The 144179-nt window shown below is 28.1% G+C and overlaps 7 protein-coding genes, 1 long non-coding RNA gene and 1 other non-coding gene across 16 annotated transcripts in view; 3 read left to right on the top strand and 6 right to left on the bottom strand.

Moving 5' to 3' along the window:
* LOC107168395 (AT hook containing transcription factor 1 homolog) overlaps positions 1 to 20454 on the bottom strand; it is a 23099-nt gene extending 2645 nt beyond the window's left edge. Inside the window, exons 1-23 of the mRNA XM_089217488.1 lie at positions 19937 to 20454; positions 16441 to 16581; positions 16097 to 16244; positions 15901 to 16035; positions 15692 to 15842; positions 15384 to 15576; positions 15177 to 15291; positions 14759 to 15055; positions 14485 to 14678; positions 14207 to 14387; positions 14005 to 14145; positions 13663 to 13828; positions 12941 to 13177; positions 12741 to 12858; positions 12488 to 12657; positions 11299 to 11408; positions 11091 to 11235; positions 10178 to 10350; positions 9975 to 10086; positions 9672 to 9900; positions 7329 to 7435; positions 1523 to 6503; positions 1051 to 1172 (exon numbers count right to left, since the gene is read on the bottom strand). Of these exons, the coding sequence (XP_089073614.1) occupies positions 1051 to 1172; positions 1523 to 6503; positions 7329 to 7435; positions 9672 to 9900; positions 9975 to 10086; positions 10178 to 10350; positions 11091 to 11235; positions 11299 to 11408; positions 12488 to 12657; positions 12741 to 12858; positions 12941 to 13177; positions 13663 to 13828; positions 14005 to 14145; positions 14207 to 14387; positions 14485 to 14678; positions 14759 to 15055; positions 15177 to 15291; positions 15384 to 15576; positions 15692 to 15842; positions 15901 to 16035; positions 16097 to 16244; positions 16441 to 16581; positions 19937 to 20152 (8582 nt within the window). The 5' untranslated portion in view covers positions 20153 to 20454. The remainder of the gene's footprint in view (positions 1 to 1050; positions 1173 to 1522; positions 6504 to 7328; positions 7436 to 9671; positions 9901 to 9974; positions 10087 to 10177; positions 10351 to 11090; positions 11236 to 11298; positions 11409 to 12487; positions 12658 to 12740; positions 12859 to 12940; positions 13178 to 13662; positions 13829 to 14004; positions 14146 to 14206; positions 14388 to 14484; positions 14679 to 14758; positions 15056 to 15176; positions 15292 to 15383; positions 15577 to 15691; positions 15843 to 15900; positions 16036 to 16096; positions 16245 to 16440; positions 16582 to 19936) is intronic.
* A 10236-nt stretch (positions 20455 to 30690) lies between these two features.
* Positions 30691 to 63943, top strand: cpa (F-actin-capping protein subunit alpha). 3 transcript variants are annotated; one of them, XR_016190346.1, is made up of 8 exons: positions 30691 to 31438; positions 39057 to 39120; positions 39183 to 39234; positions 39301 to 39472; positions 40288 to 40466; positions 41195 to 41345; positions 41413 to 41666; positions 63684 to 63943. XR_016190346.1 is itself a non-coding variant. In XM_089219920.1 (7 exons), exons 1-7 carry the CDS (start codon positions 31397 to 31399, stop codon positions 41608 to 41610), a joined length of 858 nt encoding a protein of 285 aa, XP_089076046.1. In that variant the 5' UTR covers positions 30691 to 31396; the 3' UTR covers positions 41611 to 41975. The 3 variants fall into 3 exon arrangements, 1 of the variants encoding a protein (XP_089076046.1); XR_016190344.1 differs by lacking the exon at positions 63684 to 63943 and adding an exon at positions 41982 to 44494; XM_089219920.1 differs by lacking the exon at positions 63684 to 63943 and having other exon boundaries at positions 41413 to 41975.
* LOC107168937 (glycine receptor subunit alpha-2-like) lies at positions 44524 to 71397 on the bottom strand. Its single transcript, XM_089219914.1, has 10 exons — positions 71078 to 71397; positions 68066 to 68144; positions 61436 to 62299; positions 57086 to 57272; positions 54124 to 54350; positions 52445 to 52527; positions 51816 to 51950; positions 50491 to 50667; positions 50195 to 50397; positions 44524 to 47591 (listed from the first exon to the last, which is right to left on the bottom strand). Exons 1-10 carry the CDS (start codon positions 71079 to 71081, stop codon positions 47412 to 47414), a joined length of 2139 nt encoding a protein of 712 aa, XP_089076040.1. The 5' UTR covers positions 71082 to 71397; the 3' UTR covers positions 44524 to 47411.
* Positions 71398 to 77187: 5790 nt separating this feature from the next.
* Ak1 (Adenylate kinase 1) lies at positions 77188 to 84098 on the top strand. Of its 2 annotated transcripts, none has more exons than XM_015518506.2 (5): positions 77188 to 77337; positions 82190 to 82247; positions 82323 to 82486; positions 82587 to 82703; positions 83234 to 84098. In XM_015518506.2, the coding sequence occupies exons 2-5, from the start codon at positions 82211 to 82213 to the stop codon at positions 83489 to 83491; spliced, it is 576 nt and encodes a 191-aa protein (XP_015373992.1). In that variant the 5' UTR covers positions 77188 to 77337; positions 82190 to 82210; the 3' UTR covers positions 83492 to 84098. The 2 variants fall into 2 exon arrangements, with proteins under 2 accessions (XP_015373992.1, XP_089072400.1); XM_089216274.1 differs by lacking the exon at positions 77188 to 77337 and adding an exon at positions 80373 to 80391.
* LOC149060883 (uncharacterized) lies at positions 83478 to 86785 on the bottom strand. 2 transcript variants are annotated; one of them, XR_016189487.1, is made up of 3 exons: positions 86652 to 86785; positions 85964 to 86591; positions 83478 to 84921 (listed from the first exon to the last, which is right to left on the bottom strand). It is a non-coding gene; the product is annotated as an uncharacterized LOC149060883 (long non-coding RNA). The 2 variants fall into 2 exon arrangements; XR_016189485.1 differs by having other exon boundaries at positions 85964 to 86750.
* A 76-nt stretch (positions 86786 to 86861) lies between these two features.
* On the top strand, positions 86862 to 92754 carry LOC107168944 (kelch-like protein 28). 2 transcript variants are annotated; one of them, XM_015518504.2, is made up of 9 exons: positions 86862 to 87279; positions 87419 to 87661; positions 87774 to 87997; positions 89406 to 89588; positions 90231 to 90969; positions 91031 to 91139; positions 91205 to 91329; positions 91389 to 91637; positions 91707 to 92754. In XM_015518504.2, exons 4-9 carry the CDS (start codon positions 89415 to 89417, stop codon positions 91970 to 91972), a joined length of 1662 nt encoding a protein of 553 aa, XP_015373990.1. In that variant the 5' UTR covers positions 86862 to 87279; positions 87419 to 87661; positions 87774 to 87997; positions 89406 to 89414; the 3' UTR covers positions 91973 to 92754. The 2 variants fall into 2 exon arrangements, with proteins under 2 accessions (XP_015373990.1, XP_089072384.1); XM_089216258.1 differs by having other exon boundaries at positions 86862 to 87385; positions 87453 to 87661.
* Positions 92755 to 97567: 4813 nt separating this feature from the next.
* On the bottom strand, positions 97568 to 97640 carry TRNAN-GUU (transfer RNA asparagine (anticodon GUU)). Its single transcript has one exon. It is a non-coding gene; the product is annotated as a tRNA-Asn (tRNA).
* Positions 97641 to 107576: 9936 nt separating this feature from the next.
* Positions 107577 to 116235, bottom strand: LOC107168943 (facilitated trehalose transporter Tret1-like). 3 transcript variants are annotated; one of them, XM_015518502.1, is made up of 5 exons: positions 116099 to 116235; positions 115874 to 116009; positions 110147 to 110332; positions 109023 to 109832; positions 107577 to 108196 (listed from the first exon to the last, which is right to left on the bottom strand). In XM_015518502.1, exons 1-5 carry the CDS (start codon positions 116132 to 116134, stop codon positions 107952 to 107954), a joined length of 1413 nt encoding a protein of 470 aa, XP_015373988.1. In that variant the 5' UTR covers positions 116135 to 116235; the 3' UTR covers positions 107577 to 107951. The 3 variants fall into 3 exon arrangements, with proteins under 3 accessions (XP_015373988.1, XP_015373989.1, XP_089073164.1); XM_015518503.2 differs by having other exon boundaries at positions 115840 to 115996; positions 116099 to 116214; XM_089217038.1 differs by having other exon boundaries at positions 115874 to 115996; positions 116099 to 116214.
* Positions 116236 to 120627: 4392 nt separating this feature from the next.
* LOC107168939 (uncharacterized) lies at positions 120628 to 140487 on the bottom strand. Its single transcript, XM_015518497.1, has 4 exons — positions 140326 to 140487; positions 139203 to 139415; positions 136882 to 137023; positions 120628 to 120959 (listed from the first exon to the last, which is right to left on the bottom strand). Exons 1-4 carry the CDS (start codon positions 140485 to 140487, stop codon positions 120628 to 120630), a joined length of 849 nt encoding a protein of 282 aa, XP_015373983.1.
* Positions 140488 to 144179: the final 3692 nt, after the last annotated feature.

Below are 144179 nucleotides of genomic sequence, written 5' to 3'. Positions count from 1 at the left end.
CGTATTTAGGTCGATTAATCATTGACATACATTATCTTTAGTTGTGTAGATATGAATTAGTTATTAATAATAAATAATATAAAAAGCTTGCCATGGAAAAACAGATAAAACAAATCAGGTATTGTAGCATCGAATACTGATTATTCGAATGTTCGAAGATTCAAATAATTCGATTATTCGAATATACATTACATTACTATTGTAGATGTTTATATTGGTAATGAATCAATTACTAATGATGGTTCTGTATTTTAAATGGCATTTGTGGGGGTGTCCAATTAGCAATCTTCAAGGTATTTAGCAGTTAAACATATAGCTGCCCTGAGACTTTCTCATAGAAGTGCAAGAAGAATCCTGCACAGAAATCTTCAGATTCCACATACTAAAAATGGAACATTTGTAATTCAAAAATAAAAGAATTTTCTATATCTTTGTTTTTTAATTTGTAACGGTTTTTTGAAATACGGGAGGTTTGTGGTTGGACCATAGGAGCCCGCAGAAATTTTATTAGGGGGGGGGGGCAATGTAAGGATTTGAGGATAAATATTATAATTAGGGGGGAAATGCCCCAGCTTGCACCCCCCTGCTGGCGCCTATGGGTCGGACCCTGCATCTTTAAACTTTATGTCAAAAATATAATTTCTAGTTTAAAGAATGGTAAACAATTGATGAATCTTCTTTGTTTAGAAGATTATATTTATACTAAATGACTTAGTTTAATCCTATAAAAGCCACATTTTATGTTATTTTTTTTAAGAAAAATATTCTTTATAATATCCTGTCTAAAAGTTATAAGTTGACCAAAAAAAAAAAAACGAAATGCACCTTAATTAAAATAATATGATTACTACAGGCTATTATATTATTACTACTAAAAATTATTTCAATTATAGATAAAGATAAATTTTATTATATTAATTGAACCATAAAGGTATAGAAAATATTAAGGTTGTATAATAATTATAGCCTAATAGGTAAATAATAATTTTTACTTTTATTTTATTAATTATTCGTGTAATTTTATTAGGATAGTATGATAAAACTTCTTACCCAATAACAGATGTGGATTGTAATGATTTATCTAATATTGATTGTTGAAAACGTGTCATACGTCTTTCCGAAGTAGAAGGAGCTTCAATTGATGGTTCTATTGTCGCATGAACAATTTTTTCCTTAAATAAATAAAGATATAAACGTTAATTGATAAGCTAAATTGATGATAAATAATGCTTGGAGGTTAATTCTCATAAATTTGCTTTATTACAAATATTTCTAACAGACTGTAGACAATAAAAACATAATACAAATTATAATAATTATAAAATTATTGAAAATATTTCAATGTTGGATGTTAATTACTTATGAGAGATATTGGTTCTTAAAAATGACAATTTAGTAAAAATAAGTAAAATGAGCATTGAGCATCATTTACTGTCTCAAAGTCAAGAAAGGTATTTGAGATCACGTCACATTTTGAAAAGTTACTATTATTACAGATATTGACAAATTTAGAAACACTTACCTTTATATTTTTGGCTTTGCGCTTAGACAATGGTTCATCCCTTTCAAATACAAGCGAAGCTGGTTTCTTTGGAGTTTTAATTTCGGTTATGTTGCTAACAGATGATTTTCTATGCCGGTTGATAGATAATTTTGATTTAACCGATGGTCTTAATTCATTCTTCAGAGAATCTAATTCTACAATGCTAGAATTTTGAATCATTGATCTTGTCATAACGTGATTAGAATCTGTTGATTCATCTGAAGAAGAATCTTCATTTTCAGAATCCAAGTTAGTCATACGTATTTTAGTTCGTTTTTTAGCTGGAGTATACAACATATGCTGAGAAATGTTCCCAGCAATAGGTGATAATTGTTCAGAAGAATAAGAGGAATTAGAATTTTGATTACTTTGATTAGACTCATCATTTGAATTATATTTAGATTCAGCTATTTCAATTTTTTCTTCCTCAACTTGATTTTGGATTTTTTGTTTTTTTCTGCTCTTGAGTGACTCGGTTACCGAGCGTTTTCTTATTTTTTCTGATGAATTTAATGCTTTTTTTAAAACTCCCATTAAGTCACCCTTTTCAGTAGGAATTTCATCATTTGAAATTAACATATTTACACTTGAACTTCGTTTTGGTTTTGTTTTCACGACAGAAAATGTTAGAACAGGGTCTGGTTGGAGTGATTTAGATCTTTGTGGAGTTCTCGGTTTTGTATCTTGTTGGCATTTTGAGCTTACACTATCATTTTCTATTTTTTTTGATGAATTAGATAAGAAATTGAATTTTGATTTTCTTTTTAATGCTGTATGTCTAGTTTTAATGATATCTGTATCTACATTTAAACTATCTTCTTCAGGTATTTTCTCTAAGCCAAACACAGTTTTTCTGTTAATAGATACTGATTCTTCTACAGGAGCTAAAGATTTTGATCGCCCACTTCTACGTTTTATTGATGAAATGTTTTCCTGACTTTTTGATCTCTTTTTTGATAATGACACCCTTACTTGTCTACTATTATCTTCAACCATTCCAGAACTACGGAAAATATTTGAAGAAATCGTTTCTAATTTTACTTGTTTGGGTACACTTTTAGCTCTTGACCTTGTTGTTATTGTTATAGTGTCTACCGATGGAATGGATTTGGCTTTCTTTGTTTGGTCAATAACAATTGACGTACTTGTTTTATTTTCTTGGATTGGTTCAGACAATAGTTTCTTTTTATTGCGGGTTAATATTTGTTCTGTTGTGGAAGGAACATCTAATAAACATTCTTTTGTTTTTGTAATACTTTTTCTTGAAGATGAACGCAAACTATAATTTTCAAACTGTGGAATATCCAGAATGCTTTTATTTTGACTTTTATCTAATTCTGCAAGATTTTCCACTAAATTTGTTTTATTTTCATTTGCATCATTTTGAATATTATCTGAATTATTTGGGCATTTTGGACCAACAGCTTTAATTGTAGTTGTTTCTAATTCAATGCATTTTTGTACAGACTTGACTATTTGATGAGATCCTGATTCTTCATTATTTGAACTAGAGCTGATGTTTTCATCAATATTTTGATTTTTTAATAACTGATCATTAACACCGAAATCATTGAATTGATCAATATTTGATGAACAAGACACAACAGATGAATCAGATTTAGAATGAACTTCATCAGCATCTTGTATATCGATTACATCCACTGATTGCCTCGGTTCAGTTGTTGAAATGCTTCTTTGAGACTTAAAACAGATTTTTTCATCATCTACAACAACACAAGATGATATTTCAGATTCCATTGTACTTACAGAATTTGTAGTATAGTTTTCAACCATATTAGGGAGAATATTATCTGTTTTTAATATTTTTTCTTCTGATTCATGGGGTAAAGAAGAGTTTATTTGTTTTGTCTTAAGTAAGTCACAACATTCATCATTTGTCAAATCTTTATTTTTCAGTTCAAGAGATTTTTTTGGTAAATCGATATTTGTACTAGAAGTTTGCTCTTTATTTTCAAATTCTTGTGTGGAATCACTGTTTCCAAAATAAATAGGTTTTTGAAGATGGGAATCATCTAACAAGACAGTTTTTTCATTGCTATACAATATTTTATTAATTTGTTTAGACTCCAGTTGAAAATTATTAGATTCTGTATTATTCTGTGTATCAATATTGTCATCTGGATTACTTTCAGGTAAGGATTCTAGCTCTAATATATCTTGAATTTCACCCTCTACTTCAATTTCTGGTTCTGTATTAGTGTTCTCAACTACATTGTTAATAACAATTGACTCTTGGGTTTCAAGTTTATCAGTTTGTATATTTACATTTAGTTGTTCATTTTCAGAACAATATAAATGACCAAACAGAAGCATGGGCTTGTTCTCAGGAATTTCTTGTTGACCAAAAAATGATTCCCCAAACATAAATGGAGTAGATTGATTAACTTCCATTTCTAGCTGATCTGCTTCAACTCCATTCATAGTAAGATGATTAAAACCATCATCAGGTATGGGGTTACACTCGTCTCTTAACATCTCAAAAGAATGATCATTATTAGGAGACAAATACTCAGACTGGCTATCTTCATTGTGGTCATTATATAAATTATCTTCATTGTTTTCAATGTCATGGAGATTAATAGGATCACTTACCTGATCTGTATTTTCAACAATTTCAATAACATCTTTGTCTTCTTTCTCACATGAATCATTAGTTTTGTCATCGCCGATTATAATAGTATGTGAATTTTTATTTTCTTCATAACATATCTGATTGTTTTCATTTGAATTAGTCTCTTTAGTGACATACAAATTATGTGCGTGATTTTCTAATGAATTGGATTGTGAATCAATGGGATATAATATTTTATCACTGTCAACTAATTCATTCTTTTCCGGTGTTTCCTCATTTTTTAGAGTTTTGAACAATTTCAAATTATTTTCAGCATTATTATCATTCAGAATCACATTTGATTCTTCAGAACTATTCTGTTCACTTTCATTTTCAAGTACTTCTGAATTATTTTCTTCACTTGGAACATCAAGTAAGACACCAGCTTCTTCTGAATTGTTTTCATCACTCGAAACATCAAGTACTTCTGTATTATTTTTTTCACTTGCAACGTAAAGTAAGGCACCTGGATCCTCTGAATTGTTTTCATCACTCGCAACATCAAGTTCTTCTGAATTATTTTTTTCACTTGCAATGTCAAGTAAAATACCTGTTTCTTCTAAATGATTTTCATCATTTGCAACATCAAGTTCTTCTGAACTGTTTTCTTCATTTGCAACAACATCCAGTAAAACATCTGGTTCTTCTGAACTGTTTTCTTCACTTGCATCTTCAAGTATGGAATGTAATTCTTCTTCACTGTTTTGCCCACTTGTATCATCATTAATTATGACATCAGGTACTTGTAAATTTTCATTATTTTCACCAACAAGTATGCTATTTGATTCTTCTTTTGCATCGTCGGGTACGACATTTTGAACTTCTACAACATCTTTATTTTCAACTTCAAGTGTAACAAATGGTTCTTCTGAATTATTTTCGTCACTTTCATCATCAATTATGATATCTGATTCATCTGAATAGTTTTCGTCACTTACATCATCTGATTCATCTAAATTGTCTTCATTTTCATCATACGGTTTATCTGTGAGTTTTTCTGACTGATGTTCTTTATTATCAACACATTCTAAATCTTCTTGATTTTCTAAATCATCATCTTCATCTAGATTGATAAATTCAATATGGCTTGACTTATTCTTATTATTATCATTGTCACATCTTTTATGCTTATCCACAGAACTGAAACATGTTATGCGGCAGTTTTCTATTTTATTCTCTTCGTCATTTTCATCAAAATTAACATTTTGTTGATCTAAACTGTTTATGGAAGAATGTTCTGAATTACTTTCTTCGCTTACTTCACTATTTAGTTCTGAGTCATCTTCTGTTTGCCATTTGTTTTCACATTGTTTAGGGCTTAGTTCACTTTCAGATTCTTCTGAGTCTCTATCATATGATTCTGAAAAATCTAACTCTTCACCTTCTTCTTCAATCTCGCTTTCTCCAATTTCGCTTTCTCCAATTTCACTTTCTCCAATTTCACTTTCTCCAATTTCGCTTTCTCCAATTTCACTTTCTCCAATTTCATCTTCTTCAATTTCGCATTCTCCGAAATCATCTTCTTCTTCAGTATATCCACCAACTTCCTCGTCATTACTATCTTCAGTGCCTTGTTTTGTTTGAGATTTAAATCTACCATATCTTGTGTTTTCTAAATCACTTTCTTCTGATATGATACTGCCATCTGATGTTTTTTTACTTGATGAGCATTCAGATAAAACATCACTTTCATCTTCATCTGAATCCAACAAAATCAAATCAATAACTTTACTTTTTTTTACAGGAAGTTGATCATTAGAATTTGTGTCCAGTTTTAAACAGTCAGTAGAAACATCACTAACTAGTGGTTTTTCATTTTTATTAATATTCTCATGGATATTAGGAATTAGACTATTATTATCAACACCTACAGTAGTCAAGGTCGCAAAATTAGGATTCAATTTTTTCTTCTCTTCTATTGTAACTGATTTTGGAGTCAAAGGTGAGATGTCTTCTTTCAAAGTTAAACTTGAATTTTTAGGAACATTTTTATCATCCTCTTCTTCAGATGTTAAGATAACACAATCATCATCTGATAAACTTGAAACCGTTTTTTCATTTTCCAATTCATTTTCAGACATATCATCATCTATATCAATTTGTTCATGTTCAGAACATGAATTTTCCTCAGAAATATCCATTTTTTCATATTCATCACTATTATTCATTTTAGAATTACTTTTGAGTGTCTCCTGGAAAGTTAATGGTATTTGTTCAGGAATAATTTGATTTGGTAAATCATTGTTGTCATTGCTATCAACACTGTAAAAGCTTTCATTTTCAGGATTATCAGTCTGTAGTACATTAACCACTTTTTTGGAATCAACCCTAAACAAAAAGATTGAAAAATATTTAATTGATGAAAAACTTAGCAAATGATTTTAAAAGTTATTATAGTCATATGCTATAACATGTTGTAAATGATACGGTTTGAAATTTTTTTAAATACTATGACTGAAGAATATTTGTTTACTCATTGATTAATTTAATGTGGGATACTCATTATTCAAAAGGTATTGCGCTTTTGAAAATATTTGAAATGGTTTCAAATAATTTACTTTTTTTTTTTAATTACAACATACAGTTTTAACTTTATCATCATCATCAAAAGCAGAATATTATTCTGAGTATGAATATGTATAAAAATTGAATTTAGGATGTGTATTCAATGAGTTATAACTTATAAGTATTAAAAGGTTGTGGACCAAATTTTTATGAGTAACTCTACCCTTCTTATCTAAACTTTAAATACTTTAAGTATTTATCTCATAAATTATTTGTTCAAATGCGATTTTATATTTCAAAATAATTAGAAAATTGTTCAGCTATAATATATGAAATGAATGATGTCATTCGAGAAATAAAAACTTAAACAATTTTCAGGATAATATATATATATTAATTTTGTTTTTAATGACTAGAAATCATGTGAAATTTTTTTGAAATAATTGAGTATTCAATGATAAAATAATCAGCAGTTGTAGTGATGTTCACAAGTTCTCATTGCTCTTAATGATTTTTATGATTGTGAACACAACAATATTTGCTCAATGTTTCAAAAAATATTTATTAAACAATTTTTCTAGCGATTTGATTTCTTTAATAACTTTAAAAGTTAATATAAAATAATAAATAAACAAAATAATAACGCACCTTTCAACCATAGTGTCAGTATTATTAGGTAAACTAAATCTTATTGAAGACCTTGGAGTCATATCATCACTAAATGATATTTTTTGTTTGTTTGTTGAAAATTTTGTCTGAAATCATAATTAATTTAATAACAATCAATAAGATGGGATATGAATTCAATAAAAATTTGAGAAATGGTAGGTATGTTAAATTCATAATAATTATAAATATTATATAATAATATATTTTAATATATTTTGACGTTTTGAATTGATTAACTTTAAGATGATGGTCTTTTTCAAGACATGACCACATTAGAGTATTTAGAGTGGATTGAGTATTATAACATAAATTAAAATATATTAACTATCAATTTTTATCAATTTCATTGTGCACAAATAAAACAAAATCTTAAAAATACATTTCATAGGTTAAATACATATATATTATTACTTAAATAAACAAAAACATAAGGTTTAATTTGATATAATTATTTGACTGTTTATATATCACATTGGACACAAAGAAATACACAGAGCTGGATTAACATAGTTGCATTGCATTCAATAGGAAGTTTGGGGCAGCATATAACTGTTGTAATACAATTATTAAATATTGTAGACATATTTTTTCAATGTTAAATTGAGTAATATTATATTTTAAAACATAAAATTATAAGTTATATCACTGAATAATAATAATTATTATGTACTAACTACTATTGCTTAGTTTAACAATGATTATAGTAGTAATAATCACAGTCTATATCGAATTTAAGGTATCAATTGTATTTTTATTAAATTGTTTAAAAGATTCATATAAATAAATAATAGGACTGGGCCAATATACAAACCGATATCGATTATCGGCCGATATTGGTAATATCGGTTTTATTGGTATTGGTTTTTTTTTTAACCGATATTTGAACCGATATGAAAAAAAAAAAATTATCATACATAGATTAAATATTTTATTGTATTAAAAATTAAACTTCTTAATTGTTATAAAAAGACTTAAACAAGGAATGAAAAAGGGAAAATTATTATTTTCTAAATATTATGTGATTTTTTTTTTATTATAATTTTTATTTGTTTTATAAAGAGTTAAAATTATACTTATAAACTATAGTTAAAACTTATAAATGTATAACTTAAATTAATAAGTTATAATTTATTATTAACTAACAAGAAAGAAAAGTGTTCATTTTAAATTTTTAACTTGGTTATTTAATATTTAATATTTATTATTTATGTAAAACTGTGTTAACTCTATTTGTATTAAATATTAATTGTATAATATAATTAAATAATTAATAATTATTTAATATTTAATATTTATTAATTATTTAATTTAGTCATTATATAATATATTAATATATAATATTAATTATTACAGTAGTATACCACTTAGTACTTATCGGTAAATATTATCGGGTATTTTATAATATCAGTTATCGGATTTTAATAATATTTTTCTCACAACAAGGATTATGATATAAAACTATTAATATAATACTTCCTAGTATAATGCAATTGATTTGTTTAAATGTAATTCCTCGTTATCTGCGGGGGTTACGTTCCAGCAAAGTTACGTGAATAAAGAGACCATAAAGTAATGTAAATAGGAATAAGAGATTTAATTTACATTGTATTTAATTTTAAACATTACATTAAGGTTAATATTCTTTATAGTTATGCATTTGATTAATTATTATTTTTCATTAAACATGATCTATTATGAATTTATTAATTATCTATCATGCATATATTATGAAAGATGAAAATACCAATAAACAAATTAACAATATAAGAAAATAAAAGTCATAATATAATCTTTATCTATGCGTACAGTATATTTAAACATAGTTTAATAATTATACTTAACGATATAACAACAATTATTTAAAATTATCTAAAATCTATTATTTACAAAGTCATATAACACAGATAAAATGTTATCGCTGACTTAACTGCAGATAATGAGGGATTACTATACTGTACTGAAATATTATAAATATATTGTTATGCAAATAATAGTTGCTTTATAATATGTAATATTTATAATTCATGTATGATGTAATATGATATTTAATCAATTTATGAAATGTAAAAATACCAAAAACTGTATATTTAAGACACAGTTATAATAACATAAAGGGTATTAAATTTGGTATTCAATAAAATCAACACTAGTAAATATAACATCAAAAAATCATAATGAATAGACACAATAGTTTATAGTTCAGCGGTTCAGCCAACAAAAAATAGGCCTATAATTACCTATTAGCTATTTCTAGGTATGTTTTTACATAACGTAATTGCATACAATTTTATATAATATATAACATTGTACAATATTACATACCTTTAAAATTGATGAGTAACTTGTAATAGATGGTGATGCAATAGTCTTTTCAACTAAAGGAGTATTGAGTATTTCTAATACTTGTTTTTCAATTGGTTTTACAATTTCATTATCAGCTCTTGGAGTACTTAATAAATTGTCATCTATTTTTCTGCGTTTTTCATTATGTTTCATATTGTCTATAGGTGACCGCTTCCTTGTATTATTATTTGCTGGTAAGAAAAGATCACTAAACAAAACAATTTAAATTAATATAATACATAATACATATAATTTAAATAATAATAATAAATAATTGTTTACATTGAATTTGATTGTGTAAAAGATCCACTCTTCCTTTTTAATAAACAATTTGCTTTATTCCTATCCATTATAATCATTTTACTTTCATTGTTCATACATTTCACGACAACATCTAAAAATAATTAATTATGGTGAATAAAACTTTTCATAGTAGGTTGTGTAAAAACAATAACAGAGCAGAATTTGACTGCACAATAACTAACTTGGTTTTTTATATACACTTTGAATAGGAAGACGACCATTATTGTTTTTCATAATATTAGGAATATGTTTTTCAAATCCATCAACTAAAAGACTAGTAATTGCCAGTGCATCATTATTATTTGATTTAAGTCTAGCTTTTAATGTTTGATTTAATTTGATAGCTTCCTTATGACTAAAAAAAAGTATTCTTAAAATGTAATTGGATAGTTACATACATGTACATTTTTCATAAATAGATCTAGCTAATAGTGTACATGCAAACATAATCAATTATACCATAAATGTTTAAATAAAATTTGGTAGTCCACAGGAATATACATATTTCAAATTAACAAATAAGGTAAAATTATCATATTATCATAAAATATTGTATTGGATACATTTGAATTATATTTATACTGTATGTTTTAATAGAAATTTAATACAATTTTTTTAGGTATATTCTTATTGCCATGTGAAGTGTGAATACTGCATTGTTTGTCTAACCATAATAAACACTGACAAACATTACAAAAACATTCTATAAAGAGAAACATAAATATTAACTAATACATTTTTAAATTATTTATTTTCTATGTTATTTGGTTTTTTAAATTTTCAAATAAAAAACGTTGTAAAAATTATAAAAGGTAGATAAAAATGAATTACACAGCTATTAAAATTAATATTTAATAATATATATATATATATATATATATGTATATTTTAAATAATAAATTAATAATTAGTAAATGAAGTTTAGTATACATGGTCATTTGTTTAATCAACATGAAAAGTATATTACATCATTAGGTGCATGATAATGTTGAATAGATAATTACAAACAAAATAGAATAGGTTTAATACAATATTTTAAGATGTTTTAAAATCTCATTAAACAAAAAAAATACATTTTTATTTAATTCAACTTACCTTCCTCGCTGTAACAAAAATATTAATTGAAAAGTTAATGTTTCAGTATCATCAAACTTTTTCAAATACGACAAAAATAATTCTGCTTCCTCCTTATCCCACAGATACTCCATCAGACATTTTAATCTCTTTGTTTCTTTACATCCTAATGATAAATAAAAGAACATTATTAAGAAGATTTTAATTAAATTATACTTTGAAAACATACGGTCAAAGAAATATTCAAACAAAGTTTGTTTTTCTTTAGGGGATCTGGCTCGTAAATACATTAAAGTATCAAAATATTGGTTGTTCATGATTTGCAAGTTAACATAAAACCTGAAATAAGAAAATAATAGAACTAGTCAATACTACACTAATTTGTTTATATAATTTTAAATTCAAACATATCATAAAATAAATTGCATTTATTTTAATATACATAATTGATTTGATTATTGATTTTTTTTTTTTTTTGGAATACACCTTATATTCTCTACCCAGGTATTTTGGTGGTCATTCTTAAATTCAAAATCAAGTATGTTTTATTTTGAAAATTGTGTTTATGTTGTGTCACATCCACACCATAGATAATATCAAAATGGATACTCCTAAGTACGTTATATTAACAAAAAAGGGGGCCACACTCCAGAATGTGTATTAGAGAGGCAGCTTTTTTATAGTGCACTCACACCAGTAAGAGGTTTTAAAATTTATTTTATTTTTTACATAATTCATAAGTGTAGTTTAAAACGGCCTGATTAATAATCCAACTGACAAAAAATTAGAGAAAGACCTCACATATTCTAATCAACATACTTAAAAGTCCTAATGCGCATCCTTTCATCCCCAAAAATTAAAAAAAAACTATACTTAACTGTATCTTGTTAAAACTTGAGTATCATATATGGTAAATTTTGATGGTTTATTTTGTTTTGTCTTAATTTGTATTCATAGGTCAACAATTTATATTATATTAATATAAATATAATATTAATTTATATAATATATAACAGAGATACGGTAGATTTTACCCCTTTTTGGGGATAGAGTTACGCTCAGGGGATATGTGTCAGGAGTTTTATAACATCAAGTAGAATAGTACACTCTGTGAGTGTACCAAAATTCGGGGATTTTGGAGAATTATTTAGAATCTTTGATTATATTTAATTTATATTTGACTGAACTATTTTAAATTCTTAGAAATTTATATATTGATATTTCATGGCAATAAGTTTATATATTTATATACAATTTTAATAAAAGTAAATATTTTGTGCTTATATAATAATTGTTAAATAAATAGAAAATAGGTAGTTCAAGTAATAATAAAATAAAAAATAACAAAATATGAAACAATTTTAGAATTAACTTCAGGTATAATAAAGAACTAGATTTTTATGAACTTAATATCTTACTTGTGATCATCAATATTGACTAAGCTAATATTAGTGAGTTGCATGTAAAACCGTGCCCAAAAATATTGCTCTTTAAACACAAGTAATTTCAAGACAGTCCAGTGATACCAATCCCAAGATTTATCATTAACCATCCATTCATTGCTGCTGGCCATGATATCCATAGCTTCCTAAGAAAAAATAAAAAATAAATTACACACAAATAAAATTAAATATGAAAATAATATATAATAAAAGTGAGAATAAAATTTACTTCAAACATGTCGTGATCTAATAACCAGCTAGCACGACATAGTGTATTCAATCCTTTATTTTCAATATCGAATTCAACAGCAAAATTACACATACGATTTGCTGTTATTAAATCAATTCTAAAAACAGGTTATGTTAAATTATGTTTAAATTTAGTAAATATATGTAAGCAAAAAATAATTTTAAAATATTAAAACTAACTCTTGTGATGAACAGACATCAATCAAAAAATAAATTGTGATAAAATCTTTGACTTGGTTAGAAAGTGCAGCATTCAAATAAATTCTTAGTAGGCATTGAACATTAGATGGCGGATATAAGCCTTTTGTTTCTTCACCACCTTCATGTAGCCATTGCTCAATCAATTTATTTCCTTTAGGTTCATTAGACACAAATGCGTCAATAAGATACAATGACAAACCTCCAAATTCCTTTCGACTGAAAATATATTAATGTCCATTTATTTTTTAATTGTAAATATTTATGAGGACTCTACACCCGCATGTATTGTCTTCGTTTTACAAGTGTGTAACATAGCAAATTTTGCGCTCAGCAAATCACGTTTAGCTCGGTTAGTTTAAAATTTAGAGTGAATTATAAATCTTATAAACTCTTATAAAAATCAAAGGTAACATTATTTTCAAGGGTTTCTCATAGGCTTTTAATTATATTTTAATTTTAAACCAAGTTATGAGTATTTTAAGATATACAAACAATTTAGAATTAAATATAATAAAAAGCTTATAAAAAGCCTATGAGATAATAATGTTATCTTTAATTTTTATAAGAGGACAATTCGCCATAAATTTCATACTAACAGAGCTAAACGTGATCTGCTGAGCGTAAAATTTACTATGTCACTCACTTGTAAGACAAAGACAACACATACAGGTGTAACGTCTTCTTAAGATTTAATTACTAACCGTTTAATAGCATATTGAATAAGAGACGAAAAATCACACTGTATGATTTTATGAGTAGGATCTTCTTCATTCGATTCCGGTAAAAGTCCATAGTAAATAAAACATGTTACTGCTTTAAAATACTGAGTAACCAAACTTAGTGTATACACACGATAAGAATAATCAACTAAAATAAGAAAATAAATATTTAATTAGGTTAATTTTTTTCACTTGTTAAATAATATTATCATTAAAAATAAAAAGATAACATCAGATATTAAAAAAACATAGTAAAGAATCAAACATTTTATACCAATATTCATAAATATAAAATAGTAAATAAGCTTTGTTGATTATATTTACCATTTATTATATGAATACCATAAGAATTATGCAAATCTTCCAGGAAATGTTTTACACACAGCATTTGAGATAAACAATGATTTAATACTCTTTCATTTTTTTTACCCAATTGAGTACCAGAATAGTCAAATAAAGGAACACCTAAACAGATTATATTTTTAAAGAGATAAAATAAATGATATTTAACATATTAGACATTTACATAATTTGTCAGCATATTGTTTAACAACCATGACGTGCTTCCAAAGACATTGAACTAAATGTAAAATTGTTGCTTCACTAGATGCATAAGTACCATTTTTCCATTCTTCAGCACACGCACTAAGAACTGACATAATTTTGTTTTCTACTATAATTGATATCACAAAACTTCTTTGATCAGGCTGAAAAAATTTAATTCACATAAGATTATAATTTAAGTTTAATTCAAAATACACATTCTAAATGAACAAAATGAAAGTAACATATTTTTATTTTTACCAGACTGTAATTTGCATAATCATCTGTTTTATCCCAAAAGAAAGGTCTTAAATTTGTCTGTAAACACTGGCTGAATATTAAACTTGGATTAATTAATAGTCTCCAATTTTTTAAAAGCAATTGATCCAAAATTTCTTGCTGAACACCAGCATGTTTAAATCTAATAATTTCGGTATCTAATAAGCAATCACATTCTGGGGAAAAATTTTAAAAGTATACTTAGGAGAACTTTCAGCAATGAAGTACTGTAATTTAAATACTGTAATGTTGTTACCAAAATATATTGAAGATGGATAATAGAGTTCTTCAACATTATTTCTAAAATTGTAACCAAATGGGCGCAATGTCTTGTCAGAAATATTTAAATCTAAATAACTAGAATTATGAGGTAATTTCACAAAACTAGCATAAGAATTTGATACTTTGAGGTGATTTATATTTGATGGCATCTGAGCTTTATACCACTGGTTGATATCAAACAAAAAAACGTAAGATTCAGGGCTAGCATCCACATTTCGACGAATTTCCATTAACATTGCAAATAATCTTATTTCACAATCTTCATCCATATCTAATCAATGTTAAAAATAAAAAACTAATTGTTTAAAATGATTATATTTTATTGTTTAAATATATTAGCATATAGTTTATTTAAGATGATCAGCATTAATTAGTTACTAAGATTTATTTACCAGTTTCATTTCTGAATAAATTCACATTACATAAAGTTAATGCAGATATGCATCGACCAATTCCAGATTCTCTTCTTAAAGACATTTCTAATTTTACACCATTTCCTTTATATACCTTTGTATAAACACAATATTTCATAAAAAATTATTTTAAATATAAATATTTAATTTTTTATAAATATTTAATTATTATTTAATTTAACTCACTCTATAAGACAAACAGCCATTTGACATCATAGTTCTTTGCTCATAAGTCAAAGCAATCATCATGGCATTCGGAAGTCTAGAATTATCTGATTGAATAACCCAAAGATAACATAGATTATTTGGATCATCTGATGGTTCAAGAAAAGTAATATGGGTTACTGGCATAACACATTTAGGCTCTTTTAACAAATATCTAAAAAATAATAATAATAAAAATCATTTGAGTTAATCATAACAAGTATTCAAAGAAACTTTGTAAGTTACATAATTTTATAAATAATATTATAAATGGGTGACCAAATACTTACATTGTCCGCATTATTTTACAGTCCCAAAGTTGAAAGTGACCTGTAGAATATCCAATGGCTACAGTATTGATTTCTTCATTATATAATAAACTAGATATGCTAAAGTTTAGTTTGCCACGGTATTGTTTTTTACAATAGATACAGAAATTTTCTAAGATAAAATATTATGATTAATAAATGATGAATACATTTTCTAAATTTTATTTTACCATTTATGAATATTGCTAAATGACAATCACTATCATCACTCATTTCTTTAACTTCTTGGCAATCCTCGTTTCTTCTAATGATGAATAGTTTGCTTGGCTTAGATTCATTTACAACTATTTCGTTTCTTTGTAATTCTATGGAAAATAAGAATTTTATTTAATATAAAATATTGAAAATGTTATTTGGTCAACGCACGGTTCTCAATATAACGTTTTCTTAGGTCAACTGCAAAAACCGCTCCAGTTATCATTCCAATTAAGAGTACAGTGGACATAACTTTAAATTCATCACAAAGTTGATCTTGCACGAGTGATTCATTACTAATTGTAGAAATGTAGGATATCTGAATTAATAAATATAATATTTAAAATTGATTTTTTTCATTTATTGATATTTCTTAAGAGGACATAACACCCTTATTTGTTGTTCCATCAATAGGTCAATTGATTCGTTTATTAAAGCTTCATTTGTAAAACAGATACAACTCAGTGGGTAGTATGTCCTCTTAAAATAATTTAATAACTTAAAAGTTGGCATACTGGATTTGGCATTTGAATACAACGAATGGTCGTTAATGTTGGCAATTGACAAACAAACAATAAACCAATAGATTTACAAGAGCATCCGACTAACAAAATGTGTGGATTTTTACTGTTATGTAATTCTTGAACAAAAGTTATCTGGAATACAAAACAAAAATATCAAGTATTATTTTACAGTGCCTATAAATCATGAAAAGGTTTATAATACAAAAAAATATACATACAAATACAAATTAATTTTTAGACTTTTTAAATTAATATTGAAATTTATAAACTAAAAAAATACACAATATTTCTCTCAACTAGAAATAATGATAGGTATCATTGCATAGATTTGTTCATGCAAATCATAAATAAAAATCATAAATTATTTTTATGAACATATTTACCATTTATATTTGTATGTTAAATGTTATAGGCATCTAGATCAAAATAAATTAATAATATCCAACAAAACGTATAATTAATACCTAATATCTTTGTAGGTACCTAGTTAATAGATACCTTACTATTGTCAATATGATTATTTATGAAATAGTCAACATAGATTATCAAAATCAATTAGGTAATTTAAGTTAAGTTGAATTATTTACAAAATACATTTTAAACATAAACTGCAGTTAAAAATGTTAACTTGAAAACGTTTTAAAATATTATGTCAATAAATCACAAGTTATAACTGATTAATTATTAAAATATAGGTTGGTAGTAGGTACATTTCAAACCATAAATGTCTCCATAATTAGTTTCCTGAAACAGCAGTAACAACCGATGGTCCACAGAAAAATTTGAATGTTATTTGCAATATTATTTTATTAACCTTTCAGCCAAATATTTTTATCGGGTTTGATGAATTGCGTCCCCGAAAAAAAATTAGATAACAGATAGGTGAATATTGCGTCCCCCATATTTTTTCTGAATAGGTGAATTGCGTCCCCAATATTTTTTCCGTGTAGGTGAATTGCGTCCCCGACGCCTACTCTAACATACTTTTTGAAATGTTACACACAAAACATTTCATTCTAAGCGATATAACTGCAGAACCTTTATTTTATTTTATTTGTATTTATATCATTTATCGGAATATCCAAGAATCAAATAATATTTTATCTCACATGAGTGTTTCAGTATCAATACAATACGGGCGTTTAGAATCGGAAGTATATATTTTTTACATTTATATTCGACCGTTCGCGACAATAATTGCGATAACATATAATTACTATATAATATTTGTGATCTCAAATTTCCAAACATATACAGTTGACAAGCAGTCGTCTGTCAGTCCACAGTCATCAATCGTCAGTATACAGTTTAATCAATTATTTTATTATTAATTTTAAATGGAGTTTTCAATAAGTGAAAAAAAAAAAAATTTTATAATTGAAGATTTAAAATTTCGATTCCAAAAACTATTAAGAAATGACATACAACGTTGGTGCTGCTGTATAAAATCTTGTAAGTGTTTTTTTAAATGTGAAAATAATTTTAATATAATTGAACAATTTAAAGAGCATAATCACCCAAAACCAGAACAAAAATGATTAAATCGACAAAATATTAGTAATTCTCTTAAGAGAAAAGCTATAGAAAATATTTCGTCAAAACCACCAAAACTTTTACAAGTAGAATTAAAAAATAATGACGTAGAAACAATAACGACTAGCGATATGGCACTAATCAAAAGAAATATTTGTTATGCACATACATATGTTCACCCAAAACTACCAAATAGTCTTTCCGAACTTCACGATTCTTTATGTATGTATGAAATAAAAACAAATAAACTGGACATTTTTTTATTAGTGAATGGCAAACCAAATGGCATAGTTGGTTTTTCAACGATATCAAATTTAGAGGTATTATGCAAAGTACAACATATTTATATTGATGGTACATTTAAATTGTGTCTAAAATTTTTTATGCAAGTTTTTACAATTCATGGACTTCATAATGATAATTACGTGCCTCTTATATATTTTTTAATACAAAACAAACACACTGAAACGTATGTGCAATTATTTAAACATGTATTATATCATTGTGATACAAATGGTTTCCTGTTTTATCCTACATATGTCCACATAGATTTTGAATCCGCAATACATTCTGCTGTAAGACATGTATTACCTACAGCTCAAATTAAGGGATGTCGTTTTCATCTAAGGCAAAGTTGGTGGAGAAAAATACAGTCTCTTGGTTTGACAAAAGTTTTTAAAGATTATAATTCTGAAAAAATTCAATTTTTAAGTATTTATTCGGGTTGCCTTTCTTACGTTCAGATGAGGTAGAAGAATGCATTCAAAATGATTTGCAATCCATTTTACTTATTGAAGACGAACAAATTAATAAATTCATAGATTACATATTTAAAACTTACATTACAAAAGATGAAAGTTTTCCACCAAATTTCTGGGCTGAATTTACACCAACAATAAATCGGACAACCAACAGTTGTGAGGCATCCCACTCTAAATTAAATCTATTTAGATAGATATATCTATTTATCTCTAGTCATCCAAATATTTACAATTTTATTGATGTTATAAAAGATATTCAATCCAAAACATACCTAAAAATACGTAGTAATGGACAAAGAAAATCATTTTAAATTATCGAAAAAGAAAATTATATTCGAGAAAAATGATCGAATGTAATAATAAATTATTGACCAGATTTGAATATGTCAAAGTTGTTTCATTAAAATGTTTACCAGTTTAAGATACTTTTATAATAATTTTACTATTTTTTATATAAATAAACCTAGTATTAAAATATAACAGGGACGCAATTCACCTGGTTTTATAGAAATGGGACGCAATTCACCTAACGCCATTTTTATATATTAATTTGATGTAAGACTTATCAATGGAATGGTATGTATGTAAAAAGCTATTTTAAGCTTTTAGTGGTCCATAGATTTTTAGATCTATGATCTAAATTTAGAGTATGTTTTTAGTGGTCTGCGAAATTTAAGGTGACCGCTGCCCTACATTTATTACAAATAATAAAAAATACTGTAATATAAATTACTAAGGAACATATGAATAAAACAATTATTGTCGTCTAACGATTCTTTCCCTCCAATACTGATGTCACTTAGTTCCTAGGACTTTATTATTAGGCCCGCCTTACTAGTTATCTACCAGAATAAGGTAGGTAGATTTGGTGTAAGCAGACAATATCATCAGTTTTTGTAAAATAAATGCATACCAAGGTTTGAAGACCATATCATTGATATCTAATGAGTTTTTTCTTTTTCTATTTAGGTATACCGAAAAATCTTATATAATATACCATATCCAGCAAGAGAACAAACCCATTCCGTGTAACTTCAACTACAAGACTGATTTCAATGAGGCAAGGTTACTCCCCAATAATTACAGGTGATGGACAGAAGAACCGAATTTTTCCTGGAGTGTTCTCCCGCCGGATAAAGTATACGCATTTGCTTAACCACAATGAGAACAACCGATGTGGGTGCACAACTTACCGTCAACGATTTATCCTTTTGATTGGTGGCGAACGACCGGGACGACACAACAGACCCAAGCTGTTTTGAATAAAGTATGATATTGGCTCCGGCGGCAAACCACGCAAATTCGCCGTTGGAAATCAGACCACCAGACTTGTCGCAATCGGATTCCAGCAACTGATTGGATATGTGGTGCGAGCCGATGACCTGCATCACTTGTTTCACGGCGGACATGATGACGTTCGCGATTAGAAACGTATACTCTCACGATGCTTGCGCACACAGTACGCGGTTACCCAAGCCAGCTGGAAAGGCTGGACTCGATAGAAACCGAAAACGCACTCTCTCAAGCACTAAGAACACCGAACGTACATTGATGGTGTAGTTTTGTAAAGATGCCGTTCGACGACATCACGATAACCCGGATAACCTCATGATTTTCCAGAATTGAGCAAAAAAATTTTTTCTAACCGTTTATCGTACAGAGTACTACTGACAATTGACATGCAATGTTCCACTATCACACAGACACAATAGCCTATTGCCGATTGCCCTACAATGTGCATCGTGCATGGCGGGCGATCGTTCCATTCCACTCCCCACTACAAACTTCGACCACAGGTCACGTGGTTGTGCTGCTGCAGTTGTTCGACAAACGGTGCTATAAGTTATAACGGCAGAATGTTGGCGACGCGTAGATAAGACGACGAAACCACGAAACATGGGCTAGCCCAGGGGTCTCCAACCTTTTTTTACGGCGGGCCAAATTTGATATACGCTTTGCATCGCGGGCCAACATTTTTAGAAATGTGTGATTTTGACGAGTTTATCTATTATTAGTTAGTATTAGTGTATATGTATAACTATTATAGTTTGTTATGAATAATACCTACCAAAAGAAAATATTATAAATTCATTTTATTTTATGAATCAATTCAATAAAAAATAATATATTATTTTCAAAACATTAATTAGCTTGGCGGGCCGGTGCAAAATGCTTGGCGGGCCGGAACCTAGCTAGCCGCTAGCCTATAAGACGCGTCGTGTTTGGCGTTTGGCGTTTGCCTATGGGCAGTCTGTAGTTGTAGCAGGCTGGTTAGATCTAATGTTATATCGGACAACTTGCCGAAACAGGCGCAGCCGCGCAGGAGTCCGGGAATATTGATAAACAGTGATCAGCAACTGCCAACTATAATATAGTCATAGGCCATAGGCCATGACAAAATCACCATGAAAATCTATTTTGTCATGAAAATCACAAAATAAACCTATAAGAGGGTTAGGGCCAGTTGTACCGCCTCTGATTAAAGTTAACCGTAGTTTAATCGGCCGAATTTGCACGGTTAAATATCTGTTATCAGCTGATTAAGCGTAATCGAAGTTTAACCGTAGACAGTACAACTGGCCCTTAACGTTACAGACAAAATCATGATGGACAGATGGAATAATGATCCACATGGCACTCATTACTTGAGTTATTAACACGATTTTAGATATATTAAAGCATATCTTTAATTGTAGTTATTAATCATATTTGATATGGTAGGCCAGTTTTTATATCAGCTTTACAAATAAAAAATATGTTATATTGATGGATAATACATCGTTGATTGTTTTCTACACATTAAATTATCTGTAATTGTCCAGTTTGTCCATGGTAGTTTGGCATTGGCACCATCACTCAGATTTTTAGTAATACGTATCATACGTATCTAGTTTAATTTACCTTTTTTTTTTTTTTCCAGTTTGAACCGACGACGCCGCGGGAACTGCTTTCGCATTGTTTCCGCGACGTCGTCATAAAGTTTAATTTACTTACTCATAGCAGTCATAACCACGGTGACTTGATGTAAAGGAGATTTTATGTTGATATATGTACATCACAAACTATTTTGACATGGGTATCTAGATAATATCTTCTGTATGACTGTACTTCATCGTGCTTTTAACACTATAAATTATAATGCTTACATCCTAAAAAGTTATAAATTTATAGTAGGAAACTAGTAGTGTAGTAGTGAATTAACGTAGTCTAGGTAGTATACTAGTATGTGTTCTGTGGTTATGTTCTGTTTTGTTTATTATATATCTAGTGTTCGGCAGCAATTTCTACGTTTGCAAATATTATGAGACCCTATGATTTAACCAAATCATATTTTTGATTAAAATATTACATTTTATTAATGATTTAATAATTTTTTACGCTTGAAGCTAAAAAATAATGTAATAAATATGATTTTTATTTTATTTTTATGATATTAAGAAATAAAGACAGTCACATGTAAAGTCATCTTGAATTTCTGACCTATATTAATAAGAGTAGAGAGTACCTATATATAGTTCTAGAAATTCATCTTTAGTCATTACAAATGATAAATCCCAAAAAAATTCATCATTGTATGTAGTTACCTATGGATTTGACGACACAATACTTCCTTCATGTAATACAATATTAAAACAAAACCTTATGAAGGTAGACATAAGCATACCTAGACATTACTGGCAGTATAGTCATACATAACATATTATTAACACACACTTATGTTAATATGAATACCTATATTTTTATTTGTTACTTACGGAGGTAGATTTAAAAAATGTGAGTAGTGTACCTAATAGTGTGTATAGAGGCCAGTATTTGAATTAAAATTATGTATAACCAGCCATTAAATCAGATATAACAGCATTTCAGCACTCGGCATAAATATTTTGGAAGTAGTTACCTTTAACAGTAAAATTTGTTTGTTAAAAATTAGACATAAAATTGCTGTTGTAAAGATGGCATTCACACTCAAAAAATATATATAATTCTGAATCTTAAAGACCCGAAAGGACTTCCAAAAGCTACTCTAAGAATAATAAGCTTCAATATGTTTGTTAACTCATCAAAATAAGAATAATATTCTGTCTAAAACCATTTTATTAACTGGTTTTAATGAACATTTTTAGGCAAAACTTAGTGCTTAGTACCTATGACTGTTCAATTTCATTGGTAACATAAGAGAAAAATGGATAAATAATTTTACAGAAGCATTAGTTCTTAAAGGCCAACAATGTCCAAACTTCTATAATACAAAAATTATAATTGTTAGATAAAACCTAAAAACTTTTTTTACAAAACAAATCCTACGTCTTAGAATACTTCTAAAAAATATTATTTATTCAACTTAGTTAGGTACATTTTATATTCGTGTAAAATGTAATTTATTGTCATCTTATAATTTAAGTTTCTTTGAGAAGGTGATCCATAATACTGCATAGGTAGACGAAAAATATTTCATCACTAGTTATGATCACAACTAATATTATACACATAATAACCCGACTTTTTTGACTTTATATTAATGGTTTATAAGTAACAATATGTTTTAAAAATAAATCAATAATAATGTTTTAATTTAGCACTTTTTTCAAAAACCAGAACTACTTTTTATAACTATTTTTGGTATAGTATATTCTTCATTTAAATATTTATATTTATTTAAAATAATAACACCCTCTATAGCATGCAGACTTTTAATTATTAAGTATAATAAATTAGAGTTTAATTCTGTATGCATTTTTAACCATAGTCTAGTTTTTATCTATTAAATATAAATATTTCAAAATTAAAAGCTTGTGTATGATTTATAATTGTAGGATATGGGATCATCAATTAATTCTTAGGCAAAATGGTAATTTTAACTTATGTTAATTTGACTTAATTTATTATTAAAATTATTAACCTAATTAGAAATATACTTTTAATCAGTGCGAAACAAACATGGCCTTTGAGAAGCAATCGTTTCTTAATTATTTTAATAATTAAAGGTGTTTGGGTGGGTGCTCAGTATAAAAATGAAAAAACAAATACTAAATAATAATATTATATTAGGGAAATAGTAATAGCAATGCTAATAGTAATAGTTCATGTGTTTATTATGAATCGTTGGTTGGTGGGTGGTGGGTCAATTTTAAGTTGCTACTGGACTATTTTAGGTTCATTTCACAACTGCTTTTAATTATTTAATAAATTCATTAGTATTATCTTATGCTGCATGTTTAATTTCAGAATAAATCTACCTTACATCCTGATATTTGAACTTTGAAGGTACCATTTATGGAATGTAATTGAGCATCTTTAAAATAATATATACCTACATTTTAAACAAAATAGTATTAAAAATTTAATCTATGCGTACTCCTTAATATAGGTACCTAAGTTAAACGGACAGATTAAAATATTAATAAAAAAAACACTCATCAATCTACTTTATATTAACTGTATGACTTCATTATTATTATATAACCTACCTTCTTATAACTTCAAAAATATATACAATATAATTTATTGAAACGACTTAACTCATATAACTTTTTACACATGTCAAACAATAATTATAAATAGCACATTTTTATGAATTTTTTTGAAAATTGTCAATTAAAATATTTAATAAACATGATATATATAATTTTTGTATTGACTACTACATATTATTTTACATAAAAATGCTGCATAATTAACCATAATCTAAATTAATATAATAAAGCTGAAGAGTTAAAAAAAGTTTGAACGCGTTAATCTCAGGAAATACTGGTTTGAATTTAAAAATTATTTTTCTTGGATTGTCTTTTTATGGAAGTAGGCTAGAGGCTATAAAACATTTTTAGAAAGTTCACAGGTTAAGTTGAAACTTAAGAATTAATAAGAAATTTATGAATTTACTTTAAAAAACTATAAAATTATTGACTCATATCAAAATTCTAAGACGCAATGGAACTTCAGTTGTACTAATGTACTGAGTGTCTCATATCCTAACCAGTTTCGATGGTCTAAACTTTTTTTACTGTTTTCAAAAAAAAAAAAGCGGGTAAGTCGTGGATGTCGCTCTGCTGTACAGTAGGTTACTGTAATGGATGGGATTAAATTTGAATGCAATGATAGGTATCATTGTATACGAAAAACGATTCTGAACGGAGATTATTTGTCAGTCTAGGATATATTATATTTAAATATTGTCATATATTCTATTTTGAAACAAATATTTTATTTTTCAATTAAGACACATTTTGCATAAGGCACGGTTAATCAATTAGTATAGTTATCATATAGTTATCATAATTCATAATACCTTATATTATCATAGATATACCTGGTACTACTTTTCTGTCATTTTTTTTTTTTCTTGATTTTTTTGAAAAATGTTGGAAAATGTTTACTTTTAACCTCTATAATGCACCAAGGATCTTCACTTTTACATCGGAAACCACCCTCAAAGTTTGAAATTGAAGCATTATTTCGACTAGTTATGCTGTACACAGACACAAAAAAAAAAAAAAATAAACACACATCATTGTAAAACAATACATTCTTCACTTCGTTCAGAATCTAAAAAAAATTAAAACTATAGGTACAAAAATAGAATAGTAAAAAATATCATAGTTTTAAAATAACTAGGTAATGAAATAATATTAATAATATGTCGTATTCATATTTATATAATTGTTTTTATTTAATTTGTTCTACACACTCAATTTGATTTAAACAGTACGTTATTTGATTTTATAATAATTTATACTATATTGGGTATTGTTGATTCCGCTGGTTCTATGCCTAGAAAAAGAACTCAGCTTTCTTGGCAGTCTGCAGTTTAAGCAAAGCACCGGTGAATTTTGCTCAGAAATGAAGCAGCCGATGAAAATATGCTTAAATTGGCTACTCAGTACTCATTGAGTAATTATTGAACTAACCCAAGCTCGGGAATCAAGCGTTGAACATTCCCGCCGACAAGTTTAACAAAATATACGATCGATAATGAATAGAACTCGCAGAGGCCAGAGACGCAGGCCGTACAATTTCTTAAATTCTACCCGTGCTTATGATTTTAACTTTGACTATTCTGTGCTAAATGATATTGATATTGGTAGAATGGATAAAATATGCAACAATTAATGCCAAGCAAAGAAATGGAAGGCTGAATCTCATGAACTATGATGTACCTACTGGTGGAAAAGTAGTTTTACCTAAACTTCTCGAACCAACATCATCAGTTCGGTCATTCACGCGAAGTTTTGTACATAACTAGCCGGGTATAAAAATTAAACGACGAATTTAACAAAAAATTTTAATCACATACAGTTGGTATTTTTAACGAGTAACGAAGTGCACGGGGATCAGTTAGTATTATTATATAGGCTTTGTTTTTACTGATAAACTTTAAAGTACTAGCTATAGGTTTATAGATAAATAATAAAGAAAATATAATAATAATATAACTTTGTTGGTGACAAGTTAGATTTTAATTATTCATTATATGATCAAGGCCCCACATCTTCCTAATTGTACGTAAATATAGAGGGGCCTTTTTAACTTAGCTGTCCAAGTAATTTGTTCCCAGGCCACCACTGCATGTATTATTAAGTGTTTGTGAAGTTAATTGACATAAATATTTTACTGCATAAGAAAATATGGGAGGGGCCTCTGGGATTTTATTTAAGATATAATTATGATTTATGATATTTACTGAAATGTAGTCTTAAGAAACTAAAGAAACACCTGATGGCTGATACGCTATAAATAATAAAAAGTTAATAAATATACGTCATGCTAGTACAGTAAATTTACTAAATTATATTAGCTATAAAGCAAATGTTTTTATTAGTAAATATTTATTTTGTTGACATGTGTGATTTTTAATTGTATTAGGAAATATAGTCGCTAGCCGAACTAGTAATCAAACTAGAGGGCAGAGCTCTAGTATACTTATTGAAAAAAATCGAGCAGTTACGACAAACGAATGGTACAAAATGGATTGACGCTTTGTAAATATTTTAAAACCCAAGCCTAAACAAATGTATCCATCACTAGTGCAGGTCTATGACTCTGATCACATTACAACGCTTAGCCCAACGCCATTGCACATAAAATAAAAGCTAATAAATTAATATAATAAGTGCTGTTTGGCGCTCCTGATGACGAATATTGTCGATGTACTTATCTGAAGCACTCCTGATGTACTTGATATTAGGTTAGATACAAGATACTAAAATACTTCTCCCAGGTAACCCTACATCTGATATTAAAAACAATAAAAACGTATAATGATCTATCTCTGATGTTTATAATAAGGAATTCTTGACGTTGGTGATAAGGACTTAACGAAGGAGAAGTTGATGAAGCTCAATGAAGACTGAAGTGTTAGAAGATATTAGTTTAAAGGTTTAAACTGTTTAAAGTTAATTTATACTGGTTAAAATTTGTAGACAGAGTGAAAAAGAGTTAACTCTACGGATTGCTGAGTAGGAACAAGGTTAAAAAGTGTTTTAAAATATAGGAATTTAAATTGCTTGATAAATTAAAATTTGTCCATCTCACTTCCCGCGATCGGCGAAAAGATTGTTGTTAACATCATATTTGGTAAGTACATCGCTCAACTTTATAGGTGTAACATTTCAATAAAATGTCAATCACTATTAAATATAAAATATAGATATAATATGTATTTATTTATTTAATCATGCTACTACGGACTTAATAGTTTTACACAGTTTATCGTGAATACTTCAACACTGAGCACCTACAATACCAAATATTGAGAATTTACTTCTAAAAAATAATGAGAGACAGTACTTATTTTGAAAATATGATATACAGGGTGATTCTTTTAAGTGGGTACACTAATTATCTCGAAAAGTATTTACTTTTTTCAAAATATTTTTTATATGGTTTCAAGTTGTTGAAAAACCAACGTTTTTATTAAAAAATTATATTTTTAAATATTTTTTATCCTTATCATTTTTTAAGTTTTTTACGTTTTTGAATGACAACATAGAGTTTTAATTTCATATTCCAAAGCAGAAAATTTTTCTAATTATTTTTATTCATAAAAATCGAATTTAGGGCTAGTAGTTTATGAGTTATAAGTATTTAAAGTAGTTTTTTAACAACTTGAAACCATGTAAAAAAATATTTTGAAAAAAGTAAATACTTTTCGAGATAATTAGTGTACCTACTTAAAAGAATCACCCTGTAGATAGTTGATAGATATATAATACGTTTTCTTTTTTTACTATTTTAAAATTCTAATCATATGCCTATTAGGCTATTATACATGATAATTTAAATTTATCTAATTTATCTAATTTTATCTAATTTGTCGTGCTATTACATAATATATTATATACACATACAGACATATAGCTATAGTGAAACCATTATTGACTGATCATTATTTGAAACTCAGATTGATATAGGAATCATTAAGAGGCGTAATTAATTGTATAATCATGAACTATTTTAACAACAATAAAAAAATATAACATGTTACCGTATCGGAGCAAGGTGCATAAGCCATACGTGAACTCAAGTAGCTATCTAAATATATTATATAGATTTAGATGAATATATAATGATAATATTATATAAGTTTTATTATATTTTTTTTACTTACGAAAATAAGGCTTATTGTAGCATCTTGCAATGGCTAAACGGAACTTTTAGTAAAATCGCCAACCATTAGCCGAAGTCTGCTTAAGCCAGGGCATCATGGATTTTTAATTTAAGAGAGAGGAAAAAGGTAAAGAAATAATCATACGCATTGGTTGAAATGGAAGAAAATTTCGTTTTAAATTAAACTATGGCCGAGAAAGCCGAACGATATGAAACTCTGACCGAGCACTGAGATAAATAATAAAAATAAATATAGGTAGGTGATCAGTGCCGGCGGGAGATTTTGCGGGGCCCAGGGCAGATTTTTTTCATGGGCCCTATACAAATTAAAGAAGAAAAATACATTTTTTTTCTATTTTACATAACCCCTAAAAAATATTTTATTTTTTATGTACACAATTAAACAAAGTATATTTATTATTATTGGATGATTTGTCTGGAATATTTTTACAAAATAGAAAAAAAATATTATATTATTTATAAAAAAAACCATTGTATAAATTATAACTCAATATTTTGGGCTATAGCATTTAAAAATTCTTAAGTTTTATAAACTTTTTTTCCCCGAGACTTTTTTCTTGGAGACTCCCCCCCCCCGTTTTCCATTATAAGACGTGAAAAACCAAAAAATGGTTATTTTATAATTTTTTATAATCATTATGGTAATAGTAACTATTAACTAGGTATTAGATTAAAAAATCGTGAGATTCGTGTAAGTAATTTTGTTTACCTTTGGAAGTGATTGAAATATTCTGTCATTTTTTAGATATTCTTTGGGAGCATTTCCACATTCCACTATCCAGTGGATGCTTGTTGATAGAATATGAGTCATTGTGCTAGAAAAATTATTACAAATAATTTTTTTGACCAATTTAAAAACTTCTACATCCATTTCGATGCGAATAACTGCGAGTATGGACAACAATTGAACTTCTTATGCCTTATGCGTTATTTTAATATCTATTTTTTTAGTTTGGTATTTGGTATTTTATCTTTTAATAAATAATAAGATGTGCTATCTTCATCATTACCTATTACCTTTTTAATTGTACAACAAATCAAACTGAAATTTTTTTCCGTTCGATAATTTTGTGGTCGGAATTTTTTCCCGGGATTCGTTCTCTATCTACTTTTTTAGTATTTACAGTTTACACAATGATTGCATAATATATCAGTAAGTATCATTCCAATAGAGTTGTAAATTATAATATACCTAATTAGTAATTTATTATAAATTATGACGCATGAGCAGCAATGTATATAGATACACAGATGTACATTCAATAAAAATTAGAATAATAATCATATTATAAAATTTTCGTTGACCTACAATAGTTTAATAAAGGTACGTCAGCAAAATATTTGAAGTGACTCTCGATGGGTTATATTAATATATAATATTATACATTAGTGACAGTCATCTCAATAATTATAAATGTTGCAGAATGTGGGAAAAAATTGCTTTTTCCGACAAACTAGTTTGAAATATTACTACAAGTCGACAAAAGTTTAACAATAATAATAATAATATAATAACAATAGGACGAATGTCGTCGGAACAGTCACTAGTGACTGTGGCATCAGTCATATTTGCACAGAGGCGTAATTGGGGGGGAGGTGTAAGGGGTTTCCATCATCAAAACAAAATGTTTTTTTATATTGGTTATAATTTTAAACAATAGTTATACTAAATAATACTACTACAAATTAACATGTATATTATTATTACGATCTGTCGACCGACATAATATTTATTTGATTGTTAGAGTTTGAAACTTAAGTAAAATTACATTAAATTTGATTATAAATTTATTTTAACTTCCCACCCCCCCAGAAAAAGTCGTATCTACGTCGCTGTATTTGTAAAAGAAGTCTGACTCAGTGGCCCGCGGTTCGAAATAGTTGTTATTTCGCGCGCTCAGTCTGCTTTTCCAACCAGCGGACTGCGGAGTGAGACGACATAGTCGCAACGATCTCTAATGACATATTGCCATCCACGAGGATTGTTGTAGGTTGCAGCTTGCAGTACTAGGCAAGTAGGCGACAACAGACTGCCTTTTGCCATATTATATATTATTAAATTTTTGCCACTGCCACATTTAACGTTGCCACTAGGGCACTAGCTCTGCTGCTGCTGCACTCGCACTGCTGCAGTCGATGTGCAACGGCGACGGCAATGACGTAACGACATGATAACAGAACAACAATTATGTGATATCGTGCGCGTGCGTGCGAGTGCGTGTACTCCTTTCGTTGGCACCGCCACAACAATTATATATATTATTATTTCGGTCACTACTCACTATATGTCGGCGGGGTGGGGTGGGAGGAAAAAACTTGCCTCAGTCGGCGAGAGACGTATCTCACTATCGTGTACCGTAACTCATAAGCGTTAACGTACGTGCAACGATTGTCCCACGCGTTATCGTTTCGCGTCAGTCACCGTGTTCCGTGGTATAATAATAATAAATCCGAAACCTATTCGTTGGATCTAATATTTCATTCTTACCCACCATTACCCTCTCTCACGACAAGCCACGAACACCGGATGATTAATCGCGCCGCTATTCGGTCATCAGGCATTCGCTATCGTCCGCACGTCCTACCAACGACGACGTCCGATCACACTATCAGTGGCGAGTGATAGAGAACCGTTTAATTTCATACTACGACTGCTTACCAGTTTTTGTGCACCGACTACTACGTTAATTTATTATTACTATTATAATTATATCACGCACACGCACACGTTTATCGAATTCGTACGTGTAACGTCGAATTATCATCTTTATTATTATTATTTATCTGTGTCCGCGTCGATCGTTTCCGCCGGAGAGCTGATAACCGATAATTAATCAACAAACTCGGTGTCCGGTGACCGTAGCGTAGTAACCGTGTGAAATTAGGTTATTTCGCGTAGTTGTTTTCCGTCCGCCTCTGTGCACTTGTTCAACGCACCGTCGAGATTCCTGTCCGGTTTCGTTGTTCCATCATCAGTAGGAGTTGATCAGCGTTATTTTTTACGACCTTTATTTGAAATACCAATCGCCATGGCTATGGAAGGAGAGGAGCTCATCTCGGATCAGGAAAAGGTAACGTTTTTCTCTCATCTACTACGTGCAGTTGTATTGTGACAACGGCTGAGTTGACGAAACAGTATAATTTCTTGTACGTTTCATGCAACATAGTGTGGCCCTCACAACCGAGTTGTGTAAAAATTGCTATCGGCTAGGTCTTTGTTACTCATTTCATTGCGATTCCAGTGTGTATGAGACTGTGTATTTTAGATAAAATATAAATAAAATGTTGATTAAAATTGATTGTGTATAATCAGGTATAACTGTATAAGTAATTTCTTGATTTATTATAGTAGTCATTTCTTACATTGAGACACCTGTGTGCCAAGCTTACTCTATTAATTATAATATTATGTACCTTGGGTATAGTCAGTACTTGAGTTGGGAAAATATTAGGAAGATGCAAACTTGTAAAACAAAATTTGTGTATCTGAATATTTAAATATCTTATTGGTTAATATTTATTTAGATGGAGTAAATATGCATAAATGTATTTTAAATAGAATGATAAAGGCATTTTTCCTGCAAACCTCCTCAGTTATCGGGGTTGGTAAATTGAGTTCCAAACAACCCTAACTTGGTAAATTGAGTCTCGGGGAAAAATAGGTTGTAGGTAAGTTGAGTCCCAGAAAAAATCAAGTAGTACTGGTAGTAGGTAATTTGAGTCCCATGGAAAAACAATTTATATGCATTTAAAATTTAAAAATATCCATCACTATAAAATTTTTATTTCTGATTTGTAGACATTCATTGACTGCATGTATATGATTTTGAACATAGCAACATGCATTTTTATTAATTATATAATTATTTTTTATGCAATAAAAATGCATGTTGCTATTTTCAAAATCATATACATGCAGTCAATGAATGTCCACAAATCACAAATAAAAATTTTATAGTGCACATTTTTAAATTTTAAATGCATATAAATCGTTTTTCCCTGGGACTCAAATTACCTACTGCCTTATTTTTCCGGGACTCAACTTACCTACTACCTATTTTTCCCCGGGACTCAATTTACCACTTTCAAAATGTACCAAACTTATCTCGGACTACATTTACCTAACCCCCTCAGTTATGTCTATACCTAATAGATATGCACATATTACATATTTTATGGCTGCATATGAACTGTGCCATCAAACATTAAAAAAACATTATCATCCCCATTAACTTACAAACATAGGACTGTTACAAAAAATTCTACAGGTATGGTGAAGAATTTTGTTTTTTTGTTTCATTTGAACAATACCTATATTCATAATATATTAAGCATAATTCAGTTGTTAAAAATATAATCTAATAATTCAAATCTAATCCAAAATTCTTGGCTTACCTATATATTTTATTTTATAGTTATAATTTTTATTTTTATTTGACATCTCATACAAATGATATGAAATATATCTCTGTCACTTCTATATACTTATATGGTTGATCTTATACTTTACTCAAATTAATCCAAGAACTAAATTAGAAAGATTTTTTTTTACCCAATTGCAGACTAAATACCAGGGACTCAATTTGAATTTTTTTTCCTGTTCAGGTATTATACTCAATTAGTATGCACTGATTTCTGTACTATCTATGTTGAATTAGAAATTTAGAATGATACAAAATACTTGAGCCTGTTTGCCATGTTTTGAATTAAGAAAATGTCCATGTATAGATTTCATTGTAAACTATTTAATTAACACACAAAAATACAGATGATTTTACACATATTATTATGTTCATGTTAATTTGCCAACCAAGAATGTTTATTCGATGACATAAGTTACTTATCTAATTTTGTGTAGAATATCTACGACTTATGTATATACAGGTTGTAACAATAATATCTGTTAAATTAAATAACCTCGGAAATAACTTTTGTTCTATTCAATATATTTTAATTTGTTTTTCATGTATCATTTAAAGACAATGTACATGATGACATATTTTATTTCAAATTTTTAATACTAACATTAAAAAAATTAAAGCTAGACATTTTTTTGTAAAATTAAAAATAGGTATTCAATTTGTAAGTAGTTTATTTTTTTACAACTTTTTAGAAATTTAATTATTTTTGCTAAGTGAATTTGATCCAGTCTTAAAAAAAAATTTTAAATTAAAAAAGTTCCTTCAAGAAAATTGTCTTAAAAAATCATAAAAAGTAAACCACTTGACTTAGATTTTTAATATCAAAAGTTTTCTAAAAATAAAATGTACAAACTAACTATTACAGTATGTTAATACTTTCAAAAACATATTCAGTTTTTAGTTCAGTTAAAAAAAAAAAAAAATTAACTGTTATTTTATGTAATATGTATGTAGCTTACTAGTCAATAAATTATAATAAATATAAACAAATATTGATTTGAACATAAGTTATTTAATCTATCAGGTTTTCCAGTTACACCCTGTATAGTATGAAATAAAAGACAATTAATAGAAATTAATACTTTTATAAGAAATAAATATTATTCTCATTTATCTATTAAGGTAAAAATGGTGTAGTAATTTATACTTTAAAGGTTTGATATTATTTTACACTTTCCTGAAATTTTAAAAATGTGTAAGAGTTATCTACCCATTGTAAATACCAATCAATAGTAGTTAATTATCAGGGAAAATACTAATTTGTGTAATATGATTATTTAGTCTATTATTTAAACTTAAAATTACAAGTTAGCTGTATTGTAAATTCTATTATAGTTGTTTATTTATAAGTCATTACTCATTAATAAAAATAATAATACCTGCTAATAATAATTACATACTTATTAATGAGATTAACTGTAGATAAATATTTACATTTTAGATTCTGAACGAAGTGAGGAATTTATTGTTTTTACTATGATGTATGTTTTTTTTTTTGTATCTGTCATTATGTTTTGAAGTAGAAATAATGCTTTGATTTTTGACTTCAGCTCCTCTTTGAAAAGGAAAATTCGTCTAGTCCATAGGTACTTAGTGATTCAAAAGTAAAAACCAAGTCAGGAAAAATCCTAAAAAAAAAAAGGTCAAAATCGATTTTACTTAAAATTTTCACCAAATGTTCATATTAGCGTTATCTGTCTATGATTAAATTTTCAAAATATTTTGACCTTTTTAACTATATATACAATAAACATATACTATTTATAGTTATAGTTATAGTCTATACTATATATAGACAATTGAAATCTTCGATTTTTAAAGTTTTTTTTTTTAGAAACGCCTATAAAAAAATTTGGTTATCCATTAAAATCAATTAAAATTTAATAGAAAACTAATTATAAGTTGCACTTTTTGTACTAAATTAAAAATTAAAAATCATTAATTACAATTTTTCGAGCAATTTTTGTTTATAAGCATGGCTATCTTGTTGTATGCGCTCTACCGTTTCATTGCACTCTACCGTTTTTACCACTTTAATAAGTAATATAAGTAATAATTATTTTTATTACACCATACATACATACACAGGTGATAGGTACAAGTATTAATTTTATATATAGATAAGTCGAACTATGGGAAAATTTGGAAACCATATTTTTAGATTTATTTTATTCCGACAAACATCGCATTTTAGATAATTTTGAAGATAATAATATTTTCTAGGCCGGCACGGATTATGATTACAATTTATAGATTGAAAAATAAAATTATTATATAAATTAAATCATAAAGTAAAAAATAATAATATACACGTAAACCATATAGTCAATAAAAGAAGTAAAAGAAAAAAATAAACAACACACGTAAAATTAAATAAATAATTAACCTATGAGTCAAGTGTTATACCATATCAAATGTTGCAAACAATTATAAGTTACAATGTACTGTATAAAATGCTATAAAGTATTTATACACAACCGTTTGTCATTGTCTCGTCTTTAATAGATAAATTAGGTAGTAGAGCGCATACGACAAGATAGCCATAAGCATTTAAAGTTCAGATGTTTATGAAATACGTCAAAATTGTGAAAATTTGCATGGAATTATGAAGTTGAAAATTCATAAAACTGTTATAATTTATACCCTTTTAAACCTAATACAAGATTCTCCATAACTTTTTCTTCATATAACTGTAAAAAAAAAAACTCCAGAGTCAATATAGAAAACATTTGTGAGTGTATAAAATTTATATTTAAATATTGTGCGTTTATAAAATATATTATAATTTAAATATAGGTAATATAATTTATCCTAGACTGATAAATCATCTCCATTCAGAATTGTTTACTCTCCATTTTTAATATACAGCAGATTGATACCCATTTTTTTTCAGGTGATATTTTTTGTTTTGTTTTAGACTAATAAATTAGATTCCCGATTAAAATACAATACAATTTATAATTAATTAAAATTTTATCAATAATAAATATTATAATTTTTTAATATTTATAAATTTTAAATATAATTTTATAAATAAATAAAATAATAATACTGTTTGGTATAAATTATATATTTGAAGTTTTAATGAGCTTTATAGGTATACCTTTGGGTTTTAAGTTACATAAATGTTAGGTTGGTTCAATACTTAAAGGGTTTAATTAATGACTAGTTTTTCACAAGAACTCAGAAATTAGGCACTATTTTTTCCCTATCAACAGTATCAATTAAACATATCTTATATTGGTAGCTACTATAGTCATGCACAGGTCATCATAGAAGTGAAGATATAGTGCTTGCTGTAGTGGAAAACATTTAAGGGTTAAGGTGGGATTAGATCTCAATAAACCTCAAAATTACTTAAAATTCAATATTATTTATACAAATCATAATAATATATAAAAATTGTTAAAGTACAAAATTGTTTAGACATAATTTCCTTAAAAATAAACCAACTTATTAATATTTTATATTTTTCCTCATCCATATGTTTTTAGAACTCTGGAGTGCTAACCTTATTAATATTAATTTACAATAAACCATTCATCTAATAGATAATTAATATATAAAGGTTATTAGAAATAATAGTTCACTTATTTCGGGTCAATTTTACATGTATCAGTTGCAATCTAGTTATATCGATGACATGGGTCTTGCAAGAATAATTGTACACAAACTGATTACAATATATATATATATATATATATTTCATCTCAATATAAACTGCTTACAAGTATGATTGATAAGTGAGAAGTAGAAGAAGGTTCAAAAACAATTCTTTAAATATTTAATTATTAACGTTTCTTGAATTGATGAATTTTTAGTGTCTAGAGTTATTTGTTAGTAGTTTAGTGCAATCAAAGTAAATATGGTAGAGTTAAACAAATTAAAACCCAAAAAATAGACTACATGCAAATTCGCATTCAGCAGTTCAAATTGAGTGCGGTTAGCTGAAACATTTTAGGTAAGAACAGTATCTAGGCTTTCTTTGTTTTTTATTTCGTTTTTTATAGTACTTAATTTTTACACAAGTTGTATAAACATTTAAAATATAAAATATTAATGTTTAGAAATGTTTATAACTCACAAAAAATAAAAACTGTAGAACTCTAATAAAAAAACACAGATAATGTTTTAGATACCTTTAACTTTTAAGTTAGATCTTAAATACCTACTCTACCTATATTAGACCAAAATAGTATTGTGTACAGATTATTTTAAAATTATTTAGATGAGATAGCAGATAATGTTTTGAAAATTTATCCAGTTAAGATACCTCTTTTCTATAGTGAAAGATTAATTGAATACAAAAATTATCTAAATAAAATGATAAGAGAACTGTCTTTTTATCTAAAAAAAACATATGAATATACACAGTTTTTAAAGACTATACATTAAATTATAATGTACATATATATTTATAATCTTTTAGTTAATATTTATTATTTTATATAAAAATACAATATTAATTTAAAAATTTAAATTTAAAAAAAGTTGTGTCTAATGATTTAATGAAAATGTATTGCACCTAATAAAAACATAATAATGAATGTAAATTATATTAAATCTAAAAAAAATTTACAATTGAATTTATTTTATATCTCGGAAGATGTCTTGTGAACTAATTGTGGCATTTAGATGTAGCATTTGTATTTCAAATTGTAATAATTTAAGTAAAACAACAAATAAGTGAAATTAATAAAAATATTATTTAACTATCAGCAGATAATCAAATAACAGTTTTATTTATTTGTTTTAATTAGATAAGATAAAAAGATAAATATTTTTATCTAGATAATGCTTAACATTTGGTCAATTCATTATAATATTTAAGCTAATAACATCAAATTGGAACTGCAGAACATCATTTTAGTATGTTTACGGTATTGCAGGTATAACATCAGCTTAATGTTATTAAGACATAAGAAAATACCTATAAATTGTTTATCAAAACCTGTAAAGAAACACAAAGTTTTTCATAAATCAAAAAAAAAAGATGCAATTTTAAACATTAAATAGGTATACTATAAAATATTTTGAAGCTAAAATTCTCCATTCCTTTCCCTTTTCCCTATGTTACTTATTCATTAAGAATCCCAACTAAAAACAAAAAAAATTATATTGATATTGTTTTTATAGAATATTGCTCGAAAAATAAGAATATTATTCCTTGTGTTCCTTAGTAAATATGATAGGTCATTTAATTTTCTATGCAAATAAACACTGTTATTTAAAATTAAAAATGATTTTAAAATATTTCATCAACTGTTATTATGTATATTATGTAATATTAATATAGGTATTTTGTACAACATAATGTAAAATATAAAGGGTAGATGTTCATGCGTTTGCATATTTTTCTTTCTTTAACAATAGTAGTTAGAGTAATATAGAAATTTATTTTGTAACCTTTAGAATACAAATATAAAATTTCATGTTGCATACATATGGATATTTTGAACTATTCGTCTTTAAAACATATTTTTGTTATTTTAATTCATGTTTTGAAATTGTATTGTATATTTAAATTTATTAGCACTTTATAGGCATTTAATGAACAATAAAATAAGTGAATATTTAGGGTAATTTATTATTATTTAAATTTTACTACAGAAATAGACCTATAAAACCACACAATACATTTAAAAAATGTTAATATACTTTTTTTTGGATAATTTAAAACTGTTTATAAAATTCCTTTACTAAGCATTTTTGATGTACCTGTTTTTTTATTTAAATCGCATATATCTGGTTAAATTTATTTTCTAGTGCAGAAATATTTATTTTATGTTTTTAACAGTTCTAAAAAATAATATTTAATATTTTAGTGTTTATTTTGATACTTTGTTGAATATTTTAATCTTATAGCATATATGTTGATATTTTATAATCATATAATTACTAGGGCTCGGATTTTGTAGCAAAATAAATCCTTAAAAAAACATTTTAAGTAGCCAAAAAAAGCATTTATTAATTTAATTCTAAAAAAGCAAATTTCAATTACACATAAAATTAAATATTAAAAAAGGAATTTACAATCATATATTTAGTCAAGTTATTTTCATTAAAAATCATTCTATTTGGTGCTAATATATTTTTATACATAGAAAAAGACTACTACTAATTGTCCATATCTGATTGACCATAAAGTATATTAAGGAAAATGTGTATTAAAGTTTAGAATAAATATATTATACTAAATTATATATCATATATTTCTATGACCTTTAATTTGTGTATATTCTTACTAACTAAATATTGTTGTTTATAGGTCAGAATTGTTTCAGATTTCATCTTACATTCACCTCCAGGCGAATTCAATGAAGTATTCAATGGTAAAAAATTAAGATTACATTTTTTTTACCTTTTATTTATTTATTTGTTTTTTAAATTTCAGATGTTCGAGGCCTAGTTAACAATGATGCTCTTCTTAAAGAAGGAACATGTTGGTAAGTATTCTAATAATAATTTTTATGATTTCTATGAATTACATCATATTATGAATATTATTTCAGGGCATTTGCCTTATACAATAAAGAACAAACATTACCTGTTAAGATAGAAAACAGTGAATATCCGGTGCTTATTACTCAATTTAATGATCTAGGATCTAGTAGATTTTATGATCCTAGATCTAAACAATCATTTAAGTTTGATCATTTAAGAAAAGAACCATCAAACTATGAGGTAAGAGTGTGTTGAGCTGTATGTTTTAAATTTAACTAGCTAGCTAAGTAGTATTAAGTATCAAAAGTGGTTTTTAAATTGTGATCTTATAAATGTTTTTTTATTTAAATTTGTTTTTGTTTTTTTATGTATTAACATTTTTAAGCCCCCTCTCCAAAAAAAAAGAATTTGTGAAAAAAGTGGGTTTAAAGTGAATTTGTAAATTTGATGTCAAGAAATAGTGTAACGGAAGTTGCGTGCACAATCATTTAACTCAGTAGCCCAAGTATACTTAGTCATGTTGACATGGTGTGTGTATGCAAATATCACATGATATTTTCTTACTATTATTAATCATTGCTATTTATCATAAAACACTTAAATATTATTATTAAGTACATTTCATAAATTATAACACTTGGTATTTACATCACTCATAAGTCAACCTACATTTTTTTAATAGGTGCAAGTCGTCAGATTAATGTTAACACATCAACATTGAGTGTCAAATACAAAATCTGCCACACACATGTTTTTTCTCTATAAAATCAGGCAACTATTATTTACCTGTTAAAGGAACCATTTTAAAAAATAATTGTAATTTATAACATAAAAATAAAAGTGATATTTTTCTAATTTAATTTAAAAATATAAGATCCAACTTAAAATAAATTAGAATAAATGCTGTGTTCTTAGGATAGTAGAAAATAACTTAAATGTTGAATAGTCAATGTTATAGGTTGTTATAATATTAAAAATACATTTTCATTTGATTGATTCAATGTTTTTTAATTTTATAATTTATATATTTTTATTTGAAAAAATTTAAATTACAGAATTGGGAGCCAGATTCAGAGACAGAAGCTTGGCGTTCAGTATTTGAAACAGAATTTACTTCATATACGTCATTACATTATAAACATGGTACATGTAGTGTATTTGCAAAACAAGAAGGTTCTTCGACTGTTATAACAGCTTGCATCGAGGATCATGAATTTCAAGCAAAAAATTTTTGGTTTGTTGATTTAATTTTTCTTATTAAGCTAATAAAATAAATTATTGGCCATCTCCCAATATGCGGTCTACCTGTTTTTTGCATACTACCTAACTATAAATATGATATGTGTATATGTATAGTATGCGGTCTACCAATTTTATGTGTTATACCTATCTATAGTAGGGAATCCCGCATCATTATTATTTATTAGTTTATTACCTACTAATTTAATATATTATGTTTTATCACTTTTATCTTATTTTTTTATAATGATATATATTTTATCATATAGCAGCTTAACATGTTAGTCGTTATAGTGTCGTTTGTGGTGAAACAAGTTTTTTTTAAATTTTAACTGAACATTTTTTTAAACTTAAAATGCTTGTAAAATAATTTTATAAAAAATTTTTAACTGAGGCCTCAAGTGTTAAATTGCAAGATTATGGTCTGTTACCTTGTCCGAAACAATTCAAGTATGGATGTATTTCCCGTGCCTCATTAGCGACGGGTCGTACCGTACCACATCATTATTATTATTATCATTATTTAATATTTATAATACCACACATGCCTATCCGTGCTGGTCTCTGAAATACTACAATTTAGTATAATAACCACGTCTATTCTGGTAGATCGCATTTTCAGCGGTATATCGCATATTGGGAGACAACTTTTGCAGTAGACCGCATATTGGGAGATAACCTAATTATTTATATATATATATATATTTTTTATTGGATTAAAAGGAATGGTCGTTGGCGGTCTCAGTGGACTCTTACTGTTGGGCCAACTAATATAGATATTTTTGGATTCTTACGAATTCATGTTCATTATTATGAAAATGGTAATGTTCAACTTGTAGCATCTAAAGAAGTAAAGGAATCGGTTGCGTTAACAGTAAGATTTAATTATTTATAATCATAATATTTAATATATAATTTTAACATTATGTTATTTAACTAAGACTGATGCTGTGAAAGAAGTTTTGAAAATAGCAGAAGATGCTGAGAATGAGTACCAAATAGCTATTACAGAAAATTATCAAACTATGTCAGAAACAACTTTTAAGGCACTCCGTCGTCAGTTGCCAGTTACTAGAACAAAAATCGATTGGAATAAAATTGTTTCTTACAGCATCGCTAAAGAGTTTAAAACTCAATGACCAATCAAACAGTTAATAGTCATTGTTTTATTTTCATGATGCAAAAGACTTAATTGGTGAGTCCTTACGCTTGCTAAAATATTTAAATATTATGAGAAAAGAATCATAATTTGTTTTAAAAATTATATCTTTTCACCAATGAGTTAGAAAAAAATTGAGCCTTTTAACCAAGGTGTTAGGAAAAATTGTACAAAACAAAGTGTGGAATTTCTCGCTTAGTATTCAATATAGTTTTCCTTTATTTGTAAATTTATTGAGGTATAATTTTTATTTTTGTATTTTTAATTTTAATTTATTAATTTTGTTGAGTGTAAACAAAACTTTATTATAAAATTAAGCTTTATGTAGTAAACAAATTTATTCATTTTTAGATTAATACATTTTGTGCTAAAGTTGAAAGATCCAAGTGTATTTTATTGTTTTTTTGGACTTCTAAATACTAAATAAAGTACATGCCATCAGTTTTTAAACTTAAATTATAAAAATCCATATTTTATATCATTTGCAAATGTCTGAAATATTTAAAATTAGGTCAATTTCATTATCTATGTGTTATGTAACTATTTGTTACGTCATTTAATTTATTAATTTTAATCAAAATGTATCATTTTTTTTTGTATTAACAATTTATATTTTATTCAGTAAGAAATAAAACCCAAAGCCAATAATGTATTAAATATATTTGAAGCCCAAATTAGAGTGTAAAAACTATTCTAAACTAGAATATAGTCAATAGTAATAATGTGTTATGAAACTTAAATATGATCTATTATGTATTTTTTTTCTTGATACCTATAAACGCATATTTTGAGTTAAATATTTTAAGTATTGATTCTAAATTTAACCTTTTAAACGCTTTAAAATTATTTTAGTATACGTTTAAAATTTAATAACTTGCATACAATTAAAATTTGTACCATTATTGAATTTATAATTTTGTTTCAAAGTTATTTATTCATATTCTTAAAGTTCTGATTCCTGAATTATCATAAATTACTTTTCTGATTATAAATATATATATATTGCTGCATTTGTTAATGTTACCCTATAAGTATTACAAGATTCTTTCGTACATTTAGTATGTTTTAATTATTTTTTCAAAAAAAAACCAAAATTAAATTTGTTAAAATTATTATGATATTGTAAATTTATTATCAAAAATTTATGTTTTTACATAAATTTCAAACGTTGTTGACTGTTTTCTAGAAAAACAATATTAATGTTATAGATATTAATGAGATAAAAAATTAGATAATTCTTACCACTATTATACTTTTTTTGTATGTACAGATATGTATTTGTATAGTCAAATATTTTAAGTACATAAAAGCAATTTTTGTTAAATAATTACATAATACTATATATTAACATATTTACATATTTACATATATAAATATATGCGTATAATATGCTTGTCTAAACTTAAATAAAACTGTACAATATTGGTGTATTAATTAGGAAAAACAATTTGGTGAAGGTTATGTGATTTAAATGTTGTATAATTGTAATGAATGCCATAAACAAAACTTTGTTTTTGATTCATGGTAGATTTTTTTCTAATAAATTTGTTTTTGTAATAATTTAAAAAAAATGCATAAAAATGTGCAATATTTAGTTTAAAATATTTAATGTAATATACATTATGTAATTCAAAAAATAAAATATCTATAACGCGGCTTGTATTGAAATCTAGTGAAATATCATACGTCATTATAAATTGTATACCAATATACTTAAATTAATTTTGGTTTTATATATTTCATGCTCACAACAACAAATTTTTCGTCACTATCCGTTATGTCAATTATTAACTATTATTAAATGATTATATTATTATTACTTTTATCATTAATATTTTATTTATTATTATTATTATTATTATTATTATTAATATTTTTATTTAATCATTTTTATTTTATTTTAATTTAATTACTAAACAGGAATGCTCTTGTAATGTGACTTTCTTGTTTAATATTTAAAATAATGTTATTTAAAAAGGAAAATTATATATTATATTCAAAGCTACGACATTTTATGTTTGCTAAATTTTTCTGTCCTAATATTCATACAGCTTCAGCTTTTAGCTTCTGGTGTTTAAAAATTGTATAGACCATTTAGAGTTTATAGTTGGTTAAAGTAAATATCTTATCACATCAAATAATATTTACTAAAGCTTCTACCCTTTTGTATTGTAGCTTACCAATTGTCATAATTTTGGTTGACTGGGAGAGACCTTATTACAATGCATTGGTCTTGCAAACTAAGTGATATACATCTATAAAAATGTAATGTTCGTCTATACCTATAACCCTAAATAATAATATTAATATAGGTATTTATTGAATTAATTTATAGACAAACATGCATTTATTCATACAAAAATAATTCTATAACTGTGGTGGTGTATATTGAATACAAACATATTTGGTCTTCTTTTCTATCAACTTCTTTTAAATTTTATTAAATTTAAATTGGTTGTATATAGTTTTTATAATATCATAATAAATTTATTAACATTTTTTCACATTATTTGATGAAAAAATTTGTATTAAAGTATTGTTTTTTATTCCTCAGTGGAGTGTAGAGGTATGATGTTCTATTGTTTTTAATCTAACATAATGACAACTCATTGAATTTTAAAAACCATTTTGAGCCTAATTCATATTATAATTTTATGATAAATAATAAAAATATTGGAGGAAAACATGGCAACATTTTGTTTTGTTTAATTGCTGTATGTATGTATCGATGCTTAAGCTGGGCTTGCTAATACTAATTTACTCGTGTACCTAAAATCTATCATTGAATACTTTGTGTTGTTTTTATTTAATTATATTTATTATATATCATTAAATCAATGTAAAATATACAATATACAGAAATACATATGTTTTACATTACTACGCTTACACAAAGAGGAGTTAAATGTTAAAAACTGAATTTATTGCTTAATTAAGTACGAAATGTATTTTTATCAAATAATTGTTTCATTTGTATACACAATTATAGTTAACATGTTACAATATTCTTTCACTACATTATTAATTATCCATATTTTCTTCATTAAAATAGTAGTTACTTAATATAAGATGATGTATATATTATTATTATTATTATTATTATTAATTAATATATTATTCTAGTAATGTAACTTTAAGTTATTTTAAAGTAAAGATGAGTTAGAAACAATGATTGTGTTAGCACACATATATTTTAAAGTACAATACAATTTTAATATAGAAACCGTTTATTACGACACTGGTGAGGATGACAAAATCTTATAGCATTATAGCCACAATAAAAATCCATTTTTTAAATTATTCATAAATAAATATACTTATATATATATATAAACTTATCTACATTAAAGTTTAAGTTGTGGGGGTTGTATGTTCTATATACTTTCCTACTGTTGATGTATAGCAGATCGAGTTAGAAATTCATTTTATTTATTATAGTACCTATAATAATTAAAGGATGGGTTTAACAACAAAGATCCAAAATTTATCGTTTGCCAGTTTCAGAAAAACGATGCATATTTTTAAATTTTTATTTACAAAACATTTATGTTTTCCTTTTACTACTTAAGTGTATTTTATTCTTAATTATTTCAAAGTTTGTGCTAAGTATAGCAAAAAGATAACTTTTTTCTTTATATCAAAACTTTTTAAGAGGATGTCTCACCTTGTATGTGTTTTCTCCGTCTTACACACGTATCATATGTCAAATTTTCTTTCACCTGTTTTTATGAATTGACCTATTATACAATTAAAAAGTTAGATTATTATTTAAGGCCTAAAGTAGATTTTTAATGATATTATTATAATTGTTAAGTGATTTTAAAATAATAAAATGTACAATTTCAAAAAGGTCATAACGTAAGGTAAATTTTCTGTAATATAAAAATTAAACTATTGAAACTGGCGTACTAAAATTTGCCATGTCGTACGCTTGTAAGACGGAGTAAAAACATGCGGGTGTGACGTCCTCTTAATATTGGTTATTGTAGGCTTGTATCGTTAATATGGCTTGACCATAGACATAATATATTGCAAGTTAAGATATAGGGAATGTGCAGTCCATTAATATTAATCTATGTGACTATGTACTTGACGAGTACCAGTGTTCCATTTAATGTAAGACACTCATTATTATTTCAAAACTACCTATTAACATTTATTTAAAAATATTTGTTTTATTGTTTTATATAATAAGTCATTAAAAACAACATTTTTTCTTTTCTATTTTTTAATCATCATGGTTTTTTAATTTCTTATTTTAATCAGAATATATTTTAAGTATGTAAAATGTACCTACATGGTACACCAATACATAGAAATCGAATTTTTGACGTTTATCTGGTTCATGAGTTCTCGACACTTATTAGGTAGGTAGGTATTTTACTATTATTGTAATATGTACTATACTATTTTACCAAAAGTGTATTTGTATAGATCGAATTAATCTAAATAATATTCTGTTTAGGAAATTAATATTAAAAATGTGATTCTTAAGAGTCAAGAATCTAAAAAAATACAATACAAAATAATACATTCCTTTTTTTCTCCAAAAAAATGTCCTATTGTAACGGCTTAAAAATTAACATGTTATAAGAGAAAAATGTACAAAAAGGTTTTCTGAAATTATAATAAATGTCTTATGTTTAATGGATTATCTGCTGATACGTTATTTTAACGATGTATTATTAAATATTAATTAATTATTTTATTCAATAAATTTTCCACCACATTTCTTTAATAATACGTAATGTATTTTTATGAAACGTAATACTGATATAGTGGAACATTCCAATGATTAACATATTTAAAATTAATTTTTTTTGGATATTTAAAATTTTTATGTACATATTTTATAAATTCTGAGCCCTGTGTAACTATGTTTGTACGAATTATTAATTTATATTACCAACGATTCTTCAGATAAACTGAGTTTTCCAGCTTTTAAATGTCGTTATAAACGGTTATTAAAATGATTGTAAATTTGTAGATATAGGTAGTTTACCTATACTACATATAGATTTGTACATCATCAATATATCAATGGAAAGTAATATTATTTAACTTAAACGGCTATATAAGTAATATATCTATCTATATAACTCAATCACACACAACTATATATCATTAAACAAACGTGTATAGTATAGGCAAATTATAAATATATCAATCGATTACATATTAATATTTTATTACAGCAATTTAATATTATAATATGATATATACTAAAAAAAAAAAATATTAATAGTAGGCATTGTTGTGGTAGATAGAGCTAACATGTATTTGATGGCGGCGTGACTAAGAGGTCGAAGGTAATCGAGTTCTTAAGGGCCGTTGATTGGTGGGGGTAGCCAAAAGGTGATAATTTAGTGTCAACTAGTATTTTAGTAATTATTACTTGTACTTAATTGGAAAAAAAAAATTACAGTAAATTAATAATGCCTTTATCAGTGCTTGCAGGTGAACGGAATGTTAATCTTAGCCCTTAGGTAGCCTCTAAAAAATGTCAAGTTCATCGCCACGCCAGCGTTTCTATATAGTTATAATGTATATACTAAAGTTTCCTAAGATTCATAAAGAGAAGTAACTCAAGTAACAATAAAATAGTGAAATTTAGTCGTTTTGCATCGTCGTTATAGTGCGTTGCGTGTGACGGTGACAATAATGCACATCAGCGATGATGTATGCATACGCTGTGTCGTTACACGGTAATGTATTATGTGACGAATATTATACATCGTATTAAGTCAGATAAGGCAAAACTCCGTAGGCTAGGCGCCTCACTTACAAAAATGATGTCCAATAGGCGACGTTGAGAATAAAAAATGAAAACGGGAAAAAGAACCGTGAGAACTTGTCGATGTAGAGTGCGATTGCACGGCCGTTGCAGAAAGTCGGGTACTGCGGTGCCGCGGCCACAGTGGCCACACTTCTAATCGGACTTCGGTTTTTTGGGTCCAGTTCCTAAGATCAAAATTGAAAAATTATTAATACGCGTAAATATATAGGCACGGACGCTACGTATGCCCATGCCCACACGAGGTTTGAAGTCAAAACTAGTCTGGGCTATCTCCCAATATGCGGTCTACCTCCGTTTTGTGTGCTACGTAACTATAAATATGAGTATAGTATGCGGTCTATCAATGTTATGTGTTCTACCTATATAGCTGGGAATCCCGCATCATTTATATTTATTATCTACCAATTTTATGTTTTATATGTTTTTCATAACAATATATATTTTATCATATAGGTAGGTATAACAATACAGGTTACTGGATTAGTTGGTTTAGTGTCGTTTGTAGTAATACCTACAACTTTTTTTAAATTTTGAGTTGAAAAAATAGTTTTTTAAAATGCTAGTTAAAGAATTTTATAAAATTTTTTTAACCGAAGAATCTACTGTAAAATACCTGCAAGATTATGGTTTACTACCTTGTTATTATTATTACGGTAGATAATTTTGTAGATCCTTAATAAATAATAAATAAAATTTTTTTTATAATTTAAATTATACTTTATTATACTTTTAATATTACTATGGTAGATAATTTTGTGGATTCTAAATAAATTAAATTTTTTTTATACTTAAAATTATACTTAAATTGTACTTTATTACTTTAATATTATTACGGTAGACCACGTCCATTTTGGTAGACCGCATATTTTTGTGGTAGACCGCATATTGGGAGATAGCCCTAGTCTGTATAATATCATTGTATTTTAAAAGTTAAGTGTTGCAACTTTATAAGTCAATATTTTCGGTTACTTAACTAGTTAAAAAAATCTATTTGTAAGAAAATAACTTTTTTTTAAATAAAATTATTTTTTAAATCATTTATATTAAGTATAAGGGTATTCCATTCTTCCGCTTTTTTTATTTTGTAGAAACATAGGTCTATTATATTCTATACGTCCCAACGTTCTGACTTGAGTTGTATTCCGATAATAATTTTGAAAACATTTGAATTTACTATGAAGTCTATTTTGAATTCTCCAACTTGTGTGTTAATCATAAAAATACGTGATTTATTTTTCAACACTTTAAATGAGATTTTTTTCTAAATTATTAAGTTAATAATGTGGCTCAAAGGATCCTAAGTTGAACTAAATATCTAACATAAAATTGGTTTTAAAAATCATTGTTAGTGTAAAGCTCAAGTCAGTGTGAGGGTAGGTACTCAATTAGGTCTGAATAAAATATAAAATTTTGCGACTTTTGATTTTAAGCATTTTTAAAACGATGTGTGCATAAGCGTAGAATGGTGAGATAATAAAGGGCAAATGGGGCTATAGTCCCTCCCCCGAACATTTTTTAGCCCCTCGTTTTTTTATTTTTAGAATATATAATATATATAATTAATACATGTATTATATTGTGTACTCGAATAGTATGTGAATGAATGCGTATCGATTACTACTCTCGTTGTCTAAGAATTTAATATCAAAATAGACTTAATAATAAATTAAAATGTGTTTTAATAGTTATTATCGGAGTAAACAGTGAGTTAGAATGCGTTTTTTTTTCTAAAAAAACGGAACTGTTGAGTGTTGGATCCCCTTGAGGATGTTTTATCCGTGTATGTTGTCCCCATCTTATTAGGTTGTGAAGTAGGTACGTAATACTTATAGTATAAATAAGAATTTTAGTTAATGTAGGTACATATTTCGAAATTTCCAACTATTGATTTCCAACTATTGATTTATTGGGCAGGGAAATTAAATCAATCAAAGTTATAATTTTTAACATTTTAAATTCGGTCTGTGTACACTAGAGCCCGGAATGGAAAATTTTACGAACTATAGGTATGCGAGTATAGGTAAAGTATTGGGTCTGAATTTTGATTATGGTGTGTAAAATGGGTAAATATAGAAAGGACTTACTGAAATGATGGATAATTTGGATGCATGTGATGCAAAATTTTACCCAAGCATAAAATATTGGCAGTTTTGCCTGTTTCTACAACAGAAGTTAAACGTTCATTTTCAACACTAAAGCACTAAAAATTCATTGCTTTGTAATATGATTGGATGTGAGCGTTTAACAGAACTAGCTCTTCTATCAGTAATTGGGAAGTTATCTATCTCTACAGACCATGTATTGTATAAAATGGCTCAAAAAAGTAGAAAATTTATATAATAGAAATTGGTTATTATATTAAATAATTATAGGTTATTGTATTGTATCATAAAGGTTTTCATTTGCCAGCATATAAAAACAAGATAAAATGTTTTATGCATAAATCTTGTATGGAATTGTAGTAAAATTTACTTCGACCTCCCCCCCCCAAAAAAAAAAAAACTAAAATCCTCACGTCCCAGTCTAATATATATCATTTGTCAGAAGCAAATTTGATAATTTAAATACCCTTGATTGTGATACTTTCAAAAATGTCTAACGGAGTGGCAATTTAATTTAATATTTCAATATTTCAATATTATTTTTATCATCCAGAAATCTTAAATGCTAATCAAGACCAACTGGAATGGACGCAAAAGCTAATATTTTACGAACCAGAACGCCGTTCCGTTGCGTTCCAGTCCATTTTGAGCATTGGTGTATATACCTTGAAATCGTCGCCTCCTCGGATGTCTTCTTCTGAGTATCCTTTCATCACTTTGGTCGCCACCGGTCCCATGTAGTTATTCACGACGGCGAATTCCATTAAGGACAGAAAAACGAAAATCGAACACGAAGACATCCATATGTCGATAGCTTTTACGTATGATACAGGTGGCAGAGACTGTTGTGACTGAGTGTTTTGAGTGGCTGCGTGAAAATTATTGTTTTTTTTTTTAAATAAATGCTTTTACGATTAATATTACTTATTGATCTGATTGATTTGATCAGTATAAACGTTACCAAGTGTCAATAGAGAAGTCACACCCAACGTCACTCTAGCTGGTATGGCCTCGGGTTTTATCCAAAACGAAATCCACGACATGACAACGATGAGCGCCGATGGAATGTACGTGTGGAATAAATGGTACCCTAATCGTCTTCGTAAATTGAACATCACGGCCAAACATGTGAAATTCCCTATAAATTATTAATAATTTAACAATAAGATACTTAATGTATTGAACTGTCCTACGTCCCACGTATCTGAAATTTTCTATGAATTATGTAGATACGGGTACCTATCTAATATCTATACTATGATGAAATACGCGATTGCAAAAAACATCATTTTAGTGAGAAATATACTTATCGAACCGAGGTGTATTCCCATTTGACTTACAGAAAACAATTTTTATCCATTTAAATATGTAGTTTCAAAACATCATTTTTGAAACAAGCCGCAGGTACCTATAACTGTTGCATTATTGTCTATTGTAGGCTGTAGCTACTGGCTAGGTATAGTTAAGAAATAAGTATGATGACAACAGCTGTCTCTACAAAATATATTAGTATATTCAACTTGAAATCTAATGAAACTTGATTTTATAACGAATGAAATTATTGTTTCTTTGAAAATCTAGTAAAACAAAGAAAAATTAAATTTATTTTGATCCCTTCGATTTAATTTTTTTTTTGGACAAAGCTCTCGCAAAGTAATAATTCTTTTCAAATTTCAGAGCTTCTTATAATCTTATTACGAATTAAACTTTTTATTAAGCTAAGACACTATTAAGTGACTACTAAAACAGTATTAAAGAGTAAATAGATTGATATTAGGATATTTTTCTGACTATTATTATGTAATTATAATATGTTTTAGTGCATTATCTCAAAATCCATGTCGATTAATGTACCTATATCAATGTAGGTAATAAATATGACGTGTGTGTTAAGAGGACGTCACACCCGTAGTGTTGACATGTGTTCATAAAAATTCGATTATCCTTGATCTAGAGCATCACCTGGATTTTTATTACATTTTGATATTAAAGTGAGTTATGAGTATTTTAAGATATACAAACAATTTACAATTTTAAAATACACATAACTCGCTTTAAAATTAAAATATAATAAAAATGCCATGTAACGCCATAGATAATAATATTAGATGCCTTTAATTTTTTTTAAGAGGTAAATTCACCTTAAATTGTAAATTAACAGAGCTATAAATGTGAACTGCTGAGCGTAAAATTTGGTATGTTACGCACTTGTAAGATGGAGACAGCACATGGGGATGTAGCGTCCCCTTAATCACATATTAATTCATAGTATTATATTTTTCACACCTGTTGAGTATTCTATTGTGCAATCGGTAGTTATATTGTTTGATATATCGAGTTGAGGCAACTCGATATCTGGATTTACCACCAATGGATCTGTCATATTCCATATAAAAACCAAATCGTGAGTTGTGTGAGACACTGAAAGTCAGATATTAGTAAAATATAACAAATACTGAAGTACCTATCTTTATTATAGTTGGTGCAAAAATACTATAGGTATATATAGGTTTTATGTTAATTACTAGATTAATTAATATTTAAACACGATATAATTCAAAACTGTTTTAATAGTTAATAATACCATAGATATACCAAGTACTGAGCAGCATATTTTCTCAAAGGTGTTATAATAATGGATGCATAATGCAAATCTATAATAATTTATACAAGTCCATCGGTGTTATGTTTAACTACTTACTAACAAATAGTAAAATAAAACTTTAATATAACTATTTATAAATTTATCATTTATCAGTTACAATTTTATTGGAATATTATAGATGCGTTAGTAAATATAAAATATGTAGGTACCCACAGTCAAATAATACTTATTAGGTAGGTCACTACATCTATATAATATACTCGTATCTGTACGTATATTATTTTATTAATTAGTAGTATTTGTCACTTACGACTTTCGATCATCATAGAACATATCTGTGTGTCATGTGGATACGATTCAAATTTCATTGCACACGATAATACCAACGTCAATCTAGTGGGAAGAAAAATATGCGCTTAAAAATCATAAAGTCATAAAGCGTAAACCAACGCGGGTCACCGTCCACAGAGAAATGTGTGGAAACATGCGTTTGACGAAATAAGAGCAATTTTGTCTATTTTAGGCTATAATTATTGTTAATTTAACAATTGACTTTATTATCACAATGCGTTTCAGATACGCCTAGTGGCGTACTTATGAATTTTCAATTGGGGGGGGGGGGGTCTAAACAAAGTAAATCAGAATTTGATATCTGTTACTTTATAGCTTATAGTGCCTTATACTATGTTATTATTACTATATCCCGTAACCGAATAAACTAATAACCTCTACAAATAATTGATTATATGCATGCAAAATGTTTTTTCAAAACCGTTTTCAGAAATATCATGGTTTGTACTTGGCCTTTTACTATATAAAATGTATATAATAATATGGCCTATGGAAGAGGTTGATGCTCCTTAATTAGCCTTTTTCTGGATATGCCGCTGAATACGCCGTTAAGTAAGTTGTGAGAAAAAAACAATGTAAAGGATGATTTGCCATTTCACCAAACATCCTCGCCCCATTTTTTTCATTTGACTATAAATAAATATGAATAAATTCAAATTATGAATTTTGGAATTTTCAAATAACACATTTAAATACCATATTTTAAAATTCTTATTGTTTTATGGAGTAAGCAGTTTAAAGTTTAAACCAAGTACTAAATCCAATCCACGACTAGTGGTAGACAAAACTAGGTAGGTACACTGACGATGATTTGTTTGTGATTATTAAGCTGCACTGAAACTGAGATACACTTGAACCGTGATACACCTACATATATACAGCCTATAATTTATGAATATTATTTGCCACGGAAAAAACTTACACGGACGAAGCTGTGATATTCAGCTAATATATCTGCATATCAATAGTCATTAAGACATTTTCATTTTCGAATTTTTCGAATTTAACACATACATTACACTCATTACAGTGATCACAATGATGAGAACTCCTATACAGTTAAGTGGTTACGTATGTAGCTTTTTATATTAAGTCATTAAAAATGGTTTTACAACAATAAAAAATAGATGTATACTATAGGTATCGGATCGAGTATTTATTAAACTTCGACTATTTTTATGAATTATAAATATTAATGCATTAAAAAATATTAAAAGAAAATTATTCATATTACCATCATTGCTCGCAAATCTTCCAAATCTATTATCATGGACCTATTATGCACACAATTATAAATAACTCAAAAACTACTTACTCGTTTGAATTTTTATTTTATGTTGTACCTATCTACCAACAAAAAAATTTCATGAATCTGTAAATATGGTATTTAAGTGTATTATTTATATTTAACAATTTTAAAAGTCAGATTTTTAATAAATGCATACGCATTGAAAAAGAAAAATTGGGCGAACAATGAGCGTACTTGGTAAATCGTCCTGCACAAAGTTAAACTTCACGTAATATAATATAATATACATAATGAGTTATGAGAAACATCAGAAACTTTTGGGGTTGACACAACATGGGTTTTGCTCTTTTTTTCATCCCCGTTTGTTTCTATTCTGCGATTCGTCGTACTTTGACATGTACAGCAATGTTTTGTCGTGGTACAGCCACAAGTAATGGTTGGGTATGCTCATTTCGTGGAACGTGACTTTTTTCGCGTTCTTGAAGAAACAATCGGGTCGCCATATGTCGTGCAACCATTCGACGTCCAGTATGCGGTAGTCTTCGCTCATGTTTTCCGGAAGTCGAAGTCTTTGATCCCGCCAGCTTTGCGCCAAGAATATGTCCGCCACGTACGTCTAGAATCAAAAACCTCGTTACCTATACGTCTTTACTACTGTTGTAGGTATGGGTAAACACGTAGTTTGCTATAGAATTAGGTTAGTTTTATAACATAGAAGATATAGATAGGTACAACCTCTCTTCCTACAGTTCCACGCCTTTAAACAGTCACATATCACATGTCACTTAAGAGGACGTAACATTGGCCTCTGTTGTCTCTGTCTTACAAGTGCGTAAAATGAAAAATTTACTTTCAGCAGATAATCCATAATATTATTTTAGACTTGGGATGTTTTATATCACCTAATTATCACTTGGCGTGTTACGTGATAATCTTATCAATTTTAATTTGGCCAATTTGTAAATTTATTCAAGAATACACACATGAACACATCATTGTTTGTATATTTAACATTGCTGGAATCTATTTATTTGAGGAATATAAACATACGGATTTTTGAAAACAATAAAATAACAATTATTAATTTAAGTAAATTTTAAATAATAGTTAAATACCTAGATCCCAGGAGTCTATAGATTTAAATTCTATAAGCACATTATTTTTAGTTGCGTTTTAGGACAATGTATATAAAGTAGAAACATAGTTTGTTTAATGTAATAGATAGGTAAATGCCTACTTCAAAAGCGAAATTTTTCTTTGAATTCTATAGCATCTTTGGATGAATTTATTAATTTTCAGTACATATTTGTATGAGTTTTTAGTGTAAAATAGAAAAATTAAAATATTTTACCATGACATTTGGTTTTTATATATGTACCTATTTTCTTTAAGTGGATATTAGCGCATTGTTTGTTTTCTTTCTCTGGTCTACTTACAAAATAGATAAAATGCATTCATGAACATAATTTTTTATAATATGTTATTATTAGAGTGAAATCACCCGTGATAAAAATGTTTTCGAATACAAATTTTAAAATTGTTAAAAATACTATTTATATCCGTTTAAATTCACAATTTTTTTATTTTGTTTTTAAAATTTAATATAAAGTAATATTAATAATGAAATATAAAACTGATATGACAAACTCTAAAAAATATTGTCCTCTATAATTTATGTTAAAAGTGATCTTACTACTACAGCCTTTATCTTGTAGATACAGGCGTACAGCGTAAATGCATTTATAATACATCAAATATTACGTATCATTTTATCTTTGTTATAAGTAATAAAGTAAGCTTGTTGCCATTGGAGTAGAAAACATATCACGTTATTCGATATTTATCCTCTACAAATAATATACTAATATATATAAATAAATAAATATAGGTACCATATTTATAAGTATTTTTTGTTAATAAGTAACCATGACAACGAAAACTTTCGAAAAATCGGTCAGAAACATTTTATTATGTATCTAGTCCAGAAACAGATTTTCCTATGCTAAAAAATATTTTTAAGATTTACTTAATAATTTTAGGTTCCTAAACATATGTTTTTACAGTTATAATTGTTTATATACTGTTCATTTTTATTTATTTATTGTCCGCACCTAGTTACCGTTTATAAATTGTACCTATATGAAATTATTATTTATAATATAATAGTGTTGTATTAACTTTAAGAAACCGGGAATTTAGCACTCTCGTAAAGTGAGATTTCCTAACCTGTTACACTACATATGTACCTATATACATGCAATCATTAATTTATATTATATTCAGGGTTTCGTGCTAGTGGGCGTCATTCATTTGGGCGAATAACCCAAAATTTACCTGAGTAGAGCTGTATCATTTGGGCGAGAAATTAACCGATCGTTTAGATGAATTTATAAATTATTGAATAATAATAGGGAAGTAACATGTTATATTTAACATATAATAAATACGATCATATTAAATATGAGTTAAAATTAAAAAAACTAGTTAGGTACTATTTTTAATAAAATATTATGACAATATGACAATTTATATGAGAATATATAATGGATATGAGGTACCATACTAATAACAAATTATAAGATAATAAATTATATATGACAATTACAACATAACACATTTTTAACCATATACCAATTAGAATTAACTGAGAGTCCTAAGTCTCTAAAAATGGGAAGGAAAACGTATATTATATAGTCTATAAATTATAATCAATATGATGACTAAATATAATATTGTGATATGTAATTGTCGAACTGTAATAGTTTAAGCTGATGGTTCTAAAATAAAAAAAAAAAATAATAATAATAATATTGTGATAATTAGTCATAATTTTATAAATTATTTTTTAGGAATTATATTATATAACAATTTTTTTTTTTTAATAACTCGGCTCGCCCAAACGATGTATTAGATAAATTAGGGGTGTGTGTACATTTCGCCCAAATGATGTATTTAAATTCGCCCAAACGATATGTTATTTTGGGTTATTCGCCCAAATGAAAGCCGCCCGTGCTAGTTGCTTGTTAATGATTGTCATTTTAATATGACTAGGTATATAGTATTATAGTGGGTTTGGTCCAAGGAATAGGAGATCACCTTACTTATGACGTTATATATTTATATGGGGTAATGGGCCTATAATATTTTGGGTACACCAAAATATATTTTATTGACGCGACTAAGATAATGCACAGAGGAGCTAAAAAATATTTTGAGGGGCTATAGTCCCCTTAGCTCCCCTCATTCAAAACATATGAAGCCTGTATATAATTGCATATGAACCATGGAAGATATGATAATTCACAGTAAACGTTGTAGCGTTAGTCGTGTAACGTTTATATTTAGGTTTACCATGGATTCTTCGTTAATGGAATCCAAAGACAGAACGGTGACGTGGAAGTATACAATAGTCGGTTGCCCTTGTACTTTTGGCGCACGGTTTTTGTCGTAGTTCTTTGGATTGATCGGTAGTATGTCAGTGAGTGACAAGCTGGTTTCGAAGACGACATTGTCACTCTCAGCGATATCACTCTGATCACTGAAACATATCATTTGTACACAGTGGTTATCGACAAACGAAAATGAAATAAGAAGGAATTGGAAGGCTAATAATTTGTTTTTTTTAACTGTGCAAAATACTACATATTTTAATATGATCATGATTTAGTTTTGATACAAAATGTTCTTAGTGTAGGTGCTATAGGGTAATTGACTTTAATAAATTTCGTTTAGTTAACCAAGAAACTATAAGATTAAAACTATTTTTTCAGTCATTTATTATTTGCATAGCTCTTCAGGCAAATTCCATAGATATATAGTATATGTGACGACATCACAGACAATTATAATCGCGATCTGACGTATGTTAATACTAAATCTATATATACGTAGAGTATGTACAATTAGACAGTTATTGAGACCCAAGTGTGCTAAATTGAGATAAGCTTATAGGCTATAAGTTATAGCGTATTACAATATGTCATGATGACTGAGGCCCGGATTTATATGCATTTCCATGTATTTTCTAAACAGTAAAAAAATAGCTTGGTAAGCTACAAGTTTAACTATATACCTAGTCAGAAAATCCAAAATGTTATTTTGCTATTTGTTGACGTGTACTGTTTTCCTACTGTTGTAGGTAGGAGATTTTGGATCGCCGATTACATTAGTATTTAGGGTATTCTTATAGCTTTTGTAATAATTACCGCTATTTTGAAAAACAACTATAACCGCCAACATGCCCGCGACTAAATTTTCCGAAAATTACAAAGCATTCAGTAAGAAAAAGACGTGTTAATGTGGACGATAAGTAATACTAATAATGCGGCTGATTGCAGAAGAACATTTAAATTTCAAAAATATGATCCATATTAATAATTGTATTTATACGTATTATTTTACGATATTCAAATTTTCTTCTGATAAATTTATAATTTTTAAATGGTAATATTTTATAGGTTCTCAATATAACTTGCATGAAAATTGGATTATCGACTAGTATAAACTAGTGTATGAGACATGTTATGTTCAGTCTTATATTTAAATTTAATTATAAGTCAATCACTTTTATATTTAAGCTAATGCAAGATAAGTTAGCTGGAAGATGATTTGCTGTGTCGCTCGTGGTTCTGACTTTCCAAGAGTGAAAAAAAAATGCACTGAAATTGTTTAGTATTATATAAGATATGAACACGAACCCTAATAATAATCAGTAATTATATACATTTTTATTGACAATTAATATAAAATAATTAGCTGTGATTACGGTTAATTATGTTTTTGTTATCTAGACAAAAAATTAATACTGATCAATTTAAAATAGTTAATGCTATATAAATGTACTATGTGATGAATGATTTTAATTGTTATAATTTTTGTTTATGATTATGAATTATAAAATTATATAATAATTTGTTTAAAGTTGCGTTCATGATAGTCATACACTGTTAGTAAGTATACCGAAATATTATTATGTTATATATATACTACACAACTGTAGAGATTTTATATAACATAACATTATTCATGACGTATAATATGAGCTGGCATAATAACTTATACTATATAGTTAAAGTTTTTTCATTTTTAAAAGTAGCTTATTTTAGATATTTTAATAGCATAAATGCATTCAAAATCTAGTTTGGTATAGTTACTCGTAATTTCGTGATCTTTACAGGAATTCCGCTTTCGTATAGACCTTAGTTTTGTGGTTAAATGTCAAAAGTCAACGACCTGTCGTAAATCATGTCTATGCTGAGTCTATTCATTTACATAATAAATATTGTATCTAGTGACCAGTATAAGATTCCTAATTGACCTAATTATTGTATGTAAACTGTAATTTAAAATTTTTGGGACTGTTCCATGGTAAAAAAGAAAGAGTGAGTAGATATATTTTTTATAGGCTCAACTTGATAATCAAGATTTTCAGTTTAACTGTTAGTCGAACGTAGTCAAGCGAAATCTTGGCGTCATGTCCAAAGTTGCATGTAACAACAGCGAGCGCGCGCGTGTCAATGTAAGTAGTGTAAAAATATATTTTTTCTGTACATTTCGTTTTAAAATCTGAAAATTGTTTACCTTTGTTTAAAATACTCTGTTTTTCGTTAAAAGTATGAGTCCTGAAAGATTTGATTATAGTACCTGTTTTGCGATTTACAACAATTTACATATTTTACACTAGGCGCTTAATTCCAAATATTATTTATGTTCAAAACATCACACAGGAAGAGTTTGATGTCGGATCCAAGGGGAAATTGATGAATATAATATTTATTAAAAAAAACACACACACACACCTGATAGATCGAGTTTAAACATTTTTGCAAAAGCACAATTTTTATTAATTGAAAATAAAGGAAAACAATCTACATATGTATATTATAAGCTGGCGTGTAGGATGCAATATCAAAAAATTGCGAGAACTTCTAAGTCAAAAACATAGTCTACTTTAATATTTTTATTAATGGCCAGTGGTATCATGTCAGTTTTTGAAAAGAGGGACAAAAAGTTTTGATCAACCCATAATATTTAACTACTCGTTAGCAACTAAATTACAAATATATTTTCATTTCAATACAAATAGCCTTTTTACATAATTTCATACATGTTATTTACTATCATGGTTATCTGAGATAAGGCATTAATAACTCACTTTTTGAAGGATAACAATGACTAAATAATACATATTATTATATATATATATAATAATGTGTACTAAGTAGATTGTAAAGGGATACCCAATATAACCTATTATAGATATTATATTATGATGACTTATTTTGAAAATAATTTTACTTCAATTGATGTTCTATTTACACTAAATATGACGTGTATAAATGTATTTTAAAAAAATAAAACAAAATATACAATAAATTATGAAATATTTATTATTAATTTATGTTTTTAAAGTGTTACTTAGATAGATAGAATGATAGATGCTAGGCATTAATTGTGTATCTTCTAGTCTTTATAGCAAAAAACATGTCAACAGCTAATAATGAAATAATTTGAAATATGAATTTATAGCAGACTTGCAACCCGTTAATGATAAGGGGGGAAATACCCACCCTGTCCTACCACAAATGACGCCACTCTAATGAGCTCTCTCCCTCTCTACATAATTCAGGACCGCATAACCAAGGTGCAATTGGCTCTAGGTGGCAATTTTTGATGGATGGCAAAATTTAAACTGCTTAGGTATCCAAAAAAATATTATGTGTTACAGTAATTATGTAAATAAAAAAAAAAATTGATTTTCTTAGCTATTTAATTACAATGACATTTTAAAAATAATTTATAATTTAAAATCGTGATGTTAGATTATTTTAATATTAACTTTTAATTAGATCTTTAGCAAATTTTCAAGACGAATCACCTCTTATACAATTTAAATATTTGTTTACTATTATTGAATTTTCCATCAGGAAACAATCTATCATTGGCTCAGTGGCGTAGCCAAGGGGGCCACAGGGGCCATGCCCTCCATAGGCCGTATCATATAATATTAAAAAAATAATCGTTAATTTATTAATTTTGGTTATGTACCGGTTGGGAGTTAAAATTAAAAAAAATGTAATGTTAATTGTTTATCAAAACACCGTAAATATTTGGAACATTAAAAATACTGTTATTGGAATGTTATTTATTTAACTTTTTTTTGCCCCCTCCCCTTGTAGAAATCCTGGCTACTCCTGCACTGCATTCGCTCATTAAATAAAACAATCATCGTTTTTAGAAACATTGTGGACTAAAAAAGAAACATTTTACCTTAATTATTCATTTTTTTTTAGTTGATGGCGGTGGACAGTGACAATTGTTGGTTCCATTGCGTCATTGACCCTTAATTTGGCTACATTCAAACCTATAGTAGTTATAAAGAAATTGTGGGTGGTGTGAGCCGTTTAATGTATATTGTATATATTATTATTTATAGTGAAAATGTAATGTCTTAGTGTGGGACAGTGATTTCGACTGTTGCAGAAAATAATCAAAATATTTAATTTGAATTGTTAAAATTGCAGTAAGCATCTATAAACGTTTTATCCTTCTCTCCTAAGCGTGTTGCATGTGCACTCGATTGCAGTACTTACATTCACGCTACCCCTCGTGGGTGTCTGTGTGTGTGTGTGAGTGGGTGGGTTGGTGGTCAAGCGGGTATTGGGTTGCGGGTGGCGGTTGTGCCCGAAGCGTTGCGTGTACCTCAAGGGAGACCGTAGCGAGTCCTGGTTGAGTTTGTAGTAGAAATTTTGACGCCTGTCCCGGACGCATAGTCGCCATGTCAGATATTCAATTTGCTTCTCGGTGTCGCCGGTGAAGTTGCGGGGCAGGGGCGGCACGGCGGGTACCGGAATCCAGTCGGGGTCGTACATGCTGCTGCCACCACCACCACCACCACCACCATCACTACCACCACCGCCGTCGATGAATTCCTGTCGCAGTTCCAGCTGCTCGATGACGGGCACTAGGTTGGTGAGCAGTGTGCACCGGTCACCGATGTTCCGGCAGTGTTTGGTCATCGTTTTGCTATAGAACTTCTTGTCCGAGTACACGGATACGTTTCCCAGCCTGTCGACTAGTACGTCCAGTACCTGGACGTTGAGCCGCCAGCCTGTGCCCACTTGGACCATCACGAAGTCACTGGTGCCAAACGGCCCGGGCCTCCGCTTGAGCATCAAGTCGAGTTCGTGGAGGTTGCGCGTCTGTTCCGCGACAGAGCACTCGCTTATGAACTCGTGATGCACCTGCCCGGTGACCAGCAACAGATTTTTATGTAGCCTGTGGCTTGGTGGCCAGCCGTCGGTGTGCATCGGCGGTCGAGGTGGAGGTGGTGTTGATAATGACGGTAGTAGAGATGGCGTCGTGGTCGGTGCTGGTAACCTCCGCTGTCCCGATGGTTGTTCGGTCGACTGTTGTCGCGATTCTTCACAGCCATCGTAGTTGGAGACGGCGGCGGAGGAGACCACGGTGGAGGACGGCGATGCGCACTCCGACAACTGTGGCCGGTATCTGAATATTGGGTTGGCGGATCGTTTGTGATGCCGCGCGTAACAGTGCCGATATTTCCTGTAAACGCGCAAACCTGCATAGTAGGCAAATATATAAGCGGCGTAGTAGACGTAGACTGAATTAATGAAAAAGAAGGCGTGCTGAGAGTATATACGCGCGTATTTGAAGTGAAACTTCTTTGTTCTTTGTTTCCACGAGGTTTAAACCAACACATGTTGACTGCCGTTTGTGTCCCATCGATCTACGATGAGAAAAACCCAGATGGGCTCAATCGATTCTAGTTTTAATCTTATGGGGATGAGGGATAGTCAAAATTCCAAATCGCTACGACTCTCGTGTCTTGAGATACCTAAAATACAAAGTATTTGTCTACCCGACCAAAAACTGTTAGTGAGGTTAAACAAAAATGGATTTCATCGGTTCTGTCACTGTACGATATGTGGATATATTAAAATCAACCGTCAAAACAGATTTTTCCGGAAAAGTGTTGTGACGAGAAATTATTCAGTTTTTAACCCTGCTGTAGCCTCTGTAAAGAAGTTTCACTTCAAAAATGTGTAACGATTTATTATCATGAGAAGGAGGCAATGATGTCGAACGTTCACAACTATGATTGCTTTTGAATCGATGTATATTTTAATAATACACAATAATCTTTGGGTGGTAAAATCATGATGGGTTGAAGTCACTTTAATGCTTGAACATTTTTTTCACGGTTATCGGTAGATTTAATTTTTATATAATATTTAAACAGCATTAATTGTTGAAATATTATTCATAGGTGCATCTATAGTGTAGTGCTTGGAGGCGTTAAGTTTTAGATTTAGAGAAAAAAGGCGTGATAAATGATAATAATAAGTAACGATAAATCACAGATGTGTATAACAGTAGGTATTTATATTTTATTAATTGTGAAGAATTCATAACTAATTGTTTGATTGTGCGAAGACACAAATTGTTCAATAGGTAAAATATTTTGTAACGTTGTTGCAGTTTGCAATAATTTTGACAAGGTTTGGGGAATGTTAACTAATATTTTTAACCCATTAAGTTAATATTGAAAAATGTAAGTTAAGTTTTAAGTTAAAACTAACTTAAATTAGTTAAGAATCAGTTAATTAATTTTTACGATCCACGCTAGATCACGGTAAGAAAATTTGATTTAAGTATATTATACACGAAAACAAAAATATATTATTGAAAAAAAATTCATATAAGATAATTGGCAAAATAATTAATGAAATAAAAGAGCATTCCAAGGTTGGATTAAGGAAGTATTGAGCCTCGAGGCTAAAATTCCATAAAATTTTCGACAAAACATGCTTTACAAAGCCACTCGAATACTCACAGGAAAATAAACTGTTTTATCTTTTTCACATTATACGAGTAGTTATCATAAAGTTATTAAAAAACATTTATTGCCTTGTTTTTTCTGTTATAGGAATAATAACAGTCGTTATCATTGATACGATTAGGAACGCATAGTATGTATGGAAAATATTTGCTACTAAAAAACCCGGATGATCACCAGGCCTGTGTTGGCACTCAGCGCACATCATCAATGATTGAAGCTAGACACCACACCATATTACCACTATTATTATTATATTTTTGTGGATTTGAAATTTTTCGTAGCTATATTATTTTATTTTATATTCAGAATTACACTTTTAAAACAATTAGATTAATTTTATGCTGTTGCGTTATGTTTATTTTTACCACGAACCTAATTACACCTTTTTACGGCAAGTCGGCAAGTTAGTATATTGGCTCAAAATTTGATAATAATTAATGGTAATATAAATATATTAAAGTTACTATTACAATAATCTGATAGGTAGTAAAATATATTACTTTAATAGCAATACAAATAATTGGCTGACCCCACGCACTTCGTTGCTGAAAGATATTAAAAATGCAAACTCTTTATGTTTCTAATTTTGTTCAAATCGTTATTTAATACTTGATGTATATTAACGTTGAAAACTTAAACATTTTCTAATATTTATAGAAAATTGTTTTCGAAATCCATCATCATGAATCTAAAAAGTCAAAATACTTGTGCAAGAAGTTTAAAATTCGAATCTTAAAATTTTTTTAATCTTTCTTAGTGCACACTTACATGGCGGTACAAAGATACTGCGAACTTTTCAAGTCGCTAGCTATCATTGTTTAGGCTTTGCTATTATCAGGTAGTGAGTCAGTTAGGATAAGTTCGATCATAATATTATATTATAGCCAGGGGCGCCACTTCAGTTTTTTTTAAGGGTGTATACATGCAATTAAAGAGGCCAATTTTTTCCCACCACCAGGCCAATTGTCGAAAAAATGTTTCTCATCGTATTTTTTCTATACAATTTTTACTATCAAAAAAACATTTGGTTTTCATACATAAAATATTACAAATTAATAAATTTAATATTAATATTTTAGGTAGGTACTAGATATCTTACCATTCAACTATTACTATTTTAAAATTTTTTAACGCATAAATTCAATTAATAGTTAGATACCTATATTTGAAATTAGAATATAAATAAAAATAGAAAATACATCATTCGTAAATCAATCATTAAAAGCAGTTTATGACCTAAACCATAAAGTTAAAGATAGGAAAACTGAAGGCCAAGGTGGCAAGGCCGTGTATCAGTGACGCCTAGGCCAATAGCAAATAATAAATTCAGGGTGTGCACTTGCCCCCCCCCCCTAAATGGCACCCCTGATTATAGCCACTCCACCCACCGTTTTCCGTGCCAAATAGGGAGCCCGTGAAATACTGAAACTAGCTCGTGATTAGGCTAGCAATTTATTATCAGGTGGGCAATCCATATGTTATGGAATGCAAGCCCTGCTAGGTGCATATGTAATTTTTAAATCTAAAGTTTTAAAATTTCACCAAGTTTCTCTTTTTTACTTAATCTAACTTATGGACTAGACACAATATGTCCTAGATGAACAACCCATAAGTCATAGATTGGATTTACCACTTGATATATTTTTAACGTGGTTCAAAACACTTAAAGATATAGTGATATATCTAAATCTCTGTCACGTTGGTCTAGTTATAGCTATAAAATAAGATGTTTCCGGGTTAATTTATAAATACCAAGTATAAGGTATAGTTATTAATTACGTATCAAAATGAATATGATTCAGAAACCTAAATATAAACCTACATGATATATAAATTCATTATTATAATATAATATACGTATTATTTTCCTATGTTGTTATACGTTTTACGTCATAACTATATTTTAACATCGATAAATGAACCATGGGGCATGGAGACTAGGCCCATCTGCCTCGATTCCCATCCACCAATTATGGTTATATATAACAACTAAATATCGTGTACACTATCATAGTTACTAGTACATCAGTACATCCATACGAACTTCCTATTATTAATTTTTTTTCTCAACTTATAAACGAATTATAACGAAGTACACACTTATGTATAAGTAAACCGTTGTAAAATTATTTTATACCTAATAATATTGTTATATTCTGTAATAATACTGGCTCTAACGCACTGCGATTTAACTGTACATTTTTGTTTTTTTTTCATAGCCAGAGCGATGTGGCTAGATCAGTGAAATTAGGTGTACAAGCCTTTTTAATATAGTGTGGTGGTGTGGTCGGTCTAATAACACTCTTGTACAATTAATAGATGGCGAGGGTACGAAATATAATAATAATAATAATAATAAAAATAATAATAATACTATGCAAGAGTGGCGGTGACGCCAAATGAAGTGTGGCCAAATGAAGGTTAAAGGAATACAGGAGCTATACAAACAAAAGTTGATGGTTAAAATATTCCATAAAACTGTCTAATAAATAATAATTGTCTGTTCATATATTTTTAATTAAATAAATTAGAACTCGGAAAATATATAAGTATTAGGTATTGGTTATGTATGTTGGTTTTGTTAAGTATGTTATATGCCAATATCAACTGGCATTTAACGCATTATAATTATTAATTATTATAGATGTTTATAAAACATCGGAAACACCAACTCGCGACAGTTGTTACCTTGTATCTGAAATTGCCTATTTGTAACGTCGTTTGATCATAATTTATTTAATTATTGAAATGCATTAAAAACAAAACCAAATAATGTTTTTGCTCATATAATAAAACTATATAATATGATAATATTAATGTTAACAACAATTGTCAAGTCAGTCACAGCGGTCTTGTAAGAAATAAATAACTTGTAAGAAATAAATAAATTAAAAATGTTAAAAACAAAAACTGCCGAATATTTATTAAACAATGGTTACGACAAATTATATTAATACAGTTTTAAAATAATTGAGGTACGAAAAATGTTCTTAATTTAGGTACAAGGAAAAGAACTAGTTCCTTTTATTAAGTTTGGGTTGAGAAACGATTTAGTTTCTTTATAAAAAAAAATTAACTTGATATAATAAATTCCTTTTTTAAAGGAATTTCCCAAGCACTGCAGTATAGAGTCTAATATATATACTATTATAATTTCATTACAAACAACTAGATGAGTTTTAAATGACGTGTATTACTTAAATATTAGTTTTTTTTAAATTATGATTACCAAATGATCACCCCAAAACACCAAAATAAATACCTACATAATAATTCAAAAATTACTATATAATATTATTTTGATATTAAACAATTCTACATAACTGATGAGTTTTTTAAAAATAAATTAAAAATGTCCCTCTATGGTAATTGAAACTTTGTAATTTATACTTTTATCATTTTTTTCTTGAATTTTCAAATAGTATTTAACCATAAGCGTAACATAAATGTTCGATGTATTATATTATATCAGTGTTATACTTGTGATGGTTTTAAAGGAGTCAAGAGCTACATCTAGTATGCATTGTATGTGTCACAACTTGTATTTATTGAATTTTTAAATAATTATCAAATGTTGATACTTAAAAATAATATATTTGTTTAAAACAAACTTTTGTACATAAAAATACATGACTACAAAGAGTATGTTTCTTCTGAAGTGACTAAAAAGTTATCAATATTTCACTTAAAAAAAAAATTAATTTAATTTTTAATTTATTATTATTTACAATGTAGGTTTAGCACTAGCTGTATAATATTTTGTCAAAACTTATACTAGGACATAGTCAAATAAAATTTATTTTTATAAACATTTGTTACAAAAAAGTAAGAACCAACAATAAACTATAGGTAAGCCACTCATATGTTTTAAAATATATTAGAATTACATTTTACATATTCTAATGTTTCAAACAATTCTGTACTAATTTAGTTGTTGAAAATTAATGTCTTTAAAACACTACATTGTTGCTGTAAAAATTAATGGGGGAAATATTATTTTATGTTTTACTTTTATATAACTCTTTTGACTTGTTAGGTTTCTGTTTTTGTTTTTATTCTATTCAAGAACTTAATGTTCAAAACGTTAATTGTATATGTAAATACTAAGTGTAATAACGTTTTCTTGTTTATGTTTACTTTATTATGATTTAAAAATTAGCGTCGTGACAAACATTAAGATGGTAGGTACTTAAATTGTAATAAGATCGACTTGGTATTACATGTTGAACAACATTTACGATTTATACGACTATGTTTAACGTCACATTGTAATTGTACAATAATTGTACATGCATGGTTTTAAACGAGTATGGGTGAACAAATAATTAGCCATACCAACTTTATATTTATATAAATATTATTATAATACTAAAATAGTCCGACGTGTATGTATATTAGTATTTAGAGTTGGGACACGGATGCCATTAAGAAACGTAGCCTGTACAATTAAATATGTATTTTTTACTTACTGTGAACTCAATGCGGTCTGACCGATAATAAGAAGAACATAAATCCCGTACAGAAAAAACAAATTTGTCATTAGAATCGCTGTAAAAAAAAAAAAAATAATAATAAAGTCAAAATCTTAATGTACTTATATATTACTATTTATTATTATTATCCGGCCTGTACACTGAATAATATTCGCATAACAATGTTATAAAATCATATTGTGCATATCGAACGTTCCTAAACACACTATACCAGTTGAGTTAGATGAAATGTTTATTATGTACAACGATAACTTGCAATACATCATGTACGTAGATAAAATACCTGTCCAGTGCCATGGTAACGAATATATTATTTCAAAAAACTAATTAATTAATTATTTTACTTTGTAAATAAGTTGAATTGCGAGAATACACGAATACGAACAAGGTATTATTATTATAAGGAACGTATAATATAGTGTACGCTACAATTATATCACAATAGTAAGTTGTATATTATATAATTTATATTTTATCGTAGTATATTACTAAGTACTAATGATTTTATTTCGAAAAAAAGATACAGAGACATGGAAACATGTTTTTAAAAATACTTATAGGCTTCCATCACACCATAAATATATAGCTAGGGATTTAAGTTTCAAGGAAGTACTTGAGTAATATTTTAATGGCCAGGGCTCTAAAATTTAATTTCATTTAGAGTGTAATTTTACAAAATATTTGAGATCCATTTACTAATAAATGATAATATCCTATTGAGCGCTGTTATTATCTTGGACGATATTTTTGATAACAAACCTATTGAGCACTGAAAAACATTATACATCGTTGTCACTTTTAATGTGCATGTATGCAAGGGCGTATTTGAGTGAATACCATGGTGGGGGAGGTGGGAGGCGAAACCAATTTTTTTTTCATGTAAATAAATAAAAATATGAGTACCAGATTTAATTATTAAATATTGATTTAATATATATAATATATAGCAAATATATACCAACATAAGTTTGGTAGGTAGTTAAATACTGAAATTTTCAAATAACAAATTCAGTTTTCCTTATCTTCATTTTAGAAAATTTGTCAATTATATCATCAACTGATATAACAATATGCCTGTGAACATGCAGCAAAGCCAAACCTGTTAAGCGATTTTGGCCTATTCTGGAACGTAACCATTTTTTCAATCTACAAAAATATATTTTAGGCCAATATTAGCAAATAAATAGTAATGATAGTTACGATATTTATCAAACAGAAATTGTTTTAATTAAATCAATGTATTATATAGACAAAATACGAGTGATGGGGGTGGGGCGAATGCCCCCTCCGCCCCCCTAAAATACGCCTTTGCATGTATGTTTGAAAATGTCATAAACTATAAAATTACTATATCTAGTATCTACACATTATACCTTGCATATATATTATTTATAAGTTATAAATTATAACTATACCTACTATGTCGTAACAGAAGGATCCATGGTACTGGAGCTCGGACTTTCGAGGAGCCCAGCATTCATGTAAATAATTAATTCAAAATTACTTCAATATATATTAGAAAATTGTTCGTGGCCCGGATTTAATTTTGTACCAGTTCCCAAAATATAATGTGGGGGGGGGATGCGTCGTAAATCTATATGTCGGAAAATATTAGTGCTAATAAGTAGACTATTGATTGGATATAGGTAGAATGGCGAATTATTAAAATGACGAAAAACGTGCATAATAATACTCACCCCCTACAACTTATAATTTATTAAGAAAAAATCGTATTAAAATCATAAATTGTTTTGTATTAAATCAGAATAAAGTATAGTTATATATACTTATAGGTATACTTTTATAAATTATATATGTGTATGTGTAATTTTATATTTCATATGTTATGCAAATAAACAACTTTGCTTAGATTTTTGTGCTCAATCATGTTGTTTATTGATATTTTTAGGATTTATATCGTTAACGGCTTATGTGTTCCTTATTTGTACTAATCAACCATGTATTGTTTAAAAGGTAAATCATATCAATTAGATCGCAGCCCTGTTATTATAATATTAAAAACTGAGATCGGTTGTTCAGATAGGAGGAATTTAGTAAACTTTGTAGATATAGGTCTCTTTCATTGAGTAAAAAGTACTTAATAAAACGGATAACCCAATGTAGTACAGGTAATTTCAATTATTCTTACTCGTAACTCGTAGTTTTATATAAACATTTCAATAATGCAATCGAATCAGATATGGTCTGAGAATGTTATTCAAATAATCCAATGTTTTCAAAATTGACATATTATACCTAAACCGAGTTATAAACCTAATAGACTGCTATACAGACACGGGTTTAAGTAGAATAATTAAAAATCGTTACGGCGACTGCTGCTGGTATATAATATGTTTAGCCGCATATAGGTAAAATAATATAGTACTTACCACAACATATATATTATATGGAGACAGTAGCTAGTTAGGTATTGTATTGGTTTTAATAAAGTCGTCAATAATATTATAAAAGTATGTAAAATAAAGCTAATGAAGCTTATATTATATTTTATATAGATACGTTTGCCTGACGTAGGCTTTGTTTTAAAGACTTACTTAGAAAACTATATTATATGGGATAGTAACACGGAAAGTGTTCAATTTTAATTGTTATCAAATGTATAGTTTGAATTTTCTTTAACCTGTGTTACCTTATTCTCAACCTATGTTCTCATTTTTAGTTGATTAGAACCAAAGTGTTATAGCTATAGAGACTTTAAAAATTCGATACACCGATACACGGGTACCTACGCATATACCAGCAGCTATAGATGTTATTTTGTTTTACACACACAAACACTCATATTTGATATGCATATAAATGTAGTTACACTAAACAGTAATATAATATAATTGTTTTTCAATAAAAACGTGAATACTACTCGACATACTTATTAAATTGTATTGGTAGAGGTACATGATGTGATACATTTTATATGACAAATTCTAAATTCTACTCTTCATTATATATAATATACTGTCTACTCACCCATATCATTTTGAATGGCGGAATATGTTTTGACTCGTTCGACGCCAAACAACAATCATAACGCATACATAATATAGCTTACACATTGAGTAGTTACATAACATACAGCGGGCACTGAGGGTTAAAGTATACTGTTCTTTTTTCACTATTATTTACACGGCGCTGACCCTTTGCAGGTGTAATAGAATAACACCCAAGCGTTGGTTATAATAGGATTCACTAAGCTGATACCATTGCGTACGCTCTAGTAAACCTAAATATACAATTTAGATTACTGATTACAATATAATGTTGACTTTTGTTTTTATTTTTTTATTTTTCTTCAACTATAGAGGTATCTTCGTGTTTAGGCAAACAATCATAATAATATACGAACGAGCGAATCTCTTCCTCCACCACATCATACGCATACCTATTGGCCGCCGTTGACAAAGTCTGACAAATGACAATAATATACACATAAATATATTAACTATATTTATAAACCTACCTATAATGGTACAACTAAAACATTCAAGTCAATATTATATATCAATTTGTTTATGATAATGCAATTAATGTATACAGGGTGATTCATCAAGCGTGCTCACCTCTTTTTTCTTCAATAATATGCAGTTATTTAAAATCTGATTTTTTCAATTTTTCAATTAAATTTAATAACGTATTTTAAAATTTTTGAGATTTTTTCGTACTACTTAAAGAGTGACTTGAGGAGATACAAACTTGTTTTTTCAAATGAGGACCCCTCCCCCTTTCAACTGTAAATTATTCTGTGGATAATTTTATATTATCAGAATTAAATTTCGTACGACTAGTTTTTGAATTATTTAACTTAATGTTTTAAGGATAAAAGATCCATGGTAATGGGCTTATAAAATATGGGGGCTATGATGATTTGAATTTAGTTACTAATATAAATCTATCAACATTAATAATTTGTAATAAACGACTATAAATACTTATTTCAAAATTTCTTTTATTGTAATTTATATTTTTGTAAAACTATTTTTAAGGACTATTGTCCTTAGTACAAACATTTGAATAACTAAAAACCAACTCATTTGAATTTTGAATTAGCTACACCAAAATGTTCAAAAATTTATCCACAAAATAATTTACAGTAAAAAATGGCTGATTGTTATTTGAAAAACAGAAGTTTGTATCGCTACAAGACCTTGTGTATATTTAAAAATTCCAAAAATATCAGAATTTGAATTAATTCATAATTAAAAGAAAAATGGGGGCAAACGTGCTTGGTGAATCACTCTGTATATGTCGTTTTCGATGTATCTACATAACCTATTTCCTTTCTATCCCAGGGCAATTCATAAAAAATCAATACACAGTTTAATCAATCTCGACGCGCGTATCTGTACCGTAATACCTGTATTTTAATTTTTTGCTAATAATACATACCTACCCTAGCATGGATCTCAGGGAGGCACAGGCGCGATCCCCCCTCTTCCAATAAAAAAAATCTAAAAAAAGAGGCTGATCAAAAATATAAGTATACATATTACATAATATTGATAAGACAATATTTAACATTAAATTATTCTTGTTACATAAATCTACATTAGTTTATAATGTTTTATCCTGATTCCTGATGTTATAAAATTTTTAAATAATAAGTCCTGATAAATCACTTTTGTTATTATTTTATGACCCGTACCGTAAACCTATTCTGGAATTCAGCATTTTTGGAAAAATGTATTATATTTTTTACTATTCATTATTGTTATAATTTGTTTTTAAATGTTTTTTTAATCTTTTAAATGGCAACATACATTTTTGATTTAATATTCCAAAAGGTTTAATTCAAATTCAGATGAGTGGAGTAGTATACATCAAACATTTTGCAAAGTATCACTTCACTCCGCTCATCAAAATTTAGAATACTTATAGATCTATAATATACCTGTTGTTTATGCATTTTTATCTATATCTATCCTAAGTACTTCAAAAATATTTTACTTTGGAACAATGAATTGAAAATGTATAATATTGTCATTAAAAAAGTAAAAAATTTAAAAATAATAAAAAATATTTCCAAAAACATTAATAGTTAATGAAATAATGAGTGTCTTTAAATGAATCATACCCGGTACGTATAGACAAAGTTTTCTTTAACCTAAACATTTGATATAGATTGGTATAAAAAAATGTGTCAAATATACAATTCAATAACATGAATACATTTTGGGTACCTAATTTTAGCCTGCATATTTAATTTGTCTTTGTATCGTATTATTTAGAATATGATTTCAAACATCATAATTTGTTAGCATTATTATGATATTGTGTATTTACGTAATAATTATGTTAAATACTTAAATCTAAGGTTTTTATTATACTTTTCGCAACATTTTCTTTAGTTTCAGTAATCATTAAGCGTACTATAAATATTTCGTTAAAAGTTAAAAAAAATTAAATCTTTGTATTAATTGGACTCATGCCGTAGGTACATTTTTATGCTAGCAGGCTTTTAACACAAATTATATTATAACCAGGCGGTTCATATAGAGTATTTCAGTATTAGTATGCAAAAACAAAAATAACAAAATACTAAAAATAGATAATAGCTGGTTTGAATTTACTTACTTTATAGTTTATATCCATGTAATATGAAGGTAATGCTCATCACACGAATGTCCTTATTTAAAAATGTAAACCAAACAAAATATAATATAGAACATAAATACATAATAATTAATGATGACGTATAAATTCATATAAGTATATTTTGTATCCACGTGACAAAACATTGGATTAATGAAAGTAAATACTGACATATCTTGAGTGGGTGATTGTTTTCAAATTTAAATCGACAATAATATATCAGTCAATAATTTTTATTGAAAACCAATATTATGAGTAGTGGAGGCATAGTATAGTATACCTATAGGTAAGCGGTATGCCCGGTATGGTACTATAGTACCTATATAGCCAGGTTCATACACAATTGGTAAAATGTTACTTGAAAATGTATTTTATGATGGTTTGTTCGCTTTTTTTCAAAAATTATTAGTAAATAAAAACAATATCTTTTTGATGTCGATTGTATCTATTTATTTTGATCCTAGATAAGTTTTACGATAAATATTTTGATTTTCATAATTGTTCACAGCATTAAAAAGCTAATTATCATGCATCATTGTAAAAATAATTTAAAGGCAGTAGTATTCCCTGTTTAGAATATTAAAAAAAAAATATTATCTTTGACGTTAAAATTTAAAAGTAAATTAATTAATTAAATCCGTATAAGGGTAGGTATGTATAAAATAACTGTTAATTTGGTTGTATCCTAGTATTATTGGTATTGTAAGACATAAATCTAATTGTATGTTACTATATAAATTACAAACTAATAATAAACGAGCGCGTTGATAATTTTATATTGTTATTCGTAAATTGTCGGATCTTTAAAATTCACAAGTTATCAGAAGTTAGTTTCTCAGTTCACCAATTTATCACTTTGGTCTACATTACTAATAAGTAATAAGTCAAAATAAACAACGAATATATATATATTTTTTAATTCGTTTATTTATTGAAAATTTATAATATATATATATATTAATACAGTAAGTACACCATAAAATATAAATGAGTTCAATAATACAAGACGGTAAACAAATGACAATTAATAAACGTTTTACTTGAATTGAAAATAAATGAAATAATTAATGATTAAATACTTCTTTTTTATTCAATTTAATAAAAAAGAAGTATTTAATTTCAAAGTGCGTATCGGGTGAACCGATATTTTTATTTTGAAAGTCTACCTATACAGTATACAAAGTAAAATAATAATAAAATAAAAAAGGTAATAAGTCGCATAACTTTAAAAATATTATCCTCTATAATATTTTGTAATTGGTGATCTTACTATTTTAGGTTAGTCGTTAGGTACCTACTCAAAAATCATAAAAAATCTATTTTATGTGAAAGCGTTTTATCTATGTTGCGTATGAATCTGCAGAGAGAGATAATACAAATTTTGTTCCGCATGCCTCTTGGGTCTTAAAACATTGTTTATACAGAGTTTCTTCTGGAAATGTCCTATTAACATCACTAATAATCACTATAAAAATTGTGAACAGATTTTAATTCAATGCTTGTTTATTTAATTAACTTATAATGAACTTGTTATGCTCACATAAACATAATGTAAGTTAACTAAGAAAATAAACGAAATTAAAAATTTTTTTCTCCATCATTTAAAGGTTGTTATATTTTATTATAAGATGATAAAGTATTATTTGATTTAAAAAAACAAGCGTTGATAAATCAATAAAATCTATTTGAATTTTTCTTTGTTTAATGAAAAGATAAATATATTTATCGTACCTATTCATACTAATAGGTACGTTATTAATTAATCGCATAGGCGCCCGCAGAAATTTTTCTAGGGGGGGGGGGCAATGTTAGGATTTGAGGATAAATATTATAATTTTACTAGGTGTTTTAAAATAATAATCTTTTTTATTATACTCGTATACAATTTATTATATTTTATACTTTAAATTTGTTGTATAGTATATAGTAATTTATCTTAAAACATTCAATTAAAAATAATATTTTGAAAAAGCCAGGGGGGGCAAATGCCCCAGCTTGCCCTCCCCTGCGGGCGCCTATGATTAATCGTCATTAGTATAACATTTAAGTGTTAATATCGTAATTATTAAATTGTAGCAAAAAGCAGGTCAAATCGAGTAAATACGAAATAAAAGATCTTATTCAGTGTTTTACATTCAGACCCTATAGAACGATAAATTTAATTTTCAGACCCACTGGTAGTACCGTGTTTATTACATAGTTACGAACTAGGTTAATGTTTGATAGTAGGTATACGTATAGATGTATGTAGAAAGATATAGTTTTATAAAATATAAGTAATACCTATGATTGTACCTATATAAGGTTCTTATTACAATCATAACGGTTGTACTTTAATATAGTCGTAAACATTCCGTCGACAAGCCCTAACTCTTGCCGTGATCAAACGATGTTGATTTGACATTTTCCGCTGGACAATTTACTATTATTCTGACTTACGAACTTATTATAGTGTAGAAGTTTAAACAGCGCTGACTCGCAGTATATGTATGTGGACGCGTACGCCATACAACCTTGGCCCGATCAATACTATTTCGTGTATAATACTATATTATATAAGTGTATATATGATTATACGCATACGATTTATCCGTTTTATACTGGTGACATTTTTTTGCTACTTCGTCTTTGTCAATCAAAAAAAAAAATATTGTATCTTTTAAAATTGTTTTCTTTTGAAGAATATTGGTCTATTATTATATTAATTGTTGATTACCTATACTTAATATTATTACCTGATATATTTTAATATTAACATACATTTTTTAAAAATATTTTATCGTAATGAATCAATAGAGAATTTTTGAATTCAGCATTTTTAATTTCTTATAGCCTGAAGCAGAACTTTTTTTGAAAATATATCAGGTAATAATATTAAGTATAGGTAATCAACAATTAATATATAGTGTCTCTGCAAAAAAATTATATACTATCAAACAAGGCCAAAAGGAAAAAATTAACCAGTGTACAAACTTGTAACATATATAAATATATAAAATAAAATATGTATACGTTATTCGCAGGGGTGAATAAATTATAAAAAAATAGAGCTAATTTATTTTTCTGAGACACGGCGAATTTAAGATATAATAATAATCGGACAGGATCCGTTGGCGACAGTGCAAGCCAAACTGATACTAGTATATCATTTTTTCCCTTACGAAAACCAAGCTAGACGATTTTCACAAATAATAATAGGTACATACATTATTTTTTATGTATATATATATATATATATATAGGTAGTATAATAATATATAACCACAGTCGTTAGTGGCCGCGTAAAAATAGAGACGACCTTAATTTCCGACCTGCGATACAAGACTTATATTCACAGCGGCGACTGCGTGTAGCCGTGAAAATATTTTTTCGCATAGCCGATTGCCAAAAAAAAGTTTTCCTTTCCTCGCTCTCGCCCCTCTTCCACACTCCCTTCGACCACGCGATATTATTATTATCACTATAGTTCAGCCGCCGCGCCGCTGCCGTCGCCGCCACCGCCCAACGAAATAATAGCCGAAAGCCCTCTCCCACGGGTCGCGCACTTTTGCTGTCGTGTCGACATTTTACGGTCCTCCTCCGCAGCAGCAGTGTAGATCTCTCATTCACTTGATATCCATCCAGTTGTATACACAAACATCGTGAGTATAGCATAATATTATAACATTATTGTAATAATTATACTTAGATAACATTTTATGCTAAGTCCGCATGCGTACAAAATGTATTATAGCTAATAAGTCGAGTGTCGAAGGAGGTTCCACGACACGCGCGTTATATCGTAATTTTTTATTGGTATTACTCAATATTATTCATCGGCATGACGTATATTTTTTCATAGCGTTATGCCTATGGTAAAAATCACGTCATAAACCGCTTGTGATGATTTTATAAAACAATAACACTTATACATGGACTACCTATATAACTAACAATAATGGTATATAGTTGTTCAATTATAGTATAGATAGCGTATACGACAATATATTAATATACGTATATATTATACAGCACGTTGGTGTAGGGAATTATAGTACTTAAGTAACAGGTAACAAGTTACACTCAAGTTACTTTTTTATGATGAAATTTCTAAATTAAGTACTCGCTACTTTATTTTTTTAAATAAATTACAAGGACAATTATTATTACCTAATGATGTATGTAAATTTACCATATAAGTACGACTTTCTGGAAATACCTATCTAACAATTTTGTAATAGCTATTTGAAAAAACTAACTGTTTATAGTAGTAAGTTATTTGGAAAATGCATTGTTATAAAAATAAATTATAATGCGTTAGAACAACTTTTATTTTATTTAGTTCTTAAATAAATATTTTATATTATTCAATATATTGTTATCTGTCATTAATTTATAAAACTTCATCGACATTAATTATAATGAACAACTCAAAATCAAAATTTATGTTCTTCGCCAAATGAAAAAGTAACTTAAGAATAATTGCATTACAATTTTGATAGGTATAATTTCTTATGTAATTAAATAATAAAAAAAGTAACTTTCCAAACACTAATATAATCAATATACATAATATTATATTGGTATGTGTATGTTGCCATTGAGTATGTTCAATATATAGTATACATATATATTCTTCAATGGTATTACTCTCGTAGGTACACATAACACATAATAATGTAAGTATATATATTAAATTACTTTATGATATGAATATGACCCGTCTTCAGTCTTTAGACTACCTACTATGCGAAATCTATATGCGTTCCATGTCGTCATACACACTCGAAATGATTATTAATTTTTTATTCGGTTTGCAAAACAATCTACTCTTAGTGTATAATATAAGGATTTTATTGATTATTATAGAGTTCTGTAAATACACAGGCACTAGTTACCTAACTAATTTTTAAGCTTGTATATAGATAGAAAGGCGTCTTATAATCTTTAAATAATTGGGAGACATGTTTTGTAAATATATCCAGTAGAGGCAATGTGCATTTTTTTCTTATTTTCATTCTTGCAAGGAAGAGAGGAAAACAATTTTATTTGGATAGCAAACATATCTAGTTATTATTGACGGTCGTGAGTTCGTGACTCACGAGACAACCGTGGGAAAAGCCAACAGATAACTGATTTGTGATTATCCACATAAACATAATAATATTTAATCAATTAAAGCACACATTCAATTTATAACATGCCTACTACAAAATAAATAACCAGAAAAAGAAGACATAAGTAAAACATATTACAGCTACTACATGTCTACATGCCTACATTACTACAAAAAGTAGTAGACCATACGCAAAAACATTAACAAATAAAAATAAAAATCTTTAATTATCACGATATTTATATTGAATATACCTGATGTGTATTATTTTTAACTTTGATCCTAACTAGGAACGAAACTAAAATGTGATTTTAATCTGGGACATATTTTTTCATTTATCCCAATGAGTAATGGTCTTGTCCAAAATCGATTGTACCTACCTATAAATTTAATGTGTGACCGTGTGGGTTAGTTGCAACTAACGTTCGTGTTAATGTGTTTTATAGTGATAAAACAGTAGGTAGATTACGTAGGTACACTCGAATATATACATATCATTAGTTGTAGCTCAAAGTTACTAGTCTTGATTCTTGGAGACTAGAGTACACATTTATTTGCTAAAAGGCCACTAGGCAGTTCTAGTTCTTTAATATAACCTTATACCTAAAATTAGGTGTACATTTGGAGCAAAATAAATTATTTTAAAACCAGTATAGTACCTAATTGATCTCGTTTATGATTTATATTTACTCACCTACATCATCCTTCACGTACTTGGAAAATATTTTTTCGATACAGTGATAGATTGGTTTTTAATTTTCTTCTTATTGAAACTTTTATTGCTATGGAACTATGGAATCAAATAGGAATGTGATATGTGACCAAAATATCTTAATATAATACCTAGGTTATATATTATGTTTAAATTCTAAATAGGCATTATAATATGTTGTTAACGTTCTTCTAAAAATTATCAATTTTAATTCGTCTACACAACAATAAACAGTTAATCATTAATATAACGATTTACATCTGTGTTTAATTTTGTAATAATAAAATTCTCATTTCCAAAAATTATGAATTTAGTCTTCAACCTAATAACCTATGTTCATATTTATCATCTGGTCTCGCGTTACTGGCACAATATCTAATTATTATGAGCTCATCTGTTTGTTTTTATTAATTTAATTGACATTTGTCCTTGACATTTTAAAACACTTGGTGAAGGATGCTTGCTATGTGTTAAATAATAATAGATATGTACCATAACAATTGTAATCACAATTTGAATTATAATGTTACAAGGTTATATATATTTATATTTTTTATGCGAAAACGTAGAAATTTCAAGATAAAACCGTTTATTTGTCATGACGAAGTAATGTTATCGTTTAAAACAATAGTTAAAATAATACGTCAAATGGTTAGAGAGACATAAAAGTATAATATTATAAAGTTTTTCTGTGGTATAATACTTATTGTTATAATTTTTTTTAAATATTTTTTATTTATTTAAATTAACTACAAATAGTATTATTGATAATGGCTACCATTAAATTATTTATATTTTAAAATTGCCAAATATTTTTAGTTAGACTTAGATTTCATGTAAATTTCAACGCATTTACTGTAATAGGGCATGGGTCGTATATTGGTAATCGTGAGTATTTAAAACCATTTATATTATTTTATCCATAAAAATTAGTAGGCACCTAACATAATATATACTTCAGGAATGTTACATTTAAAGTAGACACCTACCTATAGATAAAGTTTATTTTAACGTTTAATTTTTTTTTGTTTTGTTATATTTTATTACTTGATTAGTTTTTAAAATTCAACTTTCGTGTTTTTTTTTTTTTATTAATCAACCAACCTCCTTTGGAACTTAGCCAAACTAAGTATTAAGACCTTATATTTTTAGACATCCAAATTATGTTTAATACACTATAATATTTTTCCAAAAATCAATATCAAATATTTTCGAATATTATGTAATACATTTTCGTTCAAACATTTTAATGTTATTAAAATGTAAAAACAACACATATGTCATTAATTTATTTAAGGGATTGATTGGAAGGGAAATAGCCTACCTGGTATGTAATGTTAGGGGGTGAAAATAATATTACGGTGACTGTAAAAAAGTAAATCGATGTTTTCGAATAGGTACTCAATGGAAAATTATTGAAATTTGATAATAAATTTATAAATAGATTGTGTAGTTGATACCTTTAGATTAGTTCTCAATCTATAATCACGGAATATTTTTTCGGGGATTTGAATTTTTTTAACACAAATATATTTTTGGGCTGAATACATGATGAAATATTTTTGACCAATTTTTCGTAAGGGTTTCGTTATCATGTTTAATTATTTAAAAAAAACATATTTATGATAGGTATCTATATAGATTTTTCTTTTAGAGGAAAAATATCGAGTACTGAGTGTCTGAGTAGCATGGCATTGTTTTTTTTTTTATGGGATCTCTTTTTTGGTTAGATATTAAATAATAAGATATACTACAAATCCTTATAACTACCTAGTACCATATCAGAATATGCTATAAAAATACTATCTTTGTTATTTTATAACACAATTATTATAGTTACCTATTTAAATATTTAACTTTGCAAAAGAGCACTTATTACAATATATACAATATAATAATATAATTTTCAGTCATCCATAAAAGTTTATTGTACATAATTAACAATTATATTTAGATAATCATAAGACAGTACCTGATTTTTGATTTTAAGAATAATAAATACATATCTATTCAGTATTCGCTATTGTGTAGAAATACTGAAATAGGAAAATTAATAATTAAAAATTAATTACCCATATATTAAGCAAAGTCGTTGTCGCCTAAATGTTGTTACGGTAGGCAAAATCTTAAGCACGCCAAAAACGGCTCTGCATATAAGTACAGTGAAAACCCTTTATAACGAAACTCGTTACAACGAAAAACTCTATATTACGTAAATAACATTAAGTTAACTTATAATGGTTGGTTTAATTTAAAACCTATTAATTACTCTCTACTACAAAAACTCTCAATGACGAAAGAAATCACATGGTCCCTTAAGATTCGTTAAAGAGAGTTTTCACTTTATTTTTGTTTAAAAAGTTCATAGTTAATATTTTGTATATATAATTGCATACGTTTCTATGAAAATGTGCTTAAATATCATATTTTGTAAGTAAACATACGTGTATTTAGTATTATAATATAACCTTCTGTACTATCTACCCTAATTAATAAGTAGCTTTAGGTATAGGCCTTAACGGACAGCGGGTAGTTTTAGCTTGTAGGTACATATATTATAATTATTAATATTTAGTATTGTTGTCTGTTATTGCTTAAATTCTTCAAGTAAATGTTATGTAATATACTCAAATACTTATTATTTCTAAGTTTAAATGTATTTCTAATTTCATATTTTTTTCAATAGTTGTAATCAATATAAACGAATATGTCTGAAATCACTCTACCAACTGTCTGGATACTTGGTAAGATGAAAGAATAAAATAGTTGGATTATACCTATAAGTCAAATGCTAATTATATGGTTATTAAATAAAATAGGTGGACCTGGTAGCGGCAAGGGTACCCTTTGTGACAAGATCGTTGCCAAATACGGGTTTACTCACATTTCGACTGGTGATTTACTGAGGGATGAAGTTAATACAGGATCAGAACGTGGCCAAGAGCTGGTGAAAATTATGAAAGAAGGAGCCCTAGTTCCCACGGTAAGCTCTCATTGTTCAGTTAAACTGCTAACGTATAAATCTTCCTTAACATACCTATGTATATTCAGTAACTTCGTGGATTTACGGGTGCGTGTTTCAGTCTGTTGTGATGGAATTACTCAACGAGAAGATCAAAAGCAAATTAGCTACATCCAAAGGTTTCCTGATCGATGGTTATCCACGGGAGAAGAAACAAGGAGAGGAATTTGAAACTGCAGTAAGTTGAATGATTTAATATTTACATTACATTATTTTTAAAGTAAAAAGGTGTCAATTGGTTTTTTTTAAAACAATAAAACTGGACAAAAGTTTTGATAGAATAAAAATATAGTTATACTCACCGTCATTTCAATACACAGAGTCGATCAATTGTTGGTAAATTTGAATAGATAAAAATTAAATTGTTAATCTATTATTAATTTTAATTTGTTTTTACTAATTATATAAAAATTGTTAGGTAAATTATTTAAATTGTTTATTTTTATTTAAATTATTTACTCATATAGAACCCTAATCAAACTAATATCCTGCGTACGCTACTGATAGGTAATTAGTAATATTGGTATACTGTAATACTATATAGGTAGGCAGGTATCTATACTACATAAATATGATTTAAACGAGTTGTTATTTTGTTTATACAAATAGGTACTTAGGCATGTTTAATATTATTTAAATTGTTTAGGTTCTGTAGGGATTAGTAACAAAAACAATAAAATATTATTTGAAGTGTTTTGTTTCTTATAGATAAAACCTGTAGACATGGTATTGTATTTGGAATCCAAAGACGAGACGATGGTGCAGAGATTGCTCAAACGAGCTGAGACTAGTGGTCGGTCAGATGACAATATGGAAACAATTAAAAAGCGGTTGCAGACGTTCCACGATAATAATGATCCTATTATAGAAGCATACAAGTCTAAGGTAGTAATAATATCGGCTGAACAGAGTGCCGAGGCTGTTTTTGCTGAAGCAGAGAAAAAACTTGATACATTGGTTGCATAATCTAAAAATTAAAGTCTACGTCAGTTTTGATGATAATATAAATCTACTAATTTATGTAAAAGCTCAAAGTTCCATTTGAAAAAAAATATGAGATACAATTTCTTCACATATTATGTACATTCAAAATTCACACAAGCTATAAATATAGATTTAGGTTTGTATCAATGAAATATGAATAATATTAAATACCAGTTGTAATTTGATTTACCAATATAATTATTGTGTTCATTGTATTGTTGTAGATTATAACATTTTAGTGCAACACAAAATTTAGAAGATATAATATTTATGTGCTTTATAAATTTTTGGTTTCTTATGTAAAAAGCATTTTTTTCTTTACAACTCACAATTATTTTTTAGTATTTTTAATGTTTATTAAAGAACAATTAAAATCATCTATTTATTAAGAAGGAATAATACTCTTCATTATATAGGTATCTATAATGTATATATCTATTGAATAAAAAATAAAGGTGATTATGCTTATAATGTCATACTTAAACATAATATTATTGTTGTTGTTAATTATAATAAATTTATTATTGCAGTATTTAAAATGTTATTGCTTTTTGAGAACAAAATTAAATATTTATGTTTTAATACAGTATTGAATGTGTTTTGTATTTTTATGGGGAAGTAACCTATAATCATTTATTCATTAACTTGAATCAATCATCATGTAGGTAAAAGTGCATTAAATTCTTTTGTTAAAATGGTTATAAAAAAATTCGTTAGAAAATTTAAAACTTAATAGGTAATTGAATAGTAACTATTAAATTTTCTATTTTTATACATATTTTTGAGATCTTGATTGGTCAAATATTGATTTAACACAGTGAAATGTTACATTTTTATGAGTCTGTTCTGTAAGACTTTTTGGTGCATTTGTTTAGAAATATGTAAAAACAATAAATACTGTAGTAAATAAAACTATGTTTACAAAACACGACGACTTAAATTTAAATATACAACTATTATAATGAGTAAAAACTGTATTGAGTTGATGTAAGAAAATATTTGTAAAATATTAGAGATCTTGTATGAAAAATATTTTTACACCTAGTTATTTACTATTTTATATGAATATTTTTTGGTAAGAAGAGTTACAAGTAATCTTACACTATGTTGCAGCAATATGATAACTGGTGTATGAAGAATTTATTTGGGTAACACCAAAGTAAATTTTCTTCTATTTATTCTTTTAGATTTCAGCGGAAGAACACAGAATTGTTGATTTTTCTTGTGTTAAAAGATACAAATGATACAAATGTACAAATGCACAAAAACACATGAAAATGAATTTGCTTTCAGGAAACAGTTGCTCATTGAGCACGGCACGTGCTTCCTCTCAAAAACTGAAGCAATTGAAAAATCTCATTCAGGAGCGTATGCAGTGGTGACTGATGTTCACTAGATACAATGGTACAGACCTAGAAATGCATTAGTTATGTGAGGTAAGTAATATTATAAGTTTAATGCTATAAAACTAAAATCCTTAAGGGGATTGGAAGCGGTGATTTTTTGTATTTGTTTAACACACGTGGGACATATAATGTGCCTGACAAAAATTAAGGTACTTCTAGTCGTTCGATTTAAAATATGTAAAGATGTATAAATTAGTATACAAGTTTACTTTGCATCGGTCGAAGCATTTTTTCCATTGTAGCAATATTTTGATAAGAATATTTTAAATTTTATAAATTTGTCAATTTTTTTATTAAATATATTAAAAATATTAAGAATATGCTTCGACTGATGCAAAGTAAACTTGTATACCAATTCAAAAATCTTTGCATATTTTTAATCGAGCGACTAGAAGTATTTTAATTTTTATCAGGCGTATTGTATGTTCCACGTGTGTTAGACAAAGACAGAAAATCACCGCTTCCAATCCCTTTAAATAAAAATATAACCATTAGTTGCATAACAAGTTACTGGAGTATTCGAGAAAAATAGAAAAAGTAATAAATTACATATTGAGAATTAGCTACAACTATTTATCACATGATCACCTAATAGGAAACAAAGGCCTGACGTCTTTTATTTCATGTAGATATATACACAGTAAGATATATTTTCACAGAATGTAGATACTACGAAAAATCAACCCTTTTTTATATGAACCCATAGAATCAGATATATCTGATGTGAACATTTTCCATTCTCAAAATCAACTGGGTTTGACAAACAAATTTTAGAATCATTAAATATGAGAATATCTTTCAATACAATTATACTTATCTAAATAAATCATAACTTAAAAAATGTTTATAATTGATTTTATACATAAAAACTTGATGAAAAAATTTGTAAAAACTAACGGCCTAAGTGGCTGAGTTTCAAATCAATAAAAAGGTATTTATTTTTTTTAACTATTACTGCCAAGATTTGAAATTTTGACACATGCTATAGATGCTATATGACATATTGCCATCTGTAGTATTCAAACAATTTTGAGGAATAGTTACTTACCTATTAGTGATCGGAGAAATGAATTATTTCAGCAAGTGCCGTTTATACAGCCAACAGTGTATTCAGTTTACGTTCTTCCATCTACAAGCGATTCTACCGAGTGAACAATTTTAACTGAGATAATGAGTTTTGAAATAAATCGATAATGAAAATTATCTGATTTTTTGATTTCGTCAACACATGAAGGAATCACACAGTACAGTAGTACGGTTTATTATCTGTGACTTGTAACAGTTGTCAGTTGTGAGCATCAGGGTTGGGCCGATCAATAACGGCGCTCCTGGCAAAATAAAAATTTGCGCCACCTCCCAAGATTTTCAAATTTAACTATATCAAATTTCGCGCCTTCATTCGTACTCCATATTTTGTGCCCTCGGCCCGACCCTAATGAGCATTATTTTAGTAGCGCCTTGTGCGTTCAGACTGTTCGGATTCGGGAGTAGTTCAAAACAGACAAAACAGTGTACGAGGACAGCATGAGAGCTGTAAAACGGACACCGAGACGGAAAGTGAACAGAGTTGTTAGATTTTAGTTTGGCATTCAAAACAGGTAAAACGTACGGGTATCCACTAACCGTTGTGCGGGATTTTTTGTATAAGTATATTTTCTGAATTTTAATGTTTTTACCTAATTATTAAAAAATAGTAAACAGTAAATATAAGTGATTTTTGCATATTAGTATATTACCGGTTCGGGCGTCTGTTATCACTTATCAGCGGTTCAGCTATGGTATAATTTAATATCATTACGACTTTAGACCGCCAAAAACAACGCGGACCCATAGATAATAATCAATGATATTAGGTATGCGGTCGTTGGTATTACGACACTACGGACAGACGTAAACAAACGAACAAAATTTAGCAATGCGAACGAACACCGTTTACAGCCGTCCACACTGATTTCAGGTTTTAACACTGCTCCTGCGGACATTTAATGTGCTTCTCATATTATATATAGGTATTTCTGTTGTGCCGCATGCGCACATCCTAGACGTCCTACTGACGCGCGTCTGTTGTGGTGTTTATAATGTCCCGGTGTAGTACCCATACTGTCTTATTCGATGTAGCCGGTACCAGCTCAGCGTCTCATCCACCATTCAGACACTGTGTGCGTGCACCGCTTATGCGACTGTTGTAGTGCAGTGTCGATCATCATCGTCGTTGACTCTGCTCGGCTTGGTCGTAGCTGCTGGGACGTATTGGCATAATATCGGCTTGTAATTGGACGTCTGTGCACCGTTTTCAATCGATGTCATCAGTTTCCAGTACGCGCCGGTAGTCGTCGTCGAAATCAACCTCCACCTACAGTTAAGGTAAGGGCCGCCATTCCGACACTGTGTGTACACTGTGTACAGTGGGTGTGCATTCGTGTGACCGTCGCTGCTCGTCCCGGGCGTAGCTGGTAACGCGGCCATATTGGTATGTGATTTGACGTTTGTGCATCGTTTTCAGCCGTTGTTTCCAGTTTCCAATCATTTTTTATCAGTTTCCAGTCCTCGTCAGTTGTCGAAATTAACGGAGTTCTCACGTTAAAGGAGTTTCTAGCGTCTCGCAATCCGACAGACGACGAGTACTCACATTGAAAAAGAAGAGCAAACGCTAACTACAACGTCGCGTTGCTGTTCGATTGTTGGATCTCCGTCGTGTGGCCGTGTGGGCTGTGCTGCTAATCTTTATTGTGTTTGAGTCACGCACGTAAGTACAACGTAGGTGCAGGGATTTGTTTTGTGGAGGGAGCATTGATCATTCTGATTGTATCCGATCGGCTATATTGACACGTGATTTGACGTTTGTGCACTGTTTCCAGTCGTTCCAGTTTTCAGTCTGGGTTCATCATTGAAATCAACAGAAACGCCGCATAAAAGGAGTTTCTCGCGTTCTGCAACCTGACAGACGACGAACGGCTGTTCACATTGTGCTGTGACTGAATACAAAAGATAAGGATCGCTGCCAATAAAATAGTTGAAAACATAGTGTTGTAATTCGATTGTTGAATTATCCATTGTGTAAACTGTACTAATCTGTCTAAAGGTACCTACTACTGTTGTAGGATGTAATGAAGTTTGGAGGCATGGTGGCCGAGACCCCTGATACCTCTACGGTTTTGGAATCATTTAAGATTTATTTATTTATTTAATTAATTTACAAAAAAGTCCCCATTAGGTAGGTAATTATCTATTTAAAAATATATATATACCTAATATAAAAGGGAACTTTTCTGACTACTTATTTAAAATTAAATTCTTCTTAAAAAAATAATAAGTGTAATTATTGTATTAAGAGGTTGTCATACCTCATATTGTGTTATTTTCTTTAATATTAGAGTGAATTTATCAATTTACAAACTTATTGGTTATAACATAAGGTTGACCTTATCTGTGTTTGCTTGTTGATTTTTATGATATGTTTTAATTTTTAGTAAGATTAATTTTATTATTTGGTTTATTCATATTTGAATTTGATAGTTAATCATTCAATATTATAGCCAATAACACAAAATTGAAACTTAAAATATCAAATCAATAAAATCCTATATGGGGCCTTTGATAACCTTTAGACTTCAAGTTTTATAATAAAGTTAATTCGCTCTTAATATCAAAATGAACAGCACACTATTGAAACTGGTGAATACATTTTATTTTTATTTTGTATGTGTGTAAGATGGAAAACAACACATGTGGATTTAATATCTTCTTAATGAGATAATTATAGAAGCCCAGTATAAGGAAATTTAAAATATCAATTATTTATTTCTTCAATTAATCAAATCCAAATTCTTCTATTCTTCTAGTGATTGTTGGACATGACAAATTAATTTGTTCAAATAAACATTTATTATCGAGACAAATTTCATCAATAACACCCAATATTAGAGTGGTGAAACTTGCACAACTGAAATCATGTTTTGCTGACATTGTTTCTAAATATATTTAGCTGAAAATTAAGATATTTTTTTACTTGGAATGTATTTACTAGATTTTCAAATTTGTCTATGTTTGTATCATTGTGCCGTTTTATATTATATAGTTTTAGCTTCTTTATTAATTATAAATATACCTTTATTTTGCCATTTTATAAAAAAAGTTATCGATTTCCCATTGATTTTGAAAATAACACCTAAGTATTCATGCAAAATGAATAAACAATAAATACAATTATACAATTATACTTGGACGGCATACAACAATAAAGCTGCAACACTAGGTCATGTTTGATTAACATAAATGGCGATAAGAAATGGGAAATATTTTTTATATTACATTTCTAAACAATAACATTTTTAGAAACCCTGTATTTAATTTTTTTTAAATGTTGAGTAGTTTGTCAGTCCAGTTAATAAATTATCGCAGACCATGCTTAGTCACCACTGCTATAGATTAATAAAAAAAATATCAATAAAAGTATTTATTTTAGTTATATAATTATTAATTTGTTTTAGTCGATAATAATGATGAATATGGAAGAGGAAAATACTGATGACCAGCTTGTAACAATTCATTTTGATGATGATATCAATGCTGAATTCGATAAATTGTTTTTAATGGAACATAGCGCATATTTTGAAGCCATGTTTAGTGGGAACTTTTTAGAATCTAAAGCGAAACAAAAAATACATATACAGGTATCTATAAATTTATCAATGATCAAAACATTTTTTTTCTTGTTTATTATTTAGTACTTATAAACAATAAACAGGGAGATCCACAGTCCGCCCAGTATTCTAAACAATTAACTGCCAAAATCTATTTTGAACTTTTTATTTATGATTTTACAAATTTATTATTTTCAATGGACACTTTTATGAGTAGTATTTATATAATTTATTGTATAATAATAGATTCAGGTGTTATGTAAGATAAATTGTATTAATAACAACTGATGATTACAGAAATACTGTTTTACATATTAATTATGTATTGTTATTTCGATCATGCACTTTTTTACTTATTCCTATGGCCTCAATAGCTGTTATTAAAAACTTTGATATTTAAAATAAATTTATTATTGTCAGGCTCATGAAAATTTTACTAACTACAGCATTTCTAGTGCCATTTATTCATTTTCGAGTTTTTAATTCATTAGGCATGCATTTTAATATTGTAAAATGCTTGTAATTTATTTATTCAGTTTAATTAATACAAAAAAATAAATTAATTAAAAGAGGTTTTGTGAATATAAATTACACTTTTTTGAACTTGAATATAGAAATATCTTCAAAGGTTCAGCAAATATATTATTTATAAAATCTATTTTTCTATTTCAGAAAATAAGTTACAGAGGTTTTGTGATGGTTGTTCACAGTTTGAAACGAAATAAAGTAATTGTTGATAGTTTAGAAGATTTACTTACTATACTGGAAGTATCACAGCTCCTTCAATTTTCTTTTGTAACTGCTGAATCTATTAAAATTATCACCGAAAGATATCTGTTTACAATGTATGCAGTTAATGTATTTTCAGTGGTTTCTAAGCTTGGAATTGAAAGTCTAATAGAAAAATCCCATGCTTATATTTTGTATAACTTTAAAACAATATTGGTTCAAAATAAAGCCGGTTTCTTAAAATTAACTGAAGAAGATTTACAAACAATATTGAATAACAATAGCTTAAACCTGGATAATGAACGAGATGTGTTTGATTTGATTATTAATTGGTGTTTAGTGAACGATAAATACAATATTGAATATGAAATGGTTGTAAGTTGTGTGCGTTTTAAATCTATGAATAAGGAACAATTGGAATACTGTTTTTCTAAAACCAAAAATTCAAATTTACAAGATGTTATGATGCCATATCTAGATTGTACTAGAGAGAACCGAGACACTATGGGATTATTTATTAGGCCAATCAGAAGTATTCCTTTTGGTTTGTGTGCTGTTAAAAATGAATTGGATGGTTATGCGTTTGTGTATCGGTGGGATTGGACTTCTATGCAGTTTACAAAGTTTATTAGATTGGATCCATTGCCTCTTGATACGACTGGATATCATGTGATTGTTAAAGGTAATAAAAATAATTTATATCGTTTGTAAGAATGTTCATGGTATTTATTTTATGTTTATAGACTTAGATGTGTATCTGATGGCTGGAGAAATTGCATATGGAAGAGGATCATGGAATAAGGAAGGATGGAAGTATAATTTACTGTCGGAACAATGGAAAAGATTGAAAAAGTAAATATAAGTTTTTAAATTTCAATTGTTGAATTAAATAATATTTAATTAATTTTTTTTTTTAGTTTTACTACTTCTAGTAGACGCCACGGAGTTGGGCATTTTGTTGGCGATCAATTGTACTTACTTGGAGGTCTTACAAAGCACCGAGTGCCTAATCGAAATATTGAGCTCTTTGAAATAGATAAAGGTAAGCTAAAATCTTATGTTATGTGGATGCATTTCTTTTTTATAATTTATATGTTTTAGTTAATGATACACTGGTTAAAATTCATATGGGCTCTTGCCAATATTTTCAAAAAAGAGTGGATAGACAATTTTATGTTTGTTTGGAGTATAAAGGTTATTTAGCGATAATAACTAAAGACAATGAACCAGCATGGTTTGAGCTAAGTCCTATAGGAGAAAACCACAGTTATACCTGGAGAAGGCGCTTTATACATCTAAGAGAAGTAGTTATATGTGCGACTTGTTATAATGACACTGTTTATATGCTTAGTAAGTTCTACGTTCATATTCAAAATGTAAGACAAATTAATTTCAAATTTTTTTTTTATATTCTTGCAGCTTACAACAAAAAGCGTGTTATTAATTTATACACGTACAGCCCAATGTATGAGTTAACCAATAAGTTGAAATCTTTTAATATACCATATGATTATGATACTACAATGTGTGCTTTTAATGTTGATAAGGCTATGGTATTTAAAAATGATACCTTTGAATATTATTCTGTGGATAACGACTTCTTCATTGAATATAAAATTCAATTGGATTCTTTTCACTCTAACTATTTATTCAGTGTTCCTATTTATATAGATAAGACATTATAATTCTAGTTTATTAAAGTATCTATTTTAAGTAATTTTTAATATTTCCTTAGTATTGTAAGTTTATAGATTTTAGTTATAATATAGAACTGCTTAGTTTAAGTTGATATGTTTTACTATTTAACATGATCCATTTTTTGTGTTAATTATTGTACAAATTAAATTTTCATTTTCATTAAGTGGATTCAACACTATTAACTACCATCATTAGAGTGTGTGATGGTTTTTAAAAGAAATAACTGAGTGTATACACTCATTGATTTACACATTACATGCAAATTAATATTAATAATGCTTTGTTTGGTTGAAAATATCAACTAACTTATTTGTCCGTTAACATTTCTGAAAAACTATTAAATTTGTTATGAAATTTACTTGAAGGCAACTTTCTTATATTTTTATATACATTTTTTCAATTCAATATTATTGATTTCTTAAAATTCTCCACGTTCAAATTTCAAAAATCTAATTTTGAAGTGTTCAATTTCTTAAAAAGTGTAAAAGTTATTTTTGTGTAATTCATGTCAAATCAAATATGTTTTTTGGGAGTTTCATCCAATTATAATTGGGATAGCCTGTACAGGAATCAATAGTGAGCGTTTAATGGAAGGTGTCACCAAAATATGTAATATTTATTGACCACCTTTGCTGTTTGTATAATAACCAGTTGCTATTTTTTACGATGTAGTAGTTTCAGGTAGCTCCCCAACACTCCTGTAAATGCCCTGAATGCCTGTTTTTTGTATTTATGTGCTATTTTAATATAAAGTGATTTAATTACTTCACATTTTTGTTGTTTTTAATTTTAACATATGTTAAGTTTAATTATCTACTTATTAATCATTATTAAAATATTTTTCTTCTAAGCCTAGAGCAGCGATTTCCAAACTGCACCCCGAGAATTTTCTAAAGATATTGTGATCTAAGGCTTAGTAAATAATTTAATATGTATATAATTTTTTTTCGAAAATTTGTTGTTAATGAGTATTTTTTTTGCCCTGTCTCATGATATTCTCAGCAGGACACCATGGCTATATGTAGTCCATAAAAGGGCACCGCGAAAAAGAAATTTGGAAACCGTAGCTCTAGAGATTGGTTATCCTAAATATTATTTAAATTGTATCACCCTACTTAATTTAAATATTTTGACATTGTAATAAAAATTATATTTAACATGTTTACATATTATTGAATTAAAACAATTAATTGCCACTTAAATTTTTCTATAACTGAATATAAATTATTATTTTTATTCCATTATACACAATTCATTTGTACATTCAAATTGAATAAATTTTATAAAGTTAATGTATCTATCAGTTGGTAAATAATTTTTTTTAAATATTAATGTCTTGTCTTGTGTGTTAATTATAACATAGTATTGATTTAATAACTTATTTATAAACTAACTTATATCACTAATAAAAAGATTCAAAAGCTTAATTTTGATTATATATTATTCATAATTTTTTTCGGTCTGCCATTCCATTTTATCTAAGATTCAAAATAATTAATGAGCATAAAATCAACTGATTGGTATTTATTTAGTATTTATGTTGTGTTCTGTTCGCAAAATTTTTTTTTCTTTAAGAATAAGATTTATTATAATAATTATTTAACATAATTATTCCAAAATTTTTATTCATTCTAATATATATTATATATCTAAAATATAATGTTTAAATTATGAATATTGATGTTTGAATAATATTTATATCATGTAAATAGAAATAATTATAAATCAATTATTACAATGTTTATTTAAGTTAGCCTCCAGGTTAATAGCAGTATACTGTGGGAAAAAAATATTGAACTACCTAATCTGAATTATTTTTACAACTCTTATTATTAAAAAATGAAATGCCCTTCATAAATAATTGGAAATTGTTAAAAAAATAAATGTATCAGAAAACAAATTTATCCTTAACACAAAAATTGTTGTTTTTAATTTATGTTTTTATGTATTTTAATGTTATATGCTTATATTATAATATCATATTGATTTAATAACTAGTTGTCTATTTCAAATAAAAATAGGCTTTGATGGTTGACTTGTGCGTAAGGGTGTGGAAATACTCCACAGCTGGTATATGTAGATAATTGACTGAGTGAGGTGACAAGCGGATGTTGCCTGGCTGCTGCCTAAGCCTATTCTTATTTCGAATAAATTATAGTTAGTTTGGCAATGTAGAAAATTACTTACTGCACCAAAATTATATTACTAATAAAATGACTAAAAGGCTTATTTTTATTATATTTAAATCATAATTATTTATCTTGGTTTACCATTCCATTTATCAATGTTGTTGATCATTAACTAGATAGTAGGTACTTAATTAGTAACTGTGATATAGTGTATAGTACTTATGATTTTTTCCTTTGAATTTAAGATTAATTAAGATATTAATTTAACATAATGTTTCCAAAACTTTTGTTCGTGTTAAAGTGTATTTAATGACTAATATATAATGCTGAAATATTCGTATTTGAACAGCATTTTTTAATGTACATAAAATTTAACAATTTAAGTTAAGTAGAAATCTCGATCACTTCTTGATTTTCTTTACTACATTCTCAAAACAATCTTTATTGAAATAAATTAAATGAATTACTGTTATTTTAAATGCAAATAAGGAATATAATTTGATTTAAAATAATTGTATGTATAAAAATATAGAATAATTTTTTTTGTCTCAGTAATAAACTTGCTTAATGATAACAAAAATTAACAAAAAATCAAAAAGACAATACATTTTCCCTTTGTACATCAAATCAAATTAATTATCCAATAGTTTTATTTAATTCCTATTATGGGCAATTGGAAAGAAAAGTACTAATCAGCTATTGAGCTATTTGACACTACTTAGCATTATGTTTTTCATCACAAAATCACTAATAGTTTTCTTAATTTAGCTGCAAGACTAGATGGTTTACAACTTTCTATTTTTGCTATTTCTTTTGATACTTCTGTTGAATAATCAAAACACATCTAGACACATCAAATAATTCCTTCTCCAATTTTGTGCATAATGTCTGTTACATCATCATTCTTCAACTCAAGTTATGTGCTCGTTCGAATAAGGTGCTCACTAGCCTATAGGTACAGTAGGTTTAAGAAGTACTTATGGTCTTGCTTATTATAACATTAATAAAATATTATCCTTTTAAGAACTATATATATAATATATATATTTTTCTTTTTTTTGTTAAATTAATTCAATGTGTTAATTCCATTAAAATTTGAAATAAGTACTAGAAAATTTCTGTAAAAATAAATAAAATCATTAATACAATATTGTAACATGTAATACTATAAATAGTTGATGAATATTATTTTCTTTATTGCAAATAGTTAAATGCTGAAAATAAAAAAATTGTGTAATTATTTGATGGATAGCGTTCTTGATAGATCTAAATTATATTGTATAATAGCAGTATATTAGTATGTATTACCCTTTGCGTCATGTACAACAGAACATTTTTAATCATAAGTTTCAACAGAGTTCTGTTAGTTTTGATATTATTAGAGTTAATTGGCTTATTCTCAAATTTTTAGGTAAGAACATTTGTGTTTTCAGTTAGTTTTTTACAATATTTTAATTATTAAGAATTACCTATGTGAATTTTCAATTTTCAAATATTAAATTTGTTTTCATAACTTACTCAAAAATAAAAATATGGTAAAAAAACAATTAATAGAAAACATATAACATTCTTACCTATAAATTTGACCATCAGTTTCGATTTTAATATCAAAATTAATATTGAAATTGGTGAATGTGAGTTGTCTATGTTGTGCATGTGTAAGACGGATACACTAAAGTAAGTAGTAACTTACAACAATATGTTTCATAAATCACAATATTTAATTTTGCTATGTAGAGAATTATATCAAATTTAAATATGTTTATTGATTCTTGAGAATAAACATGTATGTATGTTAAAATATTCTATTATTTTTATTATTTTGTATCACTTATTGTAATTACACATTTGTTATGTAGATTTCTTCTCAATGTTATTAGATATAAAAATAAGAAAGATTTTTTTTTGCACAAATTATCAAATTATCTACACAAATAACTGTTAAATGTTAAATATGTGAAACTTTTTGTGGATACCTTTTTTTGTTATTTTATTATAAAATCTTTAAACAGTTAATAATTAAATACATCATGTTTGATTGAAAGTGTTTAATATCTAATGATTTATTAACAAACCATTTATATATACTTCCAAAAAGTATTTAACCGTGATTTATTAGTTTGTTACTCACAAATCTAACTATTTTTAGTTTTGGTGAGTGATTTTCAAAATGGATCAAACATATTTTGGTTTTTACTCTCAAAAAGTAAAATCATCTTATTTTATTTCAAATTATTTTTGGTGTTTATTCAGAGGTACCTCAAGGTTCTCACTTTACATCTCTCTTTATCTTCTTTGTTTAATTCCTCCGTAAATGTATTATTAGTGGCCAATGAAGCTAAACTATGTTGCAACTTTAATTTTTTGCTGATGCCTTAGAACTAGTCTAGTTTGGAAAAATGTGTTTACTATTAAATAGAAACAAATGTAATGTATAACTAACCTTCTCATGTTTACAAAATCCTAATTTATTTAATTATACAATGGATCACATATTTCTATCGGTAGTCAATTCTATTAAAGACTTAGGGATCTTGTACAATTGATTATGATCCGTATTTTTGTCGTTTTATGCATTCAAACAATGTTTATTGTATATGTTGTTTATGTTTTGTTCCAAATTCATGATATTTTTTTTATTATACTTATACTATTCTATTTTATTATGTTATACTATCACATCTATAAAATATTTTGACATGTAATTATTATTAAGTACTTGTTATTACTATTGTTAAATGGGTCTTTACTCATAAATAAAAAAATAACTTCATTTGTGTATAATATATAATATATTAAGTATTATCTATACAGGCTGTCAAATGTTTTTTTAAAGAAATTTTTTTTTATTTAAAATTATCTACTTAATTGTGTTAGGTATTATATTGCGGTACTTGTAATAATATACTCTATAGAATTGATAATGTTATTATATTTTTAAAATTATTTTAAAATGCTTCATTTTTATAAATCAATATATTTTATTATTTGAACTACATTATTATGTTATAACATGTTTGTTTATAACTTGAGTTCATTTATAATTGATATAACCATATAACCTACCAATAAAGAATTGTTATAGAATTTAACTTGCTTTATTTTAGCTATTTTTGCAGATCCTACCTAATATTAAAATAACTAGATACTAATGCTAATAATATATATTATATTAATTCGTATTTGAAAATTAAACAATACAATAGATATATTATTAAACCCTTAAAGTTTATCTAGGATTGACTTTTCCGGTTTTAGATTCTGAGCGGAGTAATCCAGCTATGTATGTGGTGGTTTTGAGTGTTTTATATTATGATAACCAGTTATTTGGTTAAATTTCCGACAAATTTTTCAATATGAATAATATATAAATATAAAACCAGAACTCTACACTAGTAATGCTATTTCAATATTAGTCCTATATATGACTAAAAAAAATAGTAAAAAATTAGCCGCCCCCGGGTGGGCTCGAACCACCAACCTCTCGGTTAACAGCCGAACGCGCTAGCCATTGCGCCACGGAGGCTGTTGTTAATGCTGTAGTCGATCACTATATTTAACTATGATATAATAAATATATTTACATTAAGAAGACGTTATACCATTGATTAAAGAATACGTAATCGTGGTATTTGTTGTCTCCGTCTTACTAGTGCGTAATATAAATATAACAAATTTACACTCAGCAGAACACTTGTAGGCTGTAGCTCCTTTAGTTTAAAAATTACAGTGAATCGACCTATTATGAAAGAGTGTATGGTAAGTACATTATATCTGTGTTTGTACGTTGGTTTTTTACGATAATTCAATTTCTAAGTGAGTTATGAGCATATAATAAGACGGAGACATATTATGCTGTTTCCGTCTTATTAAAAGTACGTAACATAGCAATTTTTACGCTCACCAAAACACGTGTAGTTCTAGCTGTTGTTTTTAAATTTATAGTGAATTGACCTCTAATACAATTTAAAAAGCGGGTAAGTCGTGGATGTCACTCTGCTGTACAGTAGGTTACAAGTGGGTTACTGTAACGGATGGAATTAAATTTGAATCCAATGATATTATATCATTGTATACGAAAAACGATACTGAGCGGAAACGGTTTATCTGTTTAGGTATATTATAGATTATTAAAAATTTTCAAATCTTAGATTTAAAAAGAAAATTTTTTTTGAATTTTCTAGTTTAAAATAATTTGCGAATTTTCGTGATTTTTATGTATACTGTCAAAATTAAAATTTGAATGCTTGTAAAAAAAATTGTGACAGTATTTCTTTTATTTTCAACTGCTATTGTAAAAATATTTTAGGAGCCTTCTATTAAATTTTCAAATCTTAGATTTAATAAAAGGAACATTTTTTATGAATTTCTAGCATAAAATAATTTACGAAGTGTCGTGATTTTTACATAATATTATGTTGTCAAAATTCAAAATTCAAACTTTGAATGCTTATAAAAAAAATTGTAACTTTGATTTCTTTTATTTTTCAACTGCTATTGTAAAAATATGTTAGGAGCCTTGTATTAAATTTTCAAGCCTTTCTATCCAACAAATAAATTTTAATCGATATCTATAGAAAATAAACTGAAAAATTAAAATGCCAGTAAATAGCGCAAAACAAATCAAAATATTTTGAAAATTTTATCAAATATAGAAAATGCCTATATTCTGTGAAAATTTCAAGTATCTGCGGTCATTTTTTTTAGAGTGACCAAAATAAGAAAATCCCTAAATGAGAAATCTAGTGAAAATCCAATGTTGTAAAAAATTAAATTTCAAATGCTCATAAAAATTTAATTTGAATTTCTGGTGGATATTTTTTTATGAAATTATAGCTTAAAATAATTTGGGAATTTTTGTGATTTTTACGTATTTTGTCAAAATTCAAATTTTGAATGCTTATAAAAATTATTTCTATTTTTCAACTGCTATTGTAACAATATGTTAGGAATCTCATATTAAATTTTCAAGCTTTTCTACCCAACAAATACATTTTTATCGATATTAATTTAAAAAAAAAACTAATAATGATAGAAAATTGCATATTATGCCTATAAATAGTTTAAAAAAATCACACACACATCATGGTAAAATCAATACATTATCTTCGCTTTACTCAGAATCTAAAATTGGATTTTAGTGTACCTAAAATTCTTAAAAGCTATAAACTGTTTTAAAAATAAAAAATTACCTTATGGAATTAGACATTATTGTTTTTGAAGCAAACTATGCTAACCTGAGTTTAACTCTGTTAAACATTTTGAAAATACCAATTTGAATTTATTGTTAAGTCTATAAATCCTTGAATGGATTGGTAGATCTTTTTATTAATTTCAAGTGAGATTTTTTTTTTTTTAGAATAATTAGTTAAAAATATATTTGTTTCGTTGGATCCTAAATTAACTATTCTGAAGAATAATTCAAAATTGTAATAATCGTAGTGAAACTCAAGTCAGTACGTTGGAATGCGTGTAGTGTATATTTTTTTACCTTAAACGATAGGGTTAATTAAGGAAAATCAAGCCTTTTACAAAAAATGGAATTTTTCCTGTATCTTAACAGTGGTGTAACTTGGAGTCAATCCGGGGGGGGGGGGCAAGCAGTAGTAAAACTAAAATTGCGTCAGTAAAAATAAATAAATAAAAAAAAACTCACAACTCATTTTTTTTTTAAATTTTACATTATAAAACTGATAAAAAAATATAAAACTCGACAAAATTATTAAAAATTATAGGTACTTAATTATGCAAATTTGATTGTAGTCAGTTAATAACTGGTACAATAAAATTGGCCTTTACATTTATAAATGGTAAAAATAAACACGATAATAATCTTAGTTCGCATTGTGCTATTGTGGTAATAACTCGTCATCACTGTCATCTCTCTGCAATTCCTCGTATTAGGATATGAAGGCGCTCGATTTATAATGTTACTATATTAATAAATACTAAATTAAGGCGCTCAAAAAGTCAAAACGATAAATCTATTATTATTAATAGATATTATTAATACAGTCCATTATGCTGTTTAATTTTTCTATGATAAAATAGAAATTGAATTATAAATTATAACTTTTAAAGGGGGGCAAAACGATACTATTGCCTCCTCAATAAAATATCTGGAGGGACAGTTGCCCCCTCTTGCCCCCCCCCAGAATACGCCTATGGCTTAAAACGTAGAGACGAGGCCAGAATAGGCCATAAACACCTTACCCACTCCTTTCTCATCACCCAGAAACGCCTCCAATACGCAACACATGCAACTTGAATCTATCGATCGACCACTATGTAACGAAATATCCAAAAATATACCGAAGTATGGAAAATCTTCAATAACTCATTATCCCCCGTCTTGTTCTTAGCGAAGATAATACTGAAGCAGTGGCGGACTAGGATAAAAACACAGCCCGGAAAAATCACAATTGTAGAGGTCCTCAATAAACTAACGGCCTTTTAAATATATAATATATTTTTTATACGTCATGTAGATGCTATAACGGCCAATGTACCTACCTAATAACTATTTAAGATTCTCAGCGGAGCGATGAATGTATTGTTTTTACAATGATGTGTATTTTTTTATTTTTTTGTGTATGTCATCACTTTTTAGGACAGTAAAAGTTCTTAGTTTTTTTCAACAGTAACTTTTCTGATAGGAAAGTGAATCTCGTTGGTAGTACTCCTAGTAGTTTTCAAAAGTGCCGTGAAAAACAAAAGAATAATTATTTTTATTTTTTTATGTAACTCTAAAAAAAAAGACCGTAAATACATGCAATTTTGACTGATAATATATTAGCATTTTTTATACACCATAACACTTTCAAAATATTTTGACTTGTTTTGAACTGTTTACGGACAATTTAAGATTTCATGTTTTTTTGTTTTTTTTTTCCTATAAATGTCAATAAAATTGTATTTGTTGGCCAAATATGCGTGAAAAGGTAGTTGAAAATTATCAATCATTGTAATTAAAAAATTATGAAATGTTCAGTTTTTATGACTAAGGATTGAAAGTTTAAATCAAATATTCTCATAAATAGTTCATATTATAACCAAAAAATCTAAATAATATATGAACACAGTTATTTCTTACAGACATTTTAAATTCAAATTTGGACGAAATTACTTATTAAATCCAATAATATCGATTTTGGTTATTTTGTTGTAATTTAAAAATATTCGTGTATATAAGAAACTTTTAAGAGTATATTAACATATTGTTGTATTTTATACATACAATGACATTTTCAAATGTATTTTTTTAAGGAAAAATTAATTTAACCTATTTTAGAAGATACTAATGCCTAATACTAAAATTAATTAATTTAATCACAATAATATTATAAAATATGCCTACCTATTATAGTAATATTATCTAGACATACCGTCTCAGAATCGTTTTTCGTATATAACAGTGGCGTTCTCAGGAATTTTCAATGGGGGGAGGGGACTCTGAAAATTTACTATAATACGAAAGTGGGGGCCCACTATGTAACGAAGATTACCTAATATTTACCCTAGTATGTTTGTGGTATGTAATTATGTGACTATGTGAGTGTAAATTATAAACTAGCCCTAATAGGGCTGCCCTATAGGTCCTGGAGTCATTGGGATACCCACCCTCACTTTTGTATGAGGCGGCCGCCTCATAAAATAGCTATTCGCGCCGCCACTGGTGGGGGGCTCTGCCCCCCACACCCCCCGTAGTATAATAATTACAAATTTTGCACTATTTAAATAAAATTGTATATACTTTAACACATTTAACAATATAATATAAAGTCTAATTTCCTTGGCTTTTTTGTGAGTCCATTAAGACGAGTCTAAAATATTTTAACAGATACACTATACTTATAAATTTAACCAAACATTATGTTTGTAAATAAAAGTTAATACCTCTGTCATTGTACTACGTAAATAGCTTTTAAGTCTTTTTAAGACAAGAAAAAGCCCTCTCTGGCGTTGCTGTAGATACTGGTATAGTACACAGATTTTAATTAATTATACATGAATACGAAATCTGTACGTTAACGTTATCATCACATACCTATTCACATTATCACAAATCACAATACACAATAAAACCAAATTATTAATTTAAAATGTGTGTTGCTAATCGTGGTAGTTACTGGTAACTAATGAGGTATTAATCACTATATTATAATCAGTAAAATCAATAATCAATTATTATTTTTATTTTTATTTATTATATTAATTTAATCACTTAATCAATAACCGTGATATTATTGGTAAAAAAAATATTGTATTATACCCATATGAAATATAAAAATACGGCCAATGGGGGGGTCAACCCCATGACCCCCCCCCCGCTCCGTGAGTACGCCACTGGTATACAATAATATTATATCATTGAATTCAAATTTAATACCATCAATTATAGTAACCTACTGTTCAGCAGAATGACATCCACTTTTTAAACTTATTGTAACAATAAGGTCTGGCCAAACACAAGCCGGTCTCGTATTTTTAAATACCTAACTAGAAATCTAGGTTTTGATGTTTAATAATATTTTATATTACATACTTATTGCTTATTATATAATATTTTAATTTATAATTTCATCATTATAATATTAATAAATATATATTTTATACTAGCAGGGGTCCACCCGGAAATTCCCCGATATCCCAGTTGTCCAGTCCACCATTGTACTGAAGCAATTTATATATTTTTCTACATTAATATATATATAAACTGTAAATATTTTATTCCTGCATGTTGCATGTTCTCATTCGTTACAATATTGTAGGTTAATAACCCTAAGATGTTGAAGCCTTTATCTTAAATAAAAAAAAAAAAACAAACCGGTAATTTAAATTGAAAATTGTCAAAAAATGCAAAATGTTCAATAATACATGAAAATTATATATTATAAAATGAGCTTTGAATCACAATGTAAAGTGCATCAAAATCCCAGTTGTAATTATGGGTTTGATTTGTTTGATCAGTGAAGTGGTGAATTTGTTTTAGATAAACAAAAATGTTTGTTACACACGTGGTCCTTTTATTTTATAATATCTCGGTAAAAAGTACCTATCCGTTTATGTATTACCTAACTACCTAATTATATAATTTAATATTAGATAGTGTTTCTAATTAAATAATCATATACCATATACAGTATGGCCTACAATATTTTCTCATTTGCTATTTAAATAAGACTAACATACCTAATATATTTTGTTTAGGTAATATCTATTATATTATAGGTACATAGTACACATACATACATTAGTATATGTATTACTTTTGCATAATAGTTATTTTATTTATTTTTATTAGTAAAAATTCGAAAATTAAATGATATTATAAAGGTATTTGCTACTTAATAATTACAGGACGATTTGGTTGGTTTGGATAAATCTTAGTATTTGAAAAATTATTTTTAATGTAGATAAATAAATAATAATGTGATCCATCATCATAGGATACGGGTTGGTATAGATTTGAGACGGAAGTGCAAAAAGTTATACATTACAAAATGTCCTAGTTTTTAAAGAGTCACTAAGGATTTTCGTCTGGATATTATACTATTATTATTCGCATTAACATTTTTGATTTTCGATTTAAAATAAACGATTTAAAGCATGAAATAATATATTTTATTCATATTATTATTAAAACATACAAATGTTCTTTGAACAAAACATGTTAAAGCAGGGGCGTCATTTTAGGTTTTTTTTCGAGTGTGCGAATAGTTTCAAGCAGGGCATTTTGAAATTTCACCAGGCCATATAAAAATAGATATACATACGTATATGTATATTAGGTATCCTGCATTCAATTATTTCCATACATTATAGACCGGTTATTACAATTTGATTTTAATCATATAAATAATTGTGTATTCGTGGCTCATGCATTATTTTAGGCTTAAGCGCAGGCCAATTGTATCATTCTAAAAGTAAGGGGTGCAACCGCATACCCTGCCTCCCCCAAATGACGCCCCTGTGTAAAAGTATTTTAATAATAAATAATAATGTTCAATAACTATAAAATAATTATTTCAAAAATATAACTACAATAATTATTGAATAACTTCCAAACTTAAAATTCTTACAAATTGCTCCTGAGTATGTGAACCAGTTCAAAAGTCTGCTTTTAAATGCAGAAATTGCATTTGAAGTGATCTATCATCAATTCCAAATGGTTCAATATTGGTCTCATATTTTGTATTCGTGTTGATTGGACTTACTATGAACACGGGAGTACTTTGTTTGTTTCGAATTTTGCAGCAAATTCATCATTAATTTTCTTTTACAACTGCGCTTAAATAGATAAACATATTTATTGATAGTACAATAACTAATTTTTCTTGAACTGTGGAGCCACCAATTTACACCAAACGAGTCATATGTATCTAGTATTTAATATTTAGTAATAAATCAAATTTTTAAGTGCTTAAATTTAAAAAAAATTACAACAATTTACAAACTAAAGTTTCATAGTGATAAACTGTATTCTTGTGATATTATAAGTATTATGTATTTACTTACAATAATTATTGACCTTATTGTAAAATTTAATGTTAATATTACTTGTAATCATAAAATAATAATTGGCGTACATTCTGCGATATTCCCTTCGTAATTAACTATTTAATCTAAAATGTAATTAAGGATTTAAACGTACCTACCTGTCCTACCTATTAACATAATCGTATATTGGTATTAAAATATTTATTCAACCAAATAATTCTAATTTGTTGGGTCACGTTTTATAGGCTTTATAGGTTCCCACCATACAGATTCAAGTCGACCTTTTCATACTTTGCTATAATTTAAATTATAAGTTGAGCAAAGATATTATAATGTTGTTACTTTGCCATATTTACGCTATTTAGTATTAAAACTTAATTCAATTTGGTTAATCAGTATTATTCCTTAGGAAAATAGTATTAATAGTATTGATTTATAATATGGTTTGTTTTAATTTTTAGTAGTTGGTATTCATCATTCATCTATACCGAGTATACCTAAATATTATTAGGGTAGGTACTTAAACAGAGGTTAAAGTGGGAAAAAATTTCAGAGAGGACTAATGTAGTAATGTCTCCATATAGTTTTAAGCGTTCCATATATAATTGTATGTATAAAATCCTAATTTGTTAAAGGGGGCGCTTTTTCACCGCCGTCAGAGGTAAAGAGACTGAGTCCTCCTGCGTCCCCCCGCTTTAACCCCTGTACTTAAAGTACTTACTAACGGATTATTTATATTGCTTCTATAGCTTAAAAATTAACTTTTTAAGTTGTTGTGTTGTACTAGCAGAATAATATAAAACAAAACGAAAATAATGGAATATAATATATTGTTACAACCCAATGGCCCATGTTGCCGAGGGTATTCACTAATTAAAAAAAAAAAAATAAATATATTGTTACGTTTTTTTACTTTTAGTTATGTTTGAGCAGGCCCGGATTGAACCGGCGAGCTACCGAGAAAATTTTGGTGGGCCGCGTAAAAATTTATATTAACTATATTATTTGTTTATTTGTTTATTTGTTTGTTAACGGGCTGGGCCCTATACAACAGTTTAACATAATACAATAATATATAATTTAAATATCTATCTTATATTTTGCGTTTTTTTAAATAATATAACTGAAGTATACTAAGTAACTTAATGTAATGTACCTATTGAATAGGTAATTTGTAAATGTGCTTTAGAGAAACAATTATTATTTAAAGCACATATACTAAAAGTAAAAAGAGTGATCATAAAAAAATGTTTTTCGAATGGGCCGATACTTTGTTGAGAGCCGGTAGCAATTTAAAATCTCGATGGGCCGAAAAGTCTCTATCCATATGTGTCTGTATGTGTTTGAGTAATTAGTTGCGGAGGTACTGTAGGTCAAAACGAGTTTCACCAACTAATCTATGCTATGTAGAATATTGTAGATATAACTATAATGTATGGAAGTATTTAGCCAATATCAAGCTAGTTGGTTTTAACTGTCTGAATCTGTGGCACGTTCCGATTAGTCATACGTAAACTGCGCTCAAATGACCTTTTTTTGAAACTGCGCCCGAATTTTTATCTATACGTTTTATCTACGAATTTTGTCCCGAGGGTGGAACAACTATGTCCGAATTCCGTCCTATAACTATGTTAGTAACTATTCTAACTTAGGTGTGATGTTTAAAAATGTAGAATCCGGCAGCCTTATATCTAACTATCTTATTTTTTTTTTTTACTGAAGTGAAATGAAAGTATAAATTATTATTTGTTGACTGTTGATGATCAAACATGTAACGCGCACGCCGTACTTGTACACTTGTAGTTTACCTATCCAGTTACGGTCTACGACTTATGAGTTTATGACTATAGTCATAATATATATATATATATATATATATATATATATATATATATATATATATATATATAAATGTAACACCTATACTTGACGATGTGGCACTTGTATTTAGTTACCTTAGTTAATATAGTTACTAGCCGGGATAGAATTCGAACATCGCCGTTTAAATAATGTAATGTAACCTGCGCCCAAATTGATATCTTGATATCTATATGTTATAATATCCATGTTAAAAAGTATAACTTAAGCTGAGCCCCGTTGGCCCGTTTGTAAAATATATAAAGCTTTTGACTTATCAAAGTTACTAAGTCTACTAGTTCTTTTTCAATTATATCTTAGACATTTTATTTTATAACAGTGGTCAAACTTCAATTGATGAATATGTATCAATAATATGTTTTTTTGTTCTAATATTTTACTTTTTAAAATTATATATATTTTAAAATTTAAATTTAATTCTATTAGTTATTTATATTATATTTATATGGATAATGTAACGAATTAAGAGAACGTGATACCCGCATGTGTTGTCTCCGTCTTACAAGTGCGTATAGCATTAAAAAATTGTTTAGTACGGGATAAAACTACTTAGTCTATACTCTTATTAGAAACACCAAAAGTTAACACAATATAGAAGATAATATTTTCTGTGCCGTGGCGTTTTTATTTGTTTGATATCTTTAAAAAGAAATATTGTATAATACATTTAAAAATCTGATATTTTTAAGTTTTTCAAACTTCAATAACATTTAATATATACCTAGATATTATCGAAAAGATAAGAACGCTGTGACACAGTTAAAATTCTCCTTTTTTATGGTGAAAATTTAGTTTCTTAGTTATAAGTTAATACTGTATAGACTTTTTTTAACGGTCAACGATGTGCACTGGGATCAGCTAGTATAATTTAATTAATGACATATTTTGGAATGTTCGAATGAACATTTGTACCCAAAAAAATCATTTGAAATTATCGACTTTTTAGTTTTTTTCGATTTATGTATGAATAAAAAAAAATCATATTATAATAAATATTCAATGAGTGTGATTTTTACTTTTTAAATATCTAAATATTATGTTTATGTTGTGATATTTTCAATGTATACAAATACATGCAAATAAATAAATATAATAAAAATATATAAATTTATTTAAAAATAATCGGTAAACTTTATGTGTATCATCGTCTTATGTTGTACAATATGTGGACATTCTTTGTTTACACTTAAATGTTATACAGGTAGACATCACACGTGCATTTATGAACTACTGCAGTTATGTACCTACCAACCTACCTAACTACTTGTATAGATAGTACGATATGGATAGGCACTAAGAAGATTTAATGAGTAGATTTAAAAATCTATCAATATTTATATAAATTGTATAGTTTTATATACATATTGTTTTACATTCAAATATAGATACAAATAAAACTGTAACAAAAAAATATAATAAGACTTAACATAGTTTCTGTTATTTAACCTATAAAATATCATTACGGTACGTGGTTAAGCTTTGTTCTTTTGTTTTCTGATTCAAAATTTGATAAGATTTCGTCCAGAGATTTTCCTTTTGTTTCCGGCATTATAAATATGGCAAATAAAACGTTCAAACCACAGAATATAGTGAATATTGACCAGATACATATTATTCCAAATTGTAGCACTAATAATGGATACATTTTTACGACCAAAAACCATAAGATGTATCCAAAAGTCTGAACATATCCATTCATTGTACCTGCAAATACACAAAAAAAAAAAAAAAAATAATTAGTCATTACTCACTATACCTACTAAATAATTAATAACACAGATGGTGATTGAGAAGGAGGGCTAAATTATTTCTATTTTCATTTTTCGATATTATTAAATATATATTGATACAATACAATTTTACCATAATATACAATACCTACATATTATGTTGAATATTGATATATTTAATTTTACAGTATTTATCATGTTTTCAATGTAAACATTTGACAACAATTTTAACTACTTATGCTTTTATTATTTTATATCATAATAATATAATATACATGTACCATGTACCTTGTACCCATTGTATTAGGTATATAAAATCAAAATAAATTATTAGAAAGTGACTATGATTGCAAGTAATTGATAATTATTAATTATGAATTATTGTAATTTGCTGTGGAAATTTATAGTTTTATTAATTTGATGATTACTTTTTTTTTTTATTGAAAATAGTGTCTATTTATTTGTGAAATTATTTTCATTATACCTCCTTTTGAATACAGATAATTCAGATAAATACCCGCCCCTCCTTTTGATAATAATGCCTATCAAGTGATATCAATAACAAGTGTAATGAAAAGTGTACGTAAACCGACTTCCCTTTAAAATTTTTTCTTTCAGTTCTTAAAGATTTATTGCCAGAGGTAGAAAATCCAGACACCTTACATTCGTGGATTAGCACTTGAAAATTGCAGATATATTATACCAGAAGGAGAGTCATGATTTTTCGTGACTCCAAAATTCACAACGCGTGGGTATTATAATAATTAATATAATACATTCTACAATAATTATATGCTTACCTGCAATTGCTATTGGGAACACCTCACCACAGAGTACCCAAGGCAGCGGGACGACGCCGGTTAGACCGAAGAACATGAATGCGACTAACGCAAAGACAAGCGTGCTGACGTACGGTGGGTGTTCAACGTTTTGAAACGCGGAGATGTACGCAATGATGAACGCCAGCGAAGCGGCCATCAAAGCGCTGGAGACTGCAAGCATCGTACGGCGCTTGACATGGTGCAGAATGCCGAAGCTGATGCCGCCTAGCACGCGTGCGGCCGCCAGGAATACGGCCACGGTGACGTCGTTCCACGGCAATTGGAAATCTCGGATCATGTCGGCCTTGTAGAACATCATCACGTACACACCGCTGCAGTGTTGACAGATAAAGAACGTCATCGTGATGAGCGCGGGTTTCCAGACGGTTGGCTGTGCGTACAATGACCAACAAGATGCTTGATCTGAGAGATTTCCACTCTCTCTTGGAGGGCGTTTGCCCTCTCCGGAAGGATTTTCACCACCAAACTGGTCGCAGGCTGTGTTGATGCAGCTGAGGTCGAACCACGCGTCCGCCTTGTCAGCTTCTTCATATTTTCCTTTGGATCGGAGCCACTTGGACGATTCTGGCACCCAGAACAACATGATGAAGGCACCGACACTCATTGCACTTAGCACGCCTGTTATTGTTTGCAACCGGAAATACATGGACAGGACGCATTCCAGCAACATGCCTATGCCTACAAACAGCGTGGGCCCAGCGGTGTGCAATGCCCGCAGATGAACCGGAAACACTTCAGCGATGTACAGACACATACAACTGCCTACCCCTGTCAAAACGCCATGTAAATATTGTTATTTAATTACGCTGTAACTATAAAATATTGCAGGTAAAGTTTGGTAATGATCATATTGTCAGAGCACCGCACATAAAATACATTTTTAAGCTGAACTTCTTTGTAAATTTGTACGATAATGAACCATTGAACGAAAAGCAGAATGCTAAATTAAATATCAATGTACAACAATATTCAGAACTTGTTATATTACTCTGCTAGTTGCTGGCAATGGTTACTTAACAATATTTTTCCAATCCCTGCGTAATCATATATATATTGTATCTAAAAATGAAACTGAGACTTACCAAAAGGATATCCTAGTAATATTTTTCCAATCATAATTGTTGTGAAGGAGTTAGCAAACATAAGTGTTAGCCAACTTAGAATCATCGGTATGAAAGATATTTGAATTGCTTTTTTTCTTCCGATCTTATCTGCTAATATTCCAGTTAAGATTAAACCAACAGGTGCAAGAAGCATTTGAATACTAGCTAAAAAATATTTTTAGGTATAAAGTATATAAAGGCGCCATATCATAATGAATATTATAAATAATGTGAAGCAAAACATGTCGGATTTTATTTCTAATAACTAACAATGTAATTGATAGGTAGCGCTAATTTTCAAATTTTTGTAAATCCCATCAATTTAACATTTTGAATATTTTCTAATACTTTCTATCCAGAAACTATTTTAAGAACAAACCTAAGATGTTGATGTATTACAATAATTTAAGTATTGATAGTTCTGATAATTTCCTCACCAGATATTACTATATACCTAACCTTACTATAATAGTATTTACTATTATTTATATTATACTGTTATAATATTATATACATATTATTTATTTAGTATAATAAAATATATATATTATATTATATTAAAAATGGTGATCTTTGTTTTCTGCGGTAGATCCTACAATGAAAGTTCCATTAAAAAGAATATAACTTTTCATAGGTATGTAGGAATATTTTATTTTATTTAGATTGACCTATGTAAGTTGTATTATTAATGTAAAATACAATTATATACTATTTTATCACTGTTTTAAATGTAAGAGTGGTGAGAAAAACCAGAATTTCATCATTATGGTTGAATTTTGGATAAAAAGAACAAGGGTTTGTTCAAAGAGCAATAATCATATTTTCTCTTTTTCACAAAATATGTATCGACTATTACTACTATAATTATTTAGTACTACCTACCTATATTTTATTATTATTATTATTTGTAGTAAGTTTTTTATTTAATTTTGAATTTTTTTAATTCTTACCTATCTAACTAGTTCTACCTTATGTTAGTGATTTTGTAAAAACTAGGTATTATTATTTTTTTTATGCTATTTAATTTGTGCAAATCAACTGATGGACTTCAGATCTAACTTCTAAATATTCATAATCTATTCCATGTTAAAATGTATAACTTCCAAACAAATAATTATTTAATAATATTATTACTTACTAGCTGATAATTTATTACAGGTACCTATAGATATTAGATACAATATAGTATACAAATGATTTAGTATATTATTATTTTAATTAACTTATAGTTCAAATATTAAATTTTAAAGTAATATTATATTATATTGATAATTATAAATAAAGATTAAAGGGCAATAGTATAATTGATATTATGATTTATGAGTAATAAGTAATATAATTAAAATACAATAAATATTGTAAGTATTATAATTTACATACAATAAAATATTTTCTATAGTTTGCCTACACTGTTTTGTTTCCATTTCCTTGTCATATTATTTCAATAAGGGCACCTCTATATACTCTATGGGTATAGGTAATAGGTATAATTAAAATTGATTGATAAATAATATATTTATAATGATTTTTGGTTTTATTATATAAAATGTGGGTAACGCTCACTATACCTGATCAGTTAAAATTCAGTAGTTTCCAAGTATATTTCCATCAGTGTACTTGATTATTAGTAATTTGCCGTGCTAAGTCACTAAGAGGTATCCATGATGAGTATACCAACTTTTTAGGAATTAAATAAAATGTTATTGATCTTAATTTAGTCCTTCGATTAATGATTTCAAAGTGGTGTTATTTTAATGTTTTTAGATTCTGAACGAAATGATGAATGTATTGATTTTACAATGATTTGGGGGTGGTTTCCGATGTAAAAGTGAAGATCCTTGGTGCATTATAGAGGTAAAAAGTAAACATTTTCCAACAGTTTTCAAAAAAATCGAGAAAAACAAAAAAAAACGGGAATTTTTACGCAAAGTCAGTTTTCGACTAAATCGTTTTTTTTTATGGTTGTAATTCAAAAACTAATCACTGTAAATACTTGAAATTTTCACAAAATGTTTATGTTAGTGTTATCTATATACAGTTTAATTTTCAAAAATGTTTGACTTTTTTTGAGTTATTTATACACCACTGAAATTTTCAATTTTTTTGAGAATTTTTTTTGAAGTGTCGGTAAAAAAAATGTTGGACGATAAAAAAATTCGATAACATTTTTTTGGCACTATCAAAATACTTGAAAATTTAATAAATTCCTCATAAGTTGTTCTTATAGTGATTAAAAAATTATAAAAATACATATTATGCACGACTTTTTTTTATAAGCATTTAAAATTCAAATTTTGACTAAATACGTAAAAATTACGGCAATGTTCAAATTATCTTAGATAGAAATTCATAAATGTTTTTCTTTTTAGATTTAAGACTTGAAAATTTAATACAAGGCTCTTAACATATTTTTACAATAGCAGTTGAAAAATAAAATAAATATATATGCATATTTTTTTTTTTAAAGCATTCAAATTTTAATTTTGACAACATACGTAAAAACCTCGAAAATTCGTAAATTATTTTATCCTAGAAATTCATAAAAAATGTTCCTTTTATATCTAAGATTTGAAAATTTAATACAAAGCTCCTAAAATATTTTTACAATAGCAGTTGAAATATAAAAGAAATGCATAGTCACATTTTTTTTTTACAAGCATTTAAATTTAAATTTTGAGAACATACGTAAAAATCACGAAAATACGCAAATTATTTTAAGCTAGAAATTCATAAAAAATTTTCTTTTTAAATCTATGATTTGAACATTTTTAATAACCTATAATATACCCTAGACAGATAAACCATCTCCGTTCAGAATCGTTTTTCGTATACAATGATACCTATCATTGCATTCAAATTTAACCTACCCTAGTCAGAGGTCCACCCCACCCCCTAATGTACAGCAGAGCGATACCCACTTACCCGCTTTTTTGATATCTGTTTTTACTTAACTTTAAGTTTTTTGAAATTTTTGTGTATCAAATTGGACTTGATTAATTTTTAATTATAATAATCAAAAGAGAAAAAAAGATACATCTGCTTTAAATGAGTTACCGTATAATTTATTCCGGTATTCTTTGACACATTTAATGGAAAACATATGTAAATCTATTTTAAAAAATGTAAAATATTTTCTGATAATAGATCATACATTTGAATTAAACACCAAGTAATAGTTTAACATTGCAGTGTTGTGGAACTTTCCAAAATTCAACTGTAAATTCGTGACTAGAAAACATTGCTTTCCGCCAAAACAAGCAAGTAATTCATCGAGAGGTGGTGACGATTCACGCATTAGCAGGACAATCTTATTCACTCTCTGATGAGTATCGTGGCAGATCTGGGTCTAGCCATCGGCTTTACCAATACATACAGCCAATTTAGTGTTGGAAGATATGCTTAACACGCGACCATCAGCTCATTTTTTAGTAGCCGTGGCGATCAATGATAATGGTCAAAAAAAAAAATAAATATTAATGTCGTGTCACAACTATCTTATTCTTAGAGAATGTTGTATTTGGTATGCATTATTATACTGTCTTATTTTCTGATAAACTTTAATCGTATAAGAATTATTGATAGTCTTATATATATTTATAGATTATAGATTTATAATTATTAATTATATCGTCAGTACGCGATACGCACGACTCTTTCATTGTCAACATATAGGTAATAGTTGTTCGATAACCAGTAAAATTACTAAGTTTGCATGGAGAACAGTAGAAATTGGTCAGCTTCTCACAAATAGTGAGATCAGTGGATCTATGACTCTTCCCCCCATAAATGTATATAACATTTTACTTTACAAAAGAAAATTATACGTGACTTGAATTTCCAAGAAGTTTTCATTATATATTGACTGTAGCTCGTCCAGCATGATAACTGTTGCAACCTAGGTTGTTAAGAATTGTTCATCAAATAATAAATAATATTAAATGATTTCTGTTTATAATTTTATTTATAAATTTACATTTATTTATGATTAGGTATGTTATATCCATAGAAAAATTAATCATTTTAATTTTAATTTCTCGCCAGTTATGTATGTAACGATTTATGTACACATTAATAATATATTGGAACTATAGAATATACTGTTTAGTCTATGACGCATAGTAAGGAAGGGTAAAAAAACCACCTATATAATATTGTGTTATCTACCTACTATTACTGTACCTACCTATTTTTCTATCTGAATTGATTTTTTTTTTCTTCTGTTGGTAGAAAATTATTGAATTTATCCTTTTTTTCCGGGCGATTGTAAACTCTCCCGATTTTAATGGCATGTAAACTCTCCCGATGGTAAACTCTCCCGAGTTTAGTCCAATACTACCTGACGGGAACATGTAAACTCTCCCGGGTCTAGTTCAGTACTACCTGAAGAAAACATGTAAACTCTCCCGGGTCTACTTTAGTACTACTAAGCTAGCTGGGGAGCATGGAGTATTATTCGTTTTACACAGTTAGAATTGGTTGAGCCATTATAGTCGATATCGTTTTAAATATTTAAATTAAAAATACCCTAACGGTAATTAAATATTTAAATGAAAAATACAGGTTAACACAAGATAAATACAGATTTAATACAGTAATACAATTCATAATAAAAATTATAATTACAATCTCTGCCAATTGATAGAGTAGCAATAACATTTAAAATAACTCGGGAGAGTTCGCACATTTCTTTCAGGTACCTAAACATAGTATTGACCCGGGAGAGTTTACACATTTCTTTCGGGTAAACATAATATTTACCCGGGAGAGTTTACCATCGGGAAAGTTTACTAGTTTTAAAAATCGGGAGACTTTACCATACAATCGGGCGAGTTTACCACCGCCCTTTTTTCCAATGTTTAAATGTTATCTGAACGACTAAGATTAGGATTGAGAATGGTTTCAATAGAAAATTAGATTTAAACATTTTTTCTTTAAAGATACCAAGTTAGTGACTTAGAACGGCAGAGTTATTATAAGTCTTTAAATACGATACGCACTTTCATTTGTGTTGAACTTTCTGCACTTAACTAATGATGACCAATATTAAAGTTAGAATTATAATACAAGATTAATTACTATGTTAAAATTATAAGTATTATCGTATTTATATAAACACAGTATTTCACGCTATTTCAAAATTATTTTAATTTTATGGTATCAAATACATGGTTACTGGATGTTTCGATAGGTTGGGTATATGTGTATGAGTGCAAAGATTTAACACTAAGAAATTGGGTGGTTAGTTATTTGGAAACCATAGTGACACTCATGCTCACAATCATAACGTTTGTGATTGAAGCGAAACACCGTGACACACCAAACTACATTTATATGATTTTGTACAAGGACCAAGGAGATTATATTTCAGGACTGATAAATTTTTTAAAATTCAAATTACATCCATTTGAGATAAAAAAAAAAGATTTTTATTTTCAAAGAAATTAATGAAATTAATGAAATATAGTTACCTATAAATATACCTATACCTAATTGAACGCATTTTTAGTGTTATGGGTAGAGCTAATAACTAAAATAAAAACCTTTTGAAAAATAACAAATTTGTGGAGTTAACTCACACTTTTATCAATAAGTAGGTATTTAAAAAAAATATTGAATATTCACTGATATACTTTTTAAATTCTTTTATATCGCTATTATAAACTTATAGTTACCTATCAATGCATAAAAATTTAGGTTGTTACATACTAATCCAAGATTCTTGTTCAATTTTTAATTTTATATTTGATGAAGGTTCACGAAGTTGTGCCAACAGTGTAGATGAGTAGACATATGAACTACCAATTATAATATCAGCAAAACATAATGAAACTGAACAAAATAGCTAAATGTAAAAAAAAAATTCAAATGTTAACAGCGAAATTATACAACTTGTATAGTCTGTTGTATAATTTGATTACACTTAAGACTTACCAGTTTTAAATGACACTTTAGTTGTGCAAGATTCATTTTTCAAAATTAATTTTTAAAATAATTGATATTTTTGGTTAGCGAATAATTCTTATTTATGAAACAACGACTTTTAAAACAATAGGAAACAAATTAATGTAGTTAAGTGCTGGCAACTTATTATAAAGAAAATAGTACATAATATATATTTACTTAATAGTTAATAGCTCTCGAATGTATTGAATTCTATGATAACGGAATAGATTAAAATTAATCTCAAATATTAAAAAAAAAGTTATTCAAGATAAACATAATGTTATTTAAAATATATTTAATATTGAAAAAATGATTTTACTCTAGTACGATTATTATAATAACACTTGAAAAAATTATAAAGATATAACTTTATTAAAATTACTCATTGATTAATACAATTTGTTTAGGATATAGATACTTACTTTAAAATTAAAATTATTTTTCTTAATTATACTTTAAAGAAATACGATCAATCGAAAAATGTTTTGATTAAAGCGGCAGATAAGCTTACTTATGGAACTAATAAATTATAACACTATTTAAATAATTACTTATTATTTTGTACGTTTTAATTGTATGGCTTTATGCCTTGCTTAAATCATGTTTTATAAGTAAATTTTTTTAATAATATTAGATATCAAGTTGCTTAAAACTAATAATTCTAATTTTCAAAATATATAATATACCAACAAAAGTGGCACTTATTCAAACTTAACATTCCGAACTTCTAACTTATGACCTAATATTCGTTATAATCTATATAATTATAAAATATTAAATAAACGTGAATTATGAAATCGATATAGGTAATTCATGTGTTTAGAAATTTTTTAAAGTATGTTTATAGGAATTTTATGTAATTTGTATAATGTACTAGGTATGTAAAAAATATTTCAATAACATTTCTACTCTAGATTTAAATTTAAATTAATGAAATATTAAAAAAAAAAAAAAAAATAAATTTCATGAAATTTTAGAATCGTATTTGGTGGGGTAGTCATTGGAAATACTTCATTACACAATATTATATCCAAGGCAACGACAGGATCTTGAGTATCTGCTTGACAATAATTATTGTGTATTTAGTATTTACCTACTTACTTTGTGAACGTCAAGATTTGTAATTACGCCATACTATTAGCTTACCATGAATTGAAATGCATATTTTATGCATACAGAACTAAGTTTGAACTTCTTATAATGTTTAATAAATTATTTTATCCACGCAGTTTTAGTGTTGTATAAATATATATATATATATATTTATAATTGAAAATTATACCTAATAGGACTGAGACATGATTTAAATATTTTCCAATTAAAAAAAAAAATCGCGATGAATTTTTTGATAAATTTTAATAAGGCGTACTAGCTGTTAAACATAGAGTTGTAGTTTAATAGATATTTAATATTGATCTATTCAGATGTATCTGACGTTTGTGTGTTAATAGGTGCGTTAAGATATTGTGTTAGATCAGCTGATGTAGAGTCATTTATGGGTAAATTTGTTATAATGGTTGCAGGAATCAGGGAACAATATGTGTTGACTATTTGACTAGGCAAGTATATGGCCATATATTTTTGTCAAATATTCAATTATAAGAGACAATCTTATTTTAAGTATTCTGGAAAATGAGTATTGAGTACGGTTATATTGAATATAAATTTAAGGTATAACATATTAACATATATTATTTTTTATTAGTAAATCAAATACACATTTTTTTTCGCTTCCAATCTTTCAATCAATATTATACAATCATATTATGTAAAAATTCAATCTACAATTTTTTGCATTGTGATGTGTGACGTGTGTAGTATGTCTCGGTCATCTTGTCCTTGTGGCTCAAATTAAACACCAAGACACTAACTGACAGAAGACCCTAAAATATTGGGTAGGTTCAGTTAATATAATTGTATAATACAGTTAATATAATTGTTTCCATTTCCACCGTGATTTAATTGTAAAAACAACTCTTTTTTAAAAGTTCATTTTATGTAAAATATAGATTTATATAGTTTTTTAAGTAAAATATGTTTTCATTTTTTTATAATTATATTTATTGAGTATTGGCTTTAAGCATGATTTGTCTTTATTTATTGATTTTCGTTATCCTCAACTGTCAAGCATAAATCGTGCGTATGATTTATTTAAACGGTGATTTATAATAATTTTAAAACACCGATACAGGTATCCTCTACAAGGAAAAAAAACATTTATTGAATATTTTAATTTTATTTATTTAACTCTTAATAGATTGACTAACATAAATTATTAAGACTTATTCACTTATTAAATTAAACAATTTTATAAAAGTTTATTTTAAACTCTGTTTTGAGTAGTGTCTAGTAAAATTGTATATTAATTATTAATTAACATAACAACTTACTAGTGAACATATATTATTTAAGTTTTCACTTGTAATTTGTAGATAAATTTGGTATAGATAATTAATACTATTATTTAGGTAACTATATATTATTTTTTACAAGTTAATATAAATCGAATAAAATATTTATAAGGTAATACTTTGTTTTTGTTTTTATTGTGGAAAATTCATCAATGAATTTACATAGGTCGTTCAAGAGGTTTTGACTGTGTCAACAGATTAAAATTTGAAGTAATTTAATTTTTTATCATTATTTTTATGTCAATAGAAAACTGTGGATATTGTTATCATTTGGAAAGGTTGTACCACCTTGCGGCGTCCTTGCAACATAGCCATGAGCTTTGACCATTTAAAACTAAACAATTATAAAAACAATAATGATAATATACTTTTAATTTATAAGTAATTTACAATGTAAAAACAGTAAATAAATTGTATATATTATGTATATAACAAAATATAAAAAAGCGGGTAAGTCGTGTATGTCGCTCTGCTGTACAGTAGGTTACAAGTGGGTTACTGTAATGGATGGAATTAAATTTGAATCCAATGATATTATATCATTGTATACGAAAAACGATTCTGAGCGAAGAGGGTTTATCTGTCTAGGATATATTATAGATTATTAAAAATTTTCAAATCTTAGTTTTAAAAAGAAATTTTTTTATGAATTTCTAGTTTAAAATAATTTGCGAATTTTCGTGATTTTTACATATGTTGTCAAAATTCAAACTTTGAATGCTTATAAAAAAAAAATTGTGACTACGCATTTATTTTATTTTTCAATTTTTATTGTAAAAATATATTATGAGCCTTGTATTACATTTTCAAGCTTTTCTGCCTAACAAATAAATTTTTATCGATATTAATTAAAAAAAAAAACTAATAATGATCGAAAATTTGAAATGCCTATGAATAGTTCAACTTAAGTCGAAATTTTTTGAAAATTGCATGGTGGATAGAATATACTTATATAAACATTAGGTGAAAATTTCATGTATCTATGGTCATTTGTTTTAAAGTTACATCAAAAACCAAAATCGATTTTGTCGAAAAATGAGTGTGCGTAAAATTTCCCGTTTTTCCCTTAATTTTTAGTTTGTTTTTCTCAATTATTTAGAAAAGTATTTATTTTTTACTTTTAACCCCCCAAAGTACCAACTAGATTCACTTTCTGATCGAACGAGGTATTGAAGTCAATAATCGAAGCATTTTTACTGCCCCAAAACGTGACAGACACAAAAAAAAAAAACACATGTAAACTTGTACATATATTTCTGTTTCAGTTGATGCGCTTTTTCATATTATTATAATAACTAACACGTAAGAAATGTATTGCCACGAAAAAGTTCTGTACCTACCTTCGAAATACCTGACAGCTCGGTGTACCTACTGCGTTGACACTTCAATGAACTGTTTTTGGCCTGTTTTATTATTATTTTTTTTATTTTTAGATTCAATTCCGAGTGAATCGATGAGGAATGTGTTGGTTTTCCAGAAGTGATGTTTTCTATATTTTTTTTGTAAGGTAGGTATTTTTCTTTTTGTGGACACTTTTTCTTCGTAGCACAAAAGTTCCAAAACTTTATATAAAACGACAATTATATATATCTATATATATTATATTTATCTAGTCCATCGTTCGTACCTACTTTTAAACTTTGAAAGCATTGCGTTTTACGATTTATTCAGTGGTCTCGAGAAAAACTTCAAAACCTATAGAACCGTGAAAAATACGTAAGCAACTATCACGATTAGTTAAGAATTGTTAGGGGAACTCATAATCATTTTTCAAATCCGATGATTTATCATTGCTTTCAAATGTTTATATGTACAATAATATAATGTGTCGGAATGAGCAATTTCAGACAATTCGTCGACGAACGCCCGATTTATATATAATTGTATCTATAGGTATAATATATATACCTATATATAATACAGTATAGGTATGAACATCTTTTATTCTTTCTGATACATCATTTCGAATGAATTGTGTATTACATAATAATATATCACAGTACCCCGTAATACAAGTATAAGTTACATGTTTTAAAATATTGTATAAAAAATATGTGATTTGAACATAATAAAACATCTTTTATTTTATTGGCGAGTGAAAATGGTTTACAAAGTAATGTCGTGTTCGTCGATATTGTTCGACCGGTGACCACTGTGAACCGACGACGACGACGACTGGCCGACATTCACACACATCACTTTGGCCGAGTAATTTTCCCGGACGATTTCCTTGAAGAACTCTTTTTGTTCGCCAGTCGTTTTGTTGATAGGGGTCCATGCCGAGTATACGAATTCGTATAATGTCTCCATTCCCAACGACGTGGCAATACGTTGGCTCACTTTGTCGGTGAACACGCCGGCGATCACTTTGATGTCGAACCATTTGTACTCGGGTAGTTGCCTCTCTATGACGTTTTTCAGTAACTCTGTGCCGATTCCTAACGCAAGAGCGAAAGAATATTATACGGGATGTTTTATTTTTAAAATTTTAAACATATCACTGATATAGTGATAGTGTCGATATATCACTTGTCTTGTAAAGTATACGAGTAAAAGTTTATTTTAGTAAAATAGTATTCAAATAACTCTTTAGTTCTTATAAATATGTATTTTTAGTAGGTACTTCAAATTATCTGTATTTAAAATAAAAACACTTATTTTAAAATATATTTTCTTTTTGATCACGTAAAATATAAAAAAAAAAAAGGGTATCGCTCTGCTCTATTTTAGAGTTGGAGAGTAGATCACTAATAATGGATGTGTCAAATTTGAATGCAATGACAGGTATCATTATATACGAAAAACGATTCTGGACGGAAATGATTTGTCAGTCTAGGATATATTATATTATTTATATTTAAATTATAATATATTTTATGCGCGCACAATATTTTAAATTTAAATTTTATACGCTCACAAAATGTTTTCTTTATCGACTTTGGAGTTTTTTTTACAGTTATTTTAAGAAAAAGTTACTGAGAACCTTGTGTTGGGTCAAAAGAATTTGAACCTTAATGCTTATAAACCTAAATCACAAAAATTTTATGAATTTTATGCTTATAAACAAAATTTGTAATTAACGATTTTAATTTTTTGTTACTACGATTAGTACAATTTGTACTTAACATAGTCATATACCTTGACATACAAACAGGCGAGTTATACATAGTTACTACAAATCATTTGGTGTCAAATACTGTATAAAAATAACGTAAAACATAATAATTTTCATATTTGTATACATAACATAATAAAATACATAAAAAATAATTTTTAATTCTACAAATAATATAACATACATCTCTAACTATATTATTATTCAATGCATTTTCCCTTATGTAATAAACTTGTAGTGAGAGCAGATATTTCACATTTTATATTAAATTATCAGATTATAACATAAATATTACTCATTAATAGGTATATAATATTATAGAAACTAAATAAAATGGAATAAAAAGACAGGTACGAGAAGATTTTTATAGTTATATTATAGATTAGTATTTTACTATTTAATAAAATGATTAGGTACATTTACGTTATTCTTGATTTCATATTTATATTTAAATATTGAATATAATAAGGCAAAATTATTATTAAATAGTTTTATTCTTCTATTGCATTGTTATTGTGTTAGTGTTAAATTTTAAATGGAGGTGATATTTTTCATATCTACTATTTTGATATTGAATATTTGATCTATTTTTATACATTTGTGTAATCGAAGTTTATAAAAAACACTTTACATTTTAATCATTTTGAATAAGTAATCTGCGCAATTATTATTTTTCAATTATGTTTCTTATTTTTCATTGTTACAGCATCAAAATCATGGTTATTAGCTTACAATAATTATTAGATTAAGTAGTTATGTACATAAGGATTTTTTACAATGAAGAATCATAATAGGTAATGTAAATTAGGTTAAATTAAGTGAAAAATTTCAATTTTTTATTTAAATGTGATTATTTTTTCTGTGTCAGCATAGGGTCACATAGCTTCATATAGATTGTCTGGTATTTCACATTCTTTTCTGGACTCCGTGATTTGACAGTGGATGATGATGTGTCGGACTGTAATGATAGAACTGCAAAAGCGGCATGTTGGAGGTTCGGTCTTTTCCATTAGGTATCCATGCGTAACTTTTGTGTGGCCAATTTTAAGTCGTTTATGATTACTTCCTCTTTTCGATTTAAATAGATGAGTTTTGGCCGATGCTCGACTGTGTGTTTAATTTCCCTTAATCTACTTTCGGTTTTTTGTCGCCAATCTAAGTCCCACACAATTGTATGCAATATTTGTCAACGTTCCTGGTGTTACACCATATTAAAGACCTTATTAAATATATCAGTGATGACAGAGCTAATAACGAAGAAATGTTTCTAATTTTAATGAAAGATATTAATATGTACTTAAATGAACTTGGCATTACATTAATGACTCCAAGAGTATCCTCAAAACAAACTTTATGAAATAACTCCCCTTCATCAGTTCCAGAAGACTTCTACAGAAAATCTATTTATATACAATATTTAGATTCACTGATCACATCTTTAAATGAAAAGTTCCCAGAGGATAATTCAAAATATGAGATCATTTCAGTTCATCCTGAGTACTTAAAACAAACAAAAAAAAGAAGAATTTATCATCCAAAATCTAAAATCATTTTATGGAGAATTTATTGAGAATATTGAAGAAGGCCTACAATAATATGTGGAAAGACAAAAATAATGACAATATGGATTTTCTGAAGTTATTTGATGAAGTCACATTTCTACCTTCAATAAAAAAATGTCTTTTAATAGCAGCTACACTTCCATTTACTACATGTAGCGTTGAAAGGTCTTTTAGGTTTGTATTACAATTTATAATATATTTTTTATTTTTACTACTTCAATTATTAATTATGTTTTATATTTGCTTTAAATTAGCTCGCTTAAAAGACTTAAAACATGGCTTCGTAGTACTGTTACTGAGAACCGCTTGAATGGCTTGGCATTAATGAATATTTACAAAACTTATGTGAAAGCTCAAAAATCAAACATTATAGATGAAACAATAAAATTGTTTGCTATGGAGCCTAGGCGCATGCAATTTTTATTTAATGACTAATAATCTTAATATTTTTATAAAATTAGATACCTAGTTAATATAATATAATGATTTATAAGATTTTTTTTCAGTGCTCTTGATGTATCATATATTATTTTGATAAGATTATACCTACAGTTAATCATATTATGAGTTTGTTTACTAAGTTTGTAATGCAACTGTAAAATACTATACCTAGGTAATAATATGTTATGGCTATGTATAATATAAACTTTGCCCCTCCCCTCCCCAGGTGAAAATTTCTGCGGGCGCCCTTGCTGGTGTATCAACTGGGTACATAAGTGAAACGAGTTAAGGAGTTGGGGTTACTTATAGCATTTCGGGCTGCTTTGTCTGCTTCTTCGTTTCCTCTGATATGGTAGTGCCCGGAGTCTTATAAAACGTATGTAGGTATTTATTGGATAAATGTATTATATTTTTATATTTATGACTAAAGGATTGATCTGAGTATTATATTTTATGTTTGATAGGACACTGAGTGAGTCGGAACAAATGTCAATTTTGTCGTAATTAGTATAATAGCTGTTTTGACTCTTTTTAAAGGAGCTATGTATTCAGCAGTATAAATGCTTCTATGGCTATGTAATTGGAATACTTGAGTACAACTTTTATGTATAACTTCCAGGCTTATGTCTGTTGCAGTTTTTGATGCATCTGTATAGATTTGTAAATTAATATAGTTATTCGTATGAATTAGTCCATTAAATAAACTTCGATAGACTATTTGGGGTGTTTCATATTTTACTTGGGCACTAAGACTGGTTTCAATTTCATAGTTATATAATTTTCATGTGAGGTTAAGGCAGGTTTTATATTGAAAGATTGTGTTAGGGGAGATTTTTTTACGAAGTCTTGTGTTTAATGGTTTTCTGAGATTCGTGTTTAAATCATATACAGATGGAGATTGGTCTTTATTTAAATAATGAATAGTTGAATTATAAGGAGTAGACAAAATTCAAGTTATGTATTTGAGTGATAGTCTTAATCTGCGTAATTGAAGTGGAGGTTCTCCAGTGATGGCTAATAATTTGGAGATAGGGCTACTTTTGAAGGCTCCAATTGCTCATTTTATACAGGTGTAGAATTTCCATTACAAATTGAGCCGTAGTCTAGTTTTGATTTAACTAGTGATTTATATAGATTTAATAAAATGGAGTACTCGGTACCCCATTCTAGATGACTAAGCGTTTTAATTACTCTTAAACTTATGTAGGCTGATGTAACGTGGTCGGGGGAACGACAAGTTAAATATAAGATATCCAATGAGAGTCGTAGGACTCTATAGATATAATTACCGTAGCCAGGGGTAGATATATATATATATATATATATATATATATATTATATATAACAGGATCTTAAATATATTTAAATAACTAGGATTCCGTTTCAGTTATCATTAAGTTTTATTATAGATTAAACACTTACAAATAATAATACTCACAAGCTATATAAATTATATTCTATCCAACTATTTGACTGTATCGTAGTTATACGGAGTTCGATATTTATTGAGTGTTGAGGTCTAAGGTACACAGTGAACTAACTTACTTCATACATGGTGTGTATTGACCATAGGCCTTACAATTATGAGTGTGTGTTAGTATTATTGTATTGGTCAGTAGTTAATCGTACATAATGTTAAGTGTGTAGACGTGTAGTACATATACATATAGGTACTTAGGTATCATGTAACATATTATAATTGTTACACTGATTTTTTGGTTTTCAAAATATGAGGCTTCCGTGTAAGCTTAGTCTAATGTAAGACCAAAAATAGTGATGTTTTTAGCAAAAGGCAAACAGATGGAATTTAAATAGCTTTTAGGTTTAGTTATGGTCTTTTTGTTGGAAAAAAGAATACATTTGTTTTTGCGTGGAGAAAAAATAAAGCTTGAATTATGACATCATTTTTATAGTTTGTTGAGACAGTTTTGTAGTACTTTAGTTATTGAAGGGATTGAGTTTCATCTAACGTAGATGTGTGTATCGCCAACAAAGATAATTGATTTGATTGGTTTCGGCATGATGTTGGGGAGATTGTTGATGGCGGTTTGAAATAAGAAAACTCTTAGCGGAGAGCCTTGAGGTACTCGATTTTCTAAAACAAAGGTATTAGAGATATATCTCTGATTTTTAATGGAAAAGTTCTTTGGCTTAGGAAGCTAGTTAAGTGTCCTATAATATTTCCGTCAATGTTCCATTCTATAAGTAATTCTACAACTCTGCCGTCAAAAAATGTCTTAAGCTTTTTGTAAATCTAAACTGATAAGAATCATCATTTGTTTATTAGCCAATGTGACACGGTACGTAACGACGACCAGTACAAAGTACAGGCACCGTTGCGACCCAGTCTACACTTTTTCAACCACCACCACGGGCAACGACATCGTCGGGGACCTTTTCTAAAAAGGCTCAGGGCGGGACGGGAAGACAAGTTGCGCCGGACGAGTACCGGCCGCCAGCGACATCTTTCTCGTAATCCGACCGTCGTACCGACTATTCGTAGTTCATTTTTATTATTGTCTCCTACGACGATAAAATTAACCGTACGACCATCACGCTATAGATCGTCTTCATTATAATTTAATAAATATATATTGTGTTCGACACAGTCGTCCAACCACCTGTCATGCCAACCTTACAAATAAAGAAACCAACTTAATTTTTCCGAAACAAATTGTGCTGTATTTTATTTTATTTGCCTCCACACAACAGGGTACGGCTGGCCAACCACGGACGCTTACCAGAATCAATACGACCGTAGCCATGTCAAATATTTCCAATATTTCTGATTCTATTTTCACGTGACATTCAGTGGTGGAATGGTGGTGCCTTCTGCATCCATGTTGAAAAGTTGTTAGAAGATTATGTTTATTTACAAACCAATATAGTCTATTGTATATTATTTTTTCTAATAGTTTGCTCATGCTACACAGGACAGATATTGGTCGGTAACCAGTTACCAGACTAGTAACCAGTAACCAGTAACCAGTTCGGTCATTATTTTTTTTTTTTTTGGATATGGGGTGATTATAGCATTTTTTTCCATTTGATTGGTAATGTCCCCAATCGCCAAATCTGGTTGAATAGTTCAAGTAGTAGGAGCTATTCCACTTGAGGATAGGTTTTGTAAAAAGATAAATGAGATTTTGTCTGATCCACAACTGATGGTTTTTTATCCTATTAGGCCTGTATTTAGTTCACATAATACTATCGGTTCATTTAGAATGTCCTCTAAGCTTTGGTTCTTATATTATATGAAGGGAGGATTATTGGTTTCTGTAATGTTTAGGAAGTCAGCGTTTAAGATGTCGTTTCTACCATTTTAATAGAAGTGAAGCCCAATTGACTGAGCTAATGTATGGGGATCATAGAATTCTTGATTGCCTGGGTTTGTAGGAGTTGAAAATTTTCTCTGAGCTTTTGTTGGTGGTCGGAAATATTGCTGATTGATTTTTAAATCTCACTCATGGTCGTTTGAAATAATCTAGTTTGATTCGCTACCAAATCACTTGTCGCTTGTCTTGCCATAGACAAATCTTTAATTCCTTGAAAAATCGAATTTACATCTAAGAATGATTTCGAGCTGAATAACACTTTGGCCAGTTTACTGAACGAAGTACCAAAACTGCGACGAACTCGTTCTTCCACACTATTGTCCTGCCCTATTGTTGTCCAAATGCTAGATTAGCTTTCAATCTTGAATAAATAGGTGTTTATGGATTGATCAAATTGTTTGCATGGATACCAGAATTCAGTCACATTAACTTTGTATTGTAGCTGAGTACAGACTTCTGCCGTGGCTTTATAAGTTGACCTTAATGACTAAAATTTTGAACTATAATTGGACAAATCCACGAAAGTTATGAGATTCCATTCTGTGTGCGTAAGTTTAATGTGTTCCCGGAATTCATAGTACATGCCCGTATGATTCGGAAAAGTATTCAAGCTAATCAGACGTTCTGGAAGTTGTGTAATTCTTTCTGCTTATACATCCAATGGGACAGTCGTTACTAGCCTGTAATATTTCGTTTATGTTACAAAATAGTTACAGATGGATTCAAGAACTTCCCCAATGTTAATGCATTTGAGTGTCGTTAAAAAGAAGGTGTATCTTAAATATAACCCTAGATTAGTCATTTAAATAAAAAAGAAATATTAATATATTTACAAATTGGGTAATCCCCATGTCTATTCATTAAATATTTTCACTAGATTCTTATGAACTTTAGTTTTTCGTTTTCCTTTCTGTATCGTCACATTCTCATTTTCGTTGATTTCTAGTACGACGTATGGGCCCAACCATTTAGGCTTAACTTACCCTTTATTGTCCTAAATAAACACTTTATCGTTGACAAGGATCGTTATTGGGTTTGCCGTTTGGTCATAACTAACCTTAGTTTTAATTTTGTTCCTCATTAGACATTCTCGAGCAATTCGATGAGCTTCTCGTAGCCTCTGTTTGAGTTCTTCTTGATAATCGTCGTAGTTGTATTGCGGTTCTGGAGGTTTTGTTAGGGATGTTAATACTTAGGTTCTCCCATAGATGAGTGCGTAAGGTTGTTTGCCTGTGGATTGATGTTCTGATGAGTTGTAGGTGATCATGGCGTATGGTATGCGAGCGTCCCAATTCTGCTGGTCTGAATCTACGTAGTGTCTCAATTATTACCCTAGCGTGCGATGGCTTCTCTCTAGTGCACCATTCGCTTGTGGATAGTACGGCGATGTATTAATTCGTTTCACTCCTATTAGTTTACATGTTTCGGAGAAGATTTTATTAAGAAACTCTGTTCCTTGATCGCTTATAAGATACTGTGGCATGCCATGAATGTACACGAATGAGGTGACGAAATGGAACGCTACAGTATTAGCTTCTTTGTTAGCCATGGGTGTTGCCACTGAAAATTTGGTCAGATCACATTGTAGGGTAAGAATGTATACATTTCCTTGATACGTTCGAGTCAGTGGACCAACTACGTCGACGAAAACCCTTTCAAACGGTTCGGACGCAGTGGTACTGATTACCATCGGTTGCTTGGTATTACTGGATGATGTCTTGTTCATTTGACAGGATGAATTTGCTAATGAAATCAGCGACATCTTGACTTAATCCCTCCCAATCAAATTATTTTTAATTCACTTGGCCGTCTGATTAACTCCACGGTATCCTCAGAATACTGTCTTATGATGCTCACTTATTATTTGTTGTTTATCTAGTCTAACAACGCTTTGTTTGGAGAATATTCGTATATTGATTTCTGAGTCTTGAAATATGTATCTGATCATACGGTGTACCGTAGGCTAATCTAATTGGTCTGATCCGCTACTGATTTTAGGCATACTAGATTCTGAATTTCAAATTCTTGACAAAAAAGTCGAAGGTTCCGTAAAGAATTGTACATGTCTTCTAACGTTTGATGTATCGTGATCTCAGCTGAAAATATGCTACTACGAGTTTCTTTGGACGTTTAAGTTTTAAATGTTGTAAGTGTCCGAATTTTCTTCGAAATTCCAGGGCGATACCTCGATTTAGCTTTAGATCCGCAAACACGCAGTGTAATAAATGGAATTCTTCCAAAATGGTGAAGAGATCTCCAGTTATCTCTTGGACACTTGCGTTCTGATAATTTTGACATTCGCTATCCGAGATATACTAATGGAAGAGTTTCTAATCCATAAGTGATCCTGCCGATTGTCATTGGGATCTAGTGTGGACAACTTTATCTTCCATTATTCGACTTAGTGCGCCAGCGTTGGTATTGGACTTTTCGGTTTTGTAAATTACTTCATATTGGTATTCGGCTAACTTTAATCTCCAACGTAGAAGTCTCGAACCAGGATTATTTACATTGAATAATCAAGTTAATGGCTTGTGGTCCGTGTAAATTTTGAATTGTCTACCGAGTAGGAAGGTCTAAAATTCTTTACTGCCCAGACTATGATCAGATGATAAGATGTGGCTCAGAGTCAGATGCAACAGCCAGTTTGACTATACCTCCTGGTTCGGTTATATTGCCAGTGGTGACAGTGTCGGCAGTTCAGCCTTCGCATTCAGTGCGACTACCAGAAATCCCTCTCCCTCGGTTCTCAGGTGATCTGGCAGATAGGGCAGGCTTTCACTATAGGTTTGTTACTCTAGTGGACAGTCGCACCGACATTTCCAACATTGAAAAATTCTACTACCTCCTGAGTTGTCTGGAGCTTGAGGCATCTAAGGTCATAACAGGGATAGCGGTTTTGAATGACACCTATTTGCTAGCCTGGAAAGCGTTAGTGGAACGGTTCGATAAACTGCGCAAGTTGGCGTTGTTTATTTTGGTTACAATTTTATCAGCTCCGATAATTCAACAGGAATCGGCTTCCTCGTTAAATAAATTTTTGAATATTTGTGATGATAATTTTGGAATTCTCGAATCTCTCGAAATTCCAGATTTAGGCGATTTTCTGCTGTTTTCGATTGCCTTTCTGTCTTTGCTTTTGTCGTCACGTCATCCGTTTTAAATGACAAGGGAGAGTACCCGAAGGCACAGTAACTTTTTAAATTTGTGAAGAATCGAATCCAAGTTTTGGAATTGACAGGTGGAACTCCGTCTTCCTCTGGTACCAGAGAGGGACATTTAAACCGTCGGACTCCAAGAAGGAATGGAAGAAAGGTTGAAATACATCCACATCGTTAGTGGAAACGCAGTCAAAGTCCGTTAAGTGCCCAAATTGTGATGGATCACATCAGCTAAGCAATTGTACCAGTTTCAAAGGACTGTCGGTAGATGATCGATATGTGGTAGTATCGAAACATAGATTTTAAATTTCATGTTTCAGCAATCAACACAGGCCAAATGCAAATGCAAAAACAAATGCAAGGAAAGCTGTTCCAAATGCGAACGTGTCACCATTTGCTTCTTCACAGAGATGTTCAAACAGGTCAGGGTACTGCAGCTCAATAGCCAGCCATCGTAATGCTTGGTTCTCAATCTTCTTTGTCTGTGTTACTCGGTACTGCAATAGTGTTGGTTCGAGATGTTAGCGGAGATCTTCAACGTGTCAGGGCTTTTTTCGATTTTGGGTCTCAAACCAGCACCAACAAGAAAAGTTGTTTAGATCGGCTAGGTCTTAGATGGGCAAGATGAACGGCCTCACTGACAGGGTTTTCTGGTCAGTCTATTCCTAAGATTTTATGAAAGGTTAAATTAGAGGTCCGATCTTGTTATGAGCCAGTTCCGGTCATAATGGTCATGGCGTGGGTTTTGTCTACCATAACGGCAGACCTGTCAAGTTAACAGTTGACCGTCGGTGTAGGAGAAGGCTGTTTCCACCCGAAGCTTGCAGATCCTTTCCTCGATACCCCAGCTCCGGCGGAATTGTTGTTAGAGGCTGACGTTTTTCCACAGGTATGGATTAGTGAATTATGCTTACTTGGTCATGAGTTTCCAACGGCATATAGCTCTGCTTTTAGATGGGTGCTAATTGGTCCAGTTTCACAGGACGCTAGCCCTAGTGCACATTGCCTATTAGCGACGTTCAACCCTGCCATAGAGTCACTAATGGAGAGATTCTGAGAGGTGGAAGAACCAGAGAGGCTCCTCCTCAGTTCATGAACCAGGGATGCTGCGAAGCCAAGTTCAAAGTGGAAACCATCAATGATGTGACCGGCCGTTACAGGGTTCCACTACCACTCAGGCAAGACATGCTTCTTCCAACATTCGATGGCATGAAACTGATCGTGGCCAAACGTTTTGAACTTCTTGTACAGAAGTTAGGCTAAAATTAGAAGCTGGGAATTGACTATCGTGAATATATGGCCGAATATGAAGCCTTGGGTCACATGACAGGTAATCAAAACCCTGGAATCTATGTGATTCCACACCACGCTGTATGGAAACAAGGGATTATTCATAGTAAATCACGCGTCTTGTTTGATGCTTCAGCTCGATGTGATTCAGTGCAGTCCCTTTATGACGCATTGTATGTTGGTCCTAATCTTCAACGTGATTTAGTTGATTTTTTGTTCGGATTTCGGTATCGTTTTGCATTCTCCTCTGACATATGTAAGATGTACAGGCAGATACATTTAAATGCAGATTACCGGCAGTACCAGCATATTTTGTGGAAGGCTTCGCCAGTAGATGCATTGAAGGAGTATGACCTTAACACGGTGACCTATGGCATCAATAGGGCTCCATATTATTAACTCTGAGAGTATTGTATGATATTGCTGATCGTTGTGATACAAGTTCGATATCTGTTCAAATGACTCTTCGGCTCCAAACCTATATGGACGACATTTATGCACGTTGTGGTAACAATACCACATTATTGTGGTAACCTTCTCCCATCAGAGCACGAGTCATCGTCGTCCACGAGCCGATTAAGGCAAGTCCGGAGTTTGCGAAACATCTGTTCTACAATATTTATGTTTGTAAAGTAGATACAAAATCGGTTATTAGATACGCGTAAAGCAAATTTAATGTTGTTTGGATCAGTAAGTTGACGAAATGCTCATTTATATTTGATTTGGGGGTTTGTCTTCAATAGTATTAAATATTATCATTGATATGTTTTAGGAAATTGGACATTGGCGGTAGTTTCTGCGAACGTTCTTTGAGTGTTGGAATTTTGAACTGAAAGTATAGTGGAGTTGAGGTTTGAATTTATGTCATCTATCGTGAAGAGATGGATGTGTGATGATGTTACTAGGCTAGGGGGGCATAATAAAACAACATACCTTATCGATTGGAGTGTTATCGGGACTGCTATCGGGAGCCATAAATGCAATTAACGTAGACCGGCAATACACGTGTGTCTCGGTCAGCTGATGTACACGTACTGAATTATGTTTTAATATAATTCTAAATAAAATTATCAGTATTACAGTCTACAATAACTGCATCGAGTTGTTTTAACTTTTTAAGGCATTTTTATTAGCTGACACTCACACAATTTAACCATATTATTATGTCAAAATATATTTTACTCTAGCCAGATAAATTACTCTTATGAATATGATATCACTATAATGTCTAAAACATTTCATAATTATTCTTTAAATGTATAATTTTTCTGGTATGAATATTATTATTTTCAATGTGTGATACCGATTTTATATGTTTTTCGAACATAATTTAAAAAATTGTATTTGGGTGTACTTTATTTAGATTCATGAAATTTACTACAGTCTATAATAATAAAACAATAGGTAATAGTATCTTTTGGATAATTTATATTACATAAGAAAAATGGAATAATTACGGATTTATTGTTACTTATTGAGCGATTAGCTATTTTTTAAATTCCTTTAACTTATTATTATTTATTAGTTATTACTAATCTTAAATTCGCTTTCGTTTCCAACTCACATTAATTATAAACTTACAAAAATAATACTGACTTGAATGGTATTGAAATAATACCTAACTCAAGTAAACCATTTACGAAAATTGAAAAAAGAATAAGCCCAAAATGGTTCCTTGTGGGAAATTTATATCTTATTGTTTGAAAATCATTTATATTTTCATTAGTTTTAAAGCTTATATAGGCTATGACATAGACGAGATTAAAACAAAAGCCAAAAAATATTCATAACCATTATTATTTTTTTAATTTACCTAAAAGTTTCTCATCTGAAACTGAGTAGAATGCTTTTGGAATGTCCAAAAATATTTCTATACATATTTTCCCTACATAAAGAGAATCGTAAACAAAATTATTAAAATACGCTATAAAAACATTTTAATTCTTAGATACCAATATATTCTTTGAATAAAAATTGTATTTCATTTATGGATTTGTTATTCGTGAATCATGATACATTTTTCAAGTTCAATTTTCTAATATTTTAATTATTGCTGAGGCTATTTTAGAACGAATAATTCGACGTTTCTTTTAACATTTTTTGAATGGAATAATTAATGATTTTTATGTACATATGTATCAAAATATACTTTTATCAAATTCATGTTTGCTAAATATATAACTGCCGAGCGGTTTTTATTAATGTAATCTGAAATTTATAATAATAGGTGCATTAGTTTAGAATAACACCAAATCCTTGTTATCTATTAAATGACCAAATCATTCTTTCTGAATTAATTTTATTATAGCCATCAGTTCGTTTTCAGAAAAAAACATTTATGTTAATTGTCGTAATATTTTCATCACCGTTATTATCATAGGTATATTATTAAAACCAAGAGTTTCCGTTATTTGATATGATATCTGCCTATACTTGTATAGCTATATTTTCATTTATAATGAAAAATATAATCATTAAATGTATTGGACATAATGTTTATTATAAGTTGTATTGTTTAAAACAATTAAAATATTATTATGTAGCTACAATTTCTGGGTGTTAGTATTTAGTTTTTACTGCCTAATACTCATTGTCCTAATAATATTCCAAGTGTTTTTTGTACCTACTTATCCGTTGGATGCTTAGATGACTTTTAAATTTATTAGTAGGTATTATAATATTCATTTCTCACATATTCTATTATTTTTTATTTATACTACTTACGCAATCACCAATCAAATATAATTTGGGTTTTAAGTGTTGTTTTACTTATCTTATCTCTTATTTTAATAGAATTGAAGAAGTTAGTCGTCATCCAAGATGTTATTTTCCTTTTATTCGAAGAATTGTTAGTCGTTATTATTGCGTTATTTAGATACTAGGTATTGAATAAGTCATAAAATATATTTGTGCATAAGAAATACAAGATTAAACTTAAGGCTTATGATTATAAATTACTCAAATTTCTTCTTTTTTTTTTTTAAACGTAACTACCTACATAAGAGTATAATACGTATAAATAAATTGTATTTTTTGTTTGTTTATTTTCATTATTGCCTCTATCTATAAATAGCATATACTTAATATATAACTTAATACTTATATAATATATACTTGTGATCTATGTTATTTAACTAAAGGAAACATAATATAATGGTCAATACAAGAATTACTATCATAATTAGTACTATGATACAATAATTCTGAACTAAAATAATCCATTTGGCCATTCAATTTATAATATTTAGTTTTGAATTATCTTTAAGTACTGCGTTGTCCGATATTAATATCCTTTTATTTTTAGCTATTCATCACAAATCCATTAAGAAATTATTTTTGTCTTTATTGTACGCTTATATAAACTCGTTTCTTTCATTTTCACCAGAAAACCAAACAGTTATTTTCATTTCCGTTTTATGTCGTATTGATAATAGGTATATATATATATATATATATATATATAATATATATATACATTTTCTACATTATATTTTCAACTTAGCTTGGTTTTCTCTTAACTAATGAATTACAATCTTCATTTGGAATGATTGGCTGGAATTTGGCTTTCAATGACTTTATCAAATTAATTCTGCTCCAAGATATCAATTTTTCTTTATTATAACTATTTGTCCATGTTTTAAGTTTGTTATTATTTTCATAAAATTGGTACATGTACTGGGCTGTTCTGTTATCCAAATTGTTTTATATTTTCATCTAAAATTATTTCTATCATGGTATTAAATTTATAGCATATATTATATCGTACCAGATCTTGTTAAATTTGATATGTAAAATGTTTGTTTTTCACCAATTGTTGTATTTTACTTTATCACTAGTATTTGCACTCTCTACATGGCTATTTGTTTTTCGGCCAGTCTAGAATTAATATATTTGTATTTATTCCTAGACAATTCTACTTATCCTAATTATTAGGTAATATCCTCCAACTTTACATTATGAACATATTAGCCCATCATTCTTAATGGTAACTTCATTCTATTTTACTCAGTTAATCTTGCTTAGCAAGTATAGTTTAATAAACTTACCATCTAACGTACCTAAGTAATATAGGTACCTAATAAAGTATCAATGTAATAAAATCTTTAGTAATCACGCACTAAAAATAGAACCATGTGTGATTATGGTATTTTAACATAAATATATTTCAACTATTGGGTATTTATAAATTACCAATTTACAATTATTGTAAAAATAATTTTTTAGTAGGGGTGACCGGGGCTAGTTGGGTATCGGGGTAAGCTGATAAAGTCAATTTTTAAAATCGAGCTTTTTAGTTGGACATACTGCATCAACAGCATTATGACCATCGTTATACGAATCGTTGTGATATATGATAGTTTCTTAGTTTTTTAATCAATATATATTTATATAAATATATATATTTTTAATATTGTTATCAACTTTCGTTTTTTAACCTTTTAAAAATTTTGTTTTTACCTAATTAAATTGTATTTTTTAACAATTTACAACTGAGTAAAATAACTATAAAAGGTATGTAGAACACGATTCAGGTATTGTTTAATCATAATATTATTGTCCATAATGTTCAAATTGCTTCAAAAGTATAAAAAAATGATTTGGGGCTAGTTGGCTTTCTAAAAGTGGGGCATATTGTCTTGTATAAATTGTTTCAAATAATTGATTTATATAATGGTTCGAAATTACAAATGCAAGACAGTTAGAGAACATATATCAGAAGATGTTATGGAACGAAACATAGGACCTAGGTACTGTTAAATAAATAAATAAGGAAATTTGAATATGTTTATATTATAATTTAGAATGTCTGACTTCAAAGGAGAGAATAACAATATTATTGTTATATTTTAACGATGCCTAAATTCAAATAAATGAATAAATTAAGAGAAACTGAACATATACCTATTCATAAGTCATAAATTGTCCTAGTATTTTGATTTGTACAAACATTTACCAAGACGCTTAGCACTGTGCAAACATTAAACTTAAAATTATTATTATAATACATTGTTATCAGAAACTTATGTATATGTTAACTTACAAACTTTAAATTATACTAAACTTGTCTGTATTAGTATGTCAGTAGTAGTTTAAATTTTACTGTAAGTCTACTATGTTTTATTTTACAATATTATTAGAAAAATAAATTATCGAAAGAATAAGTTTTATCTGTCCATTCCATGTGATAAAAAAAAAAAAATTAAAATTAACTCAACTGTAGAATAATGATAATTAACTATAAAAAGTTATGTTACAAAAATACAAAATTCAACTGAATAAGTTAATAAATTAAAAATAAAAATAACTAACTAGTTAAGTTAAAAAGTTAATTTGTTTTAACTTTAACTTTTTAACAAGTTAATGCCCACCATTGCATACTTTAAACCATTTTAAAAATATCGACTTATTCATATTCACTAATAACAAGTTGGATAATAAATTATTAAGTAACAAACCTTTACTTCTAAATTGAGGAAGCACAAACCATGAATATACTTCTAACATTTTGTCCACATTATTGTGTTTATATGCATTACCCCTTTTAGTTAAATAATGTTTGAAATTTTGCAGCTCTCTCAATATCGTACCTTCATATACCTGTGGATTAAATAAACGTAGGTATGTAAAATTAAAAATTGATTTGGTAAAATGTTTATTATTCTTTTTTTTTTTTTTAATTTTTGCAATTAATATAGGTGTTCGTGTAAATGAGCTGATATTTTTTGCAGATTAATGAAAACTCATAATTAATTAGTACTTGGGCACTTGCAGGGGTGGAGTGCAGGGACAATGCCCGATGGCCTGGCTTGCTTATATAAGAAGTGCCCTGGTCCTGCAGGTGTGATGAGAATAATTAACGTTTAAAATATTTAGCTATTTTTGATAACTGTAAAAACAACGAAAACAAATTAATAATGTGATATGTGAACCACCAATACTATAAGTAGTAAATACTCGATGTTGTGATAACTCGTTTTCTTATTATCGGTCGTCTTATCATAATAATAGACAAGTAAAACACACAATCTATAAATAGTTATTCATCCCAAACGGCATAGGCAGATAGGAACCGGGCATTTCCCGGTGGGCCCCCCTTCGTATTTCGGTAATGGGGCCCTTTAATATCATATATTATTAAATTTTTTTTTGATGTGGAGGCCCCTTCTTAAAATTTTCCGGTAGGCCAAATATCGCCTATCCACCTATGCCAAACGGGGTATATTATATTGTAATTGACACAAAACAACAAAGTATATGACTATGGTTTAAATAACAACACAGGCTTGCATTTTTATTTAATAATACCTACCAAATACCACAGATTATGTTTGTAGTTTGTATAATCTGCGATAATACGATCAATACGGAATAAATCCAAACAAAGCCGCAAAGTTTTAATAAGTTACATAACGTGCAATTTTCGATTTGTTTTTTATTTTCGATATGCATAAAAATTCCAAAAACAAGAACAAACGAAAAGGAGGACATGAGAGGGTAAAAGAGAAAAATAAAAAGCTCTTATCTGTGATAGGGCAAAAGTGTGAAAAAATTAATTCATATTTCAAAGGTATAGGTATTGAGATTGACGTATTGTAGTATGCAGAATTGGGAAAAATAATATTATCTAGATAATTATTCGAATAAGTATAAATTGGAATAAAAAATATTCGAATAAACATATTTTATAAGTAATAAAATATAATATAAATACAATTTTATTTAAATGATGCCCTACTTTGGTAGTATGTTATTACTTTTTTTTTAAATTTTTAATATTTTTTAACTTTTAAATTTTTAAATTTTTGTCAATGCATATATACTCATGTAAATAAGCTGATGGTATTACTTTTCTTATTTAAGAAGTTGGTGAACCTGTGAATGAAAAACAAGAAACTTTTAGCGTCGAACAAAAAATGAATGATGTAGACCTTGGTACTTTTAATAATGCTACAGTTTCAAATGTTGATAATCAAGATCAAGGTATTTATTCAAGTATTATAATATTAATAGTTATTTACTTTGAATAATTATAATTTGTAGTTTTTAATTAATTTAGATTTTATGTTAATGTATTTTTAATTTTTATCATTGTGACTAAATAGTTATTAAAATAATAAAATTAAACAGCATATAATATATATTACTTACAAAAAAATATATTTTCAGTAACACAATTTTAATATTTTTCTTATTTAAGATGTTGGTGAACTTATGAATGAAAACCAAGAAACTTTTAGCATCGAACAAAAAATTAATTTACTTAGCAAATTGTTATTGTAAAATATTATTTAATAAATTTCCTAAAACAAGGTGTTTTTTTTAATATATAAGTATAAAAAATAAATTTCTATAGTAGTGATATATTTGTGTAAATATAAAATAAAACCTGTGTTCAGTTATAAGATTACTTAGAGGGAGTTTTTTGGTTCAAATACTTGATATTATAATGAATAAACATTTTTATGGTTAATCCTACCTACTTTACAATAGAAGCTAGGAAGAATATAAAATGTGTATGATAATAAATTGATAATATCTTCTAGCAATATGATTGCAGGCTAAATAAATTGTTTTATACTTCACCCAATAAAAAAATGGCAAGCACACATCTAGCAATAAGACAATAAGTGGTAAGAAATTAAATTTGAAAAAATAGCCTGAAAATATCTGTTTGCCCGGTAAGAATTTTTGAGCCACTCCGCCCCTGGTGCCACTTTGTAATACTCATATTTTAAATGTTGGTAGGTAAATACCTAGTTGAAAAAATAGTTGTTACCCTATGATTGCTGAATTCAGGATCTCTGTTATGTATTTCGTTGAATCGACATATAAGAAATCCGACTACATTTCCAGTTTTTTGTTCTACAGCGACAGTTGAAAGAGTGTCTTTCATCCAAGTTTGAACCAAGTACAAGTATTCTTTAACAGATCCATTGTCCGTATGCATTAGACTACTTTGAATTAATGGTTCATCATAGATGTAATGATCCTATTAGTTTTTAGAAAATCGTAAATATCATAAAACATTATATATTATAAAATACCTATGACGGTTTAACTAATAATTGCTGACCGAGCAAATACAGTTATTGTCTTGTTGAGTAATGCTTTAGATTCGCACAAGGATGAGGAATGTATAGATTTTATAATATTTATAATTTTGTGTGTCAGCGCTTTTTTGAAATTATAATAATATTCAATATAGAGGTTGACAACAGGTGTCAGGTAGGTAGATAACGTGATCTAGTTAGAACTGTGGGGGTTAAAAAGTAAAAAGTCCTAGTGTTTTTCATAGTGATTGGGAAAAATTGAAAAAAATTGCAAGAAATACTTATGTTATTAGGTATCAATTTTAAAAATTGTTTCACTTTTATAAAGCTGAAAATGAGATGAAATGTTATGATTGAATTTATTTTATTCCTGTATTTTAAATGACTATGTTAAAAATCTTTTATGAAGATTAAGATAGGGTAAACCACCGGGAATTTGTCATGGGAAGTTTTAATCGTGATTAGCCGGGTATAAACGATGAATTGACCAAAAATGTTGAATCATAGAGAGTAGGTATTTTTAACGGGCAACAAAGTGCACGGAAATCAGCTACCTAGTTTATTAGAAAATTATTATTGTTTTTACAGTATTACAGTACAATTGTTACAGCGAAAACCATGTATTATTTGTGAAAACTTTTTAATTGAATAATAAAGGTAAGACATAAATTATGATAAAATCATATAGAAATGCTAACTATTACAAAAACTATGAATTGTAATATAGAAATGTAAGAAAACTATATTACTTAGCTACTGGTATAATAAGCACTTGGCGCCCTTTATAAATGAAGTCACTGATCTATGTACATCAACTTTTTACCAATTTTAATTAGTATTATGATTTACTTCGATCATTTTAAGGACTTCATCAAATCTATCAGATTTTAGTTCTTGTATTTCAATTTCATCGTATAACGTGTTCCAAACTCGAGGTGATTCAATTGCAGTTTCAATTAAATAATCATCCTCCCAATTCTGCATTAAAATATTAGGCTCACTCTCAACCATATTTCTTGAAAAGCATTAAAACTGTATTAAAATTAAAATTAAAAACGTTTACATGACCAGAAGATTAGTTACACAAGAATTAAAATTTTTTAAAATGAATAAAAATTAAAGTTTTTCTTGGTACATATTTTGTTGATTTTTAAAAATAATAATGAAACCAGACTATAAATTATATTATAATATATTATACAATATTTCTATAGGTATCAATAGTACCAATTATTGTATTTGAATTAAATAACCATATAATTACTTCCACCGATGAGGCATTCAAATCGTCTAAGGGAGAAGGTTGCCAAAACTTTCAATCTTAGGTTATTACACCCAATATTTCACTATAACCGGTGTAATTTTAAATAGTTTCTGATGTATAATATGTGTTTGTAGAAATCTGGGTAAAAATGTCCGAGAAAAAAATGTCCATGGTAAAATTGTCCAAAAACAAAAATGTCTATGGTAAAATTGTCCAAAAACAAAAAAAAAATATAATTTACACAAATATTAATATAATATATTTACACTTAAAATTTATAAACGTCAATGATAAACATTTTAAAAAGTTATCAATACTTTTTTCATTATTGTTGTACTCCTCACATACTTTTTAAAATTTTAATCAAAAATATGTACAGGTTAAATATAATATTATACACAGTATACCTACATAATAGTAGAACTAAATGCGCATTTACAACATTGACTATAATAATATAAAAAAAAAAAATATTAATTAGGTGTTACCTATGTATAATACGTTGTAACAAAATTGTCTCGATAATCTTATCGTAATAACCGTTACATGATGTTAATCACAAATTAGGTTGGTAGTTATAAATATCTTCAGGTAGGTATTCACAGTCATAGTATAGAAAATACACCGCCATACAGAGTGTTTTTTTTGAAATGGATAACTATATTGTGATACAAGGTGTTCCCATTTTATTATATAATGATCAGTCAATTTTTGGATTTTGGAAAATTTTACCATGGACATTCTTGATTTGGGACATTTTCTCCTCGAAAATTCTCGGTTTCGGACATTTTCACCGCGGACATTTTTGATTTTGGACATTTTTACCGTGGACATTTTTTCTTCGGACATTTTTGTATAATAACGTTTTTAGTTGTGAAATTATTATAATATTATGTTATGAAAATTATTTCTGTTTATATTTGGACTTAGTTTTCTGATATTGAATCCTGATATATTTATGTTTATGTCAATGTGAATTTTCCAAGACGGAATAGTCTCGGATTTTATTTTTATTAGTTGATGTGTGTCTATTTGTTTATCTTCGGATTATTTTTTATACTTTTTTCTTGGTATTTGTTTGGAGTGTTGTCAGTTTTTTTTAAGTGTTCTACTGCATAAAGTTATGTAATGTATATTCTTCTAATGTCTAATGGTAGTTTATGGGCTGAATTCTTTAAAATCTCAATGGGGTTGGATTTGAAGCCCATTAGCACAAGACGTATCCATGTATTAGGTTAATTTGATCAGGGCTGATAAGATTGATTTCCGATTTCATTGATTTATTTTCTGAAGTTGTTTTTATATCGTCTATAAATGTTTTCTTGTAGATCTTGTTAATTAATTATCATGTAAGAACGAGGCCGGATTAAAGAGGGGGCAGTGGGGCGTCTGCCAGCAGGCTCAAGATTTTAAAGGCGCAGTTTTGAAATAATGTAGGTTCCTTTTGAGTGATAAAAACTATTGGCGATTCTTACAAACGTAGTAGTAGTTAATTGACTGAATGCTTTAATATATTTCGATCTCTGATCGTATTGAAAACTATTACTTTTTCTTTTTTTGGAAATTATACGTTTGCTACAGTGGCACAACTAGGATATATTTTCGGAAGAGGTTATTCATATGAAAAATAGATAAACAAAAAAAAAATAAATAATTTCACTTTGAAATATATAACTTTCATAAATATCTGGGGTAGGGGTCACAACTCACAACCCCCAAACCTCTCCCTTGGTTTGCTAGTTTCAGCGAATATTGTTGGATTGTGTTTTGGTAGAATGTAGAAGAAGTACCGTAAAGTAGTAAATAGTAATTAGTAAAGTTATGCTCAGGGTCGTTCATAATTATGTAGATGGAGACGGACGTAGTTTTAGGTAAGTACCTATTATGGCTATCGGCTATGTGTGACAATAATATAACTACATAGGTACCTTCTGAATTAGTGATTGTTTTATATTACTTGTATCGGAAGCTATAAAAATTGCTATGTTTATCATTCGATATGGTTACACACGTAATAGAACATATTATGTATAAAAAATTATAATATATATTAGTGTAACAATCATATGTGTTTTTCATATATTTTTTGACTGAAAATGTCTTAACAAATATAAGATGTTTTTATGTGGAGGAAAAATGATTTGATCTTCAACTTTGAGAGTGTAGTTATTGGATCCAAAGTAAAAATTGTTTATATTGAATTAATGACTTTAATGGAAACAGCTAAAAAATATTTTAATTTTTATTGATAGCCATATCAACCAAAATTAAAATAAGTTGTAAGGTACAAAACTGTAAACATGATGTATTATATTTTGATAATACTATCGTGAAATGTTAACTTTAACAATGTATAATATTAAAAGTAAAGTGAATCTACTTTCATAACATATCATTATTTTTTAATTCATACTAAAATAAAAACCTATACCCAATTTTTGTTAGTATTTTTCAAAGTTCGTTTTTCAACTTCTATTGTTAAAAGCTTTCAAATGATATCTTTGGTTGTTTAATATTTTTCCTTGTATTGAAATTTGTACTTGTCGTGGTCGTGATAGATAATAATATATTTATCTGAATTTACCAAAAATAAACGTAATTAGATTCGGTATGTTACTTTTATGAATATCATAACTAATACAAATAAGCATATAAAACATAATATAAGAGTTATCACAGGATGTTTAATCTCAAGTCATTTAACATATTATGTTTCCATAAACATCACTGTAATGGAATAATATCTATTGAACTTGGTACTTTGGAAAATTTAAAAATTATCCGCAGGTTACTAAACTACTAAACAATCATGAAAAAATATAAATATAAATAATTTAATATTTAAGAAAATCTATTTTTTACAATTTTGATTTTGTTATCTCATTTTTATGAACAACATAATAACTGAAGATATATTGTATTTAAAAATATTAATATTAGCATTTTCTAGACATAAAAACAATACAATATTCTGACATTTTTTGAGCAACAATTTAATTTTCGATTATTTTTAGTTTTTTTTTCCTATAAATGTTGTACTACATTTTCTGTGCTGATTTAAAGTTTGAAAATGTGAATATGAGGTTCCTGATACGTTGTTTTTACTGGAATTAAAATACAAATTTGAAAGTAAATACAAATTAATTTTTTATGAGTGATGGAAGCAAAATGACAAATTATTTTGTAATAAAATATGAATATCAAATATAATTCATATGTTAATAACATATATATTATATTATATGAAAAATTAGTTTATATCAGCCATAATTTTTGTTATCAACAAATTACTATTACCATAACAAGAATAACAGAAAAATTTAATTACATAGAATTATCATATTCTAACGGTTTCCATCTAGAACCAATCGTGTATAATGATTTGTCATTGAACTCAAATTGAACAGATCCATTACAGTTGGCTACAGAATGGTCGGGT

Source organism: Diuraphis noxia, unplaced genomic scaffold (genome assembly GCF_037042655.1).
Source record: "Diuraphis noxia isolate RWA-SAM2 unplaced genomic scaffold, SU_Dnox_SAM2 contig0001, whole genome shotgun sequence".
Lineage (NCBI taxonomy): Eukaryota > Metazoa > Arthropoda > Insecta > Hemiptera > Aphididae > Diuraphis > Diuraphis noxia.
The sequence above is the reverse complement of the archived record's forward strand: the minus strand, read 5'-3'. Positions and strand labels throughout refer to the sequence as shown.

Bases quoted from the DNA above. Each gene is read 5' to 3' on its own strand.
- LOC107168939 (XM_015518497.1), bottom strand. From the start codon at position 140,487: ATGGTTGAGAGTGAGCCTAATATTTTAATGCAGAATTGGGAGGATGAT. The intron at 139,416-140,325 runs GTAAATCATAAT...AAAAACTAATAG, and splicing joins AAGTCCTTAAAATGATCGAA to GATCATTACATCTATGATGA. The intron at 120,960-136,881 runs GTTTGTTACTTA...CTCTTGCGTTAG, and splicing joins TCCTCAATTTAGAAGTAAAG to GAATCGGCACAGAGTTACTG.
- LOC107168937 (XM_089219914.1), bottom strand. The intron at 57,273-61,435 runs GTACACGCAACG...GATATGTTTCAG, and splicing joins TCGCTACGGTCTCCCTTGAG to TGATCAGAGTGATATCGCTG. The intron at 50,668-51,815 runs GTGTGAAAAATA...AATAATTTATAG, and splicing joins CACAATAGAATACTCAACAG to GGAATTTCACATGTTTGGCC.
- LOC107168944 (XM_015518504.2), top strand. From the start codon at position 89,415: ATGATGAATATGGAAGAGGAAAATACTGATGACCAGCTTGTAACAATT. The intron at 89,589-90,230 runs GTATCTATAAAT...TTTCTATTTCAG, and splicing joins AACAAAAAATACATATACAG to AAAATAAGTTACAGAGGTTT. The intron at 90,970-91,030 runs GTAATAAAAATA...TTATGTTTATAG, and splicing joins ATATCATGTGATTGTTAAAG to ACTTAGATGTGTATCTGATG.
- LOC107168943 (XM_015518502.1), bottom strand. From the start codon at position 116,134: ATGAATCTTGCACAACTAAAGTGTCATTTAAAACTG. The intron at 110,333-115,873 runs GTATGTAACAAC...AATATTTTTTAG, and splicing joins TGAACAAGAATCTTGGATTA to CTAGTATTCAAATGCTTCTT. The intron at 108,197-109,022 runs GTAAGCATATAA...GTGTATTTGCAG, and splicing joins GTTCCCAATAGCAATTGCAG to GTACAATGAATGGATATGTT.
- Ak1 (XM_015518506.2), top strand. From the start codon at position 82,211: ATGTCTGAAATCACTCTACCAACTGTCTGGATACTTG. The intron at 82,487-82,586 runs GTAAGCTCTCAT...TGCGTGTTTCAG, and splicing joins AAGGAGCCCTAGTTCCCACG to TCTGTTGTGATGGAATTACT. The intron at 82,704-83,233 runs GTAAGTTGAATG...TGTTTCTTATAG, and splicing joins GAGAGGAATTTGAAACTGCA to ATAAAACCTGTAGACATGGT.
- cpa (XM_089219920.1), top strand. From the start codon at position 31,397: ATGGCTATGGAAGGAGAGGAGCTCATCTCGGATCAGGAAAAG. The intron at 31,439-39,056 runs GTAACGTTTTTC...TGTTGTTTATAG, and splicing joins TCATCTCGGATCAGGAAAAG to GTCAGAATTGTTTCAGATTT. The intron at 39,121-39,182 runs GTAAAAAATTAA...TTTAAATTTCAG, and splicing joins ATTCAATGAAGTATTCAATG to ATGTTCGAGGCCTAGTTAAC.